The 144179-nt window shown below is 43.3% G+C and overlaps 1 protein-coding gene, 1 long non-coding RNA gene and 4 pseudogenes across 3 annotated transcripts; 3 read left to right on the top strand and 3 right to left on the bottom strand.

Annotated features, from left to right (window-relative positions):
- The first annotated feature begins 315 nt into the window (after positions 1 to 315).
- LOC113886608 lies at positions 316 to 436 on the top strand (annotated as a pseudogene).
- A 30760-nt stretch (positions 437 to 31196) lies between these two features.
- On the top strand, positions 31197 to 37025 carry LOC113886100 (annotated as a pseudogene).
- Positions 37026 to 41838: 4813 nt separating this feature from the next.
- LOC113886099 lies at positions 41839 to 50153 on the top strand (annotated as a pseudogene).
- A 15202-nt stretch (positions 50154 to 65355) lies between these two features.
- Positions 65356 to 77660, bottom strand: LOC113886174. 2 transcript variants are annotated; one of them, XR_003509379.1, is made up of 6 exons: positions 77559 to 77657; positions 76301 to 76424; positions 70690 to 70804; positions 70354 to 70527; positions 66628 to 66661; positions 65356 to 65536 (listed from the first exon to the last, which is right to left on the bottom strand). XR_003509379.1 is itself a non-coding variant. In XM_027532172.1 (6 exons), the coding sequence occupies exons 1-6, from the start codon at positions 77602 to 77604 to the stop codon at positions 65428 to 65430; spliced, it is 606 nt and encodes a 201-aa protein (XP_027387973.1). In that variant the 5' UTR covers positions 77605 to 77660; the 3' UTR covers positions 65356 to 65427. The 2 variants fall into 2 exon arrangements, 1 of the variants encoding a protein (XP_027387973.1); XM_027532172.1 differs by having other exon boundaries at positions 70354 to 70531; positions 77559 to 77660.
- A 2343-nt stretch (positions 77661 to 80003) lies between these two features.
- On the bottom strand, positions 80004 to 90021 carry LOC113886176. The gene is made up of 6 exons (XR_003509380.1): positions 89932 to 90021; positions 88849 to 88961; positions 87164 to 87293; positions 86904 to 87057; positions 81676 to 81889; positions 80004 to 80410 (listed from the first exon to the last, which is right to left on the bottom strand). It is a non-coding gene; the product is annotated as an uncharacterized LOC113886176 (long non-coding RNA).
- A 27842-nt stretch (positions 90022 to 117863) lies between these two features.
- LOC113886098 lies at positions 117864 to 140641 on the bottom strand (annotated as a pseudogene).
- Between the last annotated feature and the right edge of the window lie 3538 nt (positions 140642 to 144179).

Below are 144179 nucleotides of genomic sequence, written 5' to 3'. Positions count from 1 at the left end.
CCCTCAGCCCAGCCCCCAGGCCCCGCGCGCACGCACGCACGCACGCCCTCCCGGTCAATGGGGGTCCTGGAAGCCCCTCAGGCCCCCGGGCCCGGCCAGGCGCTTGCTGGTCTGGTGTTGGCGGTGTTCGGGGGGGGGGGGGGGGGGGGGGAGGGTCGGGCCGGCGTCAGCAGGCTGGAGTACGGTCGCGGGTCGTGCGGCTCAAGTACAGCACGCCCCGCGACGAGAGGTGCGGCCCGTTGGCCCGACCTGCAGGGCAGAGCGAAAGGGAGGCGAAGCGCAAGGCTCTTAGGGCGCCCCGAGCCAACCGCCACCGTCTCAGGCCGTATCAGCCTGAAGGCGCCCGATCTCGTCTGATCTCGGAAGACTAAGCAGGGTCGGGCCTGGTTAGTACCTTGGATGGGAGACCACCTGGGAATCCCGGGTGCTCGAGGCTTTTTGCCTACCAGAAGAGGTCCTTTAGCCCCCGCCGCGCGTCCCGATTCTTGGATCCCCCCCGCAGCCCCAGCCCCTCCCGGGCCGCGGGGAGCGGGTGGCCGGGGCCCCGACTCCCGCTGCAGACCTGGGTTGCCTCCGCGCGGCCCGCGAGCCCCTCCGCATTCGCATTCGGCTTCCAGGACACCCGACGACCGGCAGTCCCGTTTCCACCTGGGGCTCCTTTGGCTTGCCTCAGGCAATCCCGGGGCTTGCACTGACTCCAGCCAGAGCCCCCGCCCCCCGCCCCACCCCCTGCCTCGCAGGCCATCGCGCATGCGCATGTGCGCGCGCACGCACAGATAGATGTGCCCAAACGGGGCATCTATCTTGTTCACTTATACCGTGGGTGGATCTATGCCTGGGTGTCGGACTGCTGGACCATAGGCTACTTCCACTTTTCGTTCCTTCGGGAACCTCCATATTCTTTTCCATACCGGCTCTACCCACGCCCATTCCTACTCACCGTGGAGGAGAGTTCCCTTTGCTCCACATCTTCTCCAGCATTGGTTATTGACAGACATCGCAGTGAGGCCCAATCGGACTCATGTGAAGTGGTCCCTCCTTGGAGTTTGGAGTTGAGCCTCTCCAATCATTAGTGACGTGGAGCAAGATGACCTTTTGGAAATGCAGATGCAACGCTGTCACCTCCCTGCTCCAACGGCTCTCGTATTTTCCCAGCGTATTGAAGATACGACCACTTCCCTTCAGGCTTGCTCCTCACGTTCTTCTCTGATGTCTTTTGCCTGGAATGCCCTCTGCACTCTTTGGCTTCCATCCCATAGGGCATTTTTCGTTTCTTGAATGTCCTAAGTTTCCCTGGTCACATAGCCTTCCAAGATGCTATTTTCCCTGCCTGAAATTCTTCCTGCATCTCAACCCTGGTTTACCTAGGTTCAACCTATGGACCTCAATGAAATGGTGCCTCTGGAAAGCCTTCCCTGACACCCAGGTTTTGTGGTGAGGGAAGAGGCCCCTCTATAGGATCTCAAAGGATCGCCTGTGATGTATCATTAGAGTCGTCTCAGTGAAAGCAGGAACTCTGTGTCTTCTTCTCTCCGCCTTCTATTCCCTGACACTTATTACATGCCTCCTAGCTCATCGTAGGTGCTCAGTATTTACTTAGTGTGTGAAAGACAGAAAAGCTCTTGGAAGCCTCAAGGGGTCACTTGGCTCGGCACTTTTGATCTCTTTGTATATTTGGCGATTCAATTCTTTCCTTTCCTGGGTTGATGTGTACACTATATTCGGGGCACAATCTAAGGCATGAAGACATATCCATACATAGAGGTTCTTGCTTTCAAGGAACTCGTACAGCAGATTTCTACAAGTTAGGGCTTTTCAAATGCTCTAGAAGAATGTGAACGTTCAGTATGCTCCATTTTCATTTCAAAGAAAGATCGTTTGACTTCCCTAGCAAAGGTGGAGACCTTCCAACGTTGAGTCCAATACTTATACCTTGACCATTTCAGGCAAGTCTTGTGGTTCCTTCTGGAGGTGTGTGGCTCTTGCAGAAATGTGAAGATCTTCCATCGTCCTCAGACTTTGGTGTCATTTGCAATCATCCAGAAAGCTTCCAGGTCTAGGTTCCAGACCACCACCACACACAGTCAGTAGCCAACGGAGTGGATTCCAGGAATACGCATTGTTCACCGGCATTACCGTTGATATTGTTGCTGCACACTCAATGCAGTGGGCAGGGCCTGGATTGTCCACTGGGTCTCATGTGGAATGGAAAGAAGGGCTCCCCCCCCCTCCCAAACACACACACCCCCCACCCCCACTGTTGACAGCCTTGTGACGAGAAACGGTCCCCGAAACAAGAATCAGACAAACCAGAGAAGCCCAGATGATAGTCCTTGAGATGAAGGAACTAAGCAGCTGGTTGCGATGGCACCAAGGGGAAAGGTTGCTCTTTTTGTCTGCCCCTCTACTCCTTTCTTCCTGGACGCCTTAGGGTTTTGTCATGGAGATTTGAAATAAAGTGCACAAAAGTCATATGTGTTGAATCAAGATTTTGCATTTAACCATCTCTCAAAAGGAAGAGAGCTTCACCTGCACATGTTTCTTTCAAAACCATCAATTGCTTTTCAATTCTGGGGTTTCTCTCTTGCCTTGTTCAGTTAGCCTTAACAGTAAAAATCAACGAAAACTACATAAAGATTCAAAGATACCAACAAAGGACAGCTTCTGTTTTTGAAATCATCTTTCCATTTGGTAGAACACGAGCTCTATTCTTTGTATTTTGCCTAGGGAATTAGCAATGTCCTGGTTCAGATGGCAAGGCATCCGCGCGCAGGAGACTGGGGTTTGATCCCTGGGTCGGGAAGATCCCGCCGCAGAAGGAAATGGCAACCCACTCCAGTATCCTCGCCTGGGAAATGCCACGGACAGAGGAGCCTGATGGGCCGCAGTCCATGGGTTGTATTAAAGTTGGGCTCAACCAGCAACTACGAACACAAGTATTTCCAAAGACCACACTCAAGTGTGTGTGTGTGTGTGTGTGTGTGTGTGTGTATTTCCTCTTGCCGTCTTGGAGTCTGTCTCGGAATCTTCATGTATTTCTGCCTCTGTATCTCCTGCCAGCCAGCCGCCGGCCCGTTCGTCTGGCACCGGCCTCTCCCAGGCGCTCTGGCTCTGGCTGAGGAGCTTGCGCAGGCCAGCTCTCTCCCTTGGCGTGGGTGCGTGCAAGTGTCTGTGTGTCTGTCTGTGTGCCTGCCTGTGGCTCGTCTGCTCTCTCAGGAAGGTCGAGGGCTTGGCGTGGGGGCAAAGGGGGGGCCTCGGTAGTGCGAAGGGGAGGGGCTGAGGCGCTCCGGTCGACCGCGCCTCCCTGGCTTCTGGTGGGTTTGGGCACCGGACAGGTGCTGGGGAAGTTGGGTGCTCAAGTTCCCCTGCGCCTGGGCCCTCAGGAAGTTCAGAGGTCCCTGGGCCGCAGGGGTTGGGAGCCGGCGGGCCCCGAAGACCAATACCTACCGGGCCGCGCGGGCCTGGGCAGCGAATGGGATCGGGGGGGGGGGGGGGGGCGGGAAGGCCCCGCTCAGCGATCGCGGCCGGGCCTGGAGTGGCCGGGGGTGGGAGGGCACCGATACCTCCGCACCCCTCATCCCAGCCCCCAGGCCCCGCGCTCGCGTATCCTGCCAGTTACTTCCTAGCACCAAACTGATTTTTCCTCAACATTGTTCAGTGCCTGTCATGGAAGGAAAGAGGGAGAGTTACTGCAAAAATATTCAAAGTCTCTTATAGGATAATATTTTGAAATATTATATTTTAGAAGTATAGACTAGTAAATTTTTTTTAAAGTATTCATCCTATTATGTACAGGCTGTAAATGCTATCAAGGGGCACTTTTGGATAAATACTTTAAAATATACGAGTCATTTTGGCCTGTGTGAAACAGACTAAATAGCCTAAGCCATGAGTTCCGTTTTAGTCTTAACTCAGATCAACTCGTGGTGGTGGTGGTGGTGGTGGTCATTCGTTAAGTCGTGTCGGACTCCTTGTGACCCGTGAACTGCAGCACGCCAGGATTCCCTGTCCTTCACTATCAAAGAGCCCTGTCTTTTTCACTATCAAAGAGCCCTGTCTTTTGGGGCTACTGTTGTAAATCCCGTAGACTAGCTGATAAACAACAGAAAGTTGTTTCTTGTAGTCCTGGAGGCTGGGGAGTCCCAAGATCATCAGCAGGTGCCACGTCTGGTGAGTCATGTTTCCTGGTTCCTAGACTGCCTGCTGCTTCTCCCTGTCCTCGCAGCACGGGAGCCCATTCCTTCCTGGCCTGACCCCTCCCAGAGTGCCTGCCTCCTAGGATCATCACCACGTTCGGGGTGAAGTTTGAGGGCCCATAAACTGTCAGCCCATTGCAGTCCCTAAGTATACTCTGCATTATTTCAGTCTTTTGAAATAATTCGAGCTTTCCTAATAGCCCAATACATGTTCTTTTTGTTACATGTTCGTTGGGCTCTTGAAAATAATATGTATCAGTGGGAATGCAGTGTTCCGTGTGTATCAATTACATCAGGTATGTCACTCATGTAATTCAGCTTCCAGTAGCCACGTTGAGTAAAAGCAGAAGTAGGTGAAATTACCTGTAATATATTTTATTTTAACACACCCCAAATATTATCATTTCAGTGTGTAATCAACATGATAAAACCTAATGCAATAGTTCATGTTCTTTTTTTCATGCTAAGTCTTTAAAATCCTGCATGTGTTTCAGGCTTGCAGCGCATCTCATTGTAGAGCCAGCCACATTTCAGGTACTTAATGGTTGCAGGTGACTACGTACCAGGGAGCCCAGTTCCAGGAGAGATGTGTCTTTAACGTCTCCCACTGGGATTATGAACTCGGCTGTTACTCCTTTTCTATTTCTGTCAGTTTTTATGTATTGATATTTTGAGGTTATGTTATTAGGTACATTCAAGTTTAGAATCCTCATCTTCTTGCTAGACTGAACTTGTATCAGTATGAGATGTTCTTTTTTATTGCTAGTAATGCTTCTTTCTTTAGACACTATTTGACAGTGATGTTGCCACGTCAGTTTTCTGTCCGTGTTAGCTTGGGTATCTTTTACTTTCACCTGTCTAAAAGACCTTCCATCTTAACATGTACCTCTGAATAGTGTATAGTTTTCACTGGAATCAGTTTGAGTATTGGCTCTGTTTATAATGTTGATATTTCAGTGTGTAGACACCTCCCATCCTGTTGTGAGGGGATACTTGGCATTCCATTGGAGGCGGTGCAGGGGAATGAGGACTTATTTTGAGCTGAGGGGGCACTTGGTGTCCTTTTTCCTTGAAGCAGGATCCGAGGGGTTCCAATCGAGATTCAACAGGTGAGACAGTCCTCCTCTTGCGGTGCAAGGGGAAGTTGGGATTCCTCTTGAGTTGAAGCATGGAATGGGCCCTCATCTCCAGATGAGGTTGGAAACACGGGGCTCTTGTCAGCTTGTGGAGGGAACCTCGGCTTTCATCTAGAGTTGGGACTGGGATCCTGGGCCCCCTTGAGTTGCATGAGGGAGTCCAGTCCCCTCTGGAGTTTTGAGAAGGAACTTGGGATTGCTCTCGAGGCACTGCAGGAGAAAAAGGCCTCAACTCGGGTGGACGGGGCAATCTCGTGGTTTGTCTCGAATTGAGGCAGGTGGCTTGAGATCCTCTCCAGGTAACACTGGGAACTGAGGAAGCCTCTCGTGTTTCCTCAGGAAAGTCAAGTCTCCATTTGAGTAGTGAGGGTGAGTCTGAGAGAGTTCTGGAGTCACAGGAGGGGGATCAGGCCTCATTTCGCATGGAAGGGGGAATCTCTATGTGTTTCTTGAATTGTGGCCAGAAGTGTGGGTTCCCTCGGGGGAACCAATGAGGGTTGCCATGGGGACCTGATGGAGCCTCTCATGTTGTCTCTGGGAAGTTGGGAATCCATTCGAGTTTTGAGGGGCCTTCTGGGACTCCTCTCTAGTTGGTGCAGCAGACTAGGGCATCATCTCGAGTTGAGGCAGGAAACTGAGGGTTCCTCTCCAGCTCTTTCAGGGATCTCGCACTTCCTATGGAGATTCCACTGGGGAGTCAGACGTCATCTCATGTTGGAGCATGGAACGCTGCTTCCCTCTCGAGGTGGAAAAGGCGTGTCAGGGCTCCTGTTGAGTTGAGCTAGGGATCTCAGACTATTTCTAGATGTGCCACGGGGCTCTCAGTCCTCCCTTCATGTCGTGAGTGATACTGCAGGTGACATTCGAGTTGTTGCAGGAGAATGAGATCTTATCTCAAGTTGATGGGGACTTTGGGGTCTTTTCAAACCGTGGCCTGACCCATGGAGTTCCTCTCGAGTTTCAAGGTGAGAACGGCCTCCTTCTGAGGTGCTGCGGGAACGTCGGGAGACCTTTGCAGACGAAGCAGGGGAATGGACCCTCATCTCGAGAGGAGGAGAGGAAAACGCGGCTCTTCTTGAGTTGTGGCGAGAAACTCAGTATTTTTCTCACGTGGGGACGTGTATCTCGTGGACCTTCCAGAGTTACATGAAGGGTGTCCAGACACTGCTCTGGAAAAGGGCCTCATTTTGCGTTGAGGGGAGAATCTCATGGTTTTTCTCAAGTTGTGGTGGGAAGCTTGAGGTTCCTCTCAAGTTGTGACGGGGGCCTCAGGGACCCGCTCGTGTTGGCTCAGAGAAGTCGGGTCTCTTCTCAAGTTGCGAGGGGCACGTTGGGATTCCTCTCGAGTCACTGCCGGCGACCAGGCCATGTCTCACATTCAGTCGGGAAACTCAGTGTTCCTCTCCGGTGGTGACAGGGATCTCGGGCTTTTTATCAAGGTTCAACTAGGGAGTCAGGCCTCGTCTGGTGTTGAGGCATGGAAATCTACATTCCTCTCGAGTTGTCCAATGGGTGTCAGGGCTCCGGTCGAGTTCCGTCAGGGAATTTGGGCTTTTTCAAGAGGATCAGCAGGGGAGACAGGCCTACCGTCTTCTTGTTAAGGGATACTTGGGGTTCCATTGGAGCAGGTTCAAGGGAATCAGGACTTATCTCGAGGTGAGGGGCACTCGGTGTCCTTTTTCCTTGAAGCAGGATCCGTGGGGTTCCACTCAAGATTCAATGTGATACACGCCTCCTCTTGTGGTCTGAGGGGAAATTGGGATTCCTCTTGAGTTGAAGCAGGGAATGGGCCCTCATCTCCAAATGAGGTGGGAAACACAGGGCTCTTGTCAACTTGTGGAGGGAACCTCGGCTTTCATCTTGAGTTGGGACTGGGATCCTTGGTCTGCTTGAGTTGCATGAGGGAGTCCAGCCTCCTCTCGAGTTTTGAGAGGGAACTCGGGATTGTTCTCGAGGTGCTGCAGGAGAAAAGGGCCTCATCTCGCGTGGACAGGGGAATCTCGTAGTTTGTCATGAGTTATGGCTAGTGGCTTGGGATTCCTCTCCAGGTACCACAGGGAACTCAAGGATCCTCTTGTCCTGCCTCAGGAAAGTAAAATCTCCATCCGAGTTGCGAGGGCAAGCCCAAGAGTGCTCTGGAGTCATGGGAGGGGGATCAGGCCTCATTTCGCATGGAAGGGGGAATCTCCATGAGTTTCTGAGTTGCGGCCGGGAGTGTGGGTTCCCTCAAGTTGCCACGGGACCTGAGGGAGTCTCTCATGTTGTCTCTGGGAAGTCAGGAATCCGTTCAAGTTGAGAGGGGCCTCTCAGGATTCCTCTCAAGTTGGTACAGGGGACTAGGGCCTCATCTCGAGTTGAGGAGGGAAACTCAGGGTTCCTCTCCAGCTCCGACAGGGATCTTAGGCTTCCTATGGAGATTCCACTGGGGTAGTCAGACATCGTCTTGTGTTGGGGCATGGAACTCCGCATCCCTCTCGAGGTGGAAAACTGGTGTCAGACCTCCTGTGGCGTTGAGGTAGGGATCTCAGGCTATTTCTATAGGCGCCACGGGGTCTCAGTCCTCCCTTCGTGTCATGAGTTGATGCTCGGGGTGACAATTGAGTCGTGCTGTGAATGAGGCCTTACTTCGAGTGGTTGGGAACATTGTGGTCTTTGCAAATGGTGGCCCGACCACTGGAGTTCCTCTCGAGTTTTAACGAGAGAACAGCCTCCTCCTATGATCCGTCAGGCACATCGGGATTCTTTTGCAGATGAAGCAGGGGAATGGACCCTCATCTCGAAAGGAGAAGTGTTAAAATGTGCTCTTCTTGAGTTGTGGTGGGAAACACGGTGTTCCTCTCGAGTGGAGACAGGTATGTCGGGGAACTTCTTGAGTTGCCTTAATGGTGTCAAGTACCCTTTCAAGGCTCAAGAGGGAAGGTGGGATTTCTCTCAAGATGCTGCAGCGGAAAGGGGCCTCATCTCTTGTTGAGGGGATAATCTCCTGTGTTTTCCAGCGTTGTGGCAGGAAACTCGAGGTTCCTCTTGAGTTGCAACGGGGACCTCAGGGACCACTCGTGTTGTCTCAGTTAAGTCAAGTCTCCGTTCAAGTTGCGAGGGGCCTATCGGAATTCCTCTTCAGTCGGTGCAGGGGCATAGGGCCTCATCTCGAGTTGAGGCTGGAACCTCAAGGTTCCTCTCCAGTGCTGCCATGGATCTCGGGGTTCCTATGGAGTTTCATCAAGAGAGTCAGGCCATGTCTCGTGTGGAGACATGGAACTCCGCTTCCCTCTTCAGGTGTAAAAGTGTTATCAGGCTTCCTGTAGACTTGGCCTTGAGATCTGGGGCTTTTTCTCGAGGTGCCTCAGGGCTGTCATACCTCCCTATGTATTTGGAGTCGATACTCGCTGTTCCAGTTGAGGCAGTGCAGGGGAATCAGGCTTATCTGGAGTGGATGGGGAATTTGGGGTGTTTTTGAAATGAGGCACGACTCCCGGGGATAGGCTCAAGTTTCAAGGTGGTACCGGCCTTCTCTTGGAACACAGCAATTTCCAGATTCCTTTTGCAATCAAGCAAAGGAATCCAAACTCATCTCGATATGAGGTGGGTGAAAACGGGGCTCTTCTTGAGTTGTGGCGTGAAACTCAGTGTTCCTCTCACGTGGGGACGGGTATCTTAGGGACATTCCTGAGTTGCATCAAGGGTTTCAAGTACCCTTTTGCATTTCCAGAGGGAACGTGGGATTTCTCTGGAGACACTGCTCTGGAAAAGGGCCTCATCTCGTGTTGAGGGGAGAATCTCGTGTTTTTTCTCGAGTTGTGGCGGGAAGCTTGGGATTCCTCTCAAGTTGTGACAGGGACCTCAGGGATTCACTCGTGTTGCCTCAGAGAAGTCGGGTCTCTTCTTGAGTTGCGAGGGGCACGTCAGGATTCCTCTCGAGTCTCTGCCAGCGAAGAGTGCCGTGTCTAAAGTTCAGTCGGGAAATTCAGTGTTCCTCCCTGGCAGTGACAGAGATCTTGGGCTTTTTATCAAGGTTCAACGAGGGAGTCAGGCGTCGTCTGGTGTCGAGGCATGGAACTCTGCATTCCTCTCGAGTTGTCCAAGGGATGTCAGGGCTCCCATCGAGTTCAGGCGGGTAATTTGGGCTTTTTCAAGAGGATAAGCAGGGGAGACAGTCCTCCCATCCTGTTATGAGGGGATACTTGGTGTTCATTGGAGCCGGTGCAGGGGAATCAGGACTTATGTCGAGCTGAGGGGGTACTCGGTGTCCTTATTCCTTGAAGCAGGATCAGTGGGGTTCCACTCGAGATTCAACAGGTGAGACAGACCTCCTCTTCTGGTGCTAGCGGAAGTTGGCATTCCTCTTGAGTTGAAGCAGGGAATGGGCCCTCATCTCCGGATGAGGTGGAAAACACGGTGTTCTTGTCAATTTGTGGCGGGAACCTCGGTTTTTGTCTCGAGTTGGGACGGGGATACTGGGCCCCCATGAGTTGCATGAAGGGAGTCCATCTTCCTCTTGTGTTTTGAGAGGGAACTCGGGATTGCTCTCAAGGCACTGCAGGAGAAATGGGCCTCCTCTAGCATTGACAGGGGAATCTCATGGTTTGTCTCGAGTTGTGGCAGGTGGCTTGGGATTCCTCTCCAGGTACAATGGGGAACTAAGGGAGCCTCTCGTGTTGCCTCAGGAAAGTCAAGTCTCCATCCGAATTGCGAGGGCGAGCCCGGGAGTGCTCTGGAGTCAATGAAGGGGATCAGGCCTCATTTTGCATGGAAGGGGGAATGTCCATGTGTTTCTCGAGTTGTGGCCGGAAGAGTTGGTTCCCTGGAGTTGCCACGGGGACCTAAGGGAGCCTCTCATGTTGTCTCTGGGAAGTCAGGAATCCGTTCAAGTTGTGAGGGGCCTCTCGGGATTCCTCTCAAGTTGGTGAAGGAGACTAGGGCCTCACCTCGAGTTGAGGTGGGAAACTCAGGGTTCCTCTCCAGCTTGACAGGGATCTCGGGCTTCCTATGGATTTTCCACTGGGGAGTCAGACGTCGTCTCGTGTTGGGGCATGGAACTCCGCTTCCCTCTGGAGGTGGAAAAGGGGTGTCAGGCCTCCTGTGAAGTTGAGGTAGAGATTTCAGTCTCTTTACAGAGGCTCCATGGAGCTCTCAGCCTCCCTTCGTGTTGTGAGTTGATACTCGGTGTGACATTCGAGTTGTCGCAGGGGAATGAGGCCTTATCTCGAGTGGATGGGGACATCATGGTCTTTTCAAAACGTAGCCCGACCCCTGGAGTTCCTCTCGAGTTTCAAGATGAGAACAGCCTCCTCCTGAGGTGTGGCAGGATAGTCGAGATTCATTTGCAGACAAAGCAGGGAAATGGACCCTCATCTCGAGAGGAGGAGTGGAAAACTCTTCGTGAGTTGTGGCGGGAAACTCGGTGTTCCTCTCGAGTGGAAACAGGTTTGTCGGGGAAGTTCTTGAGTTGCCTGAATGGTGTCAAGTACCCTTTCGAGGCTCAAGAGGGAAGGTGGGATTTCTCTCAAGATGCTGCAGCGGAAAGGGGCCTCATCTCTCGTTGAGGGGATAATCTCCTGTGTTTTCTAGCATTGTGGCAGGAAACTCGTGGTTCCTCTCGAGTTGCGATGGGGACCTCAGGGACCCACTCGTGTTGCCTCAGTTAAGTCAAGTCTCCATTCGAGTTGGTAGGGGCCTCTCAGAATTTCTCTTCAGTTGGTGCAGGGGCATAGGGCCTCATCTTGAGTTGAGTCCGCAACCTCAAGGTTCCTCTCCAGTACTGACATGAATCTCAGGGATCCTATGGAGTTTCCACAGGGTAGTCAGGCCTCGTCTCGTGTGGAGACATGGAACTCTGTTTCCCTCTTCAGGTGTAAAAGGGTTATCAGGCTTCCTGTTCGAGTTGGCCTTGGGATATGGGGCTTTTTCTTGAGGTGCCCCAGGGCTCTCTCACCTCCCTTTGTGTTTTGACTCGGTACTCTCGGTTCCATTCGAGACAGTGCAGGGGAATCAGGATTATCTGAAGTGGATGGGGAAATCGGGGACTTTTCAAATTGAGGCACGACTCCCGGGGATGCACTTGACTTTCAAGGTGAGACCGGCCTTCTCTTGAAGGGACACAGCAACTTTGGGATTCCTTTACTGATGAAACAGAGGAATCGACACTCATGTCTAGTTCAGGAGTGTGAAAACGGGGCTGTTCTTAAGTTGTAGTGTGAAACTCAGTGTTCCTCTCACATGGGGACGGGTGTCTCGGGAGGTTTCTGAGTTGCATCAAGGGTGTCAAGTACCCTGTCGCGAGGGAATGTGGAATTTTTCTGGAGACACTGCTCTGGAAAAGGGCCTCATCTCGTGTTGAGGGAAGAATCTCGTGGTTTTTCTTGAGTTGTGGCGGGAAGCTTGGGTTCCTCTCAAGTTGCGACGGGGACCTCAGGGACCTGTTTGTGTTGCCAATGAGAAGTCGGTTATCTTCTCGAGTTGCGAGGGGCACGTCGGGATTCCTCTCGAGTTGCTGCCGGTGAATAGAGCTTTGTGTAGAGTTCAGTCGGGAAACTCAGTGTTCCTCTCCGGCAATGACAGGGATCTCGGGCTTTTTATCAAGGTTCAACGAGGGAGTCAGGCCTTGTCTGGTGTAGAGGCATGGAACTCTGCATTCCTCTTGAGCTCTCTAAGGGGTGTCAGGGCTCCTGTACAGTTCAGGCAGGGAATTTGGGCTTTTTCTAGAGGATCAGCATGGGAGACAGGCCTCCCATCTTGTTGTGAGGGGATACTTGAGGTTCCACTGGAGCCGGTGCAGGGGAATCAGGACTTATCTCGAGCTGAGGGGCACTTGGGGTCCTTTTTCCTTGAAGCAGGATCCACGGGGTCCCACTCGAGACTCAATAGGTGAGACAGACCTCCTCTTCTGGTGTGAGGGGAAGTTGGGATTCCTCTTGAGTTGAAGCAGGGAATGGGCCCTCATCTTCAGATGAGGTGGGAAACATGGGGCTCTTGTCAACTTGTGGCGGGAACCTCAGCTTTCATCTCGAGTTGTGATGAGGATCCTGGGCTCCCTTGAGTTGCATGAAGGGAGTCCAGCCTCCTCTCGAGTTCTGAGAGGGAACTTGGGATTGTTCTCGAGGCACTGTGGGAGAAAAAGGCCTCATCTCGCGTGACGGGGGAATCTCGTGGTTTGTCTTGAATTGCGGCGGGTGGCTTGGAATTCCTCTCCAGGTACCACGGGGAACTCAGGGAGCCTCTCGCGTTGCCTCAGGAAAGTCAAGTCTCCATTCGAGTTGCAAGGGTGAGCCCGGGAGTGCTCTGGATTCACGGGAGGATGATGAGGCCTCATTTAGCATGGAAAGGTGAATCTGTATATGTTTCTCGAGTTGTGGCCGGAAGTGTGCATTCCCTCGTTTACTTGTGGACCGAAGGGAGCCTCTCATGTTGTCTCTGGAAAGTCAGGAATCCGTTCGAGTTGTGAGGGGCCTCTCGGGATTCCTCTCGAGTTGGTGCAGGGGACTAGGGCCTCATCTCGAGTTGAAGCGGGAAACTCAGCATTCCTCTCCAGCTGTGACAGGGATCTCAGGCTGCCTATGGAAATTCTACTGGGGAGTCTGACGTCGTCTCATGTTGGGGCATGGAACTACTTCCCTCTTGAGGTGGAAAATGGGTATCAGGCCTCCTGTGGAGTTGAGGTAGGGATCTAGGGCTAGTTCTAGAGGTGTCACAGGGCTCTCAGTACTCCCTTCGTGTTGTGAGTTGATACTCGGGGTGACAGTCGAGTCGTTACAGGGGAATGAGGCCTTATGTCAAGTGGATGGGGAGTTCGGGGTCTTTTCAAATGGTGGCCCGAACCGTGGAGTTCCTCTCGAGTTTCATGGTGGGAAAGGCCTCCTCCTGAGGTGCGGCAGGAACGTCAGGATTCCTTTGCAGAAGAAGCAGGGGAACAGACCCTCATCTCGAGAAGAGGAGTGGAAAACGGGTCTCTACTTGAGTTGTGGCATGAAACTTAGTGTTCCTCTCACGTGGGGATGGGTATCGTGGGGACCTTCATGAGTTGCATGAAGAATGTCAAGTACCCTTTCACGTTTCTAGAGGGAACGTAGGATTTCTCTGGTGACACTGCTCTGGAAAAGGGCCTCATCTCGCCTTGAGGGGAGAATTTCGTGGTTTTTCTTGAGTTGTGGCGGGAAGCTGGGGGTTCCTCTCAAGTTGCGATGGGGACCTCAAAGACCCGCTCGTGTTGCCTCAGAGAAGTTGGGTCTCTTTTTGAGTTGCGATGGGCACATCAGGATTCCTCTTGAGTCGCTGCCGGCGAATAGAACCATGTCTCAAATTCAGTCGGGAAACTCAGTGTTCCTCTTCAGCGGTGACAGGGATCTCGGGCTTTTTATCAAGGTTCAACTAGGGATTCAGGCCTTGTCTTGTGTCGAGGCATAGGACTCTGCATTACTCTCGAGTTTCCCAAGGGGTGTCAGGGCTCTGGTTGAGTTCAGGCGGGGAATTTGGGCTTATTCTAGAGGATCAGCATGGCAGACAGACCTCCCATCCTGTTGTGAGTGGATACTTGGGGTTCCATTGGAGCTGGTGCACAGGAATCAGGACTAATCTCGAGCTGAGGGAGCACTCAGTGTTTTTTCCTTGAAGCAGGATCCGTGGGGTTCCACTCAAGATTCAACAGGTGAGACAGGCCTCCTCTTGTGGTGCGAGGGGAAGTTGGGATTCCTCTTGAGTTGAAGCAGGGAATGGGCCCTCATCTCCAGATGAGTTGGAAACACGGGGCTCTTGTCAACTTGTGGCAGGAACCTCGGCTCTCATCTCAAGTTGGGACGGGGATCCTGGATGCCCTTGAGTTCCATGAAGGGAGTCCAGCTGCCTCTCGAGTTTTGAGAGGGAACTCGGGATTGCTCTTGAGGTGCTGCAGGAGAAAATGTCCTCATCTCACGTTGAAGGGGGAATCTCGTGGTTTGTGTGAAGTTGCAGCGGGTGGCTTGGGATTCCTCTCCAGGTACCACGGGGAACTCAGGGAGCCTCTTGGGTTGCCTCAGGAAAGTCAAGTCTCCATTCGAGTTGTGAGGGTGAGCCGGGAGTGTTCTGGAGTCACGGGAGGGAGATCAGGGCTCATTTCACATGGAAGGGGGAATATCCATGTTTGTCGAGTTGCAGCCGGAAGTGTGCGTTCCCTCGAGTGCCACGGGGACCTGAGGGAGCCTCACATGTTGTCTCTGGGAAGTCAGGAATGCTTTTGAGTTGTGAGCGGCCTCTTGGGATTCCTCTTGAGTTGGTGCAGGCGACTAAGGCCTCATTTCGATTTAAGGCAGAAAACTCAGAGTTTCTCTCGAGTTCTTACAGGGATATTGGGGTCCCTATGGAGATTCCCCTGGGGAGTCAGACGTCATCTCGTGTTGGGGCATGGAACTCCACTTCCCTCTCGAGGTGGAAAAGGGGTGTCAGGCCTCCTGTCTTGTTTTTTTTTTGTTTGTTTTTGTTTTTGTTTTTAACGGGCCAGGCGCCTCCTGCTGGCCGCGGGGCGGGCCCTCGGAGGCTCGGAGGCGGCCCGCGGCCGGTTGTCCAGGTGGGCGAAGGGGTTCCTTCGGGCCCCGGCCGGGCCGCCGCCGCCGTCTCTGCCCGCCGCCGGGAAAGGGTGGAGGGGCAGCCCGGCCGCCCAGGCGGCGCGGCGGGTCGCCGGCTCGGGCTGCTCTGCGGCGCCGAGGCTCCGACCCCTTTTCCAGCGGAGCCGCAGTGTCTCGGGCGGCCTTTTGAAACTGGGCGAGTAGCCGGGTACAAACAGGTCCATAACGCCCGGCGGAAGCCTCCTGTCTTGTTGAGGTAGGGATCAGGGGCAATTTCTAGTGGTGCCACGGGGCCCTCGGTCCACCCTTCATGTCATGAGTTGAAACTTGGGGTGACATTTGAGTCATTGCAGGGGAATGAGGCCTTATCTCAAGTGCACGGGGACATTGGGTTCTTTTCGAACGGTGGCACCACCCCTGGAGTTCCTCTCGAGTTTCAAGGTGAGACTGGCCTCCTACTGAGGTGCCACAGGAACGTCGGGATTCCTTTGCAGACGAAGCAGGGGAATGGACCCTCATCTCGAGATGAGGAGGGGAAACCGGGGCTCTTCTCAAGTTTCGGCGGGAAACTTGGTGTTCCTCTAGAGTGGAGACGGGTATGTCGGGGAACTTCTTTAGTTGCCTAATGTGTGTCAAGTACCATTTCAAGGCTCAAGAGGGAGGGTGGGATTTCTCTCGAGATGCTGTAGAGGAAAGGGGCCTCACCTCGTGATGAGGGGAGAATATCCTGGGGTTTCTCGAATCACAGCAGGAAACTTGGGGTTCCTCTCAAGTTGCAATGGGGACCTCAAACCAACTCGTGTTGCCTCAGAAAAGTCTAGTCTCCATTCGAGTTGTGAGGGGCCTCTCAGGATTCCTCTCCAGTCGGTGCAGGGGCATACGGCCTCATCTCGAGTTGAGGCCAGAACTTCAGGGTTCCTCTCCAGTTCTGACATGGATCTTGAGGTTCCTATGGAGTTTCCATAGGGGAGTTGGGCCTCGTCTCGTGTGGAGACATGGGACTCCGCTTCCCTCTGAAGGTTTCCAAGAGGTGTCATGATCCTGTCGAGTGGACATAGGGGTCTGGGCTTTTTCTCGAAATGCCATGGGGTTGTCACACCTCCCTTCATGTTTTGAGTCGATCCTCTGGGTTCCAGTCAAGTCAGTCCATGGGAATCAGGCTTATCTGGAGTGGATTTGGAAATTGCGGCCTTTTTGAATTGAGGCATGACTCCCAGGAATGTGCTTGAGTTTCAAGGTGAGACTGGCCTACTCTTGAGAGGCGACGGCAACATTGGAATTCCTTTCCCAACGAAGCAGAGGAATCGACACTCATGTCAAGTTGAGGAGGGGAAAACTGGGCTCTTGAGTTGTGGCGTGAAACTTGGTGTTCCTCTCACGTGGGGACAGGTATCTCTGGGACCTTCCCCAGTTGCATCACGGGTGTCAAGTACCCTTTCACGTTTTAAGAGGGAACGTGGGGTTTCTGTCCAGACACTGCTCTGGAAAAGGGCCTCATCTCACGTTGAGGGCAGAATATTGTGGTTTTTCTCGAGTTGTGGCGGGAAGCTTGGGATTCGTCTTGAGTTGTGATGCATACCTCAGGGACCCGCTCGTGTTGCCTCAGAGAAGTCAAGTCTCCATTCCAGTTGCAAGGGCGTGTGCGGGATTCCTCTCCAGTCGGTGCAGGGGCATATGGCCTCATCTCGAGTTGAGGCTGGAACCTCAGGTTTCCTCTCCAATTCTGACATGGATCTCAGGGTTCCTATGAAGTTTCAACAGGAGAGTCAGGCCTCTTGTCATGTGGAGACATGGAACTCTGTTTCCCTCTCGAGGTTTCAAAGAGGTGTCAGTCTTCCTGTTGAGTGGACATAGGGGTCTGGGGCTTTTTCTCAGGTGGCAAGGGGCTGTCACACCTCCCTTCGTGTTTTGAGTCGATCCTCAGGGTTCCAGTCGAGTCAGTGCAGGGGAATCAGGCTTATCTGGAGTGGCTGGGGAAATTTGGGTCTTTTCTAATTGAGGCACTACTACCGGGGATGTGCTCGAGTTTCAAGGTGAGACCGGCCTCCTCTTGAGGGGCAACAGCAATGTCGGGATTCCTTCCCCGACAAAGCAGGGGAATCGACCCTTATGTCGAGTTGAGGAGGGGGAAAACGGGGCTGTTCTTGAGTTGCTGTGTGAAACTTGGTGTTCCTCTCGAGTTGGGATGGGTATATCTGGAACCTTCCTGAGTTGCATCACAGGTGTCAAGTACCCTTACGTGTTTCAAGAGGGAACGTGGGGTTTCTCTTGAGACACTGCTCTGGAAAAGTGCCTCATCTCGCATTGAGGGGATAATCTCGTGGTTTTTCTCAAGTTGCGGTGGGAAGCGTGGGGTTCCTCTCGAGTTCTGACAGGGACCTCAAGGACCCGTTCGTGTTGCCTTGGAGAAGTCAGGTCTCTTTTTGAGTTGCGAGGGGCACGTCAGGATACCTCTCGAGTCACTGGCCATGAATAGGGCCGTGTTTAGAATTCAGTCAGGAAACTCAGTGTTCCTCTACAGTGAAGACAGGGATCTTGGGCTTCCTATTAGTGTTCAACTAGGGAGTCAGCCGTGTCTCTTGTTGAGGCATGGGACTCTGCATTCCTCTCAAGTAGTCAAAGGGGTTTCCGGCCTTTGATAGAGTTCAGGAGGGGAATTTTCATGAGGATAGGCAAGGCCGACAGGCCTCACTTCCTGTTGTGAGGGGATACTCGGTGTTTCATTGGAGCCGGTGCAGGGGAATCAGGACTTATCTGGAGTGGAGGGGGAACTCGGCATCCTTTTTCCTTGAAGCAGAATCCATGAGGTTCCACTCGAGAATCAGTGAGTGACACAGGCCTCCTCTTGTGGTTTGAGGGGAAGCTGGGATTCCTCTTGAGTTGAAGCAGGGAATGGCCCTCATCTCCAGATGAGGTGGGACACACAGGGCTCTTCTTGAATTTTGGCTGGAAACTCGTCTTTCATCTCGAGTTTTCACGGGGATATCTAGGCCCCCTTGAGTTTCATGAAGGGAGTCAAGCCTCCTCTCGAGTTTTGAGAGGGAACTCGGGATTCCTCTCGAGGCACTGCAGGAGAAAAGAGCCTCATCTTGTGTTGACAGGGGATCTCGTGATTTGTCTTGAGTTGGCGGAGGGGGAGGCTTGGGATTCCTCTCTATGTACCACGGGGAACTCAGGTAGCCTCTCGTGTTGCCTCAGGGAAGTCAAGGCTCCAATTGAGTTGCAAGGGTGAGCACAGGAGTGCTCTGGAGTCACGGTAGGGGAATCAGGCCTCAATTCGCATGGAAGGGGGAATCTTAAGGTGTTTCTTGAGTTGCAGCAGGAAGTGTGGGTTCACTCGAGTTGCCATGGGGACCTGAGGAAGGCTTTCATATTGTCTCGGGAAATAAGGTATCCTTTCGAGTTCTGAGGGGCCTCTCAGGATTCCTCTTGAATTGGTGCTGGCATCTAGGGCCTCATCTAGATTTGAGGTGGGGAACTCAAGGTTCCTCTCCAGCTCTGTCAGGGATCACGGGGTACCTATGAAATTCCCCTGGGGAGTCAGACGTCATCCTATGTTGGGGCATGGAACTCTGCTTCCCTCTCCAGGTGCAAAAGTGTTGCCAGGTCTCCTGTCAAGTGAGGCAGGGATCAGGGTCTATTTCTAGAGCTGCCACGGGGCTCTCAGTCCTCCCTTTGTGTCGTGAGTTGATACTCAGGATAACATTCGAGTCTTTGCAGGGAAATGAGGCCTAATCTCAAGTGGACGGGGACATTGGGGTCTTTTCAAAGGAGGCGTGACCCCTGGAGATCCTCTGGAGTTTCAAGATGAGACCAGCCTCCTCCAGAGGTGCAATGGGAACATTGGGATTCCTTTGCAGACAAAGCAGGGGAATGGATCCTCATCTCGAGATGAGGAGGGGAAACCGGGGCTCTTTTTGAGTTGTGGCGGGAAACTTGGTGTTCCTCTCGAGTGGAGACGGTTATGTCAGGGTACTTCTTGAGTTGCCTAAAGTGTGTCAAGTACCCTTTTGAGGCTCAGGAGGGAAGGTGGGAATTCTCTCAAGATGCTGCAGTGGAAAGGGGCCTCATCTTGCGTTGAGGGGAGAATCTCCTGGGGTTTCTCGAGTTGCAGCATGAAACTTGGGGTTCCTCTCGAATTGCAACAGGACCTCAAACCTGCTCGTGCTGCCTCAGGAAAGTCAAGTCTCCATTCCAGTTGCGAGGGGCCTCTCGGGACTCCTCTCCAGTCGGTGCAGGCATACAGCCTCATCTCGAGTTGAGGCCAGAACCTCAGGTTTCCTCTCCAGTTCTGACATGGATCTCGGGGTTCCTATGAAGTTTCAACAGGAGAGTCATGTCTCGTGTGGAGACATGGAACTCCACTTCCCTCTCGGGGTTTCAAAGAGATGTCAGGCTCTGTCCCTGTCGAGTGAGCATAAGGGTCTGGGGCTTTTTCTCGAGGTGCCAAGGGGCTGTCACACCTCCCTTTGTGTTTTGAGTCAATCCTCAGGGTTCCAGTCGAGTCAGTGAAGGGGAATCAGGCTTATCTGGAGTGGCTGGGGAAATCTGGATCTTTTTGAATTGAGGCACGACTCCCGGGGATGCGCTCGAGTTTCAAAGTGAGACCGGCCTCCTCTCGAGGGGCAACGACAACGTCGGGATTCCTTTCCCGATGAAGCAGGGGAATTGACCCTCATGTCGAGTTGAGGAGAGGGCAAACGGGGCTCTTCTTGAGTTGTTGCGTGAAACTTGGTGTTCCTCTCAATTGGGGACAGGTGTCTTGGGGACCTTCCCGAGTTGCATCAAGGGTGTCAAGTACTCTTACGCGTTTCAAGAGGGAATGCGGGGTTTCTGTCCAGACACTGCTCTGGAAAAGTGCCTCATCTCGCATTGAGGGGAGAATCTCGTGGTTTTTCTTAAGTTGCGGCAGGAAGCTGGGGGTTCCTTGTGAGTTGTGATGGGTACCTCAGGGATCCGCTCGTGTTGCCTCAGAGAAGTCAGGTCTCTTTTCGAGTTTGAGTGGCACGTCGGGATTCCTCTTGAGTCACTGCCGGAGAATAGGTCCTTGTCTAGATTTCAGTCGGGAAACTCAGTGTTCCTCTCCGGCCGTGACAGGGATCTCGGGCTTCCTATCAAGGTTTAACTAGGGAGTCAGGCCTCATCCGGTGTTGAGGCATAGAACTCTGCATTCCTCTCTAGTTGTCAAAAGGGTGTCAGGCCTCTGGTCGAGTTCAGGCGAAGAATTTGGGCTTTTTCATGAAGATAGGCAGGGCCGACTGGCCTCCCATCCTGTTGTTAGAGGATACTCGGTGTTCCATTGGAACCAGTGCAGGGGAATCAGGATTATCTGGAGCTGAGGGGGAACTCGGCACCCTTTTTTATTGCAGCAGGATCCATGGGGTTCCATTCAAGATTCAATTGGTGATACAGGCCTCCTCTTTTGGTGTGAGGGGAAGTTGGGATTCCTCTCGAGTTGCGACGGGGACCTCAGGGACCCGCTCGTGTTACCTCAGAGAAATCAAGTCTCCATTCAAGTTGCGAGGGCATGTGCAGGATTGTTCTGGAGTCACAGCAGGGGAATCAGGCCTCAATTCACGTTGAAGGGGGAATCTCAAGGTCTTTCTTGAGTTGTGGCAGGAAATTTTGGGTTCCCTCGAGTTGCAACAGTGACCTCATGGTGCCTATGGGAAATCAGGAATCCTTTCGAGTTGTGAGGGACCTCTCAGGATTCCTCTGGAGTCAGTGCAATGGAAGAGGGCCTCATCTAAAGTCGAGGTGGGAACTTCAGTGTTCTTCTCCTGTTATGACATGGATCTTGGGGTGTATCTGCAGTTTCAAACTGGGAGTCAGGTCTTGACTTGTATTGAGGCATGGAACTCTGCTTTCCTCTCGAGCTGTCAAATAGGTTTCAGGCCTCCAATCCAGGTGAATTGGAGACCTGGGGCTTTCCTCGAATTTGCAACCAGGGTATTAGTCTTCCCTTTATGTTGTGAGTTGATTCTCGGGGTTCCATTTGAATTGGTGCAAGGGAATCAGGCCTTATCTCAAGTGGATGGGGAACTCCGTGTCTCTCAATTTGTGGCAAGACCCCCGGGTTCCTCTCATTTCAAGCTGAGACTGGCCTCCTCCTGAGGTGCAACGAGGATGTCGGCATTCCTTTCCAGACAAAGCAGGGGAATCGACCCTCATTCGAGATGAGGAGTGGCAAAGGGGCTCAGATTGAAGTGTGCCGCGAAACTTGATGTTCCTCTCAAGTGGGGACGGGTATGTCCTGGAACTTCTTGAGTTGCATAAAGGGTGTCGAGTACCATTTCGAGTTTTAAGAGGGAACGTGGGATTTCTCTTGAGATGCTGCAGTGAGAACAGGCCTCATCTCCCTTTGAGGGGAGAATCCCCTGGTTTTCCTCAAGGCTTGGCAGGAATTTTGGGGTTCCTCTCGAGTTGTGACATGGACCTCAGTGTCTCGCTCTTATTGCCTCAGGGAAATCAGGTCTCACTTCGAGTTGTGACACCTTGGGCAGCTCGAGATTCCTCACAAATTACTACAGAGGAAATAGGCCTCAGATAGACTTGTGTCCAGAAAATCCGTGTTCCTCTCTAGTGGAGACAGGGATGTCTGGGTTGCGATCAAGGTCCACCTGGGGAGTCAGGCCTCATCTCGAGTTGAAGCAAAGAGCTCTGCTCTCCTCTCAAGTTGCAACAGGCATCTCCTGGAGCCCTTTGAGTGCTCCAGGGAGTCAAGGGAGTCAAGGGAGTCAAGCCTTCTATGGGGTTTTGAGAGGGAACTTGGGATTGCTCTCTAGGCCCTGCAGGAAAAGAAGGGCCTCATCTTGCGATGACGGGGGAATCTCGTTTTTTCTTGAGTTCTGGCGGGAAGTTTGGGGTTTCTCTCGAGTAACAACGGGGAACTCAGGGAGCCTCTTGTGTTGCCCCAGGGAAGTCCAGTCTCCATTCGAGTTGCGAGGGGGGGCGCAGGATTGCTCTTGAGTCAGAGCAGGGGAATCGGGCCTCAATTCACGTTGAAGGTGAATCTCGAGGTCTTTCTCGAGTTGTGGCAGGAAACTTTGGGTTCCCTCAAGTTGTGACGGTGAACTCAGGGAACTTCTCATGGTGCCTATGGGAAGTCAGGAATCCTTTCAAGTTGTGAGGGGTCTCTAGGGATTCCTCTATGGTCGGTGCAATGGAAGAGGACCTCATCTCCAGTTGAGGTGGGAACCTCAGGATTCCTCTCCTGTTCTGATGTGGATCTCAGGGTGTGTCTGCAGTTTCAAACAGGGAGTCAGGTGTTGACTTGTGTTGAGGCATGGAACTCTGCTTTCCCCTCAAGCTGTAAAAGAGGTTTCAGGCCTCCAGTCGAGTTGAACTGGGGACCTGGGGCTTTTCTCGAATTTGCAACCAGGATATCAGTCCTCCCTTCGTGTTGTGAGCTGATTTCCGGGGTTCCATTTGAATTGGTGCAAGGGAATCAGGCCTTATCTTGAGTGGATGGGGAACTCTGTGTCTCTTGAATTGTGGCAAGACCCATGGGATCCTCTCCAGTTTCAAGTTGAGACCGGCCTCCTCCTGAGGTGCAACAGGGACGTCGGCATTCCTTTCCAGATGAAGCAGGGGAATTGACCCTCATCTCGAGTTGAGGCTGGGATAATGGGGCTCTTCTTGGGTTGTGGCGGGAAACTCAGCATTCCTCTTGAATGGGGATGGCTATCTTGGGAAGCTTCTGGGGTTTTATAAAGGGTGTCATGTTCCCTTTTGTGTTCCAAGAGGGAACGTGGGATTTCTTGGGAAACGCTGCAGAGTAAAAAGGCCTCATCTCACGTGGAGGGGAGAATTTCATGGTTCTTATGGAGTTGTGGCAAGAAGCTTAGAGTTCCTCTCGAGTTGCGTGGGGGGCCTGGGGGGACCAGCTCATGTTTCCTCAGGGAAGTCAGATCTGCTTTGAAGTTTCAAGGGGCAGATCGGGATTCCTCTCGCATGGCTGCAGGGAAGAAAAGGGCCTCATCTCAAGTTTAGGCAGGAACCTCAGAGTTCCTCTCCATTTCTGACATCAATCTCAGGGTTTCTGTGGATTTTGAATAGGGGAGTCAGGCCTTGTCTTGTATTTTGGCATGGAACTCGGCTTGACGCTGGAGTTGTGAATGGGATGTCAGGCCTCTAATAGAGTTGGATTTGGAACCTGCGGCTTTTTCTGGAGGATGCAACCAGGGTGTCAGTGGTACTTCCTGTTGTGACTTGATATTCGGGGGTACATTCGAATTGGTGCGGGGGCATCAGGCCTTATCTCGAGCAGATGGGGAAATTGGTGTCTTTGTCTCTTAATTTCTGTCATGCTGAGAACAGATTTTAATTTTTTTTACTAGTAAAATATAGGAATATTTTGGACAATATGAAAAGTCTCATTGATTAGCTTATTGTATTTTTATTGATATTGCTTGCTACTAGTACTGTGATTCCTCTATAGAAGAAGTCGACTGAATTCATAAAAGTCATTTTTATAGTATGACTTTAATTTAAAAAATTGTGACAGTCCAAAAGCAATATTTTATATAGACCACATTTTGTTTATTCACTGATGTGTCAACGAAATTCCACCTTCTGTCTATTGTTAATAATGCTGCTTTGAACATTGGTCCACAAACATCTATTTGAGTCCAGATATTTGAGTAATGATTTGATGTTGAGAATTTTGAGTTTCTTTTGTAATCCAGATCTGTGAGTTTTTTGAAAATGAATCATTTTAAATATTGTAGTTTGTTCTCTTCATTAAGAACGAACACTATGTCTGCATAGAAACATTTTTCTGAACCACCATTTTTCATTTGTTGTATTTTTTTTTTAAGAGATGGGGGTTGCATGGGAATTTTGCAAAGATTATTTTAATAAGGTGTGACTTAACAAAACCTGGAATATCTTGAACCATTGATGAAAATGATTTTAGAGCATCTCTAGAAAGTAAAATGTAAATATAGTCAGTGTTTTAAAAAACTTTTGCTAACATTTAGTATTGTATGTGTAAAAGTCTCTATTTTTAACAAATAAATGTTGGCAATTTAAATTCCAGAAAAATGATGAAATAAAATTCATTTTAAGTTGTTTTAGGAAAAGTCATCAATTTTGAAATCTGTTATTGGCATCAATCAGGTTTAAAAACTGTGTTTACTATAAATTCATATTAACTTGTGAACTCATGAGAAATAATATTTTTAAGAAAGAATAAGCCTCTCTAGGTGTTTAAAAATAATTTTCTTAAATTGTTTTTTTCTAAGTCTGAGGATGAAAAGGAATGATTAAAGAAATACATTGAATTAAAACAATCTCTGGAAAATAGCTTGGACCAAGAAAAGAAGAAAAACAGTGAGTTAGAAAAAGAGATTACTGGGTAAGATTTTAATATTTATGATAATCTCAACTACTAATAAAATATAATTTTATTTTATTTAAAACCTTAGACACAAATTCATTTTTTATGTGTATTTTCATAATTAAACACATTATCCTATTTCAAAGTTTGCTGTGGAAAGTCAGCACAATCTGAAATGTTTTTGAGTGCAGCAGTGTTATACATATCTGTAATGATTTCTAAAACAGTAACAACTGTGCCTCTGCATATAGTAATGTCACTCTCTTCCTCATCATCTATGCTGAATTTTTACTTCTGCAAAGTATCTTTGTTCTTTTTGGTAATCCTGCCTTCTTTTAATTATGTTCCTTCCCTTCATCATTCAAGTAATTTATTATCTAAAAACCTACCTCTGTTATTGTTGAACATTAAAAAGTATCTTGGTTTGGCTTATATTTTCTTTTTGCCCCAACATTTTAGTTGATAGTGTACATACAAAAATATATGTGTAACTTAAAGAATAATAAAATTAGTGATGGTGTTTTGATGAGTAACATAAAAAACTGCTTCTGTATTTTTTTTTTTTTTTTTTTGCTGAGTGCAGTTAACCCTCATCATCTAAAGATTCAGCCAACCCAAGATCAAAAGTATTCAGGGGGAAAAAAATTTGAGAAAGTTCCAAAAAGCAAACTTGGATTGGTCTCAAGCTGGCAACTATTTCCAAAGTGTTTACACTGTATTTAGAACTATTTACAAAGTGTTTATATTGTATTAGACAATGTAAGTTATCTAGGGATGACTGAAAGTATAGGGAAGATGTGCTTAGGGAAATTTGAGCATCCGTGGATTTTGTATCCATGGAGTGTTGGGGGATTTTTGAACCAGTCCTCTGTGGATGCCAAGGGATGATTATATGAAGGTACTTCTCTGATTCTCATTAATATTTTTCTCCTTTAATTTTCTCTACATTGCTTTGCATTTTGTTAACAATGTGCTAGGCAAGATTTCTACATCTCTTAAAACAGTCTGGAAGAGACTGGTACCCTCTCTCTCCCGTCTGATTTCCTTTCTTCTAAAACTCTCAGCCTGGGTTATTTCCCACTTAACTCAGGCTCCAAAGATTTTTCTTTTTTTGTTTTCAATTTTGAGTAAGAATCTTGTTGTTTTTATGTATCTACTTCCTTTTATTTTTGTATAGGCTGTTGTCAGTAGGAACAAATGTGTCTTGTGTCTTTTCAAAAAACATTCATATATAATATCTCTTCATCTTTAGCTTGAATACTGATCTCTGGTTTATAACTAATATTTAATAATCAATTAATATTTCACACAGGCATGCTAAAAATTGACATTAACTTATTTATAAGAACTCATATATTACATATATCACACACAGTATATTTAAATGTGTAAATATTTTCTTCATAATATTTATCTAAGATTAGAATTTAGTTATTATGCTTTCAAGGAATATTAAATTTGAACAATGAGAAAGGATTATAATTTATATTCTTTTATCTGATAGAACATATATCTGTTTAATTATTAGATATCCACTCTTAAAAAACTTACTCAATCTATACATTTCTATAGATTTAAGAAACTCTTAAAAATGACAAGAAGGAAGTTAAATTAATATGAAAATGGAGAGCTTAGTTTCCATAGGGATTTAAAAACCAGTCAAACTGAAATGGATATCCAAATTAATATGCTAAAACATAAGGTAATTTTTAATCAGTTTTAGAACCCTAAAATCACTTAATTTGGGGAAATATAAATCATTCCATGCTTTGAGCAGTGAAACACAGATTTGTCTATTAATTTTTTAAGTTGGACACCAGTAAAAAAGACAGCTTTTCCCTATATCATTTTGAGATAAAAAGGGCACACTCTTGACTCTCTCTGTCTTGAACCCTGGCTGGTGATCTGAAGCTAAGCAGCACAGTATTAATGACCCCAAAGCATCCGTTGTTTTTGGTGACAGGTTTGTTGAAATCTAATGAACATACCATGCAGTTCATTCATTTAAATTGTACAGTTCAGTAACTTTATTGTCTTTAAAGAGTTATACAGGTATTACCACATTAGAACATTTTCATCACCCTCCAAAGAAATCACCCTGTGCCAGTTTTCCTTTCCTGATCTTCCCAGCCTGAGGGAACCATGACTCCACTCCCTGACTGTGTAGATGTCCCTTTTCTGGACATTTTGTGTCAGTGGAATCGCACAATATGGGATCCTTTGTGACTGCCTTCTTTCATTTAGCATAATATTTTCAAGGTATATCTAACATGTATCAGTATTTCCTTGATTTTATTGCTCAATAATATTCTATTGTACGGACATACCACACTTTATTTATCCATTCATCATCTGATGGACCTTTGGGGTTGTTTCTACTTTTTGGATAATGTCAGTAATGTTGCTGTGAACATTTATGTCTAAGTTTTGGTGTGAACATATTTTTTTCATTTCTTTTGGGAATACAGTTATGAATAGAATCGCCGTATTACACAGCAACTCTGTTTAACCTTTTTAAGGACCTGCCATATTGTTTTCTAGCATGGCTGCATCATTTTATATTTTTATCCAAAGTATGTAAAACATTCCCATTTCTATACATTCCTGTCAACACTAGTCATTACCTGTCTCTGTGAGTATAGCCATCCTAGCAAGTATGAAGTTGTGGTGTTTTATTTCTCTCTCTGAGGAGAGGACAATGCAGATTGAGTTCTAGATTAGTAACTACTCAAAGCTACCCATCTCTTTTAGAATTTTAGTAAATTGAGATGAGGTCAAAAGTCTGATTTTGGTAATTAAACTATTTCTAGTTATTTCTTATAGTTCAAATCATGTGTCTCATTGCTTACTAGCCTTCATTGCTTTCAAACTTGAGCAGAAATTCTAAGGAGTCACACCTGCCTATTTGTAAGGAATTGTAATTGAAGGGGACCCTGAAAAAACTTCTTCCTGAATAGTTCTTAAGTCTTCCTTCTAGTTATATGCTTCTTCTCATCAACATTGTCATTAAAAATCTCACCTTTTATTATATTCCAGTCTATAGGAGACCAGTTTCTACCTTCATTTAAGTTATGTTTCTTTATTTTCCCTTTTTCAAAAATCCATTTTTCTGTTTTTTCCTAATCAACTTTAAGTTTAGTGGCTTCAATAAACAACATTGGTTTCGTTCAAAATCTACACTTAGGAAAAGGTGGCCAGGATGGCTGGCTTCTCGTCCCCTCAGCTTCAGGTGGGGCAGCTTGAGGGCTGGGGGCTGGAATAGGGTGAAGGTGTGTTCATTCCTATGTCTGATGTTGGTATCTGTGGTTGGCTTGACTTTGGTGAAGGCAGACAAGTTAAACACCTACCCTGAATACCTAAGCTCTTTTTGCAGCCTGGGCTTACTCGCAACATGGAGCCTGGTTCCCAGGTTGAGAGCCAGGCAGAAGCTCTGCTGCCTTGTCTAACCTCACTTTGCAGTTCACACAGCATCACTTTCATCATCGTCTGTTCAATAGGAACAAGTCATTTATACTTGGCTTATATTCTACCATTTTTTACAGAATAAAGTTTTTAAAACTAATAGCTACATTTTAAAACTAGCACAGTTACTCACTGGCCACAATTTTTTATATTCCTTCGAATGAAAAATACCCTTGTCCTTACCCGTTCCCTCACAAGTCTCAGTTGTTAACAATGTCAGGCCCAGGCTAAAGTAGAGGTCTTACCATCTTCATAAGGTACAGGTGGCACATGCAGATGAGGTTTCCGGGTGTGATTTCTAGAGTGTGACCCTGTGAGCACAACCTTCTCAGTACTAAGACTTGAGAACTAAAGGTACAAGTTATCTGCCAGCCACACCCCCACCATTCTGCTGAATGACTAGGCTTTCCCAATCAGAAATGGGAAACGGGACACAGCATAGTCCATAGTAGCTCTGAGGTCCAGTTTGGTGCTGCCAGCCCTTTGATGAGGACTTTGTCCTGCCCATAGGAGTGCTTCTCTTTGCTCTACCCTCTGAACTCTGTGTGCTGTCCTTTTCATAAGAAATGACCTCTGTCTGTAGCTGAGTCATGTTTCTTAAGCCAGCTCCCTCTTTATTGAACTCTAAGAAAATCCCAAAGGCCTATTCTCATTTGTATGTCTTGGTCTCTATTAGGCCAAGCACTGTTTTGTTGTTGTTGTTTGCTGCCAAGGTTCTCTTAAGGCTTTTACTGTCCTGAGAATTGGATTGGGGTTCACATCATTGGAGAGGCTACCTTCACAAATCTTTTTTTGAGAGAATCTCTGCACCTTGGCCTTCTTGTGAAGCTTTGTAGGATGATGCCTTTAAAATTCTTATGCCCTTAAGATCTTTAAGGGAATTTGAGGCACCACCTTAAGACTTTCTAGGGTCTTAATGAAGGGTTTTACAGTCTACAGGCTTCACCTTGAAACCGTGTTTTCTCGGCAGCACCCTAGATTTGATCTGAGCCCAGAAGCTGTTTCTCTCTTTTAGCATCATGTGACCACTGGACATGTGAAGATGCTGTAAAGGAGATAACAGATATTGAACTCAAATATAATTGAGCCTGGTTCCTTTATATTTAATAGTCCCCCCTCCCCTTTTTTTTTTTTTTTTTTTGATGTTGATTGTTGTTACTCTCATTGATGTTACTTTCAGCTGGTTTGTAGCAAGAGTCTCCTTTCCCCTGTGTTTCAGTGTCGTTTTCTTCTCTTGTCTAGAAGCTGTCACCAGCAGCTCTTTAAGGGCCATCAGGATTCCGTTTACAATGTCATGAAGCCCTTTGGGTTTTCATTTCTTTCCCTGCATCCATTCAGATCTTACCTACCTCCAGGTTGAAAGGCATTCTCACATCTTTTAGTTATTTTTAATGGCATTTTTAATATCAGTATCTGTGCCAGCAAATTGTATAATAAACCACGTCAAAGCTTAGTGGCTCAAAATAGCATTTACTTTGTTCAAAAATTTGTGTTGGGGCAAGGCTCAGTGATGAGGCCAGCACATGTCTTTTCCAGTAGGCATCAACTGGGATATCATGAAGGTGGGGACCAGAGTCATCTGAAGATTAGTTCATGCACATGTTTGGCAGTTGGAGCTGGCTTTTGGATGGGACATTAGTTGGGGGCAGTCAGTGGGGGCACTGACAAGGTGCTCAGTATGTGGTCTGGGCTTCTTTGCAGCGTAGTGACTGATGCTAAGGGTGGGCTTTCCCACAGAGCAAAAGTCAGTTTCCCCAGACTCTGTCCAGTAGAAATCAGTTACTGAGGCAAGCACATATTTAAGAGGAGGGAATTTCAGAGAAAAATGTCAAAGAATTTGTAGACGCTTTCAATACCACCACCTCCACTCACCTCGAATTACTGTGTAATCATTCTGTCTAAAGGAAAGTTCTTTGCAACTCGGTGTCACTGAAATTCCCGCAAATTTTGTTTGTTGTTTTGTTTGGTATGCTCTGTTCTGTGAAAAGTAACAAATGGTTACAAAAATGAGGCATTTTGTTGTTGTTGTTCAGAAAAATGTATGGATCATCTCACTGAGCTATTAGGAGATGGAATTTCTTTAACCTTTTGAATTATTTTTCTTTGGAATGCAGTTCAAATTAGCAAAAATGATTCATAGTTCAGAAAAAGACTTATGGGATTAGAATCCATATTTATAAGATTTATTAATGAGAGTCTTATTTTCACAATCTTTTTTTGGGAAGCGTTTATTAACTCAGCCCTAGATAATACAGTATCCCTCAAACTTTTTTAAAACATGGGGCATTAAGGTGGAGGGAAGGAGTAAGAGACATTCTACTAAGAGGTGACTTGTAGTCATTTTATGGAGAAAAAATAGAAAACAGTGTAAAATCAAGTGCAAATGTTGTGTGACAAAGATGATGACAGTGAAGAATATATTTTGTGACTCTTGGTGGTTTGAACTTCTTTCTTGATGCTCTGAGTAATCCCTGGTCCTACATTCTACAGTACAGATACCATCGTACCTATTTGATCCTGGGTTTGAGTTAGGCTGTGCTAAGTCCACTTGCCTCATTACCAAACAGTATTGTTTTATTCTTGCAGATTGATGATCTTACAGCAGAGCTAGAAACTACATCTTCAAAATGTCTGCACATGGATGCAAAAAATCAAGTTCTTTGAGAGGAGTTATTATCTATAAAAGGAATGCAAAAGAAATGTGAAAAACTAGAGAAGAAAAAAAGAAGTTGGAGCAAGAAGTAGTGCACCTCAGAAGTCATATAGAAATGAATATGATAGAACACAGTCAAGTAGAGCAGTATAAACGGGAGATTGAAGAAAGGGCGAGACAGGATCTCATAGAGAAATAAAAAGGAAGTCAACCTATGTTTGCAGGTTAATTTGTTCCTCTGTCATGTGCTTGAATTCACCTCATTGTAAATTACGTTTTGGATCTATACAGCTTATGTGTTTCCTCTACTTCCCTTAGAGCAGTTGGTTTGGTAGTTTTCTGGAAGGAAGGGGACACTTGTCTCTCCCTTTAAATATTTCCGTTTCCATCACAGTTATCACCAAACTGACCTATCAGAATGATTCTCACTAGGGAATCCTTTCATTTATAAGACCAATTGGTATAAAACAAGACTACTAGGAGGAAAAGAAAATATTGTGGTTTAGAACTGGTATCATCCTCTTGAATTATTTTTAAGTTGTCTTGTTCAATTTTTAAAATTTTAAGTTGGTCCTCTTGTTCTTTGAATTATCAGATTATATAAGCACCACTATAACAATAATTCCATTTTAATTTTATAGTTCACATTAATTCACTTCACACTGATGATAATTGTTTTAAAATTCTGCTCTTTTTTCTACTTTTAAAATTGCTTTCTGAATCACTGACTCAAAAGTAAAGGGAGCGAATGTAATTTTCCAGGTTAATGCTTATCTTTAAAATGTTATCTTTTAAAATTTGCCTTAAATACAAGCAGCATCTCAGGAGAACTTAGAGCAGTTACAAGAGAAGAATAATGCTTCCATAAGAAGTCAGATGGAACTCAGCATTAAAGACTTGGAATCTGAACTCTCCAAGGCGAAAACTTTGCAAGAAGATTCTCATAAAGTAGAGTTGGAAACATATAAGCAACTCTACCTAGTAGAACTAGAAGTTAGAAAGTCATTGGAAGGTAAACTAGACAAGTAAGTCAAAACACAGAATCACAGAAAGTAAATTTAGTTTGTTAATTTGTCTCCAAAGCCTAATTTTTATAGAGCACAGTTCATGAGATTAGTAGGAAGTGAAAGCTAACTAAATGGTCACTGCGAGAGGGCAGCCTAAGACAAACAATTAATACTGTGTCCTTTTAAGTTTTACCACACAGAGTCGGAAATGACTGAAGTAACTCAGCAGCAGCAGCACACTGCATTAAGGCATGCTTGTGAAATTGGGGGCAATTAACACAGGAGTGAAAGACAGGATAATTCACATAGTGGCTAGAAATAGTATGGTGACCTGACTAATGGCGGGGGGGGGGGGGGGGGGGCGGTTGGGTGGATGGAGAACGGAAAGGGCAGATGGCACCTCCAGTGCCTAGTCCAGGTTTCCCCTCTGTCTGAAAGCAGAGCATTCCTAGGAAGCCTTTCATAAGCCAAAGCAGCAGACAGCAAAGAAGCAGGTACCTGAAGGCACGTTCTGCTACTTGAAGCCTAAAATGAATATGCACAAGTAAAGCACAGGTGCTCCCATATAGGGTTCAGGGTTGTGGTGACTTGGCACTGAGATGTGGGGTGTGGCTTCCAGGGAAGGATCTCAGTGGGGCCAGTCTCCCTGCTTGGGGAGTGCGATGCCTCTCACTGTAAAATGTATGCTGAACCTTTTTATATGAAATCGAAAAGTCTCTTCAAAAATTTTTTGTTGTTGTTTTTTGATTATCAAAAACAGATGCTGACATAGGCCTTTCCTAGAAGTGAAGTAACATAAAGTGAACTTTGGAAAAGCAGGGGATACTTGTAATTGTTCCTGGGGCTGTTTTGGCTCTTTTCAATAACCCATTGATTTTCTTGTACTCCCCTCTAGATTGTGAATCTAGATGATTCCTCAGAGCCAAAAGCTTAATTTCTCCGAGGTCATGAGTAAAACGTGTATACAAGGGTGGTGAAAGCAAATGCTTGAAAGTGGCTTTGTGGGATGTGGTGTTTCTTCATCCCTGAACTGTTTCCTGGAGGCAGGTGTGTCCCAAAGGGCAGCAGGTGTCACTGTGAGGCCACCTCCCTTTCTCTCTGATGCCCTTTCTCTCCTCTCCCAACTGTGACTTGTTACTTGAGGAGCCCTAGACACATGTGTACTTCTTTAGAGCAAGGTTACAGCTATTATTGTTTACAGGAGGTCTGCTCTATGTTTTCAGGGTTCAAACAGTTTATTGGGAATTCCATTTACTATATGGCAACTTTAAAAATGCAAATCATTAAGTTGGTGTTTTCCATCTTCCCCAGGACTCATGAGAGGCTGGCAGTGATCAACACCAAACTTGAGGTGGAGAAAGAGCAGAACAAATCTTCACTTGGCACTCTTAGCATGAGGCCAGTGCTGGAGCCCCCTTTCAATAATCCTTTAGTGCTTAATGGAAATCTTACTCCAAGAGCAAACATAGGCTTTTCTACCTCAATTCCAAGCCCTTCGAATAACAGCATGGAGACTTACTTGACCAAGGTAGTTCTATTATCTCTTGTTCATTGGGTTTAAGATTTCTGATATGAATGATCCTTGTTTTTAATTTGGTGAACTTCTGAGTTGTTTATTTGACTTAATGCACACTAAGTAAAAGTCATAATTAGCTGTGCTAATAAAGGAGATTGAAATTTTATGATTTTTTTGTCCCAGAGTTCTTGATTTTAAGAGATACTTACTAAATTATTAAAGTTCTTGAAAAGCTGCATTTAAATCATACTTTAGAAATGAAATCTTATTGCCTAGTATCCAAAAGTATTCTTTCAGATGTTTCACTTCCTTTCTAATTGATTTCAGTTGGCAATGGTTCATAATCATTTCCAAGCTCTGCTGTACCCAGTGAAGTTTTTCTACCTCTAAGCATAAGTGAATCACTGGCATCTAAACACTAACCACATATGGATGCATTTTGTTTACAGGAATCCTAGATAAATCCTTTTTATGAATTAAATAAACTTATAATACTAAACCAAAACATTAATTTCTAGTTTTGGCTTAACATTTTTTGTCATTTTCTTATATAAATTTTGTCGTTTCTTACAAAAATGACATTTTTGTCATTTTCTTTAATTGTTATTTTACCTATAGCATTTTTATTTAAAATTAAAAAATACAATCTTGCTGAGCATTTGTAGAATATTTCTAGATTTGTAGTTAATTCAAACTTTTAAACATTATAAATGAAGCTCACTTTATCTCTATCTTGACATCACCTGGATGAATGGTATCTAAGATAGCAATGATGGGGAGTTTTAAATTACAACCAGTTTTCACTGTTAATCATTATGATTAAAATATCCACTTCAGTCAGTGCACACAGGTTTATGGTTTTGATGGTGTTTTCCTTATATTTGTGATGCACTGAATAATAGCCCTTGTTAAATGCAATCTCAACCAGTTTTCTCATTTGGCTTCTTGCCATTGTAGGAGAGCAATTAAGGTTTCTTTGACAACACTGCATATACATTGGGTCTTAGTACTTGAGAGCTGTGAAACTGGAGGATGTGCTTTAGCTGTGTGGTCACAGCGGGCCTCAGAACACTTCATCCCAAGTCAGACACTTTCCCATGCAGGCCTAAGAGGAGGAAGAAAATGCCTGACCCCCGTCCCAGACACAGGCTGCTTACTGCACGCCCAAGTTCCCGGTGCTGTGGGCACATACATCTTTTCAAAGTAGAGATTTGGAACCAAGCAAGCACTTTGGGAGAAGTTCCTTCTCCCAAACTATCCCATTAGGTAAATCTCCTCACCTCTCATAAGGAGGGTAGGAGTATAAGTCCTCACCTTGAAACTTTTCTTCTTCAAGTTCCCTGTCGTCTTTTTAAAAAATGTATGTTTATAAATTAACTGTATCAACTGACTGCTACATATAGGAGTTTGACAATAATTTATTCTATTTATTTATTATTATTATTATTATTTTTTTTTACTTTACAATATTGTATTGGTTTTGTCATACATCAATATGCATCCACCACGGGTGTACATGTGTTCCCCATCCTGAAACCACCTCCCACCTTCCTCCCCATACCATCCCTCTTGCCTTTAAAACATGATTTATTTAGCAAGCTACTATGTCATGTCATGTCACAAGCATTACCTAACTATGTAAGAAGGTTTTACATATTCATTTTCTCTGCATTATAGTTCAAAATCTATGTGTTTTTTTCTTAATCTGAGGAAGTAGCTGGCATAGGACTCTGGACTCAGTAAGAAAGTCATTGGCTTTCTTACTTCTTTTGTAGAATTATGAACTTTGCCTAAATCATGACTCTCATACCTTAAAAAAAAAATTGTTTTTTTTTTTTTTTCCTCAAAAAAACAAACTGGGAAGATTTGGGAGAATGGCAATGAAACATGTAAAATATCATGTAAGAAACGAGTTGCCAATCCAGGTTCGATGTACGATACTGGCTGCTTGGGGCTAGTGCACTGGGATGACACAGAGGGATGGTATGGGGAGGGAGGAGGGAGGAGGGTTCAGGATGGGGAACACATGTATACCTGTGGTGGATTCATTTTGATATTTGGCAAAACTAATACAATTATGTAAAGTTTAAAAATAAAATAAAATTAAAAAAAAATTACAAACTTTCTTAAAAAAATGTTTTTGTGTGGAACCGTATTATATAAAACAGAGATAAGTGTAAAGCCTTTTAACCAAAGGAGTGGCCAGAGGTCCTGCACTTGTGACTTCTCAGTTCCACAACCCTGCAGTGACCCCTGTGGGACCTTCCCCTTCTATGGGACATAGTTCAGAAACTAACAGTTATGTGTTAATCCTTCTCACTAAACACCTTTAGAATAAAAACTTGCTGGTACATTGTTTTCTTGTGTATAATTTTCTCACCTTTCTGTGTTTTTTGTTAAATGGAAAAGTTTAAAGAAAATTGCAGGTGTGTTCTGCTTAATAACATTCAACTCAAACTACTTCCTCCATTTGAACAGGATCCTCACCTAGAAATCAAAATAAAGGTCTCAAAAATATGTACTTAGGGCAGGAGCTGTTAGGGGGAGAAGATAGTAATCATGTGGGTCATTTCTAGGATCATGGGTCATTCTCTAATTCTTTGAAATTATGTGTACTCGATAGACTGATATTTATTGTACTTTTTATAAGATTAACATTCTATATATATGTTCTCTGTTATTTATAAGTGGAATAAGTAGGAATGCATTTTCTTTTATTTATGTGATTATTTTTCTACTTAAGTAGTCTTCAAGTTAGGTCTAGTCTCTAAAAGTGTTATTTAAACATCACATTTAGTAAGCTGTATAACATTCCTATGATAATATCTCTTGCTTAACTTAAAGATAAATAATATTTGAATTATTTCAGATGCAGCAGGAGTTGGACAGGAGTATAACTAGAGAACTAAGAGAAGGTATGTTGCCCAAATGTATGAATTAAATTTAGATATTGATTTTTGAAATAAACTGTAAACAATAAGTGGCATCTCTTTCCATTGTTTGGATTACAGATGCTATGTTAAATATTTTTTTCTTACACATAGCTAATGAAAAATGTGAAAGCATGAGCAGTCATTGTGAAAAATATTCTTCTTCCTCATTTATTCATCATGTTCCATAGTTTTAAAAAATCACAAAAGATCTATGTATTTCTATTTATTTCTGGCTGTATCCTTTCTCTACTACTGTCATCACTGTGGAACTGCCCATCTGCACCCTGACACCATTCTCAGAAAGCATGGAGTTCATCAATGTCTCAAGTGTCTGGTAGGCGTTAAGGCTAGAACACCCAGACTCAAGTAGTTATGTTTGCATAGCTGTCACTTGGTGGGTGACTTTATAATTTCTGTGTCATTGACTTTGTCACTAGTTTATCTCTTGCCCTCAGGAAAAGCTCCAAACACTTGCATCAATGTGGGTCCTTCCAAAGTAGTTGGTCTTATCTCTTTACTACCTTATTCTGCCCCTAAGCTGTGCGTCTAACCAGCCAGACTGTGTAGGATCCCACAGATTTGTTTCCTCACCTCTGGACTTTGTACGTGCTTCTCCCCTCTGACTCTTGTACTTTTTCCTGTCCTTCAGGTAGCTACTTCCATAGCACCTCCACCAAAAAGCTGGCAGTATTGACACAAAGCCAGCTGTCCCTTCTGAGTGTTCCTTATGCTGTCTTGTATATCTGTCTTAGTATTTATGACTCCATATGGAAACTGTCTGTTCATCTATTTTTACAGTTTATGGCATTATCCTTTCTCAGGGTGACTGGGTCACCTTCATCTTGTAATTCCAGTGTTTGTCACAGCACCTTAGCAGACAGTTATTGAGTAAATGAATGAAGAATGAGAAAGCCAGAAGCTCTGATACTCAGCCACATGTGGGACCATGGGATGATTATATAATTGTAATCTTGTATTTTGTTTTCTGTCATTTATAGATATGTTTCATTTTTCAGAGCACTTAGAAATATCTCAGGTTTGTTTTTTTTTTTTTTTGTACTAATACTGAGTTAACTCAAGTATTTTAGATAAACAATGTAATCCTTTTTCTTTCCAGCTGCTGCTAAATTTGATTGAATATGGATTGTCTCCTCTAGGAGCTACAGAAGGGTCAAATATGTCTCAGGACCTTCGTTTGAAAACATCACAAGAATATGTACGGATTTTGAAGAAAATATATATGATCTGAAAGATAAATAGTAAAAATTTCCCTCCTGGACTGTTTTCATGACATTTTAATTGTTTCTCATTAAACATGATGAGAAAATCTTTATTAAAGGGAAACATTTTTGTGTATGATGAAAATTTATATGGTATTTTAAAAATACTACATTTATGTAGTACTAATGCACTAGTCATAGGTAACACCCTCTTACAACAACACAAGGGAAGACTCTACACATGGACATCACCAGATGGTCAACACCAAAGTCAGAATGATTATATTCTCTGCAGCCAAAGATGGAGAAGCTCTATACAGTCAACAAAAACAAGACCAGCAGTTGACTGTGGCTCAGATCATGAACTCCTTATTGCCAAGTTCAGACTGAAATTGAAGAAAGTAGGGAAAACCACTAGACCATTGAGGTATGACCTAAATCAAATCCCTTATGATTATACAGTGGAAGTGAGAAATAGATTTAAGGGGCTAAATCTTATAGATAGAATGCCTGATGAACTATGAACTGAGGTTCATGACTTTGTACAGGAGACAGGGATCAAGACCATTCCCATGGAAAAGAAATGCAAAAAAGCAAAATGGCTGTCTGGGGAGGCCTTACAAATAGCTGAGAAAAGAAGAGAAGTGAAAAGCAAAGGAGAAAAGGAAAGATATAAGCATCTGAATGCAGAGTTTCAAAAAATAACAAGAAGAGGTAAGAAAGCTTTCCTCAATGATCAATGCAAATAAACAGAGGAAAACAACAGAATGGGTAAGACTAGAGATCTCTTCAAGAAAACTAGAGATACCAAGGGAACATTTCCTGCAAAGATGGGCTCAATAAACGACAGAAATGGTATGGACCTAACAGAAGCAGAAGATATTAAGAAGAGGTATCAAGAATACACAGAAGAACTGTACAAAAAAGATCTTTATGACCCAGATAATCACGATGGTGTGATCACTGACCTAGAGCCAGATATCCTGGAATGTGAAGTCAAGCGGGCCTTAGAAAGCATCACTAAGAACAAAGCTAGTGAAGGTGATGGAATTCCAGCTGAGCTATTTCAAATCCTGAAAGATGATGCTATGAAAGTGCTGCACTCAATATGTCAGCAAATTTGGAAAACTCAGCAGTGGCCACAGGACTGGAAAACGTCAGCTTTCACTCCAATCCCAAAGAAAGGCAATGCCAAAGAATGCTCAAACTACCGCACAATTGCACTCATCTCACACGCGGGTAAAGTAATGCTCAAAATTCTCCAAGCCAGGCTTCAGCAATACATGAACCGTGAACTTCCTGATGTTCAAGCTGGTTTTAGAAAAGGCAGAGGAACCAGAGACCAAATTGCCAACATCCTCTGGATCATGGAAAAAACAAGAGTGTTCCTGAAAAACATCTATTTCTTCTTTATTGACTATGCCAAAGCCTTTGACTGTGTGGAACACAATAGACTGTAGAAAATTCTGAAAGAGATGGGAATACCAGACCACCTGATCTGCCTCTTGAGGAATCTGTATGCAGGTCAGGAAGCAACAGTTAGAACTGGACATGGAACAACAGACTCATTCCAAATAGGAAAAGGATTATGTCAAGGCTGTATATTGTCACCCTGCTTATTTAACTTCTATGCATAGTACATCATGAGAAATGCTGGGCTGGAAGAAGCACAAGCTGGAATCAAGATTGATGGGAGAAATATCAATAACCTCAGATATGCAGATGACACCACCCTTATGGCAGACAGTGAAGAGGGACTAAAAAGCCTCTTGATGAACATGAAAGAGGAGAGTGAAAAAGTTGGCTTAAAACTCAACATTCAGAAAACGAAGATCATGGCATCTGGTCCCATCACTTCATGAGAAATAGATGGGAAAACAGTGGAAACAGTGTCACACTTTATTTTTGGGGGGCTCCAAAATCACTGCAGATGGTGACTGCAGCCATGAAATTAAAAGACTCTTACTCCTTGGGAGAAAAGTTATGACCAAACTAGATAGCATGTTGAAAAACAGAGACAATACTTTGCCAACAAAAGTCGGTCTAGTCAAGGCTATGGTTTTTCCTGTGGTCATGTATGGATGTGACAGTTGGACTGTGAAGAAAGCTGAGTGCTGAAGAATTGATGCCTTTGAACTGTGGTGTTGTAGAAGACTCTTTAGAGTCCCTTGGACTGCAAGGAGATCCAACCAGTCCATTCTGAAAGAGATCAACCCTGGGATTTCTTTGGAGGGAATGATGCTAAAGCTGAAATTCCAGTACTTTGGCCATCTCATGCGAAGAGTTGACTCATTGGAAAAAACTCTGATGCTGGGAGGGATTGGGAGCAGGAGGAGAAGGGGACGACAGAGTATGAGATGGCTGGATGGCATCACTGACTCGATGGATGTGAGTTTGAGTGAACTCCGGGAGTTGGTGATGGACAGGGAGGCCTGGCATGCTGCGATTCATGGGGTCAAAAAGAATCGACTGAGCGACTGAACTGAACTGACCTGAATACTACTTTTAAACAGTAGTACCTAAGTACTTTAGATACTAAGTATTTTCTCTGCAGCTAACTTAAGTGATTTAAAAACCAGCATGATTAAGTTTTACATATTCAAAGTGAAAGTCACTCCGTCGTGTCCGACTCTGCGACCAATGGACTGCAGCAGCCTGCCAGCCTCCTCTGTCCTCCACTATCTTGTGGGGTTAGCTAAAATTCATGCCCATTGAGTTGGTGATGCTATCCAACCCTCTTGTCCTCTGTTGTCCCCTTTCTCCTCCTGCCTTCCAGCTTTCCCAGCATAAGTCTTTTCTGTTGAGTCAGCTCTTCACATCAAGTGGCTGAAATATTGGAGCTTCAGCCTCAACATCAGCCCTTCCAAAGAATATTCAGGATTTATTTCCTTTAGGATTGACTGGTTTAATCTCCTTGCAATGCAAGGACTCTTGAGAGTCTACTCCCAACATCACAGTTCAAAAGCATTAATTCTTTGGCAGTCAGCCTTCTTTATCATACAACTCTTATATCCATACATGACTACTTGAAAATAATGTATATATGTTAACCCCAATCTCCTAATTTGTCCTTCCCCTCATATTTCCCCTTTCATAACCATAATTTGATTTTCAGATCTTTTGAGTTGGTTTCTGTTGTGTAAATAAGTTTATTTTTATTAAATTCCACATTTAAGTGCTGTGATACTTATTTTTCTCTGAGTTACCTCACTTAGTATTATAATTTCGAGATCTATCTGTGTTGCTGCAAATGCCATTATTATTTCTTTTTATGGCCAAATATTATTCCATGTGTGTGTGTGTGTGTGTTTGTGTGTGTGTGTATACTGCATCCTCTTTATCCATTCTTCTGTTGATGGATACTTAGGTTGCTTCAGTTTTTTGGCTATTGTAAATAGTTCTGCAGTGAACATTGGGGTGCATGTACCTTTTTGAATTATGGTTTTCTCAAGATATATGCCCAGGACTGAGATTTCTGAATCATATGGTAACTCTATATTTAGTTTTTATAGCAATCTTTATAGAGTTTTCTATACTGGGTGTACTTAGGTGCATTCCATAAGCAGTGTAGAAGGATTCCCTTTTCTCTACACTCTCGCCAGCATTTATTGTTTGTATATTTTTTGATGGTGGCTATTCTGATTGGTGTGAAATGATAACTTATTGTAGTATTTCTGCACTTCTATAATAATTAGTGATGCGGAGCATCCTTTCTGAGCATCCCTCATGTGCTTTTTGGTCGTCTGTAGGTGTTCCTTACAGAAATGTGTATTTAGATCTTATACTCATTTTTTGATCAGGTTGTTTGTTTTTTGATATTGAGCTCTTTGATCTGTTTGAATATGTTGGAGATTAATCCCTTGTCAATTGCATCATTTGCAAATATTGTCTCCCATTCTGTGGGTTGTCGTCTGTCTTGTTTATGATTTCCTGCACTGTGCAAAAGCTTTTACATTTAATTATATCCCATTTGCTTATCTCTGTTTTTATTTTCATTACTCTAAGAGGTGGATGAAAAAAGATCCTGCTGTAATTTATGTCACAGTGTGTTCTGCCTATATCCTCCTCTGAGTTTTACAGGACCTGTCTTATATTTAGGTGCTTAATCCATTTTGAGTTTATTTTTGTGTATGATGTTAGGGAGTGTTCTAATGTCCTTCTTATACATGTAGCTGTTGAGCTTTCTCAGCACCACTCATTGAAGGGGCTGTCTTTTCTTCTTTGTATAGTCTTGCCTCCTTTATCCTAGATTAATTGACCACAGGTAAGTAGGTTTCTCACTGGACTTTCTGTCTTGTTCCATTGATCATTCAATATATTTCTTTTTTGTGGTAGTACTTTGTTTTGATTACTGAAGCTTGCAGAATAGTCTGCAGTCAGGGTACCTTATTCTGTCGGCTCTTGCTTTTCTTTCTCAAGATCGCTTTGTCTATTTGGGGTCTTTTGTTTCCATACACACTGTAAAATTTTTTGTTCTAGTTGTGTGAAAAATGCCATTGGTAATTTGATAGAAATTGCACTGAATCTGTAGATTGCTTTGGATACTATAGTTATTTTGACAGTTATACAGTTATAATGTCACTTTCATTTCTGTATTTCAGTTTCCTCTCTTTCCTTCTTAGTTTAGGTAAAGGTTTATTGATATTGTTTGTTTCGTTCAGGAAATGAACTTACAGCTCTTGCATATGAGCACTGGGCTGGCACGCCAGGGCTCTGTGTGCATGGGCAATGTGTTTAGAGGCATTGCTTAGCAACGATCATTCTGCGATGAAAGATTCCAAACCATTGAGCTTCCCATCTGGGAAGTTGTGGCAGGATGGCTCTGGCTTACCTGTAGTGCGCATGGTGTGTTTAGGGGACTGTGAAGAGCCGAGGGTGAGGTGAGGTGTGTTTGGAGTTCATAGGCTCTGAGATGAAGAAGTCTTTTGGCTTTGGGAGTAAGAAGGGTGTGTCGCCCTTTGGCTCCTCCCTGAAAGACAGGGACAAATGAACAGGTAAGCGGGGTGGAAGGGCCTGGCAGGGATCCCTCCTGTGAGTTTCCCTTCCAAGGCTCCTGGATACCTTCCTGGAATCCAGCACCCCGCAGACTTTATAGGCAGCAAAAAGCCTTAGCTGGTTTTAGACCCACTTATAATTCCCCTTATAGAGCTTTACTGATAGTTTTGAAGTCTTTTAACTTAATGTTGTTAATCACAGAAATGAAATGAAACATGAATAGCATCTGTTTTTCCTTTCTTCCTCCTACTTTTATTTGCATGGGTTAGCATGATGTACTCATGAGTAACAGCTCTCAAGTTATATGGCCTTCAAGAAATCTTCTGAATCTTCTGGCTCTCACATTTTTTCTCATGCAATTTATGAAAGCACTTCTTCATGGATTGCCTATTGTGGATCATGGCAGTGGACAGATTTCTGATGTTGTCAATATCTTGTTTTTAATGTATACATTTTTTATACCATAAGGTTATATATTACAGAAAACTGCATAGTGAGCAAAATAATTCCCATGCCAAATCAACTTCTGGATTAAAAATTCTTCAGATACAATTCAGTATCCATTTTATATCAGTGTACACTTAGGTATATGTGTTCTTTGCTGAAGGACCTTAGACGACAGCTTTGAAATAGGAAGCTGGCTGTGTCCTTGAATAGGAAGACATTTTCTTAGGGTGTATGGTCTCTCTATATTTAAAGCAAATCAATATTTCATGGTTTTAAAGATTTTGGGTTACATATGCTGTCTTTAATTGTTGTGATGAAATTAAAAGTTTTGTATAGTAGAGGAAGATTTGCCCTTATAGATATCAAAATGTGCTATAAATGCCCACAAAGTGTTCATTTACTAACAACTGAAAAGACAGATAAATGAATGCAACAGAATGCCCAAATACCCAAATGTATGTAAAACTTTAGAACTTGAAATTGATGACCTTTTCTTTTAGAACTGATAAACTGTGTGTAGATGGTGGAGAAATAACCTGGTAAAAGAGAAAAGTAACTCAATTTTTATCTCACCAAAAAGTTTCAGATAGAGTATGGATCAAACATTTCAAATATGCACAGTGAGCAAAGAACCAGAATAAAACTCAGATTCCTATTTATACAGTTTTTTATGTGCTGACAGAGACCTTCTGTTTTTTTCTATTTCTGTTTCTTAACCTTAATTTTTTTTTTAAATTGGAGAATAATTGCTTTACAATGTTGTGTTGTTTTCTGCTGTATAGCATCATAAATCAGTTGTAAGTATACATATATCCCCTTCCTTGTGAGCCTCCCTCCCACCCCAAAGACCTTTCTAAGAATGATTTCAAAAGTAAGAATTCTGGAGTTTCCTGGATTTCAACAGACAGACAGACAGACAGACACACACACACACACACACACACACACACACAAGAAATAGAAAAAAAAAGAAAAGAAATCTGGATGTTGATTTAACATTTTAACAACACAAAAAATTTAAAACACTCTGTAGATCAAGCTGTCTATAGGCCACATCGGCTTACCAGACAGGGTTTGTCTTTTTGGCACTAATAGGAATGTGGCAGAGATAAAAATGATTTCTCACTTTCAATTTTTTTTTTTTTTTTAGAATTTTTTTGATGATTGATATTTTCTGACAACTTTCAGCCTTTTCAGAAGTCAAGGGTATCTAGGGAGTCCCTTGGTTATCCAGTGGTTAAGACTCACTGCTGTGGGCCCAGGGTTTGTTACCTGGTGGGGGAACTAAAATCCTGCGAGCTACTGGGATGTATTGTACAACATGGGGAATATAGCAAATATTGTATAATAACTTTAAATGGAGTATGACCTATAAAAAATGTGAATCACTACATTGTGTACCTGTAATATATAATAATATATAATATACATCATCTATATTTTAATTAAAAAGAAGCAACCTTAGACAAAAAGACTTTATGGTAATTAAATCAACAGGAAAAATGAGAAATGAGCAAACAAAAATGCTACCAATTATAGTTGTACAGACAATGTGAATTATAATTTCATTCCAATGTCAGAGACGTTAAAATGTCAGAAAATGAAGGTATTAGAATCATTGAAGCACAGTGTTGTCTCTAATTCTCAAAATGTATCTGCAAAGGAGGTATGATATCCTTTGACTTCATTGAGATGTTGTCCTTGTAAAATAGTAGTAATAGTAATAAGTATGATTATATTACCTAACAGTTACTGAGCTGTTACCTGTGCCAGGAACAGTTCAAAACTCTTTGCATGGATCTCATTTAAGCATGGCAGTACTGTCCTGTGAGAGAACTACTTCTCTCTCTCCATTTTGTTGATGAGGAAATTGAGGCACAGAGAGGCAACAGCTTCTCTGAAAGTCAAATTCAAACCCAAGTTGAGCTGAATCTCAAGGTCATGGTCATTCTATTCAAGTAAATTGTTCTTTCGTTATTGTGTTAAGAAGAGCTAATGCTAATATATAATGTTATTTCTCCAGAAGGAAACAAAATATTTGTTTTAGAGGGATAGGAATAGCATGCTATTGAATGTTTTCAATCACAGGAACAATTGTTTATTTTGTAACGGTAAAACTACAGTTTCCTGAAAACTCCTCTTGCTTTCATAGGACTACCCTCCACTTGGCCTGTGCCAATGGCCATTCAGCGGTGGTCACTCTGCTCTGGGGAGAGAAAATGCCTGCTTAACCTCTGTGACAATGAAAACAGGACAATACTGATGAAGGTATGGGGAAGCCAACCATGTCCACACGAGGTGGATGTGATTTAACTACTGAGACTAAAAGTGAATTCATCTCATTTACATATAGCAAACCGGTGAAGCTTGTGTACTGTTTACTTTGAATTCCTAGAATTTACACTCTGTTTCTTGGTGCAACACTGACATGCCATAGAATGCCAAGAAGAGGAGTGTGCGACTCTTCTGCTGGAGCATGGTGCCGACCCAATGTCATGGACGTCTGTGGGAACACCACTCTCCACTATGCTGTCTTTTGCCAGACTATCACTTGCAGCAAAGCTGCTTTCCTGCGAGGCCAATATAGAAGCCAGGAACAAGGTACATCTCAACTAACTTTATTTACACTTTATTTACAAAATATTTGCAAAGCATTTTTTTAACTGCTGCTGCTGTTGCTGCTGCTGAGTCACTTCAGTCGTGTCCGACTCTGTGTGACCCCATAGACAGAAGCCAACCAGGCTCCCTTGTCCCTGGGATTCTCCAGGCAAGAACACTGGAGTGGGTTGCCATTTCCTTCTCCAATGCATGAAAGTGGAAAGTGAAAGTGAAGTTGCTCAGCTGTGTCTGACCCTTTGTGACTCCATGAACTTCAGCCTACCAGGCTCCTCCATCCATGGGATTTTCTAGGCAAGAGTAGAAGTGTTTTATTTCTAACTATGTAAATAGGTAAACTGAATAGTGTCCATCAAGTCCTGTTACCATGGAAACAACTCCAAAGCCACTGCAGGGGGAAAAATGTTGGAGCCCACAGAGAAGGCAAAGCTCTGTCTCCCAACCAGCTGTCTACCCCAGAAGGAAGATTTCCCCTCAGAACGTGCCCTGGAGTGGGTGGTAGACTGAGAGCCCACAAATGATGCAGACTTGGAGGGGAGTGAAGTGATGTGAGGAGTGGCTGCTTCCAGGGGTTCAAAGAATGGGTACCCCTGGGGGTGGGTAGGAGGAGGAAGGAGACCCAGTGCCCATGAGGGGGAGCTGGGTGAGTGCAAGTGGGCCTGGGAGGCAGCAGGCCTGGAGCCCTGAGCCCTCCAGGACCCCGGTTCTGAGATTCGTCCAAGAGGGTCAGGTCATGTTTGACCCCCAGCAAGGGCGTTCACTTGTGCTGGTGACTGCTTGGTTCACGATGTACACCTCAGGGTCTCTTGTGCTCAGCCCCAGGGAGCTGCTTGGTGGGGTTGCAGCTGTGCGTGTGGAGCTGGTGATGGTGAAGCTGCCCCTCCTGCTTTCTCCAGGACACACGTGACATCCTGCAGCTGCATCCCCACCAGGAACTCCCTCCACTCTCACAGGTGGGCTCAGTTTTCCTTCTTTGGAAGCTCCAGCCTTTCCTGAGTGAAAGTGTTTTGAAAAAACCAAATTGTCTAAGATTTCACTTTAAATTATGATATTTCTCAAGCATTAGAGAGTAAAGCATTCCTTTATGCGTTTATGGCTGGTATTCATGATAACACTGCACTTGTTAAAGGTAAAACATTTTCCACATATTTTCCCCCACTTAAGGTTGTTTTTTTTTTTTTTTTTGTAATCAGTCTAAAATAACACAGTAAAGCAAAATTTGTCTCAGTAGACTTTGTCTTAAAATTCAACATAATGAAAGCATTTTAAAACATATTAGAAATCTTGCTGCTGTTCACAAATTCCCATTTTATGAAAAATGGTTTATATAAACACAGTTTCTCTCTCATTGCCCAAGTTTTAAGAGTGTAAAAGGAAAGGAAAAGGAGCAAGCAAGTGAAAAGTGCAAGTCAAGCTGGAATTTTGGCAGTTGGGAAATGCCAAAAAGAGGATTTATTTATTTTAATATTTATTTATTTGGCTGAGCTGGGCTTCGTTTCTGCATGCAGGATCTAGTTTCCTGACCAGGGGTCGAACCCAGGCCCTCTTTCCTGGGAGCACTGAGACCCAGCCACGGGACCACCACGGAAGTCCTGAGATTTTGGTTTGTGCTTTTTATTCCCTTGTTTATATATTTCTTATATGCTTTTCAGCTTTCCGGGATAATAGTTGTCATTTTGAAAAAGATTGTGAGTGAATTGTAAACTTGCCTAGGTGCCAGTTTTAAGAAGACTCTGATCAAAACAGACTGACAGTGAACAGGTGGTGATTAAGTGGGAATTAATAGAGAAGAACAAATAACTACCTGATATTATCCTATTCTGGCAGAACCATCCACTTAGATAAGAGTCTAGACTCTGCTCTCCCATCTAGAATGTCCTGATGGGAAGGAAGTAAGGAGTTTATAAATAATGAGATCAGGTTGACTTTTGTGTTTACTGGTCCCTGTTCTACCACTGTTTACCCAGGAAAATTTTAAAAATTGCAGTTTTAATAACTCTTGCCTCTTACACTTTTCTTTTTTATTCAAACCTTCACATAAGAGAAGGAATTGGCCGTGTGAGTAAGAGATGAGACTGGAGTGGTTGCTGCACTAATTGTCAGCTATATTCTGCTGGTGAACCACAATTATTTGGGAAAACATATTTTAAAAATTTATAAGCTTAGGCTGTTCACTGTAGATTTTGACTGAGTAAATCAAGGAACACTTGGACGTGTGTATTTAGAACTATTCCCTTGAGATTCTGATCCAATCCTTGATGAATAACTATGGAGTGAATATATGTAATTTCTCAATGCACCCTTCACAAAAGAAAGTAGTCTCCTGAAGCATTGGAGTTTGATCAATGCTAGCTACTTCCATCAGCTCCTTCCTTTCCAACAATATTAGCCTGACTTTTTCTCTGCCCCTGTGCTTGAGACACTAAAAGGAGTATCTTTGGCAATATCTATGGGCTTGAACAATGACTCCTTTTCCTTCCAACCACTCATCATTCAGTGACACTCCTAGAGTCTTTAGCAATTTGCTCATGGTGAAGTCACTTCTCTGTAGAGTCTGATCCTTTAAGGATTTTGCACCTTCACTTATCATCCAGGTCATTAGGTCAACAGATGTTTGTTACCAGCAGGGTTTTCCTGACTGCAGTAATAGTAACTCATGAGCCTTTTTTGGTGTCAGCTTCAGGACAGACTCTTGCCATGTGTCTGTTAGAATTGCTGATCCCTGGCATAAGCAGATGAGAGCTTTAAAACCCGTGAAGTTAGTAACAGTACAGAGGGGAATTGTTTTAAGCATTTATTTTCAGCAGGCTTGGAAACTCATGATCCATTTTATTAACAATCTAGAAGAATTCTAGAGATAGATTGTAGTTTCAACAGGCAGTGGAAACATTCTTGACTGTGAATTATGAGTCTTTTTAATATAATTTATGTTTAATTGAATTATGAGTCTTAATAGCTGTATTTATTACATATTGGGACCCACGTTTTCTGTGAAACATATGATACTAAAGAAAGGAAAGGTTTCACATACAAATATTTGCTTTATACACACCTGTTTGGAAGCAGCAAACATAAAACCAAAAGTGGGCCATAAACCAGACACGGCCCTTGGATATGTTTAGTTTACCTCCATATATTGAGTCAACATTTCAAATTTAGGAGGCTCATGCAGAAGTTCAGGCTTTTCCAAGGACCAAATTTGGACCCCCTTGAGCCCATCCTACTGTTTGGTCTGAGTGCAGAGGCCACCCCTCCTGTGTGGGACATGTGTTTTCGGGGTTACTGGTCTCACCTGGCTTTTTCACTTACTCAGGTCATCAGCTTTCCATCCATAAGCATTTAAGTTTCCAATTTTTGATTGATAGTTTATTTTGATAAATATTTGAAGATTTTTAAAGATAGTCTAATTAATCTATAATTGATTTCATATTTTAACAAATCTCTTAAGAATGGGATTGAATTTTTCAAATTAGAATTTTTAAGTTGGTTGTGGTGGTTTTGCACTGAATAACTCTCACAAACACACAAGATTATAAGAGACACCGCAGGGAGAGCTGGTGAAGGAGCAACTCCCCGAGAAAATGTTGAGCATGTATTTATTGGTAATTTTATGTTGCTGTCTTTAAGAGCAGTAAAGCAAGACAGACACCAGAACTCTAGGATTTTGGAAGCTTCCTCCTGGTGGTCTGGAGGTAATCACATGAGAGTCATCAAGCAGGGTCTTGGAAGATAAGGTGGGGAGGGTGCTCATCCTGCATGCAGTTAGCATCTAGCTAATGCTGACCTCTCAGCCAGAACGTCTAACTTAAGGAAGGGAGGTGGAAAGAGCAAGCAAGGAAGAGAGAATGAGTAAGATTAAATTCCACGAGACATTTCTGAGAAAGCAGTAAAACAGGGTTCCCACAGTTGACTTTTTGAAAAAGAAAAAAAAAAAAAAGTTTCTCTCTTTGCCTGTTCATGTTAGAGAATAATATTCCCACTGGAATGTCTGTAAACCTTTTGAGTTTACTCATGGTCATCCTTGGATAGGTTATGCATGCTACAAATAGTATTATATATTTCTGCCTCAGAATTGTCCCTAAAATATGCAGTTGATACAGTCGCTAAATGATACCCGCACCCCCTGTATTGGGAGCTTGACACTTAGCCACTGGACCACCAGGGAAGGCCCAGAGGAGGAGCATATTAAAGAGAAAGAAGATGCACAGGGCAATGAGGAGGGGGCTTTCTTTCATTTACTTTCTGACTTTTATTTTTAAGGTCAGAGAATCTATTGCACGATTTTAATTTCAGTTTAGAAATAGGTTAACTGTGTACATTAGAAATGGTTTTCCCTGTTTTACAGGATGACCTGACATCACTGTTACTTGCGATATATGAAAGGAGAGGGCAAATGGTGGAGTTTTTAGTAAAGAAAGAAGAAAATATACATGCGGTTGATAAGATGAAAAGGTGCCATTTTTCTTTTTCTTTTTAAAACCCTTAGTGTTGTTCTAGGATGATAATATCAAGATTAAATGAATAAGAGGATTCATTTGTGATGTACTTAAGTAGAAAGTCAATTATTCTGACTGGGAATCATGAACAATATATAGCAGGAATGTATAGCTTGATTTATATTCCTTTAAAGTATTGACCTATGTCATACGCAACCTCTTTTTGTTTGGTTGTTGATCTTGTAATAGCTGAGGTATTTCAAATTAGTTTTATTAGCTTTGTGAAATATGAATTCTGCTTTTTAATTTGCCTCATGACAGTATTGAGTTTCTTAATTCTTTTTTTTTCTTTTTTCTAATTTTATTTTATTTTTAAACTTTACATAATTGTATTAGTTTTAAAAGAATTCTTTAACCTCTACTTTGTATGTATATATTTTTATAAGATGCATAGTAAACCTAAAAGACTTGATTTTGTCTTTTGCATAACTCTTTGTTTTAAATTACTTTGTTTGAAGAATGCTGATGTTACTAGGTTACAAAAGAGTCAGATACAACATAGCGACTAACTAACAACAGCCACAAAAAGGTGATTATTATTCACGGTCACCAGATCCTGTGGGCTCATCAGTTTTTATCCTTTCTCATTTTAGTACATTTTGATATTTTCATTTTTAATGAAGGTAGAAGCAAGAAAGATAGCTTTGATCAGATAAACAGTTTCTTTAACAAAGATATGTCAGAGGCGAATGATACAGATGAAATGATGGGCTTTAGTTTCAGGCTAGGTTCAATTCCTAGGTTTCCTACTGATTAGGGTTATCATCAGCAAATAAGTTTCCTGATACAAAAGGCAAATAGTAATGCATCTTTCAAAGGTGCCTGTGTGTAAGAAAGATTTGATATATAGTATTTCATGTTTAGCGCCTAGCACAGGCTTGTCCACATCATTAACTGCCACCATGACTATTTTTATTCCCATTATTATCAATATTTTTTTATTTAAACCTTCAAGTAGCCTTTCCTTAACCCAACCTCTAGCTGACTTTGAAGCCAAATATATCAGACTAAGGAGGAAATAGGGAATTTATCCCTTAATTCGTCATCTGCCTCAGATAAGTGACCTCAGCATCATTTTTGTCCATCAAGGACTTTATTATTATTTTTAAAAAACATTTATTTATTTTGCTACGTGGGGTCCTAGTTGTGGGAACTCTTAGTTGCAGCATATGGGATCAAGTTCCCTCACCAGGGATGGAACCTAGGCCCCCTGCATTGGGAGCCTGGAGTCTTAGCCACTGGCCCACCAGGGAAGTCCCCATCAGGGACTTTTGAAATACTAAGTGCTGCTGCCTGGCATCCCAGTGGGACAGGAGGCTTCTTTTCCATCCCTTCATTTTAGCCTTGGAGGTAATTTGCAAAGATGAACACTTGATCCTGTAAATGGTCAGTTCTTCATAAAAGGGCAAGACATTCACTTGGTAAAGCATATCAAATTAACTGTTTATGTAAGTCAACTCAACTTCCTGAGGCTGAAGTCATCTCTCTGTTGTTTTAGAACAGCTCTCATGCTTGCTGTCAAGTATGAATCAATAAATGTCGTCAGATTTCTTCTTCAACAAGGTGCTGACATCTTTTCTCAAGATGTTTTTGGATGGACTGCAGAAGAATATGCTGTTATTAGTGGTTTTAATATGTAAGTGTTCACATTAAAATGCCAATTCTCACTAAACTGCAGCCAAAAATAATTTTAACTGTTACGTGCTACATGACCAGTGAGAGTTCCAGTTTGGTGCAGGCAGTTTGGAGAATGGTGGTGAGATGTTACCCCTCAAGAGCTGAAAGCCAAGCAAGGGCCAATTAGTGACTCTTGGCTGTGGGCTCGGGGTACTTATCTCAGGACATGTAGACCTTGATCCTTAGAAAGCTTGACATTAGCTATTTCATTTCAAGTGTGACCTCTTGGTATGGCGTAGGAACAGTGTCACAGTGGTGATATTTCTAACTAGTTCTTTGGGTCTTGAAATATTTATTTCAGCAGCAAATCCTATTTTCCCTTGAGAGCTTGCCTCTCTATACACTTCCGCTTGAATTTTCCAAGAACCCGGAGAATTCCCTAAGATCAATGAAACAGTCCTCTTCCACAAGTCATTTGAAGGGGAGAAAATAGTTCCTTCTCATTATTCTGTTTCTTGCATTGATTCTACTGCTGCAGCACTGGTGCTACAGCTGGTCTTGACAGGGTCTGCTTGGCAGCTGGATCTGGAGTCTGGATGTGGCTCTATAAAGACCTTTAATAAAATTATTTTAAAAGGAAAAAAAAAAAAAAAAAACTCATCCTTCAGTGGGCTCACGATTGACCTTTTCTCCCAGGCTGCTCCTCTGGGTCCAGGTTCCCCAGCCTTTAAGGTGATGCACACGTCAACTTCAAGTGAGAGCTCCTTTGTTCTCATATGTATGCTTGTCACCTAGTCACTGATGCGAACAAAGCTCCAGCACCCAGTTTGGGCAGCTGGGCCACCTAGCTTCACCCCTCATTCAGAGACCTTATGTGGAGCCCACGTGGAGCCTGTATCTTCACGATGAGGTGCCCTTGAGGCTCTTATTTGTCTTTTCTGCTAGCAGATGTCAGTGGGGACCATTTTAGGCTGTCAGAGAGGGTCAAGTGCTCCTGCAGGGATTGAGCAGACTTCCCTTTCTCCTTTGTATCTAGACTTGAACCTCAAGGCGGCTTTTTGTCCTGTGGGGGCACCTTTTCTTAGGTCACAGGTTCCCTTTCATCCTTCCCAGAGTAGTGGATGCCAGCTTGCCTGAGATTCCCTAATTATGCTTGGCTCCTCATTGGATCTCTTTCCTGTAATAATGAAAATCTTCCAACGGATTTCTGCCTGCCTCCACCTTAAATGTTTTCAGAATCTGCCCTATAAGGAACCCATTCAGCAGAAATCCCTAAATCTCAAGTAAGATAGTTGGAATTCAGAAAGGCAAGCCCTGTCTAGAACTTGCCAGTACCCACGGTAAGAGTAGGGATATGTCTTCCAAGTGAATTGGAGAGGAACATGGAGATTAAACATCATTGTCAGAAAGATCTGCTGGTTCAGAGTTTGAGTAGGTAGAGAAGGAAGAATAGTGGTCCAGGCCAGGTCTTGATTGTGATTAGTTTTCTGCTCTTTGTGTAATTAGCTGCAATAATGGGGGATCATTATGTTCTCTAATGTAGTGAATTCATAAATAAATTCATAAATAAATTTAGGTACACATATCTAAAAGCTGAGATTCCCTAAATTACAAACCACAAAGAACAGCTAATCACCAGAATTGATAACAGTTTCATGAAACACTTGAATGTTTAATGTATGAAAAAGCACACATTGGGATTTACTTGGAATTCCAAAGTAGTTACAGCAATAAAGTTGAAGATGAAATTATTCCACTCTTTGACTGTTTCTGCAAGAATTTGGGGTGTATACTACCTCATTACATCCTATTAATCCTCTTTTTAAATAAGATAGTAATATCCCAGTTGTATAGAGGAAGGACTTTGAACTGAAGAGAAACAACTCCTCCAGGAACAAAGAGCAGTTGGTTACAGAGGGAGGATTTGCAAGCTCGAGAGAGTTTTCGTATGCCAAGCTAAATCTAGTTAATTATTGGAGCTGTACTGCCCTGAGTTCATAACTACTGCATCTTCCTTTTCTTTCTCCTTTCAGTTCAGTTCAGCTGGTCAGTCGTGTTCGACTCTATGGGACCCCATGAACTGCAGCATGCCAAGCCTCCCTGTCCGTCACCAACTCCCAGAGTTTACCCAAAATCATGTCCACTGAGTCGGTGATGCCATCCAACCATCTCATCCTCTGTTGTCCCCTTCTCCTCCTGCCTTCAATCTTTCCCAGCATCAGGGTCTTTTCAAATGAGTCTGCTCTTTGCATCAGGTGGCCAAAGTATTGGAGTTTCAGCTTCAACATCAGTCCTTCCAATGAACACCCAGGACTGATTTCCTTTAGGATGGACTGGTTGGATCTCCTTGCAGTCCAAGGGACTCTCAAGAGTCTTTTCCAAGACCACAGTTCAGAAGCATCAATTCTTCTGTGCTCTGCTTTCTTTTTTTTTTTAATTTTATTTTATTTATTTATTTTTTTTAATTTTATTTTTAAACTTCACAATATTGTATTAGTTTTGCCAAATATCGAAATGAATCCGCCACAGGTATACCCGCATTCCCCATCCTGAACCCTCCACCCTCCTCCCTCCCCTCCCCTCCCTCTGGGTCGTCCCAGTGCACCAGCCCCAAGCATCCAGTACCGTGCATCGAACCTGGACTGGCGAGTCGTTTCATACATGATATTATACATGTTTCAATTCTATTCTCCCAAATCTCCCCACCCTCTCCCTCTCCCACAGAGTCCATAAGACTGATCTATACATCGGTGTCTCTTTTGCTGTCTCGTACACAGGGTTATTGTTAAAGTCCAACTCGCACATCCATACATGACTACTGGAAAAACCATAACCTTGACTAGACGGACCTATGTTGAGAAAGTAATGTCTCTGTTTTTTAATATGCTAAGTTGGTCTAACTGTCTTTCCAAGGAGTAAGTGTCTTAATTTCTTGGCTGCAATCACCATCTGCAGTGATTTTGGAGCCTCAAAAAATAAAGTCAGTCACTGTTTTCCCATCTATTTGCCATGAAGTGATTAGACTGGATGCCATGATCTTAGTTTTCTGAATGTTGAGCTTTAAGCCAACTTTTTCACTCTCCTCTTTCACTTTCATAAGAGACTTTTTAGTTCTTCTTCACTTTCTGCCATAAGGGTGGTGTCATCTGCATATCTGAGGTTATTGATATTTCTCCTGGCAATCTTGATTCCAGCTTGTGCTTCATCCAGCCCAGTCTTTTTCATTATGTACTCTGCATATAAGTTAAATCAGCAGGGTGAAAATATACCTTTACTTTCTCCTTTACTACATGCTAAATAAAAGTTTACAGAACTTAGAAACTTGAAATGTATACAACAATTGAAGTTTTGATATTATCTCTGACATTGTCTGAAATGATCTAAGAATTTGGTAGTTGTTTTTCATATCAGTGTTAAAATATTATCACATTTTCAATACATAGCTTTCGGCAACTGATTTCTGAATATAAAGAAAAGAGATCTAAAACTTCTCCTGAAAATAGCAACCCAGGTACATCATCTGATACTGAATTACTCTCGGTGATTCTATCATAGATAAAGTAGGAATGAGGAAGTTTCAATAATGAAAGAACTATGAAAAAAGTAGTGTAAATTGTATGTTTATTTTATTTTTTTAATTAAGGTCTTTATACTCTAGTATTCAGAATTCTTTAAGAAGTTAATTGTTGGTGATTTAACATCAAAGAAAGTATTGTGTGAAAAGAAATCCGTCTCTTTAATGTGGCCCCTAAAGTCCTATATTAGATCTTTGTGTAAATCAGAAAAAAAAAATTGAGTATGATGTATATTTCATCTATAGTCATAGAACAGCAGATTGGACGTCTTATGAAAGTGAACTTTCATTTTGAGAAATGGTTTGCATTTAGTGAATGATGGCTCAGACAGTAAAGCATCTGTCTACAATGCAGGAGACCCGGGTTCGATCCCTGGGTCAGGACGATCCCCTGGAGAAGGAAATGGCAATCCACTCCAGTACTATCGCCTGGAAAATCCCATGGACGGAGGAGCCTGGTAGGCTACAGTCCATGGGGTCGCAAAGAGTCGGACACAACTGAGTGACTTCACTTTCACTTTCAGTTTCACTGTGTAGTGATTAGTCTCACTAAAATAGTTACCATCATTAAAACTGGGAACTTGAATAATCCCTTCCTGGTAGGATAAGAAATGATAAACAATAACTGCAAAGCTGAGGCAGTGTGCAGCATAGTAGTGAGAGATTATTTCTGAAAGATACCTACCAATTGTACAGAAGGCATAAAAGCAATGCCTGGTTGAGAACCAGTTATTTTGCCTATTGTACCAAGCAGGTCTAGATTGCCAACTTCATTCCTTACAGATCCAGAGAGAGAGAGATAGGTTGACTTCATTAGGATCAGATATTTTCTTTTGTGTGTTGGACAGTTGTCATGAGAGTATAGTTTTGTAAGAACATGATGTTCTCTTGCCAGCAGTTAAAAGATTATCATAATAGATATTCAAATAGAACAACTTGGGACTCTGCAGGTTCTAATAAAAGCACGATACTTTGTATTAACAAAAACAGCATTAGGTCCACTGGATGTGGCATCTAGCACATTGTACAGGGTATCCAAGGATACTTTTAACTGAGTAGACCTCTATCTAATCAAAGGGGGCTTCCCAGGTGGCTCAGTAATAAAGAATCTACCCGCCAATGCAGGAGATACGGCTTGATCCCTGTGTCAGAAGATCCCCTGGGGAAGAAACTGGCAACCCACTCCCATACTCTTGCCTGGGAAATCCCATGGACAGAAGGGCCTGGTAAGCTGTAGTCCATGGGATCACAAGAGTCAGACACGATTTGGTGACTCAACAACAAAAACATCTATCAAAGAACTGTAGGTTGGTTTATTACATTAGTCAGAGGAGATACAGAGATGACAGTGTCTTGATCTTCAATACACTCAGAATAGAGTCTTTCTCTGGTTAATTTCTGTATTTTTCTAAAGAAAATTTTCAAAGAAGACATGCTTATTTATTTGTTCATTTGTTCACTAAACAGATACATTTCGAGTGTCTTTTATGCACTAAGCGTTGTTCTGATGTCACAGGGTGAAAACATTTAAAAATCACTGCCCCTGCTCTCCTTGCTCAAGCTTGCAGTGCTCCTCTCCCCGTGGAGTCACTGCATGTGACTCATCCCTCCAGCATCAGATCATGACGACCCCTGGGAAATGTTGTCCAACAGCACCAGAGACCATGGTTCCCTCCATACTTCCCTCCCTCCCCTTGTTCATCAGCTTAGGATGTGATGATGTACGCCTCCCAAGCTGAAAAAGCATGATTTCTATAAACATTTGCCATATAATGGGAAGGACTGATATTAATGATATCCCTCACTAGTACATAGCACTCTTTGGACCATCCTGATCTGTGTGGTCCAGATACTCTTGAGCAATGGAAGGAGATAGTCTCAAGTGATTGTTTTTAAACATGTTAGTGTGTGTGTGTGTGTGTATATATATACACACACATATATACATATACACACACAGAAGCTGAACTTTTTAAAAAAGTTTTAAACAAGTTTTTAAAGAAGTTCCATATATATATATATATATATATATATATATATATGGAAGTTTTTTTAAAAATTTCAGCTTCTGTGTACCCTACTTCATGCTCACCACTACAAGTCTAGTCCCCATTCTCATCACTGAATTGAGCCCCTTTACCCGTTTGCCCTCCCCCACCTGCCTTTCAAGAGATTATCCTTTCTAAACCTTGAATATTACATCTTTCATACTTCTCTTGCCTTTGGTAAGAGGGCCAGGAAGAGAAGACTTTTGTTTCCAATGTTTTACCTTGCTCTGAGGTTCAGTGCCTTTGACCAAGCTACCCTGTGATAGGGTGTTTTCATTGTGAACTGAAGAGCCAGAGAAGTAGTCATGTCCCAGCAAGACCTATAGTCTCTGTTCAGTGCTCCAGGCAATAGAAATCCAGAAATATTGTGCTGTTTAAGCGTGCTATTGTCAGCTTATAGTACTTATTGCATTAATGGTATAGTATAATTTTCTATCAGTCTCCTGGAGTTTGGTTAGGATTATGGTCATTGTAAACAGCAGTTCTTTTCTGTTTTTTTGTTTGTTTGTTTGTTTGTTTGCTTTTTGCATTTGATGATTATAAAGGGGAGGAGTGGTTCTTAGGCATTAGTGGCCTACAAGTATAGTACAACCACTGTTCCCTTCCTCTAGTGTGGCCTCCAGTTGTGGTTTGAAAGGAATACTTTTAAACAAAGCCTCAGTCTTGAGGTTTTAATAGTCTGTATTTTTCTTCCATTGATTTAAAATGTATCTTGCTTTTTTCTTTAATAGTGGATGAGAGTTCTGAAGAGGACTCTTCAAGGAGGTAGGATTTTATAAATGTTTTTAATTATATGTTTAACTAATGGAACATGGAGAAGAGAAACTAATGGTTCTTGAGTGTTCTACTCTGGGTTAGACACTGCATTATGTGCTTAACATTTGTGACCTCATACAGTCATCACAGCAGCTTTGTAAAGTAGCTGTGTCCTACTTTTACTTAATTAGGCAACTGTGGTTTCAGGAGGTTAATGATTGACCCTGGTTAAAATGAGCTGACCTGTGATTTGACAATTGGCCTTCCTGGCTCCCATGTCCACTCCCATGGCCCTCAGCAGAGACTGAGAAGTACCCATGTAGCATATAAATTAAAGATATAAATTAGTTCTTTGACTTGTGTACATTTTAAGTTTCGACATTGTGGGGAAACTTAAGGCCTACTTCGCATTCCAGGATGTTTGGCTCTAGGTGACTGATCACACCATCCTGGTTATCTGGATCATAAAGATCTTTTTTGTAGACTTCTGTGTATTCTTGCCACCTCATCTTAATATCTTCTGCTTCTCTTAGGTCCATACCATTTGATCCTTTATGGTGTCCGTCTTTGCATGAAATGTTCCCATGGTACCTCTAATTTTCTTCAAGAGATCTCTAGCCTTTCCTATTCTATTGTTCCTCCATTTCTTTGCATTTATCACTGAGAAAGACTTTCTTTTTTTTAATTTTATTTTATTTTAAAACTCTACATAATTGTATTAGTTTTGCCAAATATCAAAATGAATCCGCCACAGGTATACATGTGAGAAAGACTTTCTTATCTCTCTTTGCTATTCTTTGGAACTCTGCATTCAAATGGGTATATCTTTCCATTTCTCCTTTGCCTTTTGCTTCTTTTCTTTCCTCAGGTATTTGGAAGGCCTCCTCAGACAACCATTTTGCCTTTTTGTTTTTCTTTTTCTTGGGGATGGTCTTGATAACTGCCTCTTATACAATGTCACGAATCTCCATCCATAGTTCTTCAGGCACTCTGTTTATCATGAAAGGTTGTTGTTGAATCACGCGAATACACCGGGATTCTTGGCCCCCGGAGGAGAAGAATTCAATCTGGAGCCAGAGACAAGGCTTGATCGCTCAGAGCTTTTGTGTAATAAAGTTTTTATTAAAGTATAAAGGAGATAGAGAAAGCTTCTGACATAGGCATCAGAAGGGGGCAGAAAGAGTACCCTCCTGCTAGTCTTCAGCTGGATGTTATATAGTCACTAGCAGTCTGTTAATGAAAGAAAGGAATGTCTTAAAATTCAGAATGGCACCAGGCCCCTCACCCATAAGATGCATTTTGGGATAGTCTTGGCGCCAAATGGTTTATCCTGGGCCATAAAATGATTAACTTGAATCTTGAAGAAGGACAGATCACCATACAAATAGTTTCATTTACATAGATTAGGAGAACAATATCTATACTGGTTTGTCAAGTAGGTTCTGGGCCAAGAGGCGGAACCGACTTGGAGACAGAGTTTGGGGTAAAGGCATAGTACATTAGCATAGCTTAAGACAAACATTTCCATAAGAAAAAGGCATTGGTTATCTCTAGACTCGAGAATAGCTAACTTCAGGCGAAACCGGGTGTCATTATGGCAACACAATATTTTAAGAGAAACCTCCCTTTAAATTTGTATAGAGAAGGAAAAAATATTGCTAGTTTGTTTTCTCCTGCCACTTAAGAGAGATAAAAATGTCTGACACTTGCAGGCTATTTCCTCTATTTGGAGACCCCTGGCCTTCCTGCCTGTTACCCTCTCATTCCCCCCTTTTCTTTTAGGAGAATTATGTTGCCTAGGGAAAAGGGGCGTCATTCTCATTTCATAACTACTTCCGAGCTGACAAGGGGCGTTGTCCCTAAATTGGTGAGGCAACATATTCTCCTAATCCTCATATTGAGGATATCTGATCCAGGGGCCCCAAATAGTAGCTGGAGGAAGCTACAGTAGTAGCAGGAGTTTGAGCAACCATTTGTAACTTAAAAGCTTTCATGCAGCTAGAAACAAATCTCCAGTTATACAATTACAGATGCAGGGAGCAAACAGCAAGAACAAAACAACCAGAATCAAAATTAAAAGTCACATTATGTCCATAGTTAAAGTACAAAGTGTTGCACCAGTCCATTTTAGGGTTGGTAGATGTCATCAGATGAAGAAGAGGCATCGCATGTGATTGTTGTCGAAGGTATTCACAGACTTGGAGAAAGTCTTTTCTTTGAAGTGGGGATGTCCACCACGGGAAGCCTTCCACTGACGAAGAGGGGAGCGCTCCGCAGACCCAGCAGTTAGACCGATTGTGGAATGCAGCATAGGAGTGAGCCCAGGACAGGAAGGCATTGTCTTGAGGATACAACAGCAGACTCAGGATATCTGGAGTCAGCAGAAGTAAGCTCACATAGGTTATCAGGCCCATCCGCTGCCCTTAGCTTAACTCTAGAGCTCGGGTCAGGGCCACAAGCTCCGCTAACTGAGCACTGGTTCCCTGGGGGAGAGATTTTGCTTCCAAAACCTGTTCAGCAGTCACCACGGCGTAACCTGCTTTACGCTTTCCATCTTGAACAAAAGAACTGCCGTCTGTAAATATTTCCATGTCAGGATTGTCTAATGGGATATCCTTTAGATCCTCCCGAGCTGCATAGTTTAAAGTTAGGAATTGAGAACAATCGTGATCAGGTGTTTCATTTTCCTTCTCAGGAAGGAAAGTGGTAGGATTTAAATTTCCACAAACTTTAAGCTTAGTTACTGGTCCTTCTAACAACAATGACTGATACTTAAGAAGCCTACTGTCTGTCATCCAAATATTAACCTTAGAATTTAAGATTCCACTCACATCATGAGAAGTCAGTACAGTAAGGTTTTGTCCATTAATTATTTTTAAAGCTTTAGGTGCTAATAAAGCCGCTGCCCCAATTACTCTTAGGCAGTGGGGCCACCCACGTGAAACTACATCTAATTATCTGCTTAGATAAGCAATAGGTTGTTGGTGAGGCCCCCGGGGTTGTGTCAAAACTCCCAATGCCACACCTTTTCTTTCAGTGACAAACAAATTAAATTTTGACCCTGTGGGCAAGCTCAGAGCTGGAGCTTGCAGGAGAGCAGTCTGAAGAACCTTAAAAGCCTTTTGAGTTTCTGGAGACCAAACCAGTTTGTCAGTTTGGGCCTGCTGAGTTTCAGCTATAAGTTTATATAAAGGCCGGGCAAGTTCCCCGTAACCCGGAATCCAAATGCGACAGTAAGCTGTGATTCCCAAAAATCCTCTCAATTGTCTTAAAGTCATAGGTAGGGGGTGATTTAGCATAGGTTTAATTTTCTCAGGGCCTATGGCCCTAGTCCCTTCTGATATGATTAGGCCCAGATATCTAACCGATTGTTGACAAAGCTGAGCCTTTTTTCTTGATGCCTTGTAACCACAGTCTGCCAGTAAGTTTAAGAAATCTTCTGAGGCTCGTGAACAAGCTTCTGTCTCAGCACAGAGCAAAATATCATCTACATATTGTAACACCACTGCTTCAGAGCTATTAAAGTTTTGTAGATCCCGTGACAAACTTTGTCCAAATAAGTGAGGACTGTCATGAAATCCCTGGGGCAAAACTGTCCAGGTTAACTGAGAAGCTGGCTGCGTAGGGTCTTCAAAGGCAAATTGGAATTGACTTTCTTCCGCCAAAGGCACTGAATAGAAGGCATCCTTTAAATCAATTACTGAGAAATATTTGGCCCGTTCAGGAATTTTAGACAATAGAGTATAAGGATTAGGCACCACGGGGTGTAAAGGAACTACAGCCTCATTTATTATTCGTAAATCTTGAACTAGTCTCCATTTACCATTCGATTTCTTTATACCCAAAATAGGAGTGTTGCAAGGACTGTTACAGGGAATTAATAGTCCCTGCTCCTTTAAATTTTCGATGATGGGTTTTAACCCTTCCTTAACTTCAGGTTTTAGTGGATACTGCTTCTTATGTGGAAATGCGTGTGGGTCTTTGAGCTTAACAACTACAGGAATAGCATTTTGTGCTCGACCCACAGATTTTCCATCAGCCCATACTCTAGGATTTACATTTTGTTCAACTAAAGGGAGAGAAAGGGAGGGCTCCATATTCATGAAAACAGAGGCATGGACCTTGCTCAGTATATCCCTTCCCAAAAGGGGTGAGGGAGATTCTGGCACAATCAGAAACTCATGTGAAAACAGCACAGAATCCCAGTTGCAAGATAAAGAATAACTGAAATAATACCTTTTGGCTCATCCAGACAGTCTCATTACGGAAGCGGATTGGGAAGAAAGTGGGCCAGGGGCTTCAGTAAGCACAGAATAAGTTGCCCCAGTATCTAAAAGGAAATTGACGGATTGGCCCCCCACAACTATTAATACCCAGGGTTCCTCAGGTGTAATTAGGACGGGAGCTTGTGTGGGGACCCCCGGGCACCTTCAGTCCTGATTGTCTTGAGAGTCTGACCCGGGAGACCTACGCCTCTGGGGGCAGTCTCTCTTCCAGTGTGGTCCTTTGCAGACTGGACATGGAGCCGGGGGCGGCTTAGATGCCTGAGGGCAATCACGCTTGAGGTGCCCCTCCTTTTCACAGTAGTAGCAAGCCCATCTCTTTTCACCTGGGCCCCTCTGGGCATTTTTCTCAGGCTGTTTAAGAACGTTTTTCATAGCCATGGCGAAGGCTTCCGCCTTTTCCTTTGTCTTTTTTTGCCTTTCTTTCTTTTCCTCATATTCCCTACCATAATAGACTGTCTGAGCCAGTTGTAACAGAGTATCTAAAGACTGATTTGGTCCATACGCCTGTTTTAATAGCTTACGGCGGATATCTGGAGCCGATTGAGTGAGAAACCTATCCTTTAAGATCACTTTTCCCTCTTCACTTTCGGGATCAATCTCAGTGAATCTGCGAAGGCCTTCTCTCAGTCTATCTAGGAATTTACCAGGAGCTTCTTTCTCTTCCTGTTCTATATCTGCCAATTTGCCATAGTTTAAAGGCTTAGAACGCGCTGCCTAAGTCCCTCAAGAATACATCTAACAAAATGACTCTGATCCCATCTTCCTTTAGCTGTGTTGTAGTCCCAGTCTGGTTCTATAGTTGGGACCGCCTGATTCCCAGTGGGGAGGGCCGCTATCTCGTTCTCCCTCTTCCCTACTGATTCATTACCAAGCCACTCATCTCCATAAGTAACCGCTTTTCCCAAAACTCGAGTCTTTGACTCAGGAGTCAGCGTTTGTCCCAAGATATACATCACATCCTTCCAAGTGAGGTCATAAAGCAGAGAGTAACACCTTTAAAAGCTCTGATATATTTTTCTGGGTCCTCTAAATAGTCTCCCAGATCCTCCTTGATTCTTTGTATTTCTTAATAAGAAAAAGGCTTATTAACTCTCACAGACTATTTCTCCCTGTGGGTGTTTCATAAAGAGGCAACAGCTTGTGTGGCTGTTCCTCAGTCTCTCTGGCTGCTCTGCGCATATGATCCCAGGGATAGATTGGAGAAACCTGTTTTTCCTCTTCTCTTTGTCTCCTGTCTTCCATCTCATCTCTTACTTCAATGGTCTGAGTTTCTACTGAAACCAGAGTAGTCTGAAGTCATACTGAGACAGGAGTTGTTTGGACCTCCATGTGGGCAGTTTGAATCCCAGTTTGGAGTCCCAGGACGGGGGCAAAGTAAGAGGATAGGAGGGAGCTGAAGGTTTCACGCCCAAATCTATACCTTTAGGACGTAAATCTGGCATATTTCACAGAGAGAAAAAGGGCAACACATACGCTACTTCTACCCATTTCCCTTGTTCCTTACAGAACCGGTCTAATTGTAGAACAGTATTATACTTAAGAGACCCTCCAACTGGCCACCGTTCGCCATCCTCCAATGGATACCGTGGCCATGCAGTATCACATAGGAAGACCAGGTGTGTCTTCTTTAAGCCCTGGGGATCAAATCTATCCCAGTTTTTCAGGATACAGTTCAAAGGAGTGAGGCTGGAATTGTTAGCTCCCATCTGTAAGAGAAAAAAAGCGACCAGCGCCATTTTTTCTACTGGAGGCGTCCCTCCCTGCTCTAGATGGGGGTGTAGACAGACGTTATACCAAAAGCTTTTTCTTCCTGGTCGGACTTAGTCTGTCCCTTACCGACGCAGGGGCCGTACTCGTCCCTCCCGGTTCTACCACCGAGATGGGGTGGGGATGTACCAGGGGTAGACTTGATAGCATCCCTACTTGACGTCCAGCTCTTCACCCTTAACCTTCCTTGCCTCTGATGTCACCCGGGGTGAATCAGAGTAACCTTCCGGAATGCCTCCCAAGCTAAGACCATTGTGGGAAACATTCATCACCTGAGTGCCTGTGCACGACCCTGAGTATTTCCTGACCACAATAAGACCGATGTGAACATAAAACTGAGATGTTCTTTTCAAGCATCACCACACTAGTATAACAGCCTCCTCTGATCCACTAAGAGCCGGCGTTACCAAAGAAAAAAAACCCATCGTAGTCCCAATCTGAGTAACCTTTAACCTCAGAGATGTTCTGGGAGCTAGAGCTCCATCTAGCTTCTGAACTTTCGATTCCTAGCGAGGCTAGACACTTTCTTGACTACCAATCCAAGTTTGGGACCTAAGCCACAGTACACAGTAACAGTATAGATCACAAGTCCCTTGAAAGTCTATGATCCAATAGATTAGGTTAGTACTTCTAATTCTCAAGGAGTTATGAAATGGTCAAAGAGACCGAAAAGATTGACCGAGAAAGGAGAGTTCGGTCCACACGCTTTGCCCATTTCTGGTCGGTTCCCGAAGGAGACATTGGGTGCCTCGTGGCATTGGCAGGTCGGTATAACGCCCCGACAGGTTTCTGCCATAAGCCGTATGAGATCACCGTGGAACCGCAGAGCAAGGCTCCTTACTTGTTTCACGCAGGGCATGCCATTCATTCACACAAGCACACGGTAGAGTTAGTAAAGCACAGCAGAAAACGTGTTCGCTAAGAGAACAAAGAACTAAAGCTCCAAGCATCCTTACCTTGTCCTGAAGGATCCCGGACGAGCCCCCAAGATGAAAAGTTGTTGTTGAATCACACAAATACACCGGGATTCTTGGCTCCCGGAGGAGAAGAATTCAATCCGGAGCCAGAGACGAGGCTTGATCGCTCAGAGCTTTTGTGTAATAAAGTTTTTATTAAAGTATAAAGGAGATAGAGAAAGCTTCTGACATAGGCATCAGAAGGGGGCAGAAAGAGTACCCTCCTGCTAGTCTTCAGCTGGATGTTATATAGTCACTAGCAGTCTGTTAATGAAAGAAAGGAATGTCTTAAAATTCAGAATGGCACCAGGCCCCTCACCCATAAGATGCATTTTGGGATAGTCTTGGCGCCAAATGGTTTATCCTGGGCCATAAAATGATTAACTTGAATCTTGAAGAAGGACAGATCACCATACAAATAGTTTCATTTACATAGATTAGGAGAACAATATCTATACTGGTTTGTCAAGTAGGTTCTGGGCCAAGAGGCGGAACCGACTTGGAGACAGAGTTTGGGGTAAAGGCATAGTACATTAGCATAGCTTAAGACAAACATTTCCATAAGAAAAAGGCATTGGTTATCTCTAGACTCGAGAATAGCTAACTTCAGGCGAAACCGGGTGTCATTATGGCAACACAATATTTTAAGAGAAACCTCCCTTTAAATTTGTATAGAGAAGGAAAAAATATTGCTAGTTTGTTTTCTCCTGCCGCTTAAGAGAGATAAAAATGTCTGACACTTGCAGGCTATTTCCTCTATTTGGAGACCCCTGGCCTTCCTGCCTGTTACCCTCTCAATCAGATCTAATCCCTTGAATCTATTTGTCACTTCCACTATCTAATCATAAGAGTAAATACTACATGAAACTAATTTCAGAACAGAAAAACTAATTTCACAACAGAACACTTTACCTTGGTATTAAAATCTAGGACTTCATCATTTGATGTAGGCCCCAAATCAACATCAGGTTTGTTGGGAAACCTTTAAAGTAAAAGCATACAATAAAAATGAGTGAGCTCATGCCCTTGAACAAAAGGAAAAAAAAGTGAAAGTTTGTCTATATATTACATGAACTTTCTTGACATGAATAAAATTTGGCATGTTTTAAAACAGTTTTTTTTTTTTTTAATTTTTAAAGATTTCTTGATGTGGACCACTTTTAAAATCTTTGCTGAATTAGTTCCAGTGGTGCTTCTATTTTATGTTTTGGCTGTCTGACCCTGGGTCATGTGAGATCTTAGCTTCTCTGACCAAGTATCGGACACACACTGTCTTATTAACCATCTAACCACTGTACCCCCAGGGAAGTCTCTAAAAAAGTTTTTCATTACCTATTTTTGCATCCATCTCTCCCAACCTATGAAATATCAAGTTAACACTCATTCTTAGTTTCCATAACAGAGAGTGACAGCCAATGTATCAGCAGAGCCTAAAAATAATTTTTCACTAAAATTTCTAATAGCTGAACTGAAAATCCAATTGATGGATTGAAATAGTTCTTGTTTGCCCAAACTGGAATAAACCTGATGACTTAAAACGAAGCGGAAGAATAGGCTTTTCCTTCTCCGTTGTCTGTTCAAGGTTCAGAGACCAATCTGAGTCTGTCCAAAATGGGAGTCTTAGACCGTCTGCAGGGATACCACTTACTGACATGGCACCACTTCTCTCCTTTAAGGGAGAACAGGGAGTTTTCCCACAATGTCGAAACTTAAAGTGTACACAAGTTAAAGAACTAATTTATATCTTTAACTTATATGCTACATAGGTACTACTCAGTCTCTGCTGAGGGCCATGGGAGTGGATGTGGGAGCCAGGAAGGCCAATTGTCAAATCACAGGTCAGCTCATTTTAACCAGGGTCAATTCATTAACCTCCTGAAACCACAGTTGCCTAATTAAGTAAAAGTAGGACACAGCTACTTTACAAAGCTGCTGTGGTGACTCTATGAGGTCACAAATGTTAAACACATAATGCAGTGTCTAACCCAGAGTAGAACACCCAGAGTAGAACTATTAGTTTCTCTTCTCCATGTTCCCTTAAACATATAATTTAAAACATCCATAAAATCCTACCTCCTTGAAGAGTCCTCTTCAGAACTCTCATCCACTATTAAAGAAAAAAAGCAATATATATATAAATATATATATATATATATATATATATATATATATATTTCCATATATATATATATGGAAAGTTTTAAAACTTTTAAAAAACATTTTTTAAAAGTTCAGCTTCTATGTGTGTGTATGTATGTGTGTATATATATATACACACACACATACACACTAACATATTTAAAAAGAATCTATTGAGACTATCTCCTTCCATTGCTCAAGAGTATCTGGACCACACAGATCAGGATGGTCCAAAGAGTGCTATGTACTAGTCAGGGATATCATTATATCAGTCCTTCCCATTATATGGCAAATGTTTATAGAAATCATGCTTTTTCAGCTTGGAAGGCGTACATCATCACATCCTAAGCTGATGAACAAGGGGAGGGAGGGAAGTATGGAGGGAACCATGGTCTCTGGTGCTGTTGGACAACATTTCCCAGGGGTCGTCATGATCTGATGCTGGAGGGATGAGTCACATGCAGTGACTCCACGGGGAGAGGAGCACTGCAAGCTTGAGCAAGGAGAGCAGGGGCAGTGATTTTTAAATGTTTTCACCCTGTGACATCAGAACAATGCCTAGTGCATAAAAGACACTCGAAATGTATCTGTTTAGTGAACAAATGAACAAATAAATAAGCATGTCTTCTTTGAAAATTTTCTTTAGAAAAATACAGAAATTAACCAGAGAAAAACTCTATTCTGAGTGTATTGAAGATCAAGACACTGTCATCTCTGTATCTCCTCTGACTAATGTAATAAACCAACCTACAGTTCTTTGATAGATGTTTTTGTTGTTGAGTCACCAAATCGTGTCTGACTCTTGTGATCCCATGGACTACAGCTCACCAGGCCCTTCTGTCCATGGGATTTCCCAGGCAAGAGTATGGGAGTGGGTTGCCAGTTTCTTCTCCAGGGGATCTTCCGACACAGGGATCAAGCCGTATCTCCTGCATTGGCAGGTAGATTCTTTATTACTGAGCCACCTGGGAGGCCCCCTTTGATTAGATAAAGGTCTACTCAGTTAAAGGTATCCTTGGATACCCTGTACAATGTGCTAGATGCCACATCCAGTGGACCTAATGCTGTTTTTGTTAATACAAAGTATTTTCGTGCTTTTATTAGAACCTGCAGAGTCCCAAGTTGTTCTATTTGAATATCTATTATGATAATCTTTTAACTGCTGGCAAGAGAACATCATGTTCTTACAAAACTATACTCTCATGACAATTGTCCAACACACAAAAGAAAATATCTGATCCTAATGAAGTCAACCTATCTCTCTCTCTCTGGATCTGTAAGGAATGAAGTTGGCAATCTAGACCTGCTTGGTACAATAGGCAAAATAACTGGTTCTCAACCAGGCATTGCTTTTATGCCTTCTGTACAATTGGTAGGTATCTTTCAGAAATAATCTCTCACTACTATGCTGCACACTGCCTCAGCTTTGCAGTTATTGTTTATCATTTCTTATCCTACCAGGAAGGGATTATTCAAGTTCCCAGTTTTAATGATGGTAACTATTTTAGTGAGACTAATCACTACACAGTGAAACTGAAAGTGAAAGTGAAGTCACTCAGTTGTGTCCGACTCTTTGCAACCCCATGGACTGTAGCCTACCAGGCTTCTCCATCCATGGGATTTTCCAGGCGATAGTACTGGAGTGGATTGCCATTTCCTTCTCCAGGGGATCGTCCTGACCCAGGGATCGAACCCGGGTCTCCTGCATTGTAGACAGATGCTTTCCCGTCTGAGCCATCACTCGGTAAAGGCAAACCACTTCTCAAAATGAAAGTTCACTTTCATAAGACGTCCAATCTGCTGTTCTATGACTATAGATGAAATATACATCATACTCAATTTTTTTTTTCTGATTTACACAAAGATCTAATATAGGACTTTAGGGACCATATTAAAGAGATGGATTTCTTTTCAGACAATATTGTATTTGATGTTAATTCACCTATAATTAACTTCTTAAAGAATTCTGAATACTAGAGTATAAAGACATTAATTAAAAAATAAAATACACATGCAATTTACACTACTTTTTTTATAGTTCTTTCATTATTGAAGCTTCCTCATTCCTACTTTATCTATGGTAGAATCACCGAGAGTAATTCAGTATCAGATGATGTACCTGGGTTGGTTTTATCAGGAGAAGTTTTAGATCTCTTTTCTTTATATTCAGGAATCAGTTGGCAAAAGCTATGTATTAAAAATGTGATAAATAATATTTTAACACTGATATGAAAAACAACTACCAAATTCTTAGATCACTTCAGACAATGTCAGAGGTGATATCAAAACTTTAATTGTCATATACATTTCAAGATTCTAAGTTCTGTAAACTTTTATTTAGCATGTAGTAAAGGAGAAAGTAAAGGTATATTTTCACCCTGCTGATTTAACTTATATGCAGAGTACATAATGAGAAAGACTGGGCTGGATGAAGCACAAGCTGGATTCAAGATTGCCGGGAGAAATATCAATAACCTCAGATATGCAGATGACACCACCCTTATGGCAGAAAGTGAAGAAGAACAAAAAAGCCTCTTGATGAAAGTGAAAGAAGAGAGTGAAAAAGTTGGCTTAAAGCTCAACATTCAGAAAACTGAGATCATGGCATCCGGTCCCATCACTTCATGGCAAATAGATGGGGAAACAGTGACTAACTTTGTTTTTTTGTGGGCTCCAAAATCACTGCAGATGGTGATTGCAGCCAGGAAATTAAAAGACACTTACTCCTTGGAAAGAAAGTTAGACCAACTTAGCATATTCAAAAGCAGAGACATTACTTTCTCAACATAGGTCCGTCTAGTCAAGGTTATGGTTTTTCCAGTAGTCATGTATGAATGTGAAAGTTGGACTATAAAGAAAGCTGAGCACAAAAGAATTGATGCTTCTGAACTGTGGTCTTGGAAAAGACTCTTGAGAGTCCCTTGGACTGCAAGGAGATCCAACCAGTCCATCCTAAAGGAAATCAGTCCTGGGTGTTCATTAGAAGGACTGATGTTGAAGCTGAAACTCCAATATTTTGGCCACCTGATGCGAAGAGCTGACTCATTTGAAAAGACCCTGATGCTGGGAAAGATTGAAGGCAGGAGGAGAAGGGGACAACAGAGGATGAGATGGTTGGATGGCATCACTGACTCAATGGAAATAATTTTGGGTAAACTCTGGGAGTTGGTGACGGACAGGGAGGCTTGGCGTGCTGCCGTCCATGGGGTCCCAAAGAGTCGAACATGACTGAGCAATTGAACTGAATTGCAAGGAGAAAGAAAAGGAAGATGAAGTAGTCATGAACTCAGGGCAGTACAACTCCAATAATTAACTAGACTTAGCTTAGCATTGGAGAAGGCGATGGCACCCCACTCTAGTACTTTTGCCTGGAAAATCCCATGGATGGAGGAGCCTGGTAGGCTGCAGTCCATGGGGTCTCTAGGAGTCGGACACGACTGAGCGACTTCACTTTCACTTTCCACTTTCATGCATTGGAGAAGGAAACGGCAACCCACTCCAGTGTTCTTGCCTGGAGAATCCCAGGGACAGGGGAGCCTGGTGGGCTGCCGTCTATGGGGTCGCACAGAGTAAGACAGGACTGAACCGACTTAGCAGCAGCAGCAGCAGTTTAAAAAATGCTTTGCAAGTAGTTTGTAAATAAAGTTAGTTGAGATATACCTTGTTCCTGGCTTCTATATTGGTGTCTCAGGAAAGCAGCTTTGCTGCGAGTGATATATTCTGGCAAAAGACAGTGTAGTGGAGAGTGGTGTTCCCACAGACGTCCATGACATTTGGGTCGGCACCATGCTCCAGCAGAAGAGTCGCACACTCCTCTTCTTGGCATTCTATGGCCTGTCTGTGATGCACCAAGAAACAGAGTGTAAATTCTAGGAATTCAAAGTAAACAGTACACAAGCTTTACTGGTTTGCTATATCTAAATGAGATGAATTCACTTTTAGTCTCAGTAGTTAAATCACATCCACCTCGTGTGGACGCAGCTCGCTGCCCCATACCTTCATCAGTGCTGTCCTGTTTTCATTGTCACAGAGGTTAAGCCGACATTTTCTCTCCCGGAGCAGAGTGACCACCGCTGAATGGCCATTGGCACAGTCCAAGTGGAGGGCAGTCCTATGAAAGCAAGAGGAGTTTTCAGGAAACTCTAGTGTTACTGTTTCAAAACAAACAATTGTTCCTGTGATTGAAAACATTCAATAGCATGCTATTCCTATCCCTCTAAAACAAATATTTTGTTTCCTTCTGGAGAAATAACATTATATATTAGCATTAGCTCTTCTTAATACAGTAATGAAAGAACAATTTACTTGAATAGAATGACCATGACCTTGAGATTCAGCTCAACTTGGGTTTGAATTTGACTTTCACTCTGTCACTTAGCTGTCATTCAGCCTCTCTGTGCCTCAATTTCCTCATCAACAAAATAGAGAGAGAGAAGTAGTTCTCTCACAGGACAGCACTGCCATGCTTAAATGAGATCCATGCAAAGAGTTTAGAACCGTTCCTGGCACAGGTAACAGCTCAGTAACTGTTAGGTAATATAATCATAATTATTGCTGCTGCTGCTGCTCCTGCTAAGTCACGTCAGTCGTGTCCAACTCTGTGCGACCCCATAGATGGCAGCCCACCAGGCTCCCCCATCCCTGGGATTCTCTAGGCAAGAGTACTGGAGTGGGGTGCCATTGCCTTCTCCGATTTTACAAGGACAACCTCTCAATGAAGTCAAAGGATATCATACCACATTTTGCAGATACATTTTGAGGATTAGAGACAACACTGTGCTTCAGTGATTCTAATACCTTCATTTTCTGACATTTTAACGTCTCTGACATTGGAATGAAATTTATAATGCACAATGTCTGTACAGCTATAATTGGTAGCATTTTTGTTTGCTCATTTCTCATTTTTCCCATTGATCTAATTACCATAAAGTCTTTTTCTCTAAGGTTGCTTCTTTTTAATTAAAATATAAATGCTGCATATTACATATTATTATATATTACAGGTACACAACATAGTGATTCACAATTTTTATAGGTCATACTCCATTTTAAGTTATTATATGATATTTGCTATATTCCCCATGTACAATACATCCCAGTAGCTTGCAGGATTTTAGGTCCCCCACCAGGTATTGAGCCCTGGGCCCACAGAACTGAGTTTTAACTACTGGATGTCCAAGGAACTCCATAGACTCCCTTGACTTCTGAAAAGGCTGAAAGTTGTCAGAAAATATCAATCCTCAAATAAAAAAAAATCTAAAAAAAAATTGAAAGTGAGAAATAATTTTTATCTGTGCCACATTCCTATTAGTGTCAAAAAGACAAGGCCTGTCTGCTAATCTGACTTGCCTATAGACAGCTTGATCTACAGAGAGTTTTAAAATTTTTGTGTTGTTAAAATGTTAAATCAACATCCAGATTTCTTTTCTTTTGTGTGTGTGCCGAAATCCAGGAAACTCCAGAATTCTTACTTTTGAAATCATTCTTAGAAAGGTCTTTGGGGTGGGAGGGAGGCTCACAAGGAAGGGGATATATGTATACTTACAACTGATTTATGATGCTATACAGCAGAAAACAACACAACATTGTAAAGCAATTATTCTCCAATTAAAAAAAAAATAAGGTTAAGAAACAGTAGAAATAGAAAAAAGAGAAGGTCTCTGTCAGCAGATAAAAAATGTATAAATAGGAATCTGAGTTTTATTCTGGTACTTTTCTCACTGTGCATATTTGAAATGTTTGATTCATACTCTATCTGAAACTTTTTGGTGAGATAAAAATTGAGTTACTTTTCTCTTTTACCAGGTTATTTCTCCACCATCTACACACAGTTTATCATTTCTAACAGAAAAGGTCATCATTTTCAAGTTCTAAAGTTTTACATTCATTTGGGTGTTTGGGCATTCTGGTCCATTCATGTATCTATCTTTTCAGTTGTTAGTAAATGAACACTTTGTGGGCACTTATAGCACATTTTGATATCTACAAGGGCAAATCTTCCTCTACTATACAAAGCTTTTAATTTCATCACAACAATTAAAGACAGCATAGGTAACCTAAAATCTTTAAAACCATGAAATGTTGATTTGCTTTAAATATAGAAAGACCATACATCCTAAGAAAATGTCTTCCTATTCAAGGACACAGCCAGCTTCCTACTCCAAAGCTGTCTTCTAAGGTCCTTCAGCAAAGAACACATATACCTAAGGGTACACTGATATAAAATGGATATTGAATTGTATCTGAAGAATTTTTAATCCAGAAGTTGATTTGGCATGGGAATTATTTTGCTCACTATGCAGTTTTCTGTAATATATAACCTTACGGTATGAAAAATATATATATTTAAAATATTGACAACATCAGAAATCTGTCCACAGATTGTGGATCCATGATCCACAATAGGTGATCCCTGAAGAAGTGTTTTCATAAATCACATGAGAAAAAATGTGAGAGCCAGAAAGTTCAGAAGATTTCTTGAAGGCTATATAACTTAGGAGCTTTTACTCATGAGTACATCATGCTAACCCATGCAAATAAAAAGTAGAAGGAAGAAAGGAAAAACAGATGCTATTCATGTTTCATTTCATTTCTGTGATTATCAACATTCAGTTAAATGACTTCAAAACTATTAGTAAAACTCTATAAGGGGAGTTATAAGTGGGTCCAAAACCAGCTAAGGCTTTTTGCTGCCTATAAAGTCTGTGGGGTGCTGGATCCCAGGAAGGTATCCAGGAGCCTTGGAAGGGAAACTCACAGGCGGGATCTCTTCCAGGCCCTTCCACCCCTCTTACCTGTTCATCTTCTCCCTGTCGTACAGGCCATTTTCCCCAAACAACAGAGCATGCTGCACTTTGGCTACGTTGCCCAAAATGGCAGCTTTGTGGATCTTTCTGAGGTCTTTATCTCGGATGGGGTACCCGGGCTGGAAGTTGATTCCATGACCTCTGTCTTTCATGGGTTGATGGAGGAGCCAAAGGGCGGCACACCCTTCTTACTCCCAAAGCCAAATGTCTTCTTCATCACAGAGCCTATGGACTCCAAACACACCTCACCTCTCCCTCAGCTCTTCACAGTCCCCTAAACCCAACACGAGCACTACAGGTAAGCCAGAGCCGTCCCACCACAAACTCCCAGATGGGAAGCTCAACGGTTTGGAATCTCTCATCACAGAATGATCGTTGCTAAGCAACATCTCTAAACACATTGCCCATGAGCACAGAGCCCTGGCGTGCCAGCCCAGTGCTCATATGCAAGAACTGTAAGTTTATTTCCTGAATGAAACAAACAATATCAATAAACCTTTACCTAAACTAAGAAGGAAAGAGAGGAAACTGAAATACAGAAATGAAAGTGACATTATAACTGTATAACTGTCAAAATAACTATAGTATCCAAAGCAATCTACAGATTCAGTGCAATTTCTATCAAATTACCAATGGCATTTTTCACACAACTAGAACAAAAAATTTTACAGTGTGTATGGAAACAAAAGACCCCAAATAGACAAAGCGATCTTGAGAAAGAAAAGCAAGAGCCGACAGAATAAGGTACCCTGACTGCAGACTATTCTGCAAGCTTCAGTAATCAAAACAAAGTACTACCACAAAAAAAGAAATATATTGAATGATCAATGGAACAAGACAGAAAGTCCAGTGAGAAACCTACTTACCTGTGGTCAATTAATCTAGGATAAAGGAGGCAAGACTATACAAAGAAGAAAAGACAGCCCCTTCAATGAGTGGTGCTGAGAAAACTCAACAGCTACATGTATAAGAAGGACATTAGAACACTCCCTAATATCATACACAAAAATAAACTCAAAATGGATTAAGCACCTAAATATAAGACAGGTCCTGTAAAACTCAGAGGAGGATATAGGCAGAACACACTGTGACATAAATTACAGCAGGATCTTTTTTCATCCACCTCTTAGAGTAATGAAAATAAAAACAGAGATAAGCAAATGGGATATAATTAAATGTAAAAGCTTTTGCACAGTGCAGGAAATCATAAACAAGACAGACGACAACCCACAGAATGGGAGACAATATTTGCAAATGATGCAATTGACAAGGGATTAATCTCCAACATATTCAAACAGATCAAAGAGCTCAATATCAAAAAACAAACAACCTGATCAAAAAATGAGTATAAGATCTAAATACACATTTCTGTAAGGAACACCTACAGACGACCAAAAAGCACATGAGGGATGCTCAGAAAGGATGCTCCACATCACTATTATAGAAATGCAGAGATACTATAATAAGGTATCATTTCATACCAATCAGAATAGCCACCATCAAAAAATATACAAACAATAAATGCTGGCGAGAGTGTAGAGAAAAGGGAATCCTTCTACACTGCTTATGGAATGCACCTAAGTACACCCAGTATAGAAAACTCTATAAAGATTGCTATAAAAACTAAATATAGAGTTACCATATGATTCAGAAATCTCAGTCCTGGGCATATATCTGGAGAAAACCATAATTCAAAAAGGTACATGCACCCCAATGTTCACTGCAGAACTATGTACAATAGCCAAGACATTGAAGCAACCTAAATGTCCATCAACAGAAGAATGGATAAAGAAGATGCAGTATACACACACACACACACACACACCAATGAAAATGGAATATTACTCAGCCATAAAAAGAAATAATAATGGCATTTGCAGAAACACAGATGGATCTTGAAATCACAATACTAAATGAGGTAACTCAGAGAAAACCAAGTATCACAGCACTTAAATGTGGAATTTAATAAAAATAAACTTATTTACACAACAGAAACCAACTCAAAAGATCTGAAAATCAAATTATGGTTATGACAGGGGAAACATGAGGGGAGGGACAAATTAGGAGACTGGAGTTAACATATATACACTATTTTCTAGTAGTCATGTATAGATATGAGAGTTGTACAATAAAGAAGTCTGACTGCCAAAGAATGCTTTTGAACTGTGGTGTTGGGAGTAGACTCTCAAGAGTCCTTGGACTGCAAGGAGATGAAACCAGTCAATCCTAAAGGAAATCAATCCTGAATATTCATTGGAAGCACTGATGTTGAGGCTGAAGCTCCAATACTTCAGCCACTTGATGTGAAGAGCTGACTCATCAGAAAAGACCCTTGTGCTGGGAAAGATGGAAGGCAGGAGGAGAAAGGCGACAACAGAGGACGAGAGCATTGGATAGCATCAGCAACTCAATAGGCATGAATTTGAGCTAACCCCACAAGATAGTAGAGGACAGAGGAGGCTGGCGGGCTGCAGTCCATTGGTCACAAAGTTGGACACTACTGAGTGACTAACACTTTCACTTTGAATATGGAAAACTTAACAGTGCTGATTTTTAAATCACTTAAGTTAGCTGCAGAGAAAATACTTAGTATCAAAAGTACTTAGATGCTACTATTTAAAAGTAGTATTAGTACTACTTAAAACTAGTAGTTTTAAAATACCATACAAATTTTCATCATACACACAAAAATATTTCCCTTTAATAAAGATTTTCTCATCATGTTTAATGAGAAACAACTAAAATGTCATGAAAACAGTCCAGAAGGGAAATTTTCACTATTTATCTTTCAGATCATATACTTTTTCTTCAAAATCTGTACATATTCTTGTGATGTTTTCAAAAGCATGTCCTGAGACAGATTTGACCCATCTGTAGCTCCTAGAGGAGACAATCCATAGGACTCAGATTCAAATTCAGCAGCAGCTGGAAAGAAAACAAGGATTACATTCTTTATCTAAAATACTCGAGTTAACTCAGTATTAATAAAAACAAAACAAAACAAAAACATGATATATTTCTAAGTGCTCTGAAAAATGAAACATATCTATAAATGACAGAAAACAAAATACAGGATTACAATTATGTAATCAACCCATGGTCCCACATGTGGCTGAGTATCAGAGCTTCTGGCTTTCTCATTCTTCATTCATTTACTCAATAACTATCTGCTAAGGTGCTGTAACAAACACTGGAATTACAAGATGAAGGTGATCCAGTCACCCTGAGAAAGGATAATGCTATAAACTGTAAAAATAGATGAACAGACAATTTCCATACAGAGTCATAAATACTAAGACAGGTATACAAGATGGCACAAGGAACACTCAGAAGGGACAGCTGGCTTTGTGTCAATACTGCCAGCTTTTTGGTGGAGGTGCTATGGAAGTAGCTACCTGAAGGACAGGAAAAAGTACAAGAGTCAGAGGGGAGAAGCACGTACAAAGTCCAGAGGTGAGGAAAAAAATCTGTGGGATCCTACATAGTCTGGCTGGTTAGATGCACAGCTAAGCAGCAGAATAAGGTAGTAAAGAGATAAGACCAACTACTTTGGAAGGACCCAAATTGATGCAAGTGTTTGGAGCTTTTCCTGAGGGCAAGAGATAAACTAGTGACAAAGTCAGTGACACATAAATTATAAAGTCACCCATCAAGTGACAGCTATGCAAACATAACTCCTTGAGTCTGGGTGTTCTTGCTTAACCACTACCAGACACTTGAGACATTGATGAACTTCATGCTTTCTGAGAATGGTGTCAGGGTGCAGATGGACAGTTCCACAGCAATGGCAGTAGTAGAGAAAGGATACAGCCAGAAATAAATAGAAATATATAGACCTTTTGAGATTTCTTTTAAACTATAGAACATGATGAATAAATGAGGAATAAGAATATTTTTCAATGTGACTGCTCATGCTTTCACATTTTTCATTAGCTATATATAAGAAAAAAATTAGCATAGTATCTGTTATCCAAACAATGGAAAGAGATGCCATTTATTGTTTACAGTGTATTTCAGAAATCAATATCTAAATTTAATTCATACATTTTGGCAACATACCTTCTCTTAGTTCTCTAGTTATACTCCTGTCCAACTCTTGTTGCATTTGAAATAAGTTAAATATTATTTATCTTTAAGTTAAGCAAGAGATAGTATCGTAGGAATGTTATACAGCTTACTAAATGTGATGTTTAAATAATACTTTTAGAGACTAGACCTAACTTGACGGTTACTTAAGTAGAAAAATAATCACATAAATAAAAAAATGCATTCCTACTTATTCCGCTTATAAATAACAGAGAACATATATATAGAACGTTAATCTGATAAATGGAGGAGGAAATGGCAACCCACTCCAGTGTTCTTGCCTGGAGAATCCCAGGGACGGCAGGGCCTGGTGGGCTGCCATCTATGGGGTCACACAAAGTCGGACACGACTGAAGCGACTTAGCAGCAGCAGCAGCAATCTGATAAAAAGTACAATAAATATCAGTCTATAGAGTACATATAATTTCAAAGAATTAGAAAATGACCCATGATCCTAGGAATGACCCACAAGATTACTATCTTCTCCCCCTAACAGCTCCTGCCCTACATACGTACTTCTGAGACCTTTATTTTGATTTCTAGGTTAGGATCCTGTTCAAATGGAGGAAGTAGTTTGAGTTGAATGTTATTAAGGAGAACACACCTGCAATTTTCTTTAAACTTTTCCATTTAACAAAAACACAGAAAGATGAGAAAATTATACACAAGAAAACAATGTGCCAGCAAGTTTTTATTCTAAAGATGTTTAGTGAGAAGGATTAACACATAACTGTTAGTTTCCAAACTATGTCCCATAGAAGGGGAAGGTCCCACAGGGGTCACTTCAGGGTTGAGGAACTGAGAAGTCACAAATGCAGGACCTCTGGCCACCCCTTTGGCTAAAAGGCTTTATACTTATCTCTTTTTTATATAATATGGTTCCACACAAAAAAATTTTTTTAAGAAACTTTGTTTTCTTTGAAAAAAAAAAAAACAAAACAAAATTTTTTAAGGTATGAGAGTCATGATTTAGGCAAAGTTCATAATTCTACAAAAGAAGTAAGAAAGCCAATGACTTTCTTACTGAGTCCAGAGTCCTATGCCAGCTACTTCCTCAGATTAAGAAAAAAACATAGATTTTTAACTATAACGCAGAGAAAATGAATATGTAAAACCTTCTTGCATAGTTCAATAATGCTTGTGGCATGACATGACATAGTAGCTTTCTAACTAAATCATGTTTTAAAGACAAGAACAAGAATAAACTATTGTCAAACTCCTATATGTAGCAGTCATTTGATATAGTTAATTTATAAACCATACATTAAAAAAAAAAAAAAAAACATGACAGGGAACTTGAAGGAGAAAAGTTTCAAGGTGAGGATTTATACTCTTACCTTCCTTATGAGAGGTGAGGAGATTTACCTAACTGATGTGATTGCTTGGTTCCAAATCTCTACTTTGAAAAGATGTATGTGCCCACAGCACCATGGACTTGGGTGTGCAGTAGGCAGCCTGTGTCTGGGATGGGGGTCAAGCATTTGCTTCTTCTTCTTAGCCCTGCACGAGGAAGTGTCTGACTTGGGATGAAGTGTTTGGAGGCCCGCTGTGACTGCACAGCTAAAGCACGTCCTCCAGTTTCATAGCTCTCAAGTACTAAGACCCAGTGTAGATGCAGTGCTGTGAAAGAAACCTTGATTGCCCCCCTACTATGGTAAGAAGCCAAAGGAGAAAACAGGTTGAGACTGCATTTAACAAGGGCTACTTTTCCATGCATCACAAACATCAGGAAAACACCATTAAAACTATAAACCTGTGTGCACTGACTGAAATGGGTATTTTAATCACACTGATTGAACAGTGAAAACTGGTTGCAATTTAAAGACTCCCCATCATTGCTATCTTAGATACCATTCATCCAGGTGATGTCAAGATAGAGATAAAGTGAGCTTCATTTATAATGTTTAAAAGTTTGAATTAACTACAAATCTAGAAATATTCTACAAATGCTCAGCAAGATTTTTTTTTAATTTTAAATAAAAGTGCTATAGGTAAAATAGCAATTAAAGAAAATGACAAAAATGTCATTTTTGTAAGAAATGACAAAATTTATGTAAGAAAATGACAAAAAATGTTAAGCTAAAACTAGAAATTAATGTTTTGGTTTAGTATTGTAAGTTTATTTAATTCATAAAAAGGATTTATCTAGGATTCCTTTAAACAAAAAGTATCCATATGTGGTTAGTGTTTAGATGCTAGTGATTCACTTATGCTTAGAGGCAGAAAAACTTCATTGGGTACAGCAGAGCTTGGAAATGATTATGAACCATTGCCAACTGAAATCAATTAGAAAGGAAGTGAAACATCTGAAAGAATACTTTTGGATACTCGGCAATAAGATTTCATTTCTAAAGTATAATTTAAATGCAGCTTTTCAAGGAATTTAATAATTTAGTATGTATCTATTATTAAAATCAAGAACTCTGGGACAAAAAAAATCATAAAATTTCAGTCTCCTTTATTAGCACAGCTAATTGTGACTTTTACTTAATGTGCATTAAGTCAAATAAACAACTCAGAAGTTCACCAAATTAAAAACAAGGATCATTCATATCAGAATTCTGAAACCCAGTGGAGAAAATATAATAGAACTAACTTTGGTCAAGTAATTCTCCATGCTGTTATTCGGAGGGTGTGGAATTGAGGTAGGAAAACCTACATTTGCTCTTGGAGTAAGATTTCCATTGAGCACTAAAGGATTATTGAAATTTCCAACACAAGGGGGCTCCAGGACTGGCCTCGTGCTTAGAGTGCCAAGTAAAGATTTGTTCTGATCTTTCTCCACCTCAAGTTTGGTGCTGATCACTGCCAGCCTCTCATGAGTCCTGGGGAAGATGGAAAACACCAACATAATGATTTGCATTTTTAAAGTTGCCATATAGTAAATGGAATTCCCAATAAACTGTTTGAACACTGAAAACACAGAGCAGACCTCCTGTAAACAATGATAGTTGTAACCTTATTCTAAAGAAGTACACATGTGTCTAGGGCTCTTCAAGTAACAAGACACAGTTGGGAGAGGAGAGAAAGGGCATCAGAGAGAAAGGGAGGTGGCCTCCCAGTCACATCTGCTGCCCTCTGGGACACACCTGCCTCCAGGAAACAGTTCAGGGATTAAGAAACACCCCATCCCACAAAGCTACTTTCAAGCATTTGCTTTCACCACTTGTATACACGTTTCACTCACGACTTCTGAGAAATTAAGCTTTTGGCTCTAAGGAATCATCTAGATTCACAATCTAGAGGGGAGGACAAGAAAGTCAATGAGTGATTGAAAAGAGCTAAAACAGCCCCAGGAATAATTACAAGTATCCCCTGCTTTTTCACAGTTCACTTTATGTTACTTCACTTCTAGGAAAGGCCTACGTCAGCATCTCTTTTTGATAATTTAAAAAAAAAATTTTTTTTTTGAAGAGACTTTTTTATTTCATATAAAAAGGTTCAGTGTACGTTTTACAGTAAGAGGCATCACGCTCCCCAAGCAGGGAGACTGGCCTGACTGAGCTCCTTCCCTGGGAGCCACACCCCACATCTCAGTGTCAAGTCACCACAACCCTGAACCCTATATGGGAGCACCTGTGCTTCACTTGTACATATTCATTTTAGGCTTCAAGTAGCAGAATGTGCCCTCGGGTACCTGCTTCTTTGCTGTACACTGTTTTAGCTTATGAAAGGCTTCCTAGGAATGCTCTGCTTTCAGACAGTGGGAAAACTTGGACTAGGCACTGGGGGTGCCATCTGCCCTTTACATCCTCCACACCCCCCACCCTCAGTCAGGTCACCATTCTATTTCTAGACACTCTATGAAGTATCCTGTCTTTCACTCCTGTGTTAATTGCCCCCAGTTTCACAAGCATGCCTTTATGCAGTGTGCTGCTGCTGCTAAGTCACTTCAGTCATTTCCGACTCTGTGTGGTAAAACCCAAAAGGACCCAGTATTAACAGTTTGTCTTAGGGCGCCCTCTAGCAGTGACCATCTAGTTAGCTTTCACTTCCTACTAATCTTATGAACTGCGCTCTATAAAAATTAGGCTTTAGAAACAAATTAACGAACTAAATTTACTTTCTGTGATTCTGTGTTTTGACTTACTTGTCTAGTTTACCTTCCAATGACTTTCTAACTTCTAGTTCTACTAGGTAGAGTTGCTGATATTTTTCCAACTCTGCTGTATGAGAATCTTCTTGCAAAGTTTTCACCTTGGAGAGTTCAGATTCCAAGTCTTTAATTCTGAGATCCATTTGACTTCTTATGGAAGCATTATTCTCTTGTAACTGCTCTAAGTTCTCCCGAGAGCTGCTTGTTTCTAAGGCAAATTTAAAAAGATAACATTTTAAAAATAATCATTAACCTGGAAAATTATATTTTCTCCCTTTAGTTTTGAGTCAGTGATTCAGAAAGCAATTTTAAAGGTTAAAAAAAAAGAGCAGAAGTTTAAAATAATTATTGTCAATGTGAAGTGAATTAAACGTGAATTATAAAATTAAAGTGGAATTATGGCCATAGTGGTGCTTATATAATCTGATAATTCAAAGAACAAGAGGATCAACTTAAAATTTTAAAAATTGAACAAGACAACTTAAAAATAATTCAAGAGGATGGTACCAGTTCTAAACCACAATATTTTCTTTTCCTCCTAGTAGTCTTATTTTATTCCAATTGGTCTTATAAATGAAAGGATTCTCTAGTGAGAATCATTCTGATAGGTCAATTTGGTGATAACTGTGATGGAAACGGAAATATTTAATGGGAGAAATAAGTGTCCCCTTCCTTACAGAAAACTGCCAAGCCAACTGCTCTAAGGGAAGTAGAGGAAACACATAAGCTGTATAGATCCAAAACGTAATTTACAATGAGGTGAATTCAAGCACATGACAGATGAACAAATTAACCTGCAAACATAGGTTGACTGACTTTAATTTCTCTACAAGATCCTGTCTTGCCCTTTCTTCAATCTCCTGTTTATAGTGCTCTACTTGACTGTGTTCTATAATATTCATTTCTATATAACTTCTGAGGTTCACTATTTCTTGCTCCAACTTATTTTTATTCTTCTCTAGTTTTTCACATTTCTTTTGCATTCCTTTCATAGATAATAACTCCTTTCAAAGAACTTGATTTTTTGCATCCAGATGAAGACATTTTAAAGATGCAGTTTCCAGCTCTGCTGTAAGATTATCAATCTGCAAGAATAAAACAATACTGTTTGGTAATGAGGCAAGTGGACTGAACACAGCCTAACTCAAACCAGGACCAAATAGATACAATGGTATCTGTATTGTAGAATGTAGGACCAGGGATTACTCAGAGAATCAAGAAAGAAGTTCAAACCATCAAGAGTCACAAAATATATTCTTCACTGTCATAATCTTTGTCACACAACATTTGCCCTTGATATTACACTCTTTTCTATTTATTCTCCATAAAATGACTACAAGTCACCTCTTAGTACAATGTCTCTTACTCCTTCCCCCCATCTTAATGCCCCATGTTTTAAAGAATTTTGAGGGATATGGTATTGTTATCTAGGATTGAGTTAATAAATGATTCCCAAAAGAAGATTGTGAAAATAAGACTCTCATTAATAAATCTTATAAATATGGATTCTAATCCCATAAGTCTTTTTCTGAACTATGAATACTTTTGCTAATTTGAACTGCATTCCAAAGGAAAATAATTCAAAAGGTTAAAGAAATCTCATCTCCTAATAGCTTAGTGAGATGATCCATACATTTTTCTGAACAACAACAACAAAAAATGCCTCATTTTTGTAACCATTTGTTACTTTTCACAGAACAGAACATACCAAACAAAACAACAAACAAAATTTGTATGAATTTCAGTGACACTGAGTTGCAAAGAACTTTCCTTTAGACAGAATGATTACTCGGTAGGTCGAGGTGAGTGGAGGTGGTGGTATTGAAACTGTCTACACGTTCTTTGACACTTTTCTCTGAAATTCCCTCCCCTTAAATATGTGCTGGCCTCAGTAACTGATTTCAACTGGACAGAGTCTGAGGAAACTGACTTTTGCTCTGTGGGAAAGCCTACCCTTAGCATCAGTCACTATGCTGCGAAGAAGCCCAGACCACATATTGAGCACCTTGTCAGTGCCCTCACTGACCGACCTCAAATAATGTCCCATCCAAAAGCCAGCTCCAACTGCAAGACATGTGCATGAACTCATCTTCAGATGACTCTGGTCCCCACCTTCACGACATCCCAGCTGATGCCGATTGGAAAAGAAACGTGCTGGCCTCACTCACTGAGCCTTGCCCCAACACAACTTTTTGAACAAAGTAAATACTGTTTTGAGGCACTAGGCTTTGACGTGGTTTATTATACAATTTTCTGGCAGTAAATACCTGGCACAGATACTGATATTAAAAATGCCATTAAAAATAACTAAAAGATGTGAGAATGCCTTTCAACATGGAGGTAAGTGAGATCTGAATGGATGCAGAGAAAGAAATGAAAACCCAAAGGGCTTCATGACACTGTAAACTGAATCCTGATGGCCCTTAAAGAGGCTGCTGGTGACAGCTTCTAGGCAAGAGAAGAAAATGACACTGAAACACAGAGGAAAGGAGACTCTTGCTACAAACCAACTGAAAGTAACATCAATGAGAGGGATAAGCTATCAAAAAAAAAGGGGGGGGGACTATTAAATATAAAGGATCCAGGCTCAATTATATTTGGGTTCAATATCTGTTATCTCTTTTACAGCATCTCCACATGTCCAGTGGTCACATGATGCTAAAAGAGAGAAACAGCTTCTGGGCTCAGATCAAATCTAGGGTGCTGTCAGGAAAACACGGTTTCAAGGTGAAGCCTATAGACTGTAAAACCCTTCATTAAGACCCTAGAAAGACTTAAGGTAGTGCCTCAAATATCTTTAAAGATCTTAAGGGCATAAGAATTTTAAAGGCATCATCCTACAAAGCTTCACAAGAAGCCCAAGGTGCAGAGCTTCTCTCAAAAAATATTTTGAGATATTTTTTGAGATATTTGAGGATACCAAATATTTTGGTATCCTCTCCAATGACGTGAACCCCAATCCAATTCACAGGACACTAAAAACTTTAAAGAGAAACTTTGCAGCAAAAACAAAAACAAAAACAAAAAACAGTGCTTGGCCTAATAGAGACCAAGACATACAAATGAGAATAGGCCTTTGGGATTTTCTTAGAAGTTCAACAAAGAGGAAGCTGGCTTAAGAAAAATGACTCAGCTACAAACAGAGGTCATTTCCTATGAAAAGGACAGCACACAGAGCTCAGAGGGTAAAGCAAAAATGAAGCACTCTTATGGGCAGGACAAAGTCCTCATCAAAGGGCTGGCAGCACCAAACTGGACCTCAGAGCTGCTATAGAATACGGTGCCTCCTGTTTCCCATTTCTGATTGGGAAAGCCTAGTCATTCAGCAGGATGGTGGGGGTGTGGGTGGCAGATAACTTGTCCCTTTAGTTCTCAAGTCTTAGTACTGAGAAGGTTGTGCTCACAGGGTCACACTCTAGAAATCACACTCAGAAACTTCATCTGCATGTGCCACCTGTACCTGATGAAGACCATAAGACCTGTAGTGAGCCTGGGCCTGACACTGTTAACAACTGACACTTGTGAGGGAACAGGTAGGGAAAAGGGTATTTTTCATTGGAAGGAATATAAAAAATTGTGGCCAGTGAGTAACTGTGCTAGTTTTTAAATGTACCCATTAGTTTTAAAAACTTTATTCTGTAAAAAATGGTAGAATATAGGCCAAGTATAAGTGACTTGCTCCTATTGAACAGAAGATGATGAAAATGATGCTGTGTGAACTGCAAAGCGAGGTTAGACAAGACAGCAGAGCTTCTGCCTGGCTCTCAACCTGGGAACCAGGCTCCATGTTGCGAGTAAGCCCAGGCTGCAAAGAGAGCCTAGGTTCAGGGTAGGTGTTTAACTTCTCTGCCTTCACCAAAGTCAAGCCAACCACAGACACCAACTATCAGATATGGGAATGAACACACCTTCACCCGATTCCAGCCCCCAGCCCTCGAGCTGCCCCACCTGAAGCTGAGGGGACGAGAAGCCAGCCATCCTGGCCACCTTTTCCTAAGTGTAGATTTTGAACGAAACCAATGTTGTTTATTGAAGCCACTGAACTTAAAGCTGATTAGGAAAAAACAGAAAAATAGATTTTTGAAAAAGAGAAAATAAACATAACTTAAATGCAGGTAGAAACCGGTCTCCTATAAACTGGAATATGATAAAAGGTGAGATTTTTAATCACAATGTTGATGAGAAGAAGCATATAACTAGAAGGAAGACTTAAGAACTATTCAGGAAGAAGTTTTTTCAGGGTTCCCTTCAATTACAAATTCTTACAAATAGGCAGGTGTGACTCCTTAGAATTTCTGCTCAAGTTTGAAAGCAATGAAGACTAGTAAGCAATGAGACATATGATTTGAACTGTAAGAAATAACTAGAAATAGTTTAATTACCAAAGTCAGACTTTTGACCTCATCTCAATTTACTAAAATTCTAAAAGAGATGAGTAGCTTTGAGTAGTTACTAATCTAGAACTCAATCTGCATTGTCCTCTCCTCAGAGAGAGGAGAACACCACGAGATGCCACTTCATACTTGCTAGGATGGCTATACTCACAGAGACAGGTAATGACTAGTGTTGACAGGAATGTATAGAAATGGGAACATTTTACATACTTTGGATAAAAATATAAAATGATGCAGCCATGCTGGAAAACAGTATGGCAGGTCTTCAAAAGGTTAAACAGAGTTGCTGTGTAATACACCAATTCTGTTCAAAACTGTATTCCCAAAAGAAATGAAAAAATATGTTCACACCAAAACTGAAACATAAATGTTCACAGCAACATTACTGACATTGGCCAAAAAGTAGAAACAACCCCAAAGGTCCATAAGATGATGAATGGATAAATAAAATGTGGTATGTCCATACAATAAAATATTATTGAGCAATAAAAGCAAGGAAATACTGATACATGTTAGATGTACCTTGAAAATATTATGCTAAATGAAAGAAGGCAGTCACAAAAGATACCATATGGTGTGATTCCACTGACATGAAATGTCCAGAAAAGGGACATGTACACAGTTAGGGAGTGGAGTCATGGTTCCTTCAGGCTGGGAAGATCAGCAAAAAAAAAAAAAAAAAAACTGGCACAGGGTGATTTCTTTGGAGGGTGATGAAAATGTTCTAATGTGGTAATGCCTGTATAATTCTTTAAACACAATAAAGTTACTGAAGTGTACAGTTTAAACGAATGAACTGCATGGTATGTTCATTAGATTTCAACAAACCTGTCACCAAAAACAACAGATGCTTTGGGGTCATTAATGCTTTGCTGCTCAGCTTCAGATCACCAGCCAGGGTTCAAGACAGAGAGAGTCAAGAGTGTGTCCTTTTATCTCAAAATGATATAGGGAAAAGCTGTCTTTTTTACTGGTGTCCAACCTAAAAAAATGAATAGACAAATCTGTGTTTCACTGCCCAAAGCATGGAATGATTTTTATTTCCCCAAATTAAGTGATTTTGGGGTTCTAAACTGATTAAAAATTACCTTATGTATTAGCATATTAATTTGAATATCCATTTCAGTTTGCCTGGTTTTTAAATCTCCGTGAAAATTAAGCTCTCCATGTTCATATTCATTTAACTTCCTTCTTGTCATTTTTAAGAGTTTCTTAAATCTGTAGAAATGTATAGAATGAGTAAGTTATTTAAAAGCAGATATTTAATAATTAAACAGATATATGTTCTATCAGATAAAACAAACCAATCTATAAATTATAATCCTTTCTCATTGTTCAAACTTAATATTCCTTGAAAGCATAATAACTAAATTCTAATCTTAGATTATGAAGAAAAATTTTTATCACATTTAAATATATTGTGTGTGATATATGTAATATATGAGTTCGTATAAATAAGTTAACATCAATTTTTAGCATGCTAGTGTGAAATATCAATTTATTATTAAATATTATTATAAACCAGAGATCAGTATTCAAAATAAAATTGAAGAGATATTATATATGAATGTTTTCTGAAAAGACACAAGACACATTTGTTCCTACTGACCACAACCTCTACAAAAAGAAAAGGAAGTAGATACAAAAAACCAACAAGATTCTTACTCAAAATTGAAAAAAAAAAAATGGAGCCTGAGTTAAGCAGGAAATAACCCAGGCTGAGAGTTTTAGAAGAAAGGAAATCAGAAGAGAGAGAGGGGTTACCAGTCTCTTCAAGACTGTTTTAAGAGATGTAGAAATCTTGCCTAGCACATTGTTAACAAAATGCAAAGCAATGTAGAGAAAATTAAAAGAGAAAAATATTAATGAGAATCAGAGAAGAATCCTTTGTATAATCATCCCTTGGCATCCACAGAGGACTGGTTCAAAAATCCCCCAACACTCCGTGGATACAAAATCCATGGATGCTCAAGTTTCCCTAAGGACATCTTCCCTATATTTTCAGTCATCCCTAGATCACTTACATTATCTAATACAATGTAAACGCTTTGTAAATAGTTATAAATACAGTGTAAACACTATGGAAATAGTTGCCAGCTTGAGACCAATCCAAGTTTTGCTTTTTGGAACTTTCTCAATTTTTTTTTTCCCTGAATACTTTTGATCTTGGGTTGGCTGCATCTTTAGATGATGAGGCTTAACTGCACTCAGCAAAAAAAAAAAAAGAAGAAGAAGAAGAAGCAGTTTTTTTTATCTTACTGATCAAAACATGGTCACTAATTTTATTATTCTTTAAGTTACACATATATTTTTGTATGTACATTTTACAACTAAAATTTTGGGGCAAAAAGAAAATATAAGCCAAATTAAGATACTTTTTAATGTTGTTCAACAATAACACAGGTAGGATTTTAGATAATAAATTACTTGAATGATGAAGGGAAGGAACATAATTAAAAGAAGGTAGGATTACCAAAAAGAACAAAGATACTTTGCAGAAGTAAAATTTCAGCATAAATGATGAAGAAGAGAGTGACATTACTATATGCAGAGGCATGGTTGTTACTGTTTTAGAAATCATTACAGATAAGTATAGCACTGCTGCACTCAAAAACATTTCAGATTGTGCTGACTTTCCACAGTAAACTTTGAAATAGGATAATGTGTTTAATTATGAAAATGCACATAAAAATGAATTTGTGTCTAAGGTTTTAAATAAAATAAAATTATATTTTATTAGTAGTTGAGATTATCATAAATATTAAAATCTTACCCAGTAATCTCTTTTTCTAACTCATTGTTTTTCTTCTTTTCTTGGTCCAAGCTATTTTCCAGAGATTATTTTAATTCAATGTATTTCTTTAATTGTTCCTTTTCATCCTCAGACTTAGAAAAAAAAATTTAAGAAAATTATTTTTAAACACCTAGAGAGACTTATATACTTTCTTAAAAATATTATTTCTCATGAGTTCACAAGTTAATATGAATTTATAGTAAACACAGTTTTTAAACCTGATTGATGCCAATAACAGATTTCAAAATTGATGACTTTTCCTAAACCAACTTAAAATGATTTTTCATTTCATCATTTTTGTGGAATTTAAATTGCCAGCATTTATTTGTTAAAAATAGAGACTTTTACACAGAAAATATTAAATGTTAATGAAAGTTTTTTTAAACACTGCCTATATTTACATTTTACTTTCTAAAGATGCTCTAAAATCATTTTCATCAATGGTTCAAGATATTCCAGGTTTTGTTAAGTCACACCATACTAAAATAATCTTTGAAAAATTCCCATGCAACCCCCAACTCTTAAAAAAAGAAAAAATCCAACAAATGAAAAATACAGTCGTTCAGAAAAATGGTTCTATACAGACATAGTGTTCATTCTTAATGAAGAGAACAAACCACAATATTTAAAATGATTCATTCTCAGAAATCTCACAGAGAGATCTGGATTACAAAGGAAACTCAAAATTCTCAATCAAATAATTACTCAAATTTCTGGACTCAAATAGATGTTTGTGTACCAATGTTCAAAGCAGCATTATTAACGATAGTCAGAAGGTGGAATTTCATTGACAGATGAATGAATAAACAAAATGTGGTATATATAAAATACTGCTTTTGGACTGTCACAATTTTTAAAATCTTACTATAAAAATCATTAAATTTATGAATTCAGTTGATTTCTTCTATAGAGGAATCAAAGCACTAGTAGCATGCAGTATCAATAAAAATACAACAAGCTAACCAATGAGACTTTTCATATTGTCCAAAATATTCTTATATATTACTAGCAAAAAAATTTAAATCCTTTCTCAGTATGACAGAAATTAAGAGGTTGACTTACCAATCTTGTACTTAACAGGTTTTTCTGAAGCTGGTCAATTTTATCCACTTGCTTTTTGACTGTAGTTTGTAACTTGACATTTTCAATTTCAAGCCTAAAATGCAGATTTTAAAATAATTATTCTCGGGGGGGGAGGAGCCAAGATGGCGGAGGAGTAGGACGGGGAGAACACTTTCTCCCCCACAAATTCATCAAAAGTGCATTTAAACGTCGAGTAAATTCCACAAAACAACTTCTGAATGCCGGCAGAGGACATCAGGCACCCAGAAAAGCAACCCAACTCTTCGAAAGGAGGTAGGAAAAAATATTAAAGACAAAAAAAAGAGACAAAAGAGGGAGGGACGGAGTTCCGTCCCGGGAAGGGAGTCTTAAAAAGAGAGAAGTTTCCAAACACCAGGAAACCTTCTCACTGCCGAATCTGTGCCGAGCTTTGGTAGCACAGAGGGCAACATAACAGGGAGAAAAAATACATAAACAATTAAAACTTGCAGATTGCGAGCCCTACGGTAACTCCCCCAGTGGAGAAGCAGCGCAGACGCCTGCATCCATCATTAGCAAGCGGGGGCTGGGCAGGAGGCCTGGCGCGGGCTGCATTGCTGAGAGTAAGAATCTGGCCTGAATACCCTGAGCGCTATCTGAGCGAAATAATTTGGGCTAGCAAACCAGACTGTGGGATATCTACCACGCGAAAAGCCAGCCCTAACCTAAGACCGCCAGGCCCGCGCATGGAACAAAGGACTGAACAGAGATAGCCGGCTGCAGACCTTCCCCCTCCGGTGACAGGCAGCCAGAGCCGGAAGAGGGCAATCGCAGCCCCAGAGAGACATTATCTATAAAACTGTAAGCAGGCTTCTTTGCTAACTAAAACTTCTTGGGGGTCTGGACGGTTAACATCTGCCTGAGAAGGTGCACCGGTTTTACACCCAGATAACCAAGTGGCGGGGAGGCGATAAGTCGCAGCATTGGCGCTCGCCAAACACCTCATCACCTGAGCTGCTCGGACCTGGGAAGAGCACAAAACGCAGGCCCAACTGAGTCTGCGCCTCTGAGGACTACCCGAGTGCCTGAACCTGAGCGGCTTGGACCTGGGAGGTGCATGCAGCCCAGGGCCGGCCTCGGATTGTTCCCGGCGGAACAACCTAGAGTCCGAGCAGTGTGGACAGGGAGGCTACACACGCCGTGAGCGGGGGCAGACCCAGTGTGGCTGAGGCACTGCGAGCGCACGCCAGTGCTATTTGTTTGCAGCATCCCTCCCTCCCTCCCCACAGCGCGACTGAACAAGTAAGCCTAAAAAAAAAAAAAAGTGTCCTCCACCGTGCCCTTTGTGTCAGGGCGGAAACCAGATACTGAAGAGATTAGCAAACAGAAGAAGATATAACAGAGGGAAACGCCTTGGAAGCTACAGGCAATAGATCAAAACCCTGTGGTTACTACGGACTACATAGGAAGGGGCCTATAGATCTTGAGAAATATAAGTCTGACCAAGGAACTAGCCAAAAATGAACTAAACCCACAACACCCACAAAAAAACCAAGAAAGTCCTAGATATATTTTTATTATTTTTACGATCATTCTTTCTTTTTTTTTTAATTAAAAAAAAATTTTTAAGTCCTCTATTGTTCCTTTAATTTTCACTTTTATAACCTATTACTTTGCAAAAAAAAAGACCCTATTTTTTTCTTCTTCAGCAAACTTCATATATATATATTTTATAATTTTTTGACCTTGTTTTTAGTTTTTTGTTTTTTGTTTTTGTTTTTTTCTTCTTTTCTTTAACATTGTATTTTTGAAATTCCAAACTCTATTCTAGATTTTTAATTTTCACTTTTTGGTATATGTTATCAATTTTGTACCTATAGTTTTTTTTTTTATATAATTTCTGTGACTTTTTTTTTTCTTCTTCTCTGTTTCTTTCTCTTCTTCTTTTATATAAAATTGTATATCTGAAATTCCAAACTCTACTCTAGATTTTTAATTTATGCTTTTTGGTATTTGATATCAATTTTGTACCTTTATTTTCTTTATAATTTTTGTGACATTGTTTGTATTGGTTTGTTTGTTTTCTCTCTTTATTTTTCTTCTTCTTTTTTTTTAACATTGTATTTTTGAAATTCCAAACTCTACTCTAGATTTTTAATTTTTGCTTTCTGGTATTAGTTATCAATTTTGTACCTGTACTTTCTTTATAATTTTCATGACCTTGTTTGTTTTTGTTTGTTCATTTTTTCTCTCTTTTTCTTCTTCTTTTCTTTAACATCGTATTTTTGAAATTCCAAACTCTACTCTAGATTTTTAATTTTTGCTTTTATGTATTTGTTACCAATTTTGAACCTTTAAGGACCCAATCTTCAGGACCCATTTTTCACTAGGGAGTGAGATTACTGGCTTGACTGCTCTCTCTCCCTTTGGACTCTCCTTTTTCTCCACCAGGTTGCCTATGTCTCCTCCCTAACCTCTCTCTACTCTACCTAACTCTGTGAATTTCTGTGTGTTCCAGACGGTGGAGAACACTTAGGGAACTGATTACTGGCTGGATCTGTCTCCCTCCTTTTCATTCCCCCCTTTTATCCTTCTGGCCACCTCTGTCACCTTCCTCCTTCTTCTCTTCTCTGTATAACTCCGTGAACATCTCTGAGTGGTCCAGTTGTGGAGTGCACATAAAGAAGTGACTACTGGCTAGCCCACTCTCTCCACTATTGATTCACCTCATCTCATTTGGGTCACCTCTAACTCCCTCCTCCCTCTTCTCTTCTCCATGTAACCCTGTGAACCTCTCTGAGTGACCGTCACTGTAGAGAAACTTTTCATCTTTAATGTAGATGTTTTATCAATGGTGCTGTATAGAAGGAGAAGTTTTGAAACTACTGTAAAAATAAGACCGATAACCGGAAGCAGGAGACTTAAGTCCAAAACCTGACTCAAGGAACTCCTGACTCCAAGGAACATTAATTGACAGGAGCTCATCAAATGCCTCCATACCGACACTGAAACCAAGCACCACACAAGGGCCAATAAGTTCCAAGGCAAGACATACCAAGCAGATTCTCCAGCAACAAAGGAACACAGCCCTGAGCTTCAAGATACAGGCTGCCCAAAGTCACCCCAAAACTATAGACATCTCATAACTCATTACTGGACATTTCATTGCACTCCAGAGAGAAGAAATACAGCTCCACCCACCAGAACACCGACACAAGCTTCCCTAACCAGGAAACCTTGACAAGCCACCTGTACGAACCCACACACAGTGAGGAAATGCCACAATAAAGAGAACTCCACAAACTGCCAGAATACAGAAAGGACACCCCAAACTCAGCAATTTAAACAAGATGAAGAGACAGAGGAATACTCAGCAGATAAAGGAACAGGATAAATGCCCACCAAACCAAACAAAAGAGGAAGAGATAGGGAATATACCTGATAAAGAATTCCGAATAATGATAGTGAAATTGATCCAAAATCTTGAAACTAAAATGGAATTACAGATAAATAGCCTGGAGACAAGGATTGAGAAGATGCAAGAAAGGTTTAACAAGGACCTAGAAGAAATAAAAAAGAGTCAATATATAATGAATAATGCAATAAATGAAATTAAAAACACTCTGGAGGCAACAAATAGCAGAATAACAGAGGCAGAAGATAGGATTAGTGAATTAGAAGATAGAATGGTAGAAATAAATGAATCAGAGAGGATAAAAGAAAAACGAATTAAAAGAAATGAGGACAATCTCAGAGACCTCCAGGACAATATTAAACGCTACAACATTCGAATCATAGGGGTCCCAGAAGAAGAAGACAAAAAGAACGACCATGAGAAAATACTTGAGGAGATAATAGTTGAAAACTTCCCTAAAAGGGGGAAGGAAATAATCACCCAAGTCCAAGAAACCCAGAGAGTCCCAAACAGGATAAACCCAAGAAGAAACACCCCAAGACACATATAAATCAAATTAACAAAGATCAAACACAAAGAACAAATATTAAAAGCAGCAAGGGAAAAACAACAAATAACACAAAAGGGAATTCCAATAAGGATTACAGCTGATCTTTCAATAGAAACTCTTCAAGCCAGGAGGGAATGGCAAGACATACTTAAAATGATGAAAGAAAATAACCTACAGCCCAGATTATTGTACCCAGCAAGGATCTCATTCAAGTATGAAGGAGAAATCAAAAGCTTTTCAGACAAGCAAAAGCTGAGAGAATTCTGCACCACCAAACCAGCTCTCCAACAAATACTAAAGGATATTCTCTAGACAGGAAACACAAAAACGGTGTATAAACTCGAACCCAAAACAATAAAGTAAATGACAATGGGATCATACTTATCAGTAATTACCTTAAACGAAAATGGGTTGAATGCCACAACCAAAAGACAAAGACTGGCTGAATGGATACAAAAACAAGACCCCTACATATGTTGTCTACAAGAGACCCACCTCAAAACAGGGGACACATACAGACTGAAATTGAAGGGCTGGAAAAAGATTTTCCATGCAAATAGGGACCAAAAGAAAGCAGGAGTAGCAATACTCATATCAGACAAAATAGACTTTAAAACAAAGGCTGTGAAAAGAGACAAAGAAGGTCACTACATAATGATCAAAGGATCAATCCAGGAAGAAGATATAACAATTATAAATATATATGCACCCAACACGGGAGCACCACAGTACATAAGACAAATGCTAACAAGTATGAAAGGAGAAATTAACAATAACACAATAATAGTGGGAGACTTTAATACCCCACTTACACCTATGGATAGATCAACTAAACAGAAAATTAACAAGGAAACACAAACTTTAAACGATACAATAGACCAGTTAGAACTAATTGATATCTATAGGACATTTCATCCCAAAACAATGAATTTCACCTTTTTCTCAAGTGCACATGGAACCTTCTCCAGGATAGATCACATCCTGGGCCATAAAGCTAGCCTTGGTAAATTCAAAAAAATAGAAATCATTCCAAGCATTTTTTCTGACCACAATGCAGCAAGATTAGATCTCAATCACAGGAGAAAAACTATTAAAAATTCCAACATATGGAGGCTGAACAACACGCTGCTGAATAACCAACAAATCACAGAAGAAATCAAAAAAGAAATCAAAATTTGCATAGAAATGAACGAAAATGAAAACATAACAACCCAAAACCTGTGGGACACTGTAAAAGCAGTCCTAAGGGGAAAGTTCATAGCAATACAGGCACACCTCAAGAAACAAGAAAAAAGTCAAATAAATAACCTAACTCTACACCTAAAGCAACTAGAAAAGGAAGAAATGAAGAACCCCAGGGTTAGTAGAAGGAAAGAAATCTTAAAAATTAGAGCAGAAATAAATGCAAAAGAAACAAAAGAGACCATAGCAAAAATCAACAAAACAAAAAGCTGGTTCTTTGAAAGGATAAATAAAATTGACAAACCATTAGCCAGACTCATCAAGAAACAAAGGGAGAAAAATCAAATCAACAAAATTAGAAATGAAAATGGAGAGATCACAACAGACAACACAGAAATACAAAGGATCATAAGAGATTACTATCAACAATTATATGCCAATAAAATGGACAACGTGGAAGAAATGGACAAATTCTTAGAAAAGTACAACTTTCCAAAACTGGACCAGGAAGAAATAGAAAATCTTAACAGACCCATCACAAACACGGAAATTGAAACTGTAATCAAAAATCTTCCAGTAAACAAAAGTCCCGGTCCAGACGGCTTCACAGTTGAATTCTACCAAAAATTTAGAGAAGAGCTAACACCTATCCTGCTCAAACTCTTCCAGAAAATTGCAGAGGAAGGTAAACTTCCAAACTCATTCTATGAGGCCACCATCACCCTAATACCAAAACCTGACAAAGATCCCACAAAAAAAGAAAACTACAGGCCAATATCACTGATGAACATAGATGCAAAAATCCTTAACAAAATTCTAGCAATCAGAATCCAACAACACATTAAAAAGATCATACACCATGATCAAGTGGGCTTTATCCCAGGGATGCAAGGATTCTTCAATATCCCCAAATCAATCAATGTAATACACCACATTAACAAATTGAAAGATAAAAACCATATGATTATCTCAATAGATGCAGAGAAAGCCTTTGACAAAATTCAACATCCATTTATGATAAAAACTCTCCAGAAAGCAGGAATAGAAGGAACATACCTCAACATAATAAAATCTATATATGACAAACCCATAGCAAACATTATCCTCAATGGTGAAAAATTGAAAGCATTTCCTCTAAAGCCAGGAACAAAACAAGGGTGCCCACTTTCACCATTACTATTCAACATAGTTTTGGAAGTTTTGGCCACAGCAATCAGAGCAGGAAAAGAAATAAAAGGAATCCAAATTGGAAAAGAAGAAGTAAAACTCTCACTATTTGCAGATGACATGATCCTCTACATAGAAAACCCTAAAGATTCCACCAGAAAATTACCAGAAAGAATCAATGACTATAGTAAAGTTGCAGGATATAAAATCAACACACAGAAATCCCTTGCATTCCTATACACTAATAATGAGAAAACTGAAAGAGAAATTAAGGAAACAATTCCATTCACCATTGCAACGGAAAGAATAAAATACTTAGGAATATATCTACCTAAAGAAACTAAAGACCTGTATATAGAAAACTATAAAACACTGGTGAAAGAAATCAAAGAGGACACTAATAGATGGAGAAATATACCATGTTCATGGATTGGAAGAATCAATATAGTGAAAATGAGTATACTACCCAAAGCAATTTATAGATTCAACGCAATCCCTATCAAACTACCAACAGTATTCTTCACAGAGCTAGAACAAATAATTTCACAATTTGTATGGAAATACAAAAAACCTCAAATAGCCAAAGCGATCTTGAGAAAGAAGAATGGAACTGGAGGAATCAACCTACCTGACTTCAGGCTCTACTACAAAGCCACAGTTATCAAGACAGTATGGTACTGGCACAAAGACAGAAATATTGATCAATGGAACAAACTAGAAAGCCCAGAGATAAATCCACGCACCTATGGACACCTTATCTTTGACAAAGGAGGCAAGAATATGCAATGGATTAAAGACAATCTCTTTAACAAGTGGTGCTGGGAAATCTGGTCAACCACTTGTAAAAGAATGAAACTAGACCACTTTCTAACACCATACACAAAAATAAACTCAAAATGGATTAAAGATCTAAACGTAAGACCAGAAACTATAAAACTCCTAGAGGAGAACATAGGCAAAACACTCTCCAACATACATCACAGCAGGATCCTCTATGACCCACCTTCCAGAATATTGGAAATAAAAGCAAAAATAAACAAATGGGACCTAATTAACCTTAAAAGCTTCTGCACATCAAAGGAAACTATTAGCAAGGTGAAAAGACAGCCTTCAGAATGGGAGAAAATAATAGCAAATGAAGCAACCGACAAACAACTAATCTCAAAAATATACAAGCAACTCCTACAGCTCAACTCCAGAAAAATAAACAACCCAATCAAAAAATGGGCCAAAGAACTAAATAGACATTTCTCCTAAGAAGACATACAGATGGCTAACAAACACATGAAAAGATGCTCAACATCACTCATTATCAGAGAAATGCAAATCAAAACCACTATGAGGTACCATTTCACACCAGTCAGAATGGCTGCGATCCAAACGTCTACAAATAATAAATGCTGGAGAGGGTGTGGAGAAAAGGGAACCCTCTTACACTGTTGGTGGTAATGCAAACTAGTACAGCCACTATGGAGAACAGTGTGGAGATTCCTTAAAAAACTGGAAATAGAACTGCCTTATGATCCAGCAATCCCACTGCTGGGCATACACACTGAGGAAACCGGAAGGGAAAGAGACACGTGTACCCCAATGTTCATCGCAGCACTGTTTATAATAGCCAGGACATGGAAGCAACCTAGATGTCCATCAGCAGATGAATGGATAAGAAAGCTGTGGTACATGTACACAATGGAGTATTACTCAGCCATTAAAAAGAATACATTTGAATCAGTTCTAATGAGGTGGATGAAACTGGAGCCTATTATACAGAGTGAAGTAAGCCAGAAGGAAAAACATCAATACAGTATACTAACGCATATATATGGAATTTAGAAAGATGGTAACAATAACCCGGTGTACGAGACAGCAAAAGAGACACTGATGTATAGAACAGTCTTATGGACTCTGTGGGAGAGGGAGAGGGTGGGAAGATTTGGGAGAATGGCATTGAAACGTAAAATATCATGTAAGAAACGAGTTGCCAGTCCAGGTTCGATGCACGATACTGGATGCTTGGGGCTAGTGCACTGGGACGACCCAGAGGGATGGTATGGGGAGGGAGGAGGGAGGAGGGTTCAGGATGGGAAACACATGTATACCTGTGGTGGATTCATTTTGATATTTGGCAAAACTAATACAATTATGTAAAGCTTAAAAATAAATAAATTAGAAAAATAAAAAAACTTAAAAAAAAAAAAAGAACATGAGAGGAAGAAAAAAAAAAAAGTAAAACATGCGATTTTTTACCATTGTTCTGTCTTTTCATGTACTAATGATATAACCTCAGTTTAAAATATGGAACTTTATGATTCTATCAGTGAATGATTGTTTTAAAATAAAATATCTGGTCTTACTTAAAAAAAAATAATTATTCTCACACATGATTTTTTTAAGATTTTTTTTTTTTTTTTTGACGTAGACCATTTTTAAAGTCTTTATTGAATTGACTGCAATATGCTTCTGTTTTATGTTTTTGTGTTTTGGCTGTGAGGCATGTGGAGCCCCAGCTCCCCAACCAGGAATCAAACCCAAACCCTCTGCCTTGGAAGGCATAGTTTTAACCCTTGGACTGTCACGGCATTCCTTCACACATAGATTTTTAAAATATCACATTGTTTTTGAACAGACATCTGCAGGTTCAATTACATAGATTCTTAGAATTTTGAAAAGTAGATGATTTGGCCACTGTACTGTTTTTCTATTTGTGACTAATTGCCTTCCCTAGTGGCTCAGATGGTAAAGAATCTGCTGACAATGCAGGAGACCCAGGTTCGATCCCTGAGTCAGGAAGATCCCCTGGAGAAGGGAATGGCAACCCACTCCAGGTTTCTTGCCTGGAGAATTCCATGGACAAAGGAGCCTGGACAGCTAGAGTCCATGGCGTTGCGGAGTCAGACATGACTGAGCAATTAAAACTTTCACTTTTCACTTGTGGATAATGTGCAAAATATGGAAATAATGGGGGAAAATTATGCATCTCAAAACAGCTCAAAGCTGAAATGTTACACAGCTTCACGATAATGTGCTTATTATCACTATTGATCTATTCTCATATTATACTGTTTATCTGCTTTATATTTATTTTGTATGCTGCTTTAAATCATACTTTTGGATGGGATCCTGTGTTCTCTCAGCATATCTCACAGCCTCTGTAAGTTGATTCTGTGCTTTTTGCAACTAAAAAAAAAAAAAAAAAGAAAGAAAGAAAAAACAACTTTTTAAACTACTAATAACCTGGTAAATCCGCCATCATTGGTTTTTGTGTCTTCTGTCTGCATATTGTTAACAGCTGCTTTCCTGCCATACAGCAGAGATGAGTTGTTACAACAGACATCTTACAGTCCACAAAGTGAAAATATTTCCTGTCTGCCCTCTGCAGGTTACTGACCTCTCCACTAGCACTCAAACACAACATCATCCACGCTTTAAATCAGATTTTCTCAAATAAACACACAAATTTATAAACTACTCAAATGGAGAAAGACAGAAAAATACCTTATGGTAAACAAATTTTTTTTTTTTAATCCAGGCTCCACATCGGCCATCACTTTAAATATCCACATATGTAAATGACCACAGATCTTCCAATGGTTACAAGAGCTAACACTGCTATTGGTGACAACCGGATGCTTCAGGAACTAGTGTGAGAGGCAGTAGATACACAGGAGCCAGAATGCGTGGGCCTGTGCCACAGTTCCATCAGTTCTGAGCTGTGTGTCCTGGAGCAAATAACTTAACCTTTCTGTATTTCAGTTTCTCCATCCATAATGGAGATAATGGTAGCATCAACCTCAGGGGGATGTTTGTGTCCTTTACATAATGTACTTTAGAGAAGGATATGGCTCCAGTATTGCCAGAAAGAAACCCACTCCAGTATTCTTGCCTGGAGAATCCCATGGACAGAGGAGCTTAATGTGCTACTGTTCATGAGGTCACAAAGAATTGGACATGACTGACTAACCACATACATAAACTATTTAGAAGAGGAAATGTTCTAAAGTAAGGCCTGATCCCCCTGCCGTGATTCCAGAGCACTCCTGTGCTCGCCCTCACAAATCAAAAAGAGACCTGACTTCTCTAAGGCAACATGAGAGGCTCCCTGAGTTCCCCATGGTACCTGGAGTGGAATCCCAAGCCTCCAGCTGTGACTCAAGACAAACCAAAAGATTCCCCCGTCCACGCAAGATGAGGCCCTTTTCTCCTGAAGCACCTCGAGTGCAATCACAAGTTTCCTCTCAAAACTTGAGAGGAGGCTTGACTCCCTTCATGCAACTCAAGGGGACCCAGAGATCTGCATCAAAACTCTAGATGAAAGCCGATTTTCCCGCCACAACTCGACAAGAGCCCTGTGTGGCCAACCTCATCTGGAGATGAGGGCCCATTCCCTGCTTCAACTCAAGAGGAATCCCAACTTCCCCTCGCACGACAAGAGGAGGCCTGTGTCACTGATTGAATCTTGAGTGGAACCCAACGGATCCTGCTGCAAGGAAAAAGGACACCGAATTCCCACCTCGCTGCAGATAAGTCCTGATTCCTCTGCAATGGCTCCAATGGAACACCGAGTATACCATCACAACAGGACGGGAGGCCTGTCGCCCCTGCCTATCCTCTTGAAAAAGCCCAAAATCCCTGCCTGAACTTGACAGGAGGCCTGATACCCCTTCGACAACTCGAGAGGAATGCAGAGTTCCATGCCTCAACACCAGACCTGGCCTGACTCCCAAGCTGAAACTTGATAGGAAGCCCGAGATCCCGGTCCCCACAGAGAGGAACACTGAGTTTCCCGACTGAACTAGACACATGGTCCTATTTGCCGGCAGCGACTTGAGAGGAATCCCGACGTGCCCCTCGCAACTTGTAAAGAGACTTGACTAATCTGAGGCAACAAGAGTGGGTCCCTGTGCCCCATCGCTACTAGAGAGGAACCCCAAGCTTCCTTCCCCAACTCGAGAACAACCATGAGATTCTCCACTCAACGCGAGATGAGGCCCTTTTCCAGAGCAGTGTCTCGAGAGAAACCCCATGTTCCCTCTTGAAATGTGAAAGGGTACTTGACACCCTTGATGAAACTCAGGAAGGCCCCCGAGATACCCGTCCCCACTCGAGAGGAACACAGAGTTTCATGCCACAACTCAAGAAGAGCCCCGTTTTCCCCCTCCTCAACTTGAGATGAGCGTTGATTTCCCTGTTTTTCGGGAAAGGAATCCCAACGTTTCTGTCACCCCTCAGGAGGAGGCCGGTCTCATCTTGAAACTTGAGTGCATCCTCAGGAGTCGTGCCTCAATTTGAAAAGACCCCAATTTCCCCATCCACTCCAGATAAGCCTGATTCCCTGGCACTGACTCGACTGGAACCCTGAGGATCAACTCAAAATACGAAGGGAGGTGTGAAAGCCCCGTGGCACCTTGAGAAAAAGCAGCTGACCCCTGTGTCCACTCGACAGGAAGCCTGACAACCATTTTACACCTCGAGAGGAAAGCGGAGTTCCATGTCTCCACACGAGAAGAGGCCTGACTCCACTGTTGAAACTTCATAGGAACCCCGAGATCCATGGCAGAATTGGAGAGGAACCCTGAGGTTCTGGCCTCAACTCGAGATGAGGCCCTATGCCCCTGCATCGACTGGAGGGGAATCCCAAGAGGCCCCTCGCAACTCCAATGGAGACTTGACTTTCCTGATGCAACACAAGCGGGTCCCTGAGGTCCCCATCGCAACTCGAGAGGAACTCCAAGTTTCCTGCCGCAACTAGAGAAAACCCAGGAGATTCTCCCCTCAACGCGAGATGAGGCCCTTTTCTGCTGCAGTGTCTCGATTGAAATCCCACCTTCCCTCTTGAGCCTCGAAGGGGTACTTGACACCCTTTAGGCCACTCAAGAAGTTCGCCAAATACCCGTCTCCACTCGAGAGGAACATCGAGTTTCCCGCCACAACTCAAGAAGAGCCCCATTTTCCCTTCCTCATCTCGAGATGAGGTTCCATTCCCCTGCTTCATCTGCAAAGGAATCCCAACGTTCTGGTCGCACCTCAGAAGGAGGCCGGTCTCACCTTGAAACTCGAGAAGAATTCCAGGGGTCGTGCCACCGTTTGGAAAGACCCCGATGTCCCCGTCCACGTGAGATAAGGCCTCATTCCCCTACAGTAACTCGAATGTCACCCCGAATATCAACTCACGACATGAAGGGAGTACTGAGAGTCCCGTGGCACCTTTAGAAATAGCCCCAGATCCCTGCCTCCACTCGACATGGAGGCCTGACAACCCTTTTCCACCTCAAGAGGGAAGCAGAGTTCCATGTCCCAATACGAGATGATGTCTGACTCCCCAGTGGAATCCCCATAGGGACCCTGAGATCCCTGTCAGAGCTGGAGAGGAACCCTGAGTTTCCCACCTCTACTTGAGATGAGGCCCTAGCCACCTGCACCAACTCGAGAGGAATCCCGAGAGGTCCGTCACAACTCGAAAGGATTCCTGACTTCCCAGAGACAACTTAAGAGCCTCCCTCAGGTCCCCGTGGCAACTCGAGGGAACTCACCCTTCCTGCTGCAACTCGAGAAACACCTTGAGATTCCCCCTTCCATATGAACTGAGGCCTGATTCCCCTGCTGCAACTCCAGAGCACTCCCGTGTTCAGCCTCTCAACTCGAGTGGAGACTTGACTTCCCCGACGAAACACAACAGGCTCCCTGAATTCCTCGTGGTACCTGGAGTCGAATCCCAAGCCTCCAGCCGGGACTCGAGACAAACTAAAAGATTCCCCCATCAACGTGAGATGAGGCCCTTTTTTTCTGCAGCACCACGAGAGCAATCCCAAGTTCCCTCTCAAAACTCGAGAGGAGGCTTGACTCACTTCATGCAACTCAAGGTGGTCCAGAGATCACCGTGATGACTCGAGATGAAAGGCGAGCTTCCTGCCACAACTCGACAAGAGCCCCATGTGTCCCAGCTCATGAAGATGAGGGCCCATTCCCTGCTTCAACTCAAGAGGAATCCCAACTTCCCCTCGCACCACAAGAGGAGGCCTGTGTCACCAATTGTATCTCGAGTGGAACCCCACGGATCCAGCTGCAAGGAAAAAGGATGCCGAGTTCCCCCTCTGCTCCAGATAAGTCCAGATTCCCCTGCACCGGCTCCAATGGAACACCGAGTATCCCCACACAACATGATGCGAGGCCTGTCTCCCCTGCCTATCCTCTTGAAAAAGCCCAAATTCCCTGCCTGAACTCGACCAGAGGCCTGACATCCCTTTGACAACTCGAGAGGAATGCAGAGATCCATGCTTCAACACCAGACGAGGCCTGACTCCCTAGTTGAACCTTGATAGGAAGCCCAAGATCCCAGTTGCCGCCGAGAGGAACACTGAATTTCCCGACTGAACTTCTAGACATGGCCCTATTCGCCAGCAGCGACTTGAGAGGAATCCCCACGTGCCCCCCACAACTCGAAAAGAGACCTGACTTCTCTGAGGCAACACGAGCGGTTCCCTGAGGTCCCCGTCGCAACTCAAAAGGAAACCCAAGTTTCCCGCCCAAACTCGAGAACAACCATGAGATTCTCCCCTCAATGCAAGATGAGGCCATTTTCAGAGCAGTGTCTCTAGAGAAAACCCACATTCCCTCTTGAAACGCAAAAGGGTACTTGACACCCTTGAAGCAACTCAGGAAGGTCCCCGAGATACCCGTCCCCACTCGAAAGGAACACTGAGTTTCACGCCACAATTCAAGAAGAGCCCCGTTTTCCCCCTCCTGAACTCGAGATGAGGGTCGATTCTCCTGCTTCATCGAGAAAGGAATCCCGAAGTTGCCATCACCCCTCTGAGGAGGCTGGTCTCACCTTGAAACTCGAGCGCATCCCCAGGAGTTGTGCCTCAATTCGAAAAGACCCCGATTTCCCCATCCACTCCAGATAAGCCTGATTCCCCTGCACGGACTTGACTGGACCACCAAGGATCGACTCAAAACATGAAGGGAGGTGTGACAGCCCCATGGCACCTCGAGAAAAAGCCACGGACCCATGTGTCCACTCGACAGGAAGCCTGACAACCGTTTTACACCTCGAGAGGGAAGCGGAGTTCCATGTCTCCACATGAGACGAGGCCTGACTCCCCTGTTGAAACTCCATAGGAACCACGAGATCCAGGTCAGAACTGGAGGGGAACCCTGAGGTTCCGGCCTCAACTCGAGATGAGGTCCTATGCCCCTGCACAGACTGGAAAGGAATCCTGAAGGGCCCCTCGCAACTCGAATGGAGACTTGACTTTCCTGAGGCAACACGAGCGGTTCCTGAGGTTCCCGTCACAACTCGAGAGGAACACCAAACTTCCTGCCAAGCCTTGAGGAAAACCACGGGATTCTTCCCTCAATGTGAGATGAGGCCCTTTCCGACTGCAGCATCTCAAGAGAAGTCCCATGTTTCCTCTTGAAACTTGGAATGGTACTCAACACCCTTTATGCAACTCAAGAAGTTCCCTGACAAACCCATCCCTACTCTAGAGGAACACCGAGTTTCCCAGCACACCTCAATCTCAGCCCCTTTGCCCCTCCTCACCTTGAGATGAGGGTCGAGTCCCCTGATTTGGTTGGAAAGGAACCCTTAAGTTCCTGTTGCACCTCAAGAGGAGGCCAGTCTCACATTGTAACTCGACAGGAAACCTTGTGGGTCATGCCACAATCCCAGAGACACTGATTTCCCCATCCACTCGACATAAGGCCTGATGCCCCTGCACTAGTTCAAATGGAGCCCCGAGTATTGAGTCACACACGAATGGGCACTGACACCCTGGTTGCATCCTCTGGAAAAAGCCACAGGTTCGAAATCCAACTCGACAAGAGGCCTGACACCCCATTCACAACTCGAGAGGCAAGCCGAGTTCCATGCCTCAACACAAGACCAGGACTGCGTCCAACATCCACAGAAACACCGAGATCCATGGCAGAAATGGAGAGGAACCCTGAGGTCTCCACCGCAACTAGAGATGAGGCCCTACTCATCCCTGCAGCAATTTGAGATGAATCCCGAGGTGGCCCTAACAACTGGAAAGCAGATCTGACTTACCTGAAGAAACATGAACATGTCTCCCAGGTCGCCACGCAACTCGAGAGGAACCCTAAGCTTCCCACCACAACTCCACAAAACCAAGAAATTGTCCCCGCCACGGGAGATGAGGCCCTTTTATGCTGCAGGATTTCCCAAGAAATCCCACGTTCCCTCTTGGAAATTTAAAGGGAACTTGACACTCTTTATGAAACCCCAGAAGCATCCTGAGATACCGTCCCCACTCGAGAGGAATGCTGAGTTTCCCGCCACAAGTCAAGAAGAGCCACGTTTTCCCCTCCTCAACTCGAGATGAGCATCGATTCCTCTACTTCATCTGGAAAGGAATTCTGACATCCCCGTTGCCCCTCAAGAAGAGGCTGGTCTCAGCTGGAAACTGGAGAGGAACCCGGGGATCTTGCCAAAGTTCGAAAGACATGGATTTCCCCATCAACTAGAGATAAGGCCTGATTCTGTTGCACCGATTAGAATGGAACCCCGAGAATCAACTTACAACATGAAGGGAGGACTGATACCCAGGTTGTAAATTCGAGAAAAGCCCCAGGTCCCCAATTCAACTTGACTGGAGGCCTGAAACCTCTTTTGCATCTCAAGAGGAAAGCAGACTTCCATGCCTGCACACAAGTCGAGACCTGCCTCCCTGTTTGAAACTGCAGACACACCCCGAGAATCACAACAGAACAGGAGAGGAACCCTGTTGAGGTTTCCGCCTCAACTGGAGATGAGGCCCTCTTCCATTGCACCAACCCCAGAGGAATCCTGAGAGGCCCCTCACAATGCAAAACGATTCCTCACTTCCCATAGGCACCACGAGAAGCTCCTTGATGTCACCGTCACAATTCGAGGGAACACAAAGTTTCCTGCCACAACTCAAGAAGGACCTCGAGATTCCCCCTTCAATGCAAATTGAGGCCCGATTCCCCTGCCATGACTCAAGAGCAATCCTGCGCTCCCTTCGCAACTCGAATGGAGACTGGAATTCCCTGAGGCAACATGAGAGGCTCCCTGTGTTCCCCGTCATAACTCGAGAGAAACCCCACACTTCCTGCCGCAACTCGAGAAAAACCAAGAAATTCCCCGGTCATAGCCAGATGAAGCCCTTCTTTTCCTGCAGGGCCTAGAGAGCAATCCCAAGTTCCCTCTTAAAACTCCATAGGAGGCTTGATTCCTTTTAGTCCACATAAAGGGCTCCAGGGGATACCTGTCGCAAATGGAGAGGAGAGTAGAGTTCTTTGCTTCAACTCGAGACCAGGCCTACTCCCCAAGTGAACCTTGAACACAACCCCGAGATCCAGTCGCCACTGGAGAGGAACATGGAGCTTTGGACACAAGTCGAAATGAGGTCTATTTCTCCTGCAGTGAATTGCAAGGAATCCCAAGGTGCCTGTCACAACTCTAAATGAGACCTGACTTCCCTGAGGCAATATGATTGGAACCCTGAGGTCCGTGTAACAACTCGAGAGGAATCCCCAAATTCCCGCCAAGCCTCGATGAAAACCAGAAGATTGTTCCCTCATCGCGAGATGATGCCCGTTCCCAATGCACCATTTCCAGAGAAATCCCACGTTCCCTCTTGAAAATCAAAATGGTACTCGACACCCTATATGCAACTCCAGAAGTTCCAGGACATACCTGTCCCCACTCGAGAGGAACACCGAGTTTCCCAGCACACAACAATCTCAGCCCCTTTGCCCTTCCTCAACTCAAGATGAGGGTCAATTACCCTGCTCTGTCTGGAAAGGAATGCCGACGTCCCTGTCGCCCCTCAAGAAGAGGCTGGTCTCAACTGGAAACTGGAGAGGAACCTGGGGGTCTTGCCAAAGTTCAAAAGACACGGATTTCCCCATCAACTCGAGATAAGGCCTGATTCCCTTGCACCGATTCGAATGGAATGCTGAGAATCAACTCACAACATGAAGAGAAGACTGATGCTCTGGTTGCAAACTGGAGAAAAGCCCCAGGTTCCCAATTCAACTCGATTGGAGGCCTGAAACTTCTTTTGCATCTCAAGAGGAAAGAAGAGTTCCATGCCTCCACACAAGTCGAGACCTGCCTCCCTGTTTGAAACTGCAGACACACCCCGAGAATCACGACAGAACAGGAGAGGAACCCTGTTGAGGTTCCCGCCTCAACTGGAGATGAGGCCCTCTTCCATTGCACCAACCACAGAGGAATCCCGAGAGGTCCCTCACAATTTGAAATGAGAAGCTCCCTGATGTCACTGTCTCAATTCAAGGAAACCCAAAATTTCCTGCCACAACTAGAGATTTCCCCTTCAACGCGAACTGAGGCCCAATTCCCCTCCCGTGACTAGAGAGAAATCCTGCGCTCCCCCGTACAACTTGAATGGAGACTGGACTTGCCTGGGGCAACACAAGACGTTCCCTGAGTTCCCCGTCAGAATTCGGGAGAAAGCCACACTTCCCGCCACAACTCAGGAAAAACCACGAGATTCCCCTGGCATCGTAAAACGAGCCCTTTATTTTCCTGCAGGGCCTAGTGAACAATCCCAAGTTCCCTCTCAAAACTCCATAGGAGGTTTGATTGCCTTTAGGTCACTCAAAGGGCTCCAGGAGATACCCGTCACAACTGGAGAGGAGCACGAGGTTCTGGACACAAGTCTAGATGAGGCCTATGTCCGCTGCAGTGACTTGCGAGGAATCCCGAGGTGCCTGTCACAACTTGAAATGAGACCTGACTTCCCTGAGGCAACACGAGTGGGACTCTGAGGTCCATGTTGCAACTCGAAAGGAACCCCAAACTTCCCGCCAAGCCTCGAGGAAAACCACGGGATTCCCCCCTCTATGTGAGATGAGGCCCTTTCAAACTGCAGCGTCTCAAGAGAAGTGCCACGTTTCCTCTTGGAACTCAAAATGGTACTCGACAGCCTTTATGCAACTCAAGAAGTTCCCCGATAAACCCGTCCCCACTCAAGAGGAACACCGAGTTTCCCGGCACACCTCAATCTCAGCCCCTTTGCCCTTCCTCACCTCGACATAAGGGTCAATTCCCCTGATTTGGTTGGAAAGGAATCCTGATGTGCCCATCGCACCTTAAGAGGAGGCCAGTCTCGCATTGAAACTCGACAGGAAGCATCGTGGGTCGTGCCACAATTCCAAAGAAACCGATTTCCCCATCCACTCGAGATAAGGCCTGATGCCCCTGCACCGATTCAAATGGAACCCCGAGTACTGACTCACACAGGAAGGGGCACTGACATCCCAGTTGCATCATCCAGAAAAAGCCACAGGTTCCAAACCAACTTGACAAGAGGCCTGACACCCCATTCACAACTCGAGATGCAAGCCGAGTTCCATGCCTCAACACAAGACTAGGACTGCCTCCCCTGTTTAACGTCCACAGAAACCCCGAGATCGATGTCAACCCGAGATGAGGCCCTACTCAACCCTGCAGCGATTCGAGATGAATCCCAAGGTGCCCTTCGCAACTCAAAAGCAGATCTGACTTCCCTGAAGAAACATGAGTATATCCCCCAGGTCCCGAAGCAACTCGATAGGAACCCTAAGCTTCCCGCCACAACTCCACAAAACCCACGAAGTTCTCCCCTCCACAGGAGATGAGGCCCTTTTATGCTGCAGGATTTCCCAAGAAGTTCCACATTCCCTCTTGGAACTCGAAAGGGAACTTGATACTCTTTATGAAACCCAGAAGCTTCCTGAAAATCTTCTCCACTCGAGAGGAATACTGAGTTTTATGTCACAAGTCAAGAAGAGCCCTGTTTTCCCCTCCTCAACTTGAGATCGGGGTCGATTCCCCTCCTTTGTCTGGTAAGGAATGCCAACGTCCCTGTCGCCCCTCAAGAGGAGGTCGGTCTTAACTTGAAACTGGAGAGGAACCCAGGGGTCTTGCCATAGTTCGCAAGACATGGATTTTCCCATCAATTCAAGATAAGGCTGGAATCCCTTGCACCGACTCAAATGGAACCTCGAGAATCAACTCACAACACGAAAGGTGGACTGATACCCCGGTTGCAAATTCGAGAAAAGCCCCAGGGTCACACTTCAACTCGACTGGAGGCCTGAAAACTCTTTTGCATCTTGAGAGGAAAGTAGACTTCCATGCCTCCACACAAGCTGAGACCTGCCTCCCTGTTTGAAATTGCAGACACACCCCGAGACTCACGACAGAACAGGAAAGGAACTCTGTTGAGGTTCCCGCCTCAACTGGAGATGAGGCCCTCTTGCATTGCACCAACCCCAGAGGAATCCCGAGATGTCCGTCACAATGTGAAATGATTCCTGACTTCCCATAGGCACCATAAGAAGCTCCCTGATGTCACCCTCGCAATTCGAAGCAACACAAAATTTCCTGCCACCACTTGAGGAAGACGTCAAGATTTTCCCTTCAACGCGAATTGAGGCCCCATTCCCCTGCTGTTACTGTAGACAAATCCCGCGCTCCCCCCTGCAACTCGAATGGAGACTGGACTTCTCTGGGGCAACACAAGACGTTCCCTGAGTTCCCCATCAGAATTCAAGAGAAAGCCCACACTTCCTGCCGCAACTTGAGAAAAACCACGAGATTCCCCCGGCATCGTAAAACGAGCCGTTTCTTTTCCTGCAGGGCCTAGTGAACAATCCTGAGTTCCCTCTCAAAACTCCATAGGAGGTTTGACTCCCTTTAGGTCACTCAAAGGGCTCCAGGAGATACCCGTCGCAACTGGAGAGGAGAGCAGAGTGCTTTGCTTCAACTCCAGATGAGGCCTGACTCCCCAGGTGGACCTTGAACCCAACCCCAAGATCCCTGTCACGACTGGAGAGGAGCACGAGGTTCTGGACACAAGTCTAGATGAGGCCTATGTCCGCTGCAGTGACTTGCGAGGAATCCCGAGGTGCCTGTCACAACTTGAAATGAGACCTGACTTCCCTGAGGCAACACGAGCGGGACCCTGAGGTCCATGTCGCAACTCGAAAGGAACCCCAAACTTCCCGCCAAGCCTCGAGGAAAACCACCGGATTCTTCCCTCTACATGAGATGAGGCCCTTTCAAACTGCAGCATCTCAAGAGAAGTGCCACGTTTCCTCTTGTAACTCAAAATGGTATTCGACAGCCTTTATGCAACTCAAGAAGTTCCCCGATATACCCGTCCCCACTCAAGAGGAACACCGAGTTTCCCGGCACACCTCAATCTCAGCCCCTTTGCCCCTCCTCACCTCGACATGAGGGTTGATTCCCCTGATTTGGTTGGACAGGAATATTGACGTGCCCATCGCACCCCAAGAGGAGGCCGGTCTTGCATTGAAACTCTACAGGAACCATCATGGGTCTTGCCACAATTCCAAAGACACTGATTTCCCCATCCACTCGAGATAAGGCCTCATGCTCCTGCACCGAGTCAAATGGAACCACGAGAACCGACACACACGAAGGGACACTGACACCCCGGTTGCATCCTCCAGAAAAAGCCACAGGTTCCAAATCCAACTCGACAAGAGGCCTGACACCCCATTCACAACTCAAGAGGCAAGCCGAGTTCCATGCCTCAAAAAAGACTAGGACTGCCTCCCCTGTTCAAAGTCCACAGAAACACCGAGATCGATGTCAGAAATAGGGAGAAGCCCTGAGGTTCTCACCTGAACCTGAGATGAGGCCCTACTCAACCCTGCAGCGATTTGAGATGAATCCCAAGGTGCACTTTGCAACTCAAAAGCAGATCTGACTTCGCTGAAGAAACATGAGCATATCCCCCAGGTCCTGAAGCAACTCGAGAGAAACCCTAAGTTTCCCACCACAACTCCACAAAAACCACGAAATTCTCCCCTCCACAAGAGATGAGGCCCTTTTACATTGCAGGATTTCCCAAGAAGTCCCACGTTCCCTCTTAGAACTCGAAAGGGAACTTGATACTCTTTATGAAACCCCAGAAGCTTCCCGAAAATCTTCCCCACTTGAGAGGAACGCTGAGTTTCATGCCACAAGTCATGAAGAGCCCCATTTTCTCCTCCTCAACTCAAGATCAGGGTCGATTCCCCTGCTTTGTCTGGAAAGGAATGCCGATGTCCCCGTCACCCCTCAAGAGGAAGTCAGTCTTAACTTGAAACTGGAGAGGAACACGGGAGTCTTGTCACAGTATGAAAGACATGGATTTTTCCATCAACTAGAGATAAGGCCTGATACCCTTACACGGATTCGAATGGAACCCCGTGAATCAACTCACAACACGAAGGGTGGACTGATACCCCAGTTGCAAATTCGAGAAAAGCCCCAGGTTCCCAATTCAACTCGACTGGAGGCCTGAAACCTCTTTTGCATCTCGAGAGGAAAGCAGAGTTCCATGCCTGCACACAAGTCGAGACCTGCCTCCCTGTTTGAAACTGCAGACACACCCCAAGAATCACAACAGAACAGGAGAGGAACCCTGTTGAAGTTCCCGCCTCAACTGGAGATGAGGCTCTCTTCTATTGCACCAACCCCAGAAGAATCCCGAGAGGCCCGTCACAATGTGAAATGATTCCTTACTTCCCATAGGCACCATGAGAAGCTCCCTGATGTCACCATCGCAATTCGAGGGAACCCAAAATTTCCTGCCACAACTCGAGAAAGACCTCGAGATTTCCCCTTCAACGCGAATTGAGGCCCGATTCCCCTGCCTTGACTCGAGAGAAATCCTGCGCTCCCCCTTGCAACTCCAATGGAGACTGGACTTCACTGGGGCAACACAAGATGTTCCCTGAGTTCCCCGTCAGAATTTGGGAGAAAGCCCACACTTCCCGCCGCAACTCGAGAAAAACCATGAGATTGCCCCTGCATCGTAAAACGAGCCCTTTCTTTTCCTGCAGGGCCTAGAGAACAATCCCGAGTTCCCTCTCAAAACTCCATAGGAGGTTTGACTCCCTTTAGGTCATTCGAAGGGCTCCAGGAGATACCCGTCTCAACTGGAGAGGAGAGCAGAGTGCTTTGCTTCAACTCCAGACGAGGCCTGACTCCCCAGGTGAACCTTAAACCCAACCCCAAGATCCCTGTCACAACTGGAGAGGAGCACGAGGTTCTGGACACAAGTCTAGATGAGGCCTATGTCCGCTGCAGTGACTTGCGAGGAATCCCGAGGTGCCTGTCACAACTTGAAATGAGACCTGACTTCCCTGAGGCAACACAAGCAGGACTCTGAGGTCCATGTTGCAACTCGACAAGAATGCCAAACTTCCCGCCAAGCCTCAAGGAAAACCATGGGATTCTTCCCTCTACTTGAGATGAGACCCTTTCAAACGGCAGTGTATCAAGAGAAGTCCCATGTTTTCTTTTCAAACCCGAAATAGTACTCGACAGCCTTTATGCAAATCAAGAAGTTCCCCAACGTACCCGTAGCCACTCGAGAGGAACACCGAGTTTCCCGACACACCTCAATCGGAGCCCCTTTGCACCTCCTCATCTTGAGATGAGGGTCAATTCCCCTGATTTGGTTGGAAAGGAATCCTGACGTTCCCGTCGCACCTCAAGAGGAGGCCTGTCTCACATTGAAACTCGACAGGAACCCTCGTGGGTTGTGGCACGTTCCAATAGACACTGATTTCCCCATCCACTCGAAATAAGGCCCAATGCCCCTGCACCGATTCGAATGGAACCCCGAGTATCGAGTCACAACATGAAGGGGCACTGACACCCCGGTTGCATCCTCTGGAAAAAGCCGCAGATTCCAAATCCAGCTCGACAAGAGGCCTGATACCCCATTCACAACTCGAGAGGCAAGCCAAGTTCCATGCCTAAACACAAAACCAGGACTGCGTCCCCTGTTCAATGTCCACAGAAACCCCGAGATCAATGTCAGAAATGGAGAGGAACCCTGAGTTTCCCACTGCAACTCAAGATGAGGCTCTTTTCGTCCCTGCAGCAATTCGATATGAATCCTGAGTTGCCCCTCGCACTTGAAATCAGTTCGGACTTTCCTGAGGAAACACGAGCAGGTATCCCAGGTCCCATGCAACTCGAGATGAAGTCTAAGCTTCCAGGCACAACTCCAAAAAAACCACAAAATTCTCCCCTCCACGCAAGATGAATCCCTTTTACACTGCAGCATTTCCCAAGAAATCCCACGTTCCTTCTGGGAACTCGAAAGGGAACTTGACACCCTTTAGGAAACCCCAGAAGCTTCCCAATATACTTGTCCCCACTCGAGAGGAACACTGAGTTTCCCGCCACAGCTCAAGAAGACCCCAGTTTTCCCCTTCTGAACTCCAGATGAGGGTTGATTGCCCTGCTTCGTCTTGAAAGGAATTCTGACATCCCCGTCGCCCCTCAAGAGGAGGTCAGTCTTACCTTGAAACCGGAGAGGAACCCTCATGGGTTGTGGCACAATCCAATAGACACGGATTTCCCCATCCACTCGACATAAGAACTGATGTCCCTGCACCGATTCGAATGGAACCCCGAGTACTGAGTCACAACACAAAGGGGCACTGACACAGTGGTTGCATCCTCTGGACAAAGCCACAGATTCCAAATCCAGCTCGACAAGAGGCCTGACACCCCATTTACAACTCGAGAGGCAAGCCGAGTTCCATGCCTCAACACAAGACCAGGACTGCCTCCCCTGTTCAACGTCCACAGAAACCCGGAGATCGATGTCAGAAATGGAGAGGAACCCTGAGGTTCCCGCCACAACTTGAGATGAGGTCCTACTCATCCCTGCAGTGATTCGATATGAATCCTGAGGTGCCTCTCGCACTCGAAAGCAGTTCTGACTTTCCTAAGGAAACACGAGCAGGTATCCCAGGTCCCACGCAACTCGAGACGAAGTCTAAGCTTCCAGGCACAACTCCACAAAAACCATGAAATTCTCCCCTCCACACAAGATGAGACCCTTTTACACTGCAGTGTTTCCCAAGAAATCCCACGTTCCCTCTGGGAACTCGAAAGGGAACTTGACACCCTTTAGGAAACCCCAGAAGCTTCCCGAGATACTTGTCCCCACTCGAGAGGAACACTGAGTTTCCCACCACAGCTCAAGAAAACTCCAGTTTTCCCCTTCTCAACTCGAGATGAGCGTTGATTCCCCTGCTTCATCTTGAAAGGAATGCCGACATCCCTGTCGCCCCTCAAGTAGAGTCCGGTCTCAATGGGATACTGGAGAGGATCTCGGGGGATCTTGCCACAGTTCGAAAGACACGGATTTCCCCATCCATTTGAGATAAGGCTGATTGCCTTGCATCGATTCGCATGGAACCTGAGAATCAACTAGCAACACCAAGGGAGGCCTGATACCCCGGTTGCAAATTCGAGAAAAGCCCCAGGTCCCCAATTCAACTCGACTAGAGGCCTGAAACCTCTTTTGCAGCTCGAGAGGAAAGCAGAGTTCCATGCCTCAACACAAGTTCAGACCTCCCTTCCTGTTTGAAACTGCAGACACACCATGAGATCCACATCAGAACAAGAGAGGAACCCTGAGGTCCCTGCGTCAACTGGAGATGAGGCCCTCTTCCATTGCACCAACCCCACAGGAATCCCGAGAGGCCCCTCACAAAGCAAACTATTTCTGACTTCCCATAGGCACCATGAGAAGCTCCCTGAGGTCACTGTCTCAAATCTACAGAACCCAAAGTTTCCTGCTGCAACTCGAGAAAGACCTCGAGATTCCCCCTTCAACGCAAATTGAGGCCCGATTCCCCTGCCGTGACTTGAGAGCAATCCTGCACTCCCCCTTACAACTCGAATGGAGACTGGACTTCCCTGGGGCAACACGAGAGGCTCCCTGAGTTCCCCATTGTAACTCGAGAGAAACCCCACACTTCCCGCAGCAACTCGAGAAAAACCACGAGATTCCCGTGTCATTGCCAAATGAGGTCCTTCTTTTCATGCAGGGCCTAGAGAACAATCCCGAGTTCCCTCTCAAATGCCAGAGGAGGTTTGACTCCCTTTACGTCACTCAAATGGCTCCAGGAGATACCCGTCGCAACTGGAGAGGAGAGCACAGTGCTTTGCTTCAACTCAAGACGAGGCTTGACTCCCCAGGTGAACCTTGAATGCAACCCCGAGATCCCTGTCGCCACTGGAGAGGAGCACAAAGTTTTGGAAATAAGTCTAGATGAGGCCTATGTCCCCTGCAGTGACTTGCGAGGAATCGCGAGTTGCCTGTCACAGCTTGAAATGAGACCTGACTTCCCTGAGGCAACACGACCAGGACCCTGAACCACATCGAAAATCGAGAAGAACCCCAATTTCCTGCCAAGCCTTGAGGAAAACCACGGGATTCTTCCCTTAATGTGAGATGAGGCCCTTTCTGACTGCAGCTTCACAAGAGAAATCCCACGTTTCCTCTTGAAACTAGAAATGGTACTTGACACCGTTTATGCAACTCAAGAAGTTCCCCAACATACCCGTCTCCACTCAAGAAAAACACCGAGTTTCCCAGCACACCTCAATCTGAGCCCCTTTGCACCTCCTCATTTCGAGATGAGTGTCGATTCCCCTGCTTTGTCTGGAAAGGAATCCCGACGATCCCGTCGCACCTCAAGAGGAGGCCTGTCTCACATTGAAACTCGACAGGAACCTTCGTGGGTCGTGGCACAATCCAATAGACACCGATTTCCCCATCCACTTGACATAAGGCCTGATGCCTCTGCACTGATTCGAATGGAACCCTGAGTATCAAGTCACAACACGAAGGGGCATTGACACCCCAGTTGCATTGTTCAGAAAAAGCCACAGATTCTAAATCCAACTTGACAAGAGGCCTGACACCCCATTCACAACTCGAGAGGAAAGCCGAGTTCCATGCCTCAACACAAGACCAGGACTGCGTCCCCTGTTCAATGTCCACAGAAACCCCAAGATCCATGTCAGAAATGGAGAGGAACCCTGAGGTACCGGCCTCAACTCGAGATGAGGCCCTACTCATCCCTGCAGCAACGTGAGAGGTATCCCGAGGTGCCCCTCACAACTCGAAAGCAGATCTGACTTCCCTGAGGAAACACGAGCAGTTCCCCCAGGTCCCCACACAACTCAAGAGGAACCCTAAGCTTCCCGCCACAACTCCACAAAAAGCACGAAATTCTCCCCTCCATGCAAGATGAGTCCCTTTTACACTTCAGTGTTTCCCAAGAAATCCCACGTTGCCTCCGGAAACACTAAATGGAACTTGACACCCTTTATGAAACCACAGAAGCTTCCCGAGATACTTGTCCCCACTCGAGAGGTATGTTGATTTTCCCGCCACAGCTCAAGAAGACCCCTGTTTTCCCCTCTTCAACTCGAGATGAGGGTCGATTCCCCTGCTTCGTCTGGAAAGGAATGTGGACATTCCCGTCGCACCTCAAGAGGAGGCCGGTCTCAACTGGAAACTGGAGAGGAACTCGGGGGTCTTGCCACAGTACGAAAGACACGGATTTCCCTATCCACTCGAGATAAGGCCTCATTGCCTTGCACCAATTCGAATCGAACCCTGAGAATCAACTCACAACACGAAGGGAATTCTGATACCCTGGCTGTAAATTCAAGAAAAGCCCCAGGTCCCCAATTCAACTCTCCTGGAGGCCTGAAACTGCCTTCACATCTCAAGAGGAAACCAGAGTTTCATGCCTCAATACAAGTGGAGACCTGACTCCCTGTTTGAAACTGTAGACACACACCAAGATCCACGTCAGAACAGGAGAGGACTCTGAGGTTCTCACCTCAACTGGAGATGAGGCCCTCTTCCATTGCACCGACCCCAGAGGAATCCAGAGAGGCCCATCACAACACAAAACGTTTCCTGACTTCCCATAGGCACCATGAGAAGCTCCCTGAAGTCACCGTCGCAACTCGATGGAACCCAAAGTTTCCTGCCGCAACTCGAGAATGACATTGAGATTCCCCCTTCAACGCGAATTGAGGCCCGATTGCCCTGCAGTTACTCGGGAGCAATCCCGTGCTCCCCCTCACAACTCGAATGGAGACTGCACTTCCCTGGGGCAACACAAGAGGCTCCCTGAGTTCCCTGTCTTAACTCGAGAGAAACCCCACACTTCCCGCCGCAACTCGAGAAAAACCACGAGATTCTCCCGTCATCGCCAGATGAGGCCCTTCTTTTCCTGCAGGGCCTAGAGAGTAATCCCGAGTTCCCTCTCAAAACTCCACAGGAGGCTTGACTGCCTTTAGGCCACTCAATGGGCTCCAGGAGATACCCGTCGCAACTGGAGAGGAGAGCACAGTGCTTTGCTTCAACTCAAGACGAGGCCTGACTCCCCACATAAATCTTGAACGCAACCCTGAGATCCCTGTCACCACTGGAGAGGAATACGGAGTTTCAGAACACAAGTCTAGATGAGGCCTGTTTCCCCTGCAGTGACTTGCAAGGAATCCTGAGATGCCGGTCACAACTCAAAATGAGACCTGACTTCCCTGAGTCGATATGATTGGGACCCTGAGGTCCACGTCGCAACTCAAGAGGAACTGCAAACTTCCCAGGAAGCCTCGAGGAAAATCACTGGATTCTCCCCTCAACGCGATATGAGGCCCTTTCCCAATGCTGCATCTCCAGAGAAATCCCATGTTCCCTCTTTAAAATAGAAACAGTACTCGATACCCTTTATGCAACTCCGAAGTTCCGCGACATACCCATCCCCACTCGAGAAGAACACCGAGTTTCCCGGTACACTTCAATGTGAGCCCTTTTGCCCCTCCTCATCTCGAGATGAGGGTTGATTGCCCTGCTTTTTCTGGAAAGGAATCGCGATGTTCCCATCGCACCTCAAGAGGAGGCCAGTCTCACATTGATACTCGACAGGAACCCTCGTGGGCCGTGCCACTATCCCAAAGACACCGATTTCCCCATCCACTTGACAAAAGGCCTGATGCCCCTGCACCGTGTGGAATGGAACCTGAGTATCGAGTCACAACACGAAGGGGAACCTACACCCCAGTTGCATCCTCCAGAAAAAAGCCGCAGGTTCCAAATCCAACTGGACAAGAGGCCTGACACCCCATTCCAACTCGAGAGGCAAGCCGAGTTCCACGCCTCAACACAAGACCAGGACTGCCTCCCCTGTTCAACGTCCACAGAAACCCCGAGATCAATGTCAGAAATGGAGAGGAACACTGAGGTTCCCACCGCAACTTGAGATGAGGCCCTACTCATCCCTGCAGCGATTCAATATGAATCCTGGGGTGCCCCTCTCACTCGAAAGCAGTTCTGACTTTCCTGAGGAAACACGAGCAGGTATCCCAGGTCCCACGCAACTCGAGACGAAGTCTAAGCTTCCAGGCACAACTCCACAAAAACCACGAAATTCTCCCCTCCATGCAAGAGGAGTCCCTTTTACGCTGCAGTGTTTCCCAAGAAATCCCACGTTCCCTCTGGGAACTCGAAAGGGAACTTGACACCCTTTAGGAAACCCCAGAAACTTCCAGAGATACTTGTCCCCACTTGAGAGGAACTCTGAGTTTCCTGGCACAGCTCAAGAAGACCCCTGTTTTCCCCTCCTCAACTCGAGATGAGGGTTGATTCCCCTGCTTCGTCTGGAAAGGAATGCTGACACCCCCGCCACCCTTCAAGAGGATGCCGGTCTCAGCTGGAAACTGGAGAGGAACTTGGGGGTCTTGCCACAGTTCAAAAGACACGGATTTCTGCATCCACTTGAGACAAGGCCTGATTGCCTTGCACCAATTCAAATGGAACCTTGAGAATCAACTTACAACATGAAGGGAGGCCTGATACCCCGGTTGCAAATTTGAGAAAAGCCCCAGGTCCCTAATTTAACTCGACTGGAGGCCTGAACCTCTTTCACAGCTTGAAAGGAAAGCAGAGTTCGATACCACAACACAAGTCGAGACCTGACTCCCTGTTTGAAACTGTAGACACACCCCGAGATCCACGTCAGAACAGGAGAGGAACCCTGAAGTTCCTGCCTTAAGTGGAGATGAGGCCCTCTTCCATTGCACCAACCCCACAGGAATTCCTAGAGGCCCCTCACAACGCGAAACGATTCCTGACTTCCCATAGGCACCATGAGAAGCTCCCTGAGGTCACCGTCACAATTCGATGGAACCCAAAGTTTCCTGCTGCAACTCGAGAATGACATCGAGAGTCCCCCTTCAACGCGAATTGAGGCCGGATTCCCCTGCCGTGACTCGAGAACAATCCCACGCTCCCCCTCACAAATTGAATGAAGACTGACTTCCCTTGGGCAACACAAGAGGCTCCCTGATTTCCCCGTTGTAACTGGAGAGAAACCCCATACTTCCCGCCACAACTCGAGAAAAACCATGAGATTCTCCCGTCATCGCCAGCTGAGGCCCTTCTTTTCCTGCAGGGCCTAGAGAGCAATCCCGAGTTCCCTCTCAAAACTCCATGGGAGGCTTGACTGCCTTTAGGCCACTCAAAGGGCTCCAGGAGATACCTGTCGCAAGTGGAGAGTAAAGCAGAGTGCTTTGCTTCATCTCAAGACGAGGCCTGACTCCCCAGGTGAATCTTGAACGCAACCCCCAGATCTCTATTGCCACTGAAGAGCAACACGGAGTTTCTGGACACAAGTCTAGATGAGTCCTATTTCCCTGAAGTTACTTGTGAGGAATCCGCAGGTGCCCGTCACAACTCGAAATGAGACCTGACTTTCCTGTGGCTATACCAGCGGGACCCTGAGGTCCACGTCACAATTCGAGAGGAACCCCAAACTTCCCGCCAAGCCTCGAAGAAAACCACTGGATTCTCCCCTTAACGCGAGATGAGGCCCTTTCCCACTGCAGCGTCTCAAGAGAAATCCCACAGTTCCTCATGAAACTCGAAACTGTACTCGCCACTCTTTATGCAACTCCAGAAGTTCCCCGAAATACCCGGCCCTACTCGAGAGGAACACTGAGTTTCCCGGCACACCTCAATCTGAGCCCCTTTGCCCTTCCTCATCTCGAGATGAGGGTAGATTCCCCTGCTTTGTCTGGAAAGGAATCCCAACATTCCTGTCATACCTCAAGAGGAGGCCCCTTTGCCCCTCTCATCTTGAGATGAGGGTAGATTTCCCTGCTTTGTCTGGAAAGGAATCCTGACGTTCCTGTCATACCTCAAGAGGAGGCCGGTCTCAGATTGAAACTTGATAGGAACCCTCGTGGGTCGTGCCACAATCCCAAAGACACCAATTTCCCCATCCACTCGAGATAAGGCCTGATACCCCTACACCAATTCGAATGGAACCCCGAGTATCATGCATAAACATGAATAAACATTAAAACCATCTTTAGTGGAAAATATCCATGTAGAAAAGACCTCGCATATCCCATATTCACCATGTCTGCTTTAAATCCATCAAGTTTGTCCAAATCACTGAAAATCTCAGTAACACTCTTAAAAAAAGAAAAAGACTGGGAAGAAAAGATATATTCATACAATTGAACAATTGCTGAAAGGGTACTGGGGCTGTGGATTACATTATACTGTAGAAACCATATGATTTCCTGATTTTGGAGATTATGTGCAGGTTTTACAGGAGAATGCACCCATTTTGGATAAAACACATAGAGTATTTTAGATGATGTGGCAAATGTGAGCACTTTTCCCCATTGCTAGGGCTTTTCTGTACATTTTAAATTCCTGGAAAGTAAATTATGTTTCAAAACAAACATGTCAATACCATAAAAGAAAATCAGATTAGACAGACATGAAACTTTCCTATAGAGGTCAAGACTTCCCCAGACGAAGTTCAAGGGAAGCTGTGATTGATGCTCACTGTCCTTGAAGGAGTTCACACGGAATGAAGAAGTACTATGGGAAGTCTATTAGTAACCACCATGCCTTAGGTCCTCTGGATGACCTATTGCAGGAGAAACAGATTTTACAAATAAAATTTTCCCCATGACTTCACAAAAAGTTGTTAGACTACATTCAGTAAAGCTGAATAATTTCCAATCAATTTACAATCATATAAAATACAACTTACAATCCCAATCAATATAAAAAATCACTTGCATTTCTATACACTAATAACAATCAGAAACAAAAATTAAGAAAATCCCACTTATAATTGCATCCAAAAGAATAAAACATCTAGCAACAAACTTAATCACGGACATAAAAGACCAGTAGTCAGAAAACTAGAAAGCACTGATAAAGAAACCAAAGAAAACACAAATAAAAAGAAAACTACTCCACGCTCATTCACTGGAACAATGAGGAATTAAAATGTCCATTGCAACCAAAGCCATCAACAAATACACTGGCTGCAATCACAAAATAATATTCAATGGCCTTTTTCACAGAAATAGAAATATTCCTAATATTAGGCTGCTAATATTGAACAGGACCTTAAATGGCCAAGAAGACTCTGAGAAAGAAGAACATAGCTGGAGGCATCTTCCTCTCCGACTTCAAACTACATCACAGACCTGTAGCAACCACCACAGTGAGGATCTGGCAGGAACACAGACACATGGACTCCAGGAAAGAACAGAGAGGACAGGAATGAACCCACATGTACGTGGTAAGTTCATGAAAATCAAGCCAGGAACGAGCGAAGAGGAAAGGACAGTCTTCTTAAGAAACAGTGACAGGAAAACTGGCCACCTACTTGGAAGAACACCAGTGAAGGTCATCCTCTAGATCATCTAACAGAAATCGAACTGAAAACCCGCCATTTTGCACATGGAGCTATTTCCCCCCGTGAGTCCTCTGAGATGGACCTCTGGTCAGCACTCAGCTAGACACAGGAAACGTCTAGTTCGTCCTCATTTTTTCTTCTTGCAGCGCCTCCCTGCTGGCAGGCACTGAGGCAACCCCGCTCCTCTCAGCTGGGACGCAGTCCCGTTACCCAGGAGCCTGAGCCCTGAGGGCCCTGAGGAGACAAAGCTCCCGCCAGCTGGTCACCTAGCCCAGTCTGAAGGCAAAGCGTCCTGCGCCTGTGGGTCAGAGCGGGTTTTGGCGCCCCCTGTGGGCCGCCAGAGAAGTGCGAGCAGCACCGCGCTCACAGACCTCAGAGGGCTCACTCAGAAGCAGCTCTGCTGTGAGCACTCAGACTCGAAGCCTAAACTGAAATGGAGCAGAATAGCTCCATGACCCTCCTCAAAACATGGCTAAGGAACAATCAGAGCCTGTATGGAATGCAGCCATAAAAAGGAACACATTTGAGTCAGTTCTAATGAACGGGATGAACCTAGAGCGTATTAAACAGGGAAGTCAGTCAGAAAGAGAAAAACATGGAATCTAGAAGGATGGGTCTGACGAATCTGTTCACATAGCAGCAACGGAGATGCAGACATAGAGAACAGACTTATGGACAAGGGTGGGGAACAAGAGGGAGAGGGTGAGATGAATGGAGAGAATATTATGGATGCATGTACACCAGCATTTGTAAATAGACAACCAATGGGAATTTGCTATATGACTCAGGGAACTCAAACTGGGGCTCTGTAATAACCTAGAGAGGTGGGGATGGATGGGATGTGGGAGAGAGATTCAAGAGTGAGGGGACACACGTACACCTATGGTTCATTCATGTGGATGTATAACAAATCAAACCAATATTGTAAAGCAATGATCAATCAACTAAAAATAAATAACTGTTTAAAAAAGATGAAATGAACAGAAACACAAACTTTGCAGCTAACACCGTAATTCAATTTAAAAAACTATACAATTTGAGAAAACAACAAAAGATCTACATGACCTTTGATCTGGTGATGAGTTCTAACACACAACAAAAAATCCAACTTAACAAATTAGGAATATAAATTATTTAAAACATTGACTTTTACAATTTTATAGATTTACTCTGTGAAGGACCTTATTCGAGAGAACAAAAAGACACACTGTTAAATGACCCACTGACCAGGCAACAGAGAACAGAAAACACTTGCAGGAGTCATCTTGCAACAGGAGGTCCTGGTAAGAAACAAGGAACTAACAAGCTACCACCAACCAGGATTCTGGAGAAGTCAAAAAGAGATGGGAGACTACAGTCCAGAGGTCCTACCAACTTCCCAGGATCCTCCTCGCTGGAATCCATCTCAGCTGAGTGATGCGTGTGCCCCCAGGAAGGATCCCAATTCAGAATGACTGGCAAGAGACAAACCAGAAACTAACCCAATGACCATAAACCCTGAGACGGTGAGCCACGTGGCAGAGTGGTTCTCTCTGTTTCCCTCACTCTCCTGCCCTCCGCCCCGGCAGCCCTTCCCAATGATGTCTCTCGCTTGGATGGCACTCCTCTCCTCAGACAATTCATTTCCAAGTATCAGGCAAGAATCCACTCTCAAGCCCTGGAAGGGATCCCCCTTCCTTCATCAAAACCACAACCCAGGAGAAAATATCTTCCAAATGCTACCTTGTAGAGAAGGCAATAGCAACCCCTCCAGTGTTCTGGCCTCAGAAATCCAAGGGACAGAGGAGCTTGGTGGGCTACAGTTCAACAGAAGAGCATTTCTCAGGGGAGGAAACAGTCCCAGGGAAGCTGAGGCGCTCACCAAAGGCCCCAGAGCTTTGGATGGCACAGCCAGAACTGTGGCTGAGGGCTCCCAGTGGCCAGGCCTCTTGATCCTGGCCTCTCTCATCCAGTACATGTGTGGAAAACTAGAATCAAAAACATGCCTGAGGGTTTACCTGGGGGCTCCATGGTAAAGAATCTGCTTGCCAGTGATGGAGATGCAGGTGTGATCCCTGCTATGGGAAGATCCCACATGCTATGGAGCCCGTGTGCCACAACTTCCGAGCCTGTGCTCTAGATCCTGGAAGACACAATGCTGAACTCACATACTGCAGCCAATGAAGCTTGTGAGCCTGTGCCCGACAACAAGAGGAGCCACTGCAGTGAGAAGCCCGCACACCACTAGTTATGGCCCACACTCACCCGAACTAGGGAAAAGCCCACACACAAAGACCCAACACAGCCAAAAATAAATAAAATTGTTTTCCTTAAAAATGCATATTTGACAAAGAATCTGTACTCAAATTGTCCAAGAACACTAGAGCAAACAAGCCCATTCATAATTGGTAAAGATTGAAATAGACACCTGGCCAAGGAGGGTATACTGATAGTAAACGATCCTACAGAAACGTACTCAAAATACGGTGAGATGTATGCACAGCCCCCTTTGGAAGACAGTCTGACAGTTTTTTTCAGTAACCACATGGGACAAGCACTGAATTCTATATATGACAAGTGGTGGAAGCCAGGTATCTTACTATTGGAACGGGAAGTTACGGAGAAACAAAAGGAAAGGTTCCAAGATTCATGGAGACATCATCACAAATTACCTTTAACTGAATATGTTTAAAGGTAAGATGGAATACATGTATATATTTCCAAGTATTGTCAGCTGAGCATATTTAGCTCCTACATGTATGTTTTGCATATCATTCTCTAATGAAAGGGAACAGGAAATGTCCCTGGTGGTCCGGTGGTAAAGGATCTGCCTACCAATGCAGGGAACATGGGTTCACTCCCTTGTGCTAGAAGATTCCATATGCCCAGGGGCAACTAAGCCCCCATACAACTATTGAAGTACTCGCATGCTGCAGAGCCCAAGTTCTGCAGAGCCCAAGAAACTGCTGCAATGAGAAGCCATGGCACAGCAACTAGAGGGCAGCCTCTGCTCACTATAACTAGACATCTAGCAACAAAGACTCAGCATAGTCAAAAATAATTCAATGTTAAAAAAAAAAAAAAAAAGGACAGAAGTTCTTTGAATAAATGACTGAAATTAGAGGTGAGGCAGTACATATATGAGCCAGGATAGTCTTAAAGTATGAGAAAGTAAAGACAACTATCAAGCTGTCCAAACTGAAAAAAATGAATGATTACACAGTTTTATCTGTATACGCTAGCGAATAATAATCTGAAAAGGAATTTTAAAAAAAATTCCCTTTCAATAATATCAACATTAATAAAATACTTTGCCATGGATGTAACGAGGATGACAAGACTGGCACACTGGAAATTATACACGACTGCTGAAAAAATATCCTGAATTCATGTACAGATATCCCATAGCGATGGAAAGACTTAAGATGGCAATACCACGGAATGCATCTTCAATCTGAAATGAAGATCCAATATGACTTGATTGCTCAGAGCTTTTGTGTCATAAAGATTTATTAAAGTATAAAAGAGATAGAGAAAGCTGCTGACATAGACTTCAGACAGGGGCAGTAAGAGTACCCCCTGCTGGTCTTTAGCCAGATGTTATACAGCCACTAGTAGTTTGCTAAGGAAAGAAAGGCAATGTCTCAGAGAATGGCACCAGGCCCCTCACTCACAACATGCATTGAGATAACACTGGCAGCAGGTGAGTCATCCTGGGCCATAAAATGATTGACATGAATCTTGATGAAAGGCAGATTTCAAGGCAAATATATCGTTTCATTAACATAGATTAGGAGAACAAGGTATGAGTAAGACATAATGGTTTGTCAAGTCAGTTCTGAGCCTTTAGGGGGAAACTACCTGAAGACAGTCTAGCGGAAATACATACTATATTAACATAGCTTAAGACAAACATTTCCTTACAAAAAAATGCATTGCTTAGCTCAAGGTTTGAGAAAAATTAAGTTCAGGTGGAGCCAGGAGTCGTCATGGCAACACAGAATTTTCAAGAAACCTCCTTTTAAATTTGTATCAAGAAGGGGGAAAAAAATGTAACACTAGTTTGTTTCCTCCAGCTGCTTAAGAGAGAGAGAAAAAACCATCTGACACTTGCAGCCTATTCCCTCTGTCTGGAGACCCCCGGCCTTCCTGCCTGTTACCCTCTCGGGGCCTTTAGGAAGCAATACACAAGCTGACCCTAGCATACACGTGGAATGACAATGGACTCCAAAGAACCAGAACAATCACGTGAGTCTGCAGTCCTAAGGTCCTCTGGTATGCTGTGCTAAGTCGCTTCAGTCACGTCTGTCAGAGCCCACCAGGCTCCTCTGTCCATGGGAGTTTTCCAGTCAAGAATACTGGAGTGGGTTGCTGTGCCCTCCTTCAGGGGATCTTCCCAACCCAGGGATCAGATTCCCGCATTGGCAGGGAGGTTCTTTACCACTAGTACCACTTGGGGCAGAAGTGCCTAAACAGAGATCAGGGAAACCCAGTTAGGAGAAGAGACTCAGAGGAAAGGAAGTGAGGGAAGGAGACTCTTAGTCACACTCAGAGAAGCCCAGTAGGCAATTCCGCAGGTGGAAGAGGGGAGGAAGCAGGCTGGAGCTGTGTAGAAGATGAAAGAGGGAACTAAAGCAGGGCCCCCAACTTCTAGGATCTAATGCCTGATGATCTGAGGTTGAACGGATGAAATCATACTAGAAATAAGTGTTTGGTCACTCAGCCATGTCCAACCCTTTGTAGCCCACCAGGCTCCTCAGTCCATTGAATTCTTCAGGGAAGAATACAGGAGTGGGATGTCATTTCTTTCTTCAGGAGATCTTCCCGACCCAGGGACTGAACCCAGGTCTCCCTCACTGCGGGCAGACTCTTTACCAACGGAGCCAACAGGGAACAAAAATAGAAATAGAGTGCACAATAAATGGACTGCACTTGAAACATCCTAAAACCTTCCCCCACCCCTGTCTGTCAAAAAATTGTCTTCCAAAAAAACTCCCAAGGTCAAGGAAGGAACTTCAAGTGTATTTGACTGTCCCAGGTTGCTGGCTTAGGGATATGCTGAAGCAAGGGTGTCCCAAGAGGTAGAACCTCCCTTGTGTGGGGTCCTCAACAGACCTCCAATAGCCTCAGTGATGAAGGGAGAGATTTGTTTCATTTTTTTTTAATATCTTTGTTGGATAAACTTAAAGCTTAGAAATTCTCTTACAGTCTTCCTAATAAAATTTGTCCTTTCTTGACCGATCTGTGAAGTACCAACTGATTCTATATTAGATCCTATATTAGAATAATATATTCTATATTAGATATATTCTATATTAGAATAATATATTCTATATTAGAATCACCGTTCTAATATACCTCATAGTGTTATTGACACTATGGATATAATTATGTGAAATTGAACTTATTCAATAAAAATGATGAAGCATCTGCCCTGTGCCCAGCACTTTCCAAGGGTTGGGGAGTACAATGAAAATACTCCATTAGATGGACAGCTGGTAGGAACATTCTTTAAAAAAGCCTTTTACATTTCCACCAATAGTTTATTCTCAATGTCAACACTTGCCAATTAATGACCATGCTGGGTGGGAAGCTCATTAAAAACCCAGGAGCCAGGGTTCCTAGAAGGATATCCCATTCTCCCTTGGACAGTCCTCCACCCTCTCTGGCTCTCAGTTTCCTCATCTGCAAAATCATGGACAACTAACTATAATTAATCCCTGAAACCCAAGCCTATTGAGGGGGAAGGGAAATATTACTCCAAGACCTGGATGAGAGACCAGACTGAAAGAAAAATATGTCGTTGCTGGTTTTCAGTCAAACAGACAGATACAATGAAGGAAGGAGCCCCTGTCCCTGTGGGATTTGCCTAGGGGTCTAGTCCTGGAAATTCTTACACATCAGGAGATGGCTCCGAGCTGGATTTCCACCAACAAGAACATCCATGCAAAGGACAAGCCTGCAGAGCTCTGTGCCCATCAGCCACAGGAAGAGACTGCCTCCCGACAGCCAGCAGCATTTACAAGTGACCTCCTAAGGCCTTCACAAAACTACAGGGTCACCTCTGGGTTTTCTGTTTCCCTCACTTTTCTGACTCTTTTCTTTAAAAAATGCACATTTCTTCATAGAATGCCACAGTGTAAGGAAAATAGGCCTTCAAATTCTAGACCTCAATTTGCAAAAACTTGGAGCTTGTTTTTGTTTTAATTAAAGCACCACATAATTTAACATTTTTACTCCTTCTAATTATTCAGTTCCAAAACACCAAACTTATTGCACTGGGTCCCCATGGAAAGGCCCCCTCTCAGCAGGACAGCCACAGATTCTACCATGAAAGGGCAGCAAGGTGCCCTCCTCCCTTCTTTTCTGCCTCGGTGGCCACCAGATGTTTAAATCCATGCACCCTACTAAATATCTAGGGTGCAACTGGTGGACCCTTCCCTTTCCCATCCCAGTAGGTGGTCAAGGACCCGCTGGGCTGCAAAGTGGCAGAAGCAGGGCTGGGCCAGCCAGCCAGAGTAAGGGTTATGAAGTCCCCGCAGGTGAAATCACCAGGCAGGATGAATCCCTTGGACTTCCAGCAGGCACTAGGCTGCTTGGGAAAACCCCCACGGGTCTGAGCTTTATGTGAAGGGGTAAAGGGGTAAAGGCCTTGACCCCAAAGGTGAGGCCTTTCTGCAACCGCCAGGTTAGTGGGCTCCGAGACTGTGCCAACAGAAAGGGAAGAATACGTGGTTCCCTGCTCCACTGAGTCCCAGTTCTCTTACCTGTGGCCCACACCCCTCCATTCCGCTTACTGGATGCCGATCGCTGGGGACCCAGGAGCGCATGAAATGGGTGTTCCCAGCCGCAATGGCGACCCCTGAGAGCACAACTGGGACTCCCCACCCCAGACGCATTCCCAGTGTGCCACCCCCACCCCCACCCCAACACACGCTCCCAGTGCACCACGCACCCACGCCCACTTCCAGGAGAGGCCCATGGGCCTCGCTACTGCCCCAGGGGAAACACAAGGACAAGCAAATCCACCCCACAGAGACAATCCAAGCTTTTTACCAGCTGATCTGTCTATGATTCAGGGAAAAAACTATGATTACAGAAAGGAAAGATGACCTGACCTAGGACGGCCATGATATTCTATCAGTTCAGTTCAGTCACTCAGTCCTATCTGACTCTTTGCAACCCCATGAATCGCAGCACACCAGGCCTCCCTGCCCATCACCAACTCCCGGAGTTCACCCAGACTCACGTCCATCGAGTCAGTGATGCCATCCAGCCATCTCATCCTCTGTCGTCCCCTTCTCCTCCTGCCCCCAATCCCTCCCAGCATCAGAGTTTTTTTCCAATGACTCAACTCTTCGCATGAGGTGGCCAAAGTACTGGAGTTTCAGCTTAAGCATCATTCCCTGCAAAGGAATCCCAGGGCTGATCTTCAGAATGGACTGGTTGGATCTCCTTGCAGTCCAAGGGACTCTCAAGAGTCTTCTCCAACACCACAGTTCAAAAGCATCAATTCTTTGGCACTCAGCCTTCCTCACAGTCCAACTCTCACATCCATACATGACCACAGGAAAAACCATAGCCTTGACAAGATGGACCTTTGTTGGCAAAGTAATGTCTCTGCTTTTGAATATGCTATCTAGGTTGGTCAGAACTTTCCTTCCAAGGAGTAAGCGTTTTTAATTTCATGGCTGCAGTCACCACCTGCAGTGATTTTGGAGCCCCCAAAAATAAAGTCTGACACTTTTTCCACTATTTCCCCATCTATTTCCCATGAAGTGATGGGACTGGATGCCATGATCTTCGTTTTCTGAATGTTGAGCTTTAAGCAAACTTTTTCACTCTCCACTTTCACTTTCATCAAGAGGCTTTTTAGTTCCTCTTCACTTTCTGCCACAAGGGTGGTGTCATCTGCATATCTTGGGTTATTGATATTTCTCCCAGCAGTCTTGATTCCAGCTTGTGTTTCTTCCAGTCCAGAGTTTCTCATGATGTACTCTGCATATAAGTTAAATAATCAGGGTGACAATCTACAGCTTGACGTACTCCTTTTCCTATTTGGAACCAGTCTGTTGTTCCATGTCCAGTTCTAACTGTTGCTTCCTGACCTGCAGATCAGGTGGTCTGGTATTCCCATCTCTTTCCGAATTTCCCACAGTTTATTGTGATCCACGCAGTCAAAGGCTTTGGCATAGTCAATAAAGCAGAAATAGATGTTTTTTTCTGGAACTCTTTTGCTTTTTCCATGATCCAGCAGATGTTGGCAATTTGATCTCTGCTTCCTCTGCCTTTTCCAAAACCAGCTTGAACATCAGGAAGTTCACGGTTCACATATTGCTGAAGCCTGGCTTGGAGAATTTTGAGCATTACTTTACTAGCGTGTGAAATGAGGGCAATTGTGCAGTAGTTTGAGCATTCTTTGGTATTGCCTTTCTTTGGGATTGGAATGAAAACTGACCTTTTCCAGTCCTGTGGCCACTGCTGAGTTTTCCAAATTGGCTGGCATATTGAGTGCAGCACTTTCATAGCATCATCTTTCAGGATTTGAAATAGCTCAATGGGAATTCCATCACCTCCACTAGCTTTGTTCATAGTGATGCTTTCTAAGGCCCTCTTGACTTCACATTCCAGGATGTCTGGCTCTAGGTCAGTGATCACACCATTGTGATTATCTGGGTTGTGAAGATCTTTTTTGTACAGTTCAGAACCAGACCAAGTTGGTTAAAAGGAAACTTCTTTTTTTATTGGAAACCATAAAGCTGGTTCTTTAGCATATGCAATTAAAAACAATTAGCTTGTTACAAAGGACTGCCTATGGCAGTGCTTGAACTTAATCCTTGCCACAGAATTCAACAAGTCCCTGGTGGCTCAGACGGTAAAGTTTCTGCCTATAATGTGGGAGACCTGGGTCCAATCCCTGGGTCGGGACAATCTCCTGGAGAAGGGAATGGCAACCCACTCCAGTATTCTTACCACCACCCGCTTCCCCCCCTCCACCACCGCCCAAAAAAAGCGGCTCAAAGAAATATTTTAAATCTCAGGTGGAAAACTAGAAGATCCCTTGTCTGTCTGTCTGGATTTATGTATGTCTCAGTGTGAGTCTTTTGTTTTTGGATAATATTGCTTAAGTTCTGAGTTCTTATTTAAATGGTCTCAAGAAAGGAAGCCCTTACAAATCAAACAGTTGGAAATACAAGAAAACATTGACCTAAATGAATTTCAGATTCACATGAACTGGGAAATAGTCAATATTAAATATCTAGTATTTGGTGTTTTTTTTTTTTTCCGCTAATCTACTATAGACATGTGTAAGAGTCATTAACATTAAGTACAACTTTTCATAGTGCCTAGGTTTATTATAAGTTAAAAATTGCTATATTGTTATATGTGTCACAAGCTTGTCAACAAGAAAGTACCACTAACAACAACAAAAAAACCAAAAAATATAAATATGATATGAGCTTTTAGATAAAATATTAATAATAATTATACTCTAAAATTTATATCTTTATAAATATAATATTAGTATATTCTAAATTTTTTTCTCAACATTGAAACTCTGGTATCTAACACAGCAGCTGCCTCATGGCAGTCACTCAACAGTCACTTGTTAAAGACTGGACTGAACAATTCCACAAAATGAGATGTGTACTGATATAATGTCATACATGTCCACACTCCAGGTAATATCCATGGACTGGAAACAGTGTAACTACCTATCAACAGGGAACTTGATTAAATACACAGTGAGGCATTGATACAATGGAATACGACACAGCTGTTTAAACCAACATACATGTCTAGATATAGCAATTTACATGTCTACTTACACGTACCCACTTGTGAACAAAACGGCACAACCACGTGTGCACATTGCAGTGCCACTGGTACCAAAAGTGTGTGTTAGTCACACAGTCATGTACGACTCTTTGTGACTCCATGGACTGAAGCCTGTCAGGCTCCTCTGTCCATGGGAATATAGGAGTGGGCTGCCATGCCCTTAAAGCAGACAGTGAATCTTGACTGAACTGTTTGTTGGGGGAGAATACTCATTGGAAGCTTACAAGAAACTATTAACAGTGGTTATTGGTTTGGAGGGTAGGTCGGAACTGGGTGGATGGGTGTCAGAGGTGGGAGAAAAAACTCTACTGACTACCATTTTATACTTTCAGATTTGGGAATCCACATGAACATGGTTTATAACTCAGTACATGAATTTTTAAGTGCTCTGTGACCAGAACCCAGTAAATTCTGATGAATGAATTACAACACACATGAGAGCTTCCCCATCATCTGTTCCCCTCTCCACCACCTACCCTGTCACCATTGCTCCCACTGCCACTGCCCTGGGAAGACACAGGAAGCTTTTTAAAAGTTGCATCATCTTTAATTTTTAAAGCCGTACTTTCTAACTATCCATTTATAGTTGTAAACCCCTTCATCACTCTTTACAACTGACAAAGTGCTTTCAAACCTATGATCTAATTGGGCCCTTAGGACAACCTGAGACAGTTTATATGTTTTGAAAGTGAAAGTTGCTCAGTGGTGTCTGACTCTTTGTGACACCATGAACTATAGAGTTCATGGAATTCTCCAGGCCAGGATACTGGAGAGGATAGCCTTTCCCTTCTCCAGGGGATTTGCCAACCCAAGGATCGAACCCAGGTCTCTTGCACTGCAGGGGGATTCTTTACTAGTTGAGCCACAAGGGAAGCCCAAGAATACTGGAGTGGGTATCCTCTCCCTTCTCCAGCAGATCTTCTTGACCCAGGAATCAAACTGGGGTCTGCTGCATTGCAGGCAGATTTTTTACCAACTGAGCTATCAGGGAAGGAGAAAACTGAAGTTTTGGGAAATAAAGTGTTCTGCCTGAGGTCATGCCTCTGAAAATGGCACAGCCAATCCTGATTGCCTGATGAGGATGGCACCTCCCTCACCATCCTTCCCAACTCTAAAAAGTGAAAAAAAGAAAGATGACAGGAGGTCTTGCACAGATTTTATGTCAGTCCCATGACACTCTAGGTTGGATTGATGTATGTGTGGGTCAGTCTGGGTCACGGTCCCAGGGGACAGGACTTGCTGAGAGAGGAAAACAGCCAACTTTTGTTTTGATTGTTACACTCATCCAGCAGGGAAGAAAAAAGGAAAGGAAAATGTTGTTGGCTGGCGTGGAGAGAACCTTGCCAGAAAATGGGATGGATGCTCTAACTTGCCAAAGACATCCCCGGAGGCCACATTAACACCATGATACTGAACCAGAGAGATGCTGAACACTTAGGGGTGCTGCTGATTCCCTGCCAACTTTTGAAAGCAAGCTTATGTTCCCACTGACCGAAGCATGGGGCAGGGGGAGCAGTGGGATGTCTAAGGATGGAATTAGAGGATGGGAGGATTTGGCTGCTGAGGACAGAGTTGCAGGTTGTCCTGGGTATGTATCACAAAAACTTTCCCTACATCAGATTTTCCTCTGGCTCCATTTCTTAACCTGCGGACTGACCCTAGAGTCCCAGATTCATGTGATGCTGCAAGAGAATGAGAAGGAGGAGATGCAGCATTCACGACCACGATCTAAACACACTGTTCAAGCTGTTTGGGGACTTAGAGAAGAGCAGCAGCAACAGTGGAAATGATGAGAACTCATCAGTGTGCTCCTGAATTCATCGTCATCTAAGACACGGCATGTGACATAGGGAAATTGTGTAATGTGCACCATCCAGGGCCTTTCATAATGCTCTCAGAATAAATGAAGGATTCACATGTTCCCACTAGCAAGAGTCTAACTGGAATAAAAAGGTGACCCAAACAAACTCCTCTGATGCTTTCTAAGATGGAAGACCCATCACCTTAGGAAAAACAGACTGTTTGTGTCATAGCATGATTTATTTACCCTGCATAGGAGAGAAAGCAGGATACTCACCTTCACACAGAAAAAACAGAGAGGACTTCCCTGGTGGCACAGTGGATAGGAATCCATCTGCCAGAGCAGGGACATTGGTTTGATCCCTGGTCCGGGGAGATTCCACAAGCTGAAGATCAACTAAGCCTGTGTGCCAAAAGTAGTGAGCCCACAACCCACAACTACTGAAGCCCATGTGCTCAGAGCCTGTGCTCTGTGATGAGGGAAGCTACTGCAATAAGAAGCCTGTGCACTGCAACAAAGAGTAGCCCTTGCTTGCCATAACTAGAGAAAAGCCCTCATGGCAACAAAGATCCAGCGCAACTAAACATTATATATACAGTTTTTTTTAAGGCAGATAATTTTTAGTTTTAGTTTTTGTTTTTGTTTTTTTTCAAGAAGGGAACAAGTAACTGTCCATAACTCTTCATCTAATTCTGACACCTTCAATTCACAACTATTTTAATCACTGCAGAGAAAGTAAAAATTTCTCAAAGAATATCATAAAATATAAATGCTAGCACCTTAGTTTTATTTTAAACCTAAATTCTCAAATGAACTAGCTAATTTAACTCAGCTCTGATGTGGTACCTTTCAAAGTGGGTAGAAGAAGGGGCCAAGATGTGATACATACAAAGTCCATCAACACCTCAATTTGGCTCTGCAGCAGCTCAGCAGCCTATAACAATTAATTCTCTTTCCCTAAAAGCTTCTGACTCAGTGCAAACACACATACCCACCCTCTGTTATCTAAGAGACCAGGGTGATGAAAGGGAAAAGGAATTCTTCCCAAGATCAACATCTGACCACCAAAAATAGGACCGCCTTCACATTAAAACATTTCTCCACAGTCCCATTGTTCTATTTGTTTCAAATGATGGAAAATCGAATTATAGTAAAATGTTAATAGCTTCATTGTGTGACCACAGGGCTAATCAGTTATATATCTAAAGAGTTTGGGGCTCAGCTGTGAGGTACTTTTGGATCAATATCTGATCTTTGACATTAATGTACTATTACCAAGGATTTAGTACATGAAGCAAAAATCCCACAAAATGGAGAACCACAGGACCAAATCTAAAAAGATTTAATTTGAACGTGCTACAGTCTGACCCAGGCTGGGGATACTCAGGCTTATACTTGGTGGGTCCAGTTCAATGAGGAGTGGGCGCTGGCAAGGATTAAGAGTCAGGTAGGAAAAACAAAGTGGGGCAGGGGGAAAGAAAGGTAGAAAAGCTGTAGACTGGACACCCATGGGGTGTACCATCTTGAATTGAGAGTCAACAGAAGACTGTGACAGTGTTGCCAGTTATACAACGTCTATTTTTATTATTTAAGTAGAGTTTAATTACAATGTTGTGCTAATTTCTGCTGTAAAGTGACTCAGTTACACATATACATATGTATATGTATATGTGCTTAGATCCATGTGTGGAGTGAAATACATGACAAGCACTCAGAAAATTTTGGCAAATCTTCAAGAGTGGTCAGGGACTTGAGAACTGTCAGTAGGGAGGCCTAAGGAAGGAACCCTGGATAATGTATGGAAAGGAAGAATGAACACTTTTCCGTAGTTGGATATACTTGCCCACGATGAGACCAGTTTCTGTGCAAAGAACATGAAGAAAGCCTCCAGGTGCCATGGAGCCCTGGGAAGGAGGTTTGGAAGAACAAGGCCACTCCCCTAGGCCAACCCACCAGACAAGAGAAAGACAGTGCCACCACTAAGGGCACCACAGATGAGGGAAAGAAGGAAACTGCCTAATACATGCACATTGGTTCATTAACCCACATCAGAACTGTCTCCTGTGGTCTGTCTCGTGGTCCTATAAACATCTTGGTGGGAGACTGGGAGCGATGGGCCATGGCCTCCCTGCTGCCCTGGATCAGTTGCGACAATGCCACTGCTTAGAGAAAGAGACAGTCATCGAAATATCCCCACAACTCAGGCATCTGCCTCAGACTGAAATATGCCTTTTCTATCTTCATGCCCAGAGTGATCTGGATCCTTCTGTTCCATGGGAAGTAGATCCTGCCACTAAGCGTTTGCATGCTGCAACTGAAGATGCTGCATGCTGCCAGGAAGACTGGAGATCCCACATGCCACTACTAAGACCCAGCAGGGCCAAGTAAAAACATACATAAGTATTTGAAATCAACAACAGAAGTAGTCATAACAGCTCAGTGTATTGAGTGCTTACTCTCAAACACCTCACTAAAGGCTTTACCTATTGACATTCCCTACATATTTAAATCATGTCGCATCCGCCCTAAGATACAGATGTTGCTATTGCTTCCAATTTACAGAAGAGGAACCTGAGGCACAGCATCCCAACCTTCAGCCCATCTTGTCCCCTCACTTTGTGAGGAACCTCATGCCACACAGTACAGCCTGAGGACTCCAGAGTTTATGAGCAGTGCTTGTAACTTCCACGAGGGCTGTGGAGAGGGTGAAAAATACTTCTTGATTTGGACTTTGGAAGAGGACTCTTGACTCCCTTGCTCACAACATTCATATGAGTCATAACTATCTTATTATTTTGCTGTAGCACAGGGGATAGCCAATTCTTACTCTAGTGTCTTCTTAGACCTCCCACTCATTGGAGAAAATTGCCAGCTGCTGCCCTTGTGAACAGTTTGAAAACTGGAAAAGGCTAGAAAACATCCTTCTGTTCTCTTGAGTGTCTGGAAAGATGGCATATTGGAAATTGATCCATGAGGCAAGAGGTTATAGTTCTCATCCATCCTAATGGAAAAAAAGGAGGCAAAGCTGTAGACTGGACACCCATGGGGTGTACCATCTTAAATCGAGAGTCAACAGAAGACTGTGACAGTGTTGCCAGTTATACAACATCTATTGTTATTATTTAAGTAGAGTTTAATTACAATGTTGTGCTAATTTCTGCTGTAAAGTGACTCAGTTATACATATACATACATTTTTAAACATCTTTTCCATTATGGTTTATCCCAGGAGATTGGATATGGTTCCCTGGGCTAAGGTAGGACCTTGTTGTTTATTCCAAATGTAACAGTTTTCATCTGTTAACCCCAAACACCCAGTCCCTCCACTCCCTCCCTCCATTCCCCTTGGCAACCACAAGTTTATTCTCTGTATCCATGAGCCTGTTTCTGTTTTGTAAACAGGTTAATTTGTTCCATATTTTACATTCTACATATAAGTGATATAATATGGTATTTATTTTTCTCTTTGTGACTTACTCAGCTTACTATAATTATCTCTAGTTCCATCCATGTTGCTGCAAACAGCATTATTTCTTTCTTGTTATGGCTGAGTAATATTCATATATATGTACCACATTTTCTTTAATCACTCAACTATCAAAGGAAATTTAGGCTGTTTCCATATCTTGGCTGTTGGGAATATTGCTGCTGTGAACATGAGGGTGCATGTATGTTCCTGAATTACAGTTTTGTCCAGGGATATGCCCACGAGGGGGACTGCTGGATCATATGGTGGTCTTATGAATTTTCTGAGGATCCCCCATACTGTTTTCCATAGTGGCTACCCCAACTTACATTCCCACCAACAGTGTAGGAGGGTTCCCTTTACTCCAGACTCTACTCAACATTTGCTATTTGTTCTGTTTTTGATGATAGCCATTCTGCCTGATAGGAGATGGTGCCTGGCTGCAGCTTTGATTTGCATTTATCTAAGAATTAGTGATGCTGAGTATATTTTTATGTGTCTACTGGCCATCTGCATGTCTTCTTTGGAGAAATGTCTATTAAGGTTTTCTGACCATTTTTTGATTGTTTTGTTTTGTTTTTGTTGTTGTTGAATTGTATGGTCTGTATATTTGAAATTAAGCCCTGGTCTATTGCATCATTTGCAAATATTTTCTCCCATTCCTTAGGTTGTCTTTTTTTTTTTTTTTTTTTTTTACTTTTTTTTTTTTTTGCTGTGCAGAAGCTTGTAAGTTTGATCAGGTCCCCTTTGTTCATATTTAGTTTTATTTCTATTACCTTGGGAGACTGACCTAAGAAAACAAAGGTCCAATTTATGTCAGAGAACATTTTGCCCATGCTCTCTTCTAGGAGTTTTATGGCATCATGTCTTATGTTTAAGTCTTTAAATTATTGTGAGATATTTTTGTACCGTGTGAGAGCATATTCTAACTTCACTGATTTACATGCAGCTTCCAATTACACATCTACATGGCTCACATTAGAGGAGTCACTCTCTCTGATTGTTTCTCTACCTCGCACTGCACATGTCTATCCTTAAGTTTTTCAAAAGATGTGAGTTGGGGGATGGGTGTGGGTTAATATTTGTGTATCTCCAAAGCTGCCTTCCTTCTCCTAGTGGAGTGCTCCTTGTTTCCTGGGCAAAGGAAAGCCAATTGCAATGACCCAAGATTCAAGTCCTATCACTGCTGCTTATCTCCTATTTGACACACAATGACTTTCTTAAATTCTCTAAGCTTAAATGTACAATCTATAAAACTAGGATGACAACAGCATCCTTATTTGTTTAATGGTGGTGTAAGGAGTGCATTTTTTTTTAAGTAAGTAAAGTATTTGGCACAGAGTAAGCACAGTATAAAACTTAACATTTTTACAGAACCCTGCATAAAGTACCTGTTGGCAAGACAGAGAAGTCAAGAGAAGGAAAGGGAGAGATGGAAGCAGCACTCCAGCCCAAAGTAGGCATTTGGGGGCTCACCAGGGAGTCTCCACTGCCACTTTCTCCTGTGACACTGACCAGAATCTGTTCTCCTCTGCAAGAGGCCCAGAATAACAGAGGAATGCTTTGTATGTGGTTGTTAACACACATCAGGGCAAAACAGCCCTGTGAAATAGAAATCTTATCAGACTACCATTTGACTCTGTATCTCTGCCCTAACGTTTTATAAATATGTCAGAGAAAAAGAGGAAAGAGCTGGCTGACCACCAGAGAGCCAGTGAACAAAACTGTATTTCATTATAAAATCAGAAAAGAAAATAATGTCTTCTTAAGTACTGTGGTTCTTTCTACTTTGGAAAATAAAGTTTTCTTGTTGAATAGTTTTAGAGCTGGTTTCCCTAAATAAAGACATGTAAAAATCTAAGTTTCTCCATATCAAGAATTTAATATCTCATCCCTTGCCAGTTTTATTTAGAAACTGTACTTCTCCAGTATTTTTTTTTTTAATTCAACTTAATCTGGCTAAACCACCCAAGCCAAACAAAGCATGCCATGTAATCTAAAGTTAGATATTCTGGCTTTAATATGGAAAACATGTGTTACCATGAGCTTAAGGATGCCCCTGTGTGGAACCTTCTGTCTTCTTTCTCAGTGATGTGAAATCTCAAGAGCTAAAAGTTAGTCTGCAGACCAAGGTCATGGACATTCCAAATATCCTTAATGCTATGCCACATACTGGGAAGATGGGACTTATTGTCCGATCACTATCCATTAGATTCCATTTTGAGGTTCCTCTGTATCACCCTCCTCCTCCAACTGGAGAGAACCAATGCATTAGGGTTCCACCTGCTGTTTGTATTGCAAACTTCAGTTGAGCCCATAACCTGAACCCTTATCTACATGCATTTCATCGTGACCACATGACAAACTTTCATGGAACTTCACAAGATTCCAGGAGTCTCCCAACAGACAAGGCCTGGTCTAATTCACCTCTCTGTTCTTCAAAGCCCTGTGAGCACCTTCCCAATCCCTTAATGCCCCTGTCCCCAGGCCCTTCCTCTCTAAACTTTTGCTATTTGGAAGAGCCTGGCATTGAGGTCTGCTGGCAGCTGATATGAGTGAATCCAAGTGAAACAAGAGGACAGCTGGGCTGCATTCCACACCAGTCCATCTTGGCATTTAAGCAGGTGTGCAGGATTGAGTAACTACAGATTCCTCATCTAACCTGCACCAGGTGTTCTGCATCAGTTACTAGGATTTAATCTCAACCAACCTTGTTTGGCACATTATGAAGGTGAGGCTCTTGAGGTTCTTAGGAAGAACGGGCCCAGCATTCCAACAACCATCTGATTCCAAAGGTGTTTGGACTGGTTTTGACCACTGTCCATCCCAAACAACTCCCAAGGCATCCACTTTAAAATATAGCTTTCCTCCTCTATAAGGATTCCACCTCAATTAGGGTTCCACTTTCTTATTTCAAACTCCAGGAGATGCCATCGCCTGAACTCTTATCCACAGGCATCTCATCTGCACCACAGACCAACTTGCATGGAACTCAACCAGAGAGGGCTCCTGTCCAATTACCCTTCATACTCCTTGTAGTGCTGTGACCAGGGCCTTCTTCCCCCATTACCCTCCCCACATATACCTCTGCTATTGGGAATAGGCTGTTTGTGGCTGGAAACCACATTGAGCTTTGGCCTGAAACACTCTTCCCTGGTCAAGCAAAGGAGCCATCCCTTTTTTTCCAACAGTGTTACCCAGAGGCACCCAATATCTCTGTAGTCTCAACATGAGGAGAACCAAAGAGCAGAAAATGTGAAGGAGACCAGGGGAGACCAGGGCGTCACTTAACATTGCCCAGACAGGATTCTGGAGGAGTTCCTGAGCCTGCTGGGGTTAAAGGTACCTCTGCTGGCCAGCCAAGGGGCCGAAGGGATGGTATGGGCGAGAGGTGGCAGGCTCACCTGAGGAAGAAGAAATAGGAGTAATCCTGGACCACGGTATGGGAGTGACAGGAGAAGTAGCCCAGAACGGTGAGGTTGAGGCTGGAGCCCCGGGGCACTTCGAGCATGCTGTCCCACGCCTGGTGGCACAGCATCTCGATCTCAGCAGAGTAGAAGAGCCCCGCGTCGCTGGCTTCATACTGCCAGGGCAGGTCCGTGCAGCTCCTCATGCAGCGCCAGCACCTTGGCCTACATGATAGTCTCGGCCAGCTCCACTCGGCAGCCCTCGCTCAGGGGTCTCCACTCGGAGGGCAGCTGGCAGCCACGGCGGCCTCCAGCCCGCCGGCCAGGCAGAGCGCGACGAGCAGCAGCGGGCGCAGCATGCCGGCGGCTAGGGCGGGCGGCGGGAGCCGCCGGGTGGCCGCCGCGCCCCAGGCGCGCTATCCGGGGCGCAGGGACGTGGTGGGGGATGGGGGAGCCCCGCGGCGGCAGCGAGAGCGTCGGGGAACCCAAAGTGGTGGGCCCCACCAGCGGGAGGCGCAGCCCCGGGCGCTCGGCTGCGCGCACAGCTGCGGAAGCTAAGCGTGCTGCTCCCTCCTCCGCCGGGATCCCCCTGAGGGGCCTCGCTTGTGAGACTTGTAAAAGGGCACGGGGAAGGCCGGCCACCGCCGCCTCCTGCCCCCCACCCCTGGCTGGGGCGTGGGCGGCATAGGGAGGGGCAGAGGCGGGAAGCCGTCCAGGGGCGCGGGATGCTGGGGAGACAGCGCAGTCGGCGCTGGACCGGGAGCCCCCTGGCCGAATTTGGTGTTTGCGCCAGCGCGGAGGTCCTCGGCTGAAAAGTCAGTGTGGGGAGAGGCGGCCCAGCCCTCTTCCGGCACCCTGCGCACCGACCAGGTTGAAGCTTTGCCGGCACAAAGCGCGCTCCAGACATGGCTTTCTTAGAATTATTGCCCTCAATTGCCATGAGTACTCAGGGTACGTTTTTGCATTTTCTCAGTAGTTCATTTACACTCAAATGGCACAGAAATCTAACTTTACCATCGCAGAGTTTCCCTTGGAAATTCTGTGTGATCTAATAAACTTTTCTGAATCTCTCTCTCCCTTTCCATCTCTTATGTTTTAAAGATGCTCTTAGGAAAGCCTTCAACATCTGAAAAGCCAAAGCCACATTGCCTGGTTTTTCCTACAGCTACATGGTCCCATGATTAACCTCATTCCAGGTTCAGATTCTGAACACCCTACACCTGAGAAATAGATTCAGAAGTTCCAAAGAGCTTTTCACAAGTCAATGAGTGACTCTGAAAAGACCTAAACTCCACACTTAAATCTTTATTTCTAAATTAGGCAGTTCTTTTTATCTCCCAATTGCCTTAATTATTCTTCATGTAGTAAGAAAAAAAAGATTATAAGTATAAATATTTTGTATAGTCAAAACATCATATATATGAAATAGCATGGATATAATATACATATCATCATACATATGTCATACATATTATATTTACAATAAGTTGATAAGCAAAACTGCTGTAAAATGGAAGGCTCTTTGTTCTGCAAGCATCTTATTAACCAGGCTTTCTGCAAGTTTAAGTCTTAGAACTCAGCCAAAGTCTTCTCTGACTGAAAGGAAGAGTTATTAGGGAATTCGGAAAGGAAAGGTAAAGAGGAAAGTGGGGAGGGGGAAAGAGAGAAAATTCCAAGGACTCACATCCCCTGACAACCAAATCTTCCTGTGATCCCCAAGTCTTCAGTTAGGACAATTAAATTCATGCATGCTTCTTGTGACAGGGCAGAAATCCAGCTGGCTCGAGGCAGGGACTCAGGAGGAAGAGGCTATGAGCAGCATGGTCTCAGGGGATCAGAAGATCCTGGGAAGGCTTTGGGCATGCCTTGAAGTGAAATGGCCAGGACACCAGCCAGTGTGGCCCAGCTTCTGAGGGAATTAAGGCTAAAGATCCATAAAGTCACACCAATCCAGAATCCAACGGGTGACTCAATGGACAGATGTGTGCTTAATCGCTCAGTCATGTCCTACTCTCATCGACCCCAAGGACTGTAGCATCCCAGGCGCCTTGGTTCATGGGATTCTCCAGGCAAGAGTACTGGAGTGGGTTGCCATGCCCTCCTCCAGGGGATCTTCCCAACCCAGAGATCGAACCCAGATCTCCCACATTGCAGGCAGATTCTTTACTGTCTGAGCCACGAGGGAAGCCGTGACTCAATGGACCGGATTCTTATTCCTACAAGATCATCTTTGTTGGAAGAGGAAAGAATTAAGAGTAAGAGCTCCTCACGGACAATAACAAACCTCTACATAGCTGGAAGTCAGCCTGGAGCCTCAATTATTTCTGTAGAAAACAGTTATATTGAGGGAAGCAAGTGAACAGTAGTCCTGATGGTAAAAGACTCCTCCCGACAACCCCACCACCACCATGGGACATGGTAGAGTTAAGCTTTTCCCACAAGGAGAAATGGCATTTGAGGATGGCATCAGACATCCTATGTTAGGACTGCCCATTTGTTTCTCCTTCAATATATGAGTTAAAATGTTTCATAATGTCTTAGTCTGTTCAGGGTGCCATGGCAAAATACCACAGCCTGAGGGGCTTAAACAACAAACATTTATTTCCCACAGTGCTGGAGGCTGGAAGTCCAAGATCAGGGTGTCAATGGGATTGGTTCCAGGATAGTAAATGGCCACCTTTCCTCTGTGTCCCCACATGGCCTCTCTTCTTTGTATATGTAGAGAGACAGACATGTCTGGCCCTTCTAAGGACACCAGGCCTATCAGATTAGACCACACTCTTGTGACCTCATTTAACCTTAATCATTTCCATAAAGGTGCTATCTCCAAATACAGTCTCATTGGGGGTTAAAACTTGAACAGAATTCAGGGCAGAGAGGAGGGGATGTGAACAAGGGACAGAATTCAATCCATAACACTCATTTAGCAGGTGTTCTGCAGGTTTGTCGAGAAAGAGGGGATATAAAATGGTTTATATTTCTGGCACACTAACTTAGAGCAAGCATTGCCAATTACAATATTAACAATAACAACTGCTAACATTTATTCACCACTTACTATGTGCCAAGCACTATTGTATGTTGTCATAATGAAGGCTCCAAACACTCAAAATGGGCACTGCTATCATCCTCAGTTTAGAGACAGGGGACTTAGCTACAGAGAGGTTAATTGACTTACCCAGGATCACATAGGCAGAAAGGAACTGAGCCAGGATTCAAACACCAGCATCAGATTTCAGAGTTCATGTTCTTAACTACAGCATTAAAATATGGACAAAACAAGCAATGTTTTAAAGGCACAGGTGGGCGCTTTATCAAGAAACAAGTAGAGGGGACTTCCCTGGTGGTTTGTGGCTAAGACTCCATGCTCCAAATTCAGGGAACCCAGGTTCAATCCCTGATCCAGGAACTAGATCCCACATGTTACAACTAAAACCCGGGTCAACCAAATAAATAAATGAATATTTAAAAAGAAGCTGAATTTATAAGTAATAATAACCTTCGCAGAATCACCAGTGATGGCTAAATGAGGGAGTAACCGGACTAACATTAATTTTGTTTTCACCAGTAGCCCTGCTCTATTTTAAGTTGTCAAGTTTATTTTAAGTCAGTGCTGTAACTTTTGCAGACAAGAGAATAAGGAATTTTTTTTTTTAATTGTATCTAGTGCTTCAGAGGGCTGGAAAAATTTTTTCTGTTTCCACAGACCTGAAGACCCTGATTATTCTTTCCATTTAAATGAACAAATAAGTAAAAATCAGTATGCACAGCTGATGTCTCTCTTGTTGTATAAACTGGACAGAATCAAAACTCTTCCAGTACTACCCAGAATGCATTTTCCGGATGCAGGGGCCTGTGAGGGTTGTCCTTCTCCTGGATTCTTCACAGACACATCAG

The sequence above is a fragment of the Bos indicus x Bos taurus genome, chromosome 29 (assembly GCF_003369695.1).
Source record: "Bos indicus x Bos taurus breed Angus x Brahman F1 hybrid chromosome 29, Bos_hybrid_MaternalHap_v2.0, whole genome shotgun sequence".
In the NCBI taxonomy this organism is placed as follows: Eukaryota; Metazoa; Chordata; class Mammalia; order Artiodactyla; family Bovidae; genus Bos; species Bos indicus x Bos taurus.
Note: the sequence above shows the minus strand (reverse complement) of the source record. Positions and strands in the feature narration are given on the sequence as shown.

Coding starts and splice junctions, on each gene's coding strand:
- LOC113886174 (XM_027532172.1), bottom strand. CDS start 77,604: ATGCAACAAGAGTTGGACAGGAGTATAACTAGAGAACTAAGAGAAG. Junction 76,425..77,558: donor AACTAGAGAACTAAGAGAAG/GTATGTTGCCAA, acceptor TTTTCTTTCCAG/CTGCTGCTGAATTTGAATCT. Junction 70,805..76,300: donor GTACAGATTTTGAAGAAAAA/GTATATGATCTG, acceptor TTGCTTTCATAG/GACTGCCCTCCACTTGGACT.